This window comes from Chamaea fasciata, unplaced genomic scaffold, assembly GCF_029207755.1.
Source record: "Chamaea fasciata isolate MVZ Bird 193981 ecotype frontalis unplaced genomic scaffold, bChaFas1.0.hap1 SCAF_10, whole genome shotgun sequence".
Classification (NCBI taxonomy): Eukaryota; Metazoa; Chordata; class Aves; order Passeriformes; family Sylviidae; genus Chamaea; species Chamaea fasciata.
In genome coordinates, this window is record NW_027094095.1 from 17160786 (window position 1) to 17304964 (window position 144179).

The 144179-nt window shown below is 38.6% G+C and overlaps 2 protein-coding genes across 3 annotated transcripts; one reads left to right on the top strand and one right to left on the bottom strand.

Annotated features, from left to right (window-relative positions):
• Window positions 1-1990: 1990 nt before the first annotated feature.
• Window positions 1991-24520, top strand: GTF2B (general transcription factor IIB). Its single transcript, XM_066192518.1, has 7 exons — window positions 1991-2095; window positions 4456-4562; window positions 14696-14829; window positions 21115-21261; window positions 21398-21527; window positions 22144-22425; window positions 24019-24520. Exons 1-7 carry the CDS (start codon window positions 2079-2081, stop codon window positions 24150-24152), a joined length of 951 nt encoding a protein of 316 aa, XP_066048615.1. The 5' UTR covers window positions 1991-2078; the 3' UTR covers window positions 24153-24520.
• A 2322-nt stretch (window positions 24521-26842) lies between these two features.
• Window positions 26843-81047, bottom strand: PKN2 (protein kinase N2). Of its 2 annotated transcripts, none has more exons than XM_066192519.1 (22): window positions 80664-81047; window positions 56953-57250; window positions 48954-49105; window positions 44416-44533; window positions 42719-42864; window positions 42412-42625; window positions 40223-40408; window positions 39824-39933; window positions 37779-37922; window positions 37564-37639; window positions 37062-37236; window positions 36704-36833; window positions 36124-36278; window positions 35962-36037; window positions 35788-35879; window positions 34627-34803; window positions 33985-34047; window positions 33813-33889; window positions 32301-32443; window positions 30955-31062; window positions 29305-29385; window positions 26843-29224 (listed from the first exon to the last, which is right to left on the bottom strand). In XM_066192519.1, the coding sequence occupies exons 1-22, from the start codon at window positions 80709-80711 to the stop codon at window positions 29021-29023; spliced, it is 2973 nt and encodes a 990-aa protein (XP_066048616.1). In that variant the 5' UTR covers window positions 80712-81047; the 3' UTR covers window positions 26843-29020. The 2 variants fall into 2 exon arrangements, with proteins under 2 accessions (XP_066048616.1, XP_066048617.1); XM_066192520.1 differs by having other exon boundaries at window positions 36124-36260; window positions 80664-81046.
• Between the last annotated feature and the right edge of the window lie 63132 nt (window positions 81048-144179).

A 144179-nucleotide genomic window follows, 5' to 3' on the forward strand; every position in this document is an offset into this window, starting at 1 on the left:
TTGCGTTATTGTTGAAATGATGCTGGTAATATTAGCAGTGTAAGAATTGCAGTTTAATTATATGCTTTTATTACTGACAGTAACCAGGGTAAGAAACTTGGTGTGAAATTTTAAGGAACTCCAGATTGACCAATGAAGCAAGTTTTAAAATAGGATTATTGTTTGACTACAGTGATGGGAAAGAATAGCTGGGGACAGCAAGGTAAACTTAGTGTATTATTAAAATGATCTGTTGACAGAGAGTGTCAATAGTGATACTTCCATCTGCCACATCAACTTTTTGTCTGCTACTTGAAAAATTGCTGCAGACAAGGAATAAAGAATTCGTGATATATCATCTATTGTATTTTTGCAACATTTCTGAAAATTACTGTCCTTCTGTGGTGAAAATGAAATTCTTTCAATTTTAAGTTAATGAGAATAGGGTTAGGAGGGCTGACAGTGATTACCAATAGAACATCTTTTTTTGTGGACCAAAATGCAGGAGAAACCAAGACAAACCTGGAAAGCTTGAAGGGACTCATTGTGGTGATGAGGCACATCTGTTGCAGTCATTGCTCCATACAGATTTCAGAGGTTATGGGGAAATTTAGTATCATGTGCTGTATTCACACCAATAGTTACAGTGATTTGTTTTTCATTACTCTTTCATCTTTTGGGTTTACCAAGCATTTCTAAAAAAGATCATTGCAAGTGGGAAAAAAAGCTTTAAATTTGTATTTTAAAAAAATCTCTATTTTCTAATAGTTCAGCTTTCTTATATTCCAAAAGGTTTCTGTTTCTTTTTATCCTAAGGAATTTGCTGTTGAGTTTAAACTTGCCCATTATCAACCAGCAAAGGGTACTGCAGTTGGTAGAGAAGTGTTTGGAGGTTGTGCGATAATTAGTTTGACTCATTTTTAGCAAGTATTAGAGAACTTTTCAACATCATGGAATTTCTTCGTTTGAGCAAGTAAATTGAAAAATGTTCTTGTTATATAGTGGAGACATGGGCTTAACTAGCGTAAAAAGTCCTGTGTATCTGATGAAGAAATAGATGGCAAATTTATAACTATTGAGAGACTTCAACAGTGATCACGTGGAAGCATTGAAATAATGGCACTTTACAAAATCTGTAGGCCCTCCCGCCCATCCTTCACTTTAAGTGAAGGTAGGCTCACTCTGAATAAATAAATTTCTTTTCCACTGTTTTAGAGCTTGGGCTTGAAAACCAGTTGTTGCTGCTCATTCTACAGACTAATTTTGCATACAGACGAAGTCTTGAGTAGAGAAAGCCAGGACACGAGTCCAGTGCTGAAGGGCTTTGGTCTTGCAAAGATCAGTTTTTTGCGATTTCTCCTCCTCTTTGGCCTGATGCTCTCTGCCAAGGTGAATGCGAGGGGAGAGGCAGAAAGGGAGGTGATCACACCATGCAGGTTTGCGGTTTAACACGGGAAGCCCACCCAGCCCCGAGGCTCTGTGTTAGCTCCGGCCAGCCCGAGCATCTGAGCGCGGCCTGTCTGCCCAGGGCTCCGAGCCACGGCCGGCCGGCACCTGCGGCTCCTGCCCAGGGAAGCGCCAGGTTCCTCTCGTCATTCCGGCAGCCCAGTGCCAAACCGCAACAGCTGCAGCAGGCGACGGCAGCAAGGAGGAACTAAACTTTTTTTCCGGGCATTGGTCTCTGCTTAGTTTCAGAGCCATGAACGTTTTGTGCCCCGTGCCTTTCTGTGCAAACTTGGGGCGGTTTTGCTCACGCTTGTCTCCCGTGGGAATTCACGAAGCTGCTGGAGTGTGCGCAAGAGCAGCTGAACCGGCGCCACGCCCCGGGCCGGCACGGCGGGCTTCGTGCAGCGCGGTGTGCCGGGGCTCGGTGTGCCGGGGCTCCGTGGGCCGCTGCCCGGGCCCAGGGGAAGGTTCAGCCCGCGTCCGCGGCCGTGTAACCCGCCGTGCGCCGGCGCCAGCCGGGGCGGTCCCGTCCCTGCGCCCGCCCCCTCGCGGCCTCCGTAGGGGCGCCGGGCGGCCCCGCCCGCCGCTCGCGCGATTTAACAGCAGGGGCCGCTCGGCCGCGCCGTCCCGGGCCCTGCCGCAGCTCCGCTGAGATGGCGTCCACCAGCCGGTACGGGGCGGCCGGGGCGCGGGGGGCCGGGGGAAGAGCGGGAGCGGCTCCGGCATCGCTCCCCGCCGGGCACACACTGAGGATGGCCGCGTCGTCCCCGCTGCCGCCTGGGGGCTGACCGGCGGCCATCGCCGCCCTTGCCCGGCCCCGGTGCCGCCGTTTTAGCACGGCTCTGGCGGTGCGCGGCTCACGGCTCGCGCTCTCCGGTGTTCCGTCTGCCGGGGCCGCTCCTGCGGCGGCGGGTGGCCGAGCCGCAGGGCGCCCGCCCTGTTGGTGCGGGCCGGGCCGGGCGGCCCCCGGCTGAGCGGCCTCTGAGGGGCCGAGCTCGCCGCCTTTGCGTCTTCGTGTCGCTATTGCCGGGCAGCGCTACGAGGGGACGCCGCGGTTTTTGGGGGATTTGTGACCCGAGTGCTGGGCTCCTCGTCAGCGGCAGCTCGGTGTGAACGGCGACCCGAGGCGGTCCGGTTCGTCCCCCGAGCGCGGCTCTGGCCGGGCCGGCTGTTGCGGGGTCCCGGGCCGGTCCCGCCGCGTCCCTCCCTCAGCGCCGCCCGGAGCCGAGGTGCCGCTCCCTGGCCTGCCTCCACCTTATCGGGGCCTGGAAACTGCTTTTAGGCTCCCACCCTAAATCCGTGCCGGCACCCGGCAGTGACCAGACGGGTTTCAGGCTCTGAATTCTTTTTCCCTGGATACGTACTGAGCTTTTCTTTCTAGTCAGAAAGGCCCACGGAGCAGACTGGAGTGAGTGTGTAACTCCTGCCAAACCTGTCCTGGGATCTAGGAAGTGCTTCCGTGTGGTCTTGCTGCACCTCGGGAGTTATGTGCTGAGATGGGCCTTTGCACAGCTGCCATGCATTCTCCTTTGGTGTAGGTGGCTCAGTAAATTGAACCCATTGCAAGGAGTACAATATACATGGGTAAATAAACCGAGTTAGATTGGGATGACAAGACAAATTTTTGCAATGTCTTATGAAGCTAAAGTCTAAAACAAAACCTCGTTGGTATTCTTTTAGGTGTCTGGATTTTTTTTTTTTTTCCTTTTGCTTGGTGTGTCACTGCCTTTTGTGTAGTGCCAAACGTCAGATGCTTGTGAATGCTTTGTCAACAGTGTTGTCATATGAAACTTCTGTCTGGGAACAGAAGGAAAGTAGTTTAAAGAGCCTTAATGTAGTGTTTTGGAACATAATTTACATCTGGAGATCTTGTGTTGCTTTCTGGAGGTTTTAATATTAATAGTTATGTTGATTTTGAACTTTACTTTCAAGTTGCAGACGTTTTTGTGAACAGTTAGTGGATTAAAATGTTTTGTATTCAAGACTTATCAGAAATATCTAAAAATAAAAATTAAAATGGGAAGTATAGGTCAGCCTGAACTAATGGCAGAAATAATAGTGGAGAATGGGGTAACTCAGTGATTCTATTTGGAAATTTTTTACAATTGAAAGGATCGCAAATTGTTTTCTGGCTTAATCAGATGGAGGTTAGTAGTCATGATAAATTTTTTGGGATCAACTTCTGTACTCTTGTGCTATTCAGCTTGAGCAAAACGGCTTTGTGGAATACATGGACCCCAATTGTAAATACTTTACTCCAATTTTGGAGTAATTTGTTTTAGTAGAATTACTGAACAGTATGAAGTATTTACTTTCAAAAAATGTCTGGCTAGAAACAAATGGTTGTTACTTTAGTAAGTAACTAAAAGCTGTTGTATTAAATAATGCTAATGCTTTATGGGAAGTTGTAGTTCTTGAAGATCCACGGGTGTGACAGATCCCTGTAATTAGAACTTCTTGTCATGTAATTGCCTTATGAACTGATTATTTTTTGTTGAGATCTCACTATTAATTGCCTAATTTAAAATTGAATTTATTCTTCAAATACTTTAAAATAAACCAGTGTTTGAATTGGGAATTTTCTAAACATACATATTGTATGTGTAGTACTTTCTGAGTTAAGGACCTGGTGAATAATACTGTTCTGAGCAGAAGGAATGAAAATGCTCATTTGGGATGAAGAAATTGCCACTAACTTCTTGGGAAACTTCATTTAGCAGTAGTTTGTGAGTTGCACAGCATTTAATCAAGTCTGTTACGTAGATTTTTGATGTTTTGATTTGAAGTGATTTTGGTACAAGACACATTCCAAGAGAATTGGAATTGAAGGTGATCTGAAATCTTGATTGTCAAAGGTAATGTTACAGCATTTAAATAAAAACTGTAGCTCAGGTAATCAAGTTAATATTCCATAATTTAAATCATTAAATGCTGTGTTAATGAAGCATTCATATCAGCAAGGTACTCTTTTTCTTTTGATCTGTAGCCTGCTTGTTAAATAGTAATGAATACTTCTCCTTTGTTTCTTAGTTTGGATGTACTTCCCAGGGTGACTTGCCCAAATCATCCAGATTCCATTTTAGTGGAGGATTACAGAGCCGGTGATATGATTTGTTCTGAGTGTGGCCTAGTAGTAGGTAAGTAGTTATTCATATTTTTTATAAGTTACCTGTAACCTAAATGGTGGGTGTAGGTTGGTGCTCTCTTGATGCCCAGGTGTGGGTGGTAGATTTGATGGGGTAGTTTTTTTGTCTGGGGCTTAGGTTTTTTTGTAATTTTCTGTTTGCTGAAAGCTTCCTGTTCTGAATAGCCTGTCTTCTGGTAATGTCTTAAACTATGAAAAGAATCAAACTCTCTTTAAAGACTGAAAGTTTAAAATGTGCTGTAATTTGAATTAGAGTATTGTGCTGTCCAGTCCAGTATTCTGTCTTTAATCATGACTCTGCTTTCATTCAGGGAAGTATAAGAGATGTTATAAAAGCTCTCTGTGAAATAACTTGCTTACATGAAAAAGAAAAAACAAACCAACACAAACCCAAACTCCAATGAACCTCAGTTTCCCAGTAGCTAGAGATGATATTCTGCCCTGAAAGATTTATCTTTATATGGATGTATGTTTATCATATATATATAAAATATATATTTATCTTTATATGGATATGCCAGCATGTGTGTTTGTTAATCATTTCTCCCAAGGCTTTTAAGACTATCTTAAGTTTTCCCCCTGGAATTTTGTGGAGCTCTTTTACTTAGTTTGTGTAGCAGCAAGTTCTACAGACTAAACTGTATTTCTAAGTGTAATGGAATATTTAAAATGAAAGGCCTGGTAGGCATTGTCTTTTGTTTAAATGAGAAAGAGGAAGTTGTCACAGAACCTGCCGCTTATACATTTTTATGTATCTTTTCTAGGATGAGCGTCTTACATGCACCTTACTGTCTTTATTCCTTTTATCATGGGAAACTTGCCATGCTTGTATTATGATAATCCCTTAAACTTCATTGTTTTCTGATAATTTTTTTTAGGCCATTATGTGAAAAAAATCCTCCTTGAGGATGCATGTTTGGGTGATTTGTTCAGTGGTGCTAAATATTTCAAATTGTTTCTATCCCTCTTTCCTAGACTCTGGTGTTTTTGCTTTTGCCTTGCTGAATTTAAAAATTTTCATAAAAAGCTGAAAGTTAAGGAATTTGTGGTGAAGGTAGTACTAATTTAGCTAATCAACGAAAGTATGTCTTTATGCAAAAGCAAACTTCTACATAAATTGTTAAAGTAAGTGTTAAAATATTTAAACTTGAGTACCAGTTTCCTTTAAAATTATGAAACCATTTAAAACCTCTAAGGGAATAGCTATAACTACTTCGTTAAAAAGAAGGGCTGATTTTAAGTTGCATAAATTCTGATAAAGGTCAATGAATCAGAATAAATTTGCTGCTTAAAAATTCAAATACCCATAGCAGTATTTCCTACTGAAATATGATACTCAGCTTCTAAGTTACTGCTTAAAAATAGTTTGGTGCATGTTTAGCTCTTCGCGTGGCTGTCCTAGAGATTGAGCAGAAGTTTAGAAAAGCCCATCTAGATCAGTTAATTACTTCTAAGATAGTTCTGGTGTTGGGAGAAGAGGAAAAGCTTTTTCTTCATAAATGTAATTTTTTGGAACTTGGAATTTGCCAGAAGTCTCACTTCATGTACTTCTGTTACCTAGTCAGAAGGAATTCTTGCCTGAAGAGTTTATCATCTGGTTTTTCTGAATTAATAGCATTGGTGAATTCTTCAGTTCAAAATGTTAGCATTTTCAATGAGCAGGATCATTAGAATATTAATAGAAACTGTTTCTGAATTGAGTTTTTAATATGTGTTTGTAATTGTCTCAGTGCAGTTTACTGCCAGCGTTACTGGTAGGATAAAAAGTGTTTTTTAGGTAAACATTTCTGTGGATTTGTCACCAAAAAGGCTTTCACAGCGTTGTGCTGATAGTTCTCATTCTGTGTTGCTTTCCTTCACCTATTTAGCTTCCCTGTGTCCAGTTCCTTAGCTAAGGGATCAAGCAGGTAATTTGGAAACAAATAGATAGGATGAGGATCAGTAATAGGAGAGCACATGAGCAAAGAGAAGTGTGAGCATTAAATACTTCCTCACCTGGTCTGGTAAGAAATTCAGAGAAGGTGTAACCCAGATCCAGTCCTTGATGCCTGTTTAGTGGAGATGCTTGTAAGGTAGGGATATTTTAAAGGAGCAAAGACAAAATTTAGTTTTCACGTGTTCCAAATGTAACTTTCCTGTGCTTGTTACAGATTCCATGAGACATGTTCCCCTTGAGAGCAATGATTTCATTTCCTGTTTTTACATAGAAAAGTTTCGCTTCAGGGCTTGGATGCGTCATGGTCACATGTGAGCAGAGCCCACTGAAAGTATATTTTGGGATGGACTAAAAGCTGCTGAGATCTTTCAGTGAAGGGGATAATTTAGAACAGTTCACACCCCCCCCCCCCCCCCCCATGCAAAAATCAATATACTGTGTACCCAAAGAGGTGCTACAGGTTTATTTAAAAATACTGATTTTTAGTGTCGGCAGAGCACTGCTGGTGTAAATGGTAAATGCTGAATTTGTGCTCCTACTTTGCTGCTATAAATTACATACTGGTGTGACTTCACTGATTTTTTTTTTCAGTGTATGCAGTTTAGCTGTAGACAGAGCTGATAGTCTTTGACTTAACTAAGAGTATTTGCATTTGATGTTTTTCTTGCGTGCAGTGGTAAAATACTGAAATTGCTTATTTATGGAAAGAGTGTGATAATATTATATGTAGAAGTGTGTTGTAGGATAAAATAGCTGGTGCATAGATGGTTTTCAAGTTTGTAATCAATTTTCTGGGAATAGGAGATTAAATGAGTATTATTATAAATGATCTTGCATTTATAAGGTCTGCAGTTGAAAGGGTAGAGCAACAGAAGATTTTGGGGGGAGCAGGAGGCTGGGACAAGGAGGAGCTGATCTCTTTATCAAGTGAATTCCATATTTTAGGCAGAGCTGTATGTTGCAAGTACTACTCTCTACAGGGATTTTTGAGAAAGATTTTTTTTTATCAGACTTGTTTTCTACTTACAGATTTTATTCTTAGTCTTAGTCTATTCTTAGATTTAAGTTAAATCTAGTATGCTGGAGTTTTTTGCGCAGTATTTTCCACGTGTTCTGAATAAACTGGTGTTTTGCTGTGCAGTATTAAAATAATTTAATCTTGTAATGTCATTATGACTGAATGTTGAGTGTATTATTGTTTCAAAATACTGCTTCATTCTACTAAAACCTCTCCTATGGCTTTTCATTATTACCTTTTTTGATTAGTTTGTGTTCTGTCTTTTCCTGATAATTATTTCCAACCTGTTAGGTTTTCCTTCTGCTAATTGCTTTTTGCTTGAAAGGCACTTGGAGACCTAAATTACAATTATCCGTGGAATTTTGGTATTAGACTGGATTGACATGCATTTGAGACTTTACAGCTCTGTCCAGGTTTATCTGCTGTGACAAGAGTTGTGTTTTATTATCCCTACCTTTCTCCAGTCATTCTAAGCTATGTGCCACAGTAAAGGTTCATGGGCTGGTGGGAGAGTTCATGGACAGAGTTCTTAGGGTTTAGTTCTGTGTTCATGTCAAATGTTCACCATATCTCATTCTCCAGACAGAGTTGGTGGGGGGAAAAGCATGTTGTTCAAGAGCAGAGGGCTAGTAAATCCTCTTTCTTGACAGGCAGATATTTTGCTTACTACCTTATAGGCAGTAAAAAAGTCTAAGAGTCAACTGATACACCCAGAGGGACTGAAGAAAACAGAGTGAAAGTAGAAGACAAAGCACTGAATTTTCTTGATGTGGCAAGGTGATGATATGAATTTCAGAGGAGGGTAAGAACAAGTCTGGTGGCATGTCCTGCTGTGTAGTATCTCAGGTTAGGAATACCTTTCTAAGACATCCCTTAAACTTCTATATAGATAGCTTCATTAAGTGTTGTCTTAGTGTGCAGGAGTTAAGCAGTGAGGAGTTTATTTTCAGTGTGCAGTGAGTGATTTTCTCTCACTGGTTAGCTGTGTCTGCTTCAGTAGGCAGCTGTGGCTGAGAGGAGCAGTGCTCTTGTATGAAGCTGTTTTGGGCAGCCTTCTTCAGTAAAGCAGCAGAAGCCTGTCTGCAGCTGGTGAGGATCCTTAGACATGTATTGACTTGGTCAGCAGTGAGGCTGTCACAAAAATCTGTCTGAGGGTTTGCTTGGCTGAGAATTCTGACAAGTTTGAGATTGAAATGGTGCATTGTAAATTCAAGTGTGGTCCATGGAGAGTAGGTCAGATTTGACTATACTACAGGTTTTTTTTTCTTGACAGTATAATCAGCAAGTAGGAAGGGGTTTCACAGTTGGCCTGTGAAACTGGCCTGTTTGTTATTTGGGATGTCTGTCATTAGGAGTAAGATTGCTTGCTTCTGTATAGCTTCTTGTTTTTTTCTGAAAACCGAAGAAACCTTTTTTTTTCCAGCTGTTTGTAGTATCCAGTAAGTGAGGAAGGTGCTTAAGTACTTCTGACTTGCATCCAGTAGAGGGCAGTTACATCCATAAGGAAAAATCTTTTAATATTTGGGTGTATGTGCTGGTTTATTCCTTCCTGCAAGTATCATCAGTCTTTAAAAGTAAAATATGAGTTCTTAATTCAAAGCATTGCTTAAAAAAGTAGACAAAAATCTTTAGATATGGATGTGTATTAGCAACCTTTACATGCTTGGTATCTAGACTACAAAAAAGTGTCTGACAAAAGTTGTTCCTTGCAAAAAGACTCTTTGCATTCAGAGGAAAGGTAATTATAAAGGATACTGATGCTTGAAGACATTCTGAATAGTTGACTCTTACTTGGACATTCACAGACACTTTATACAGGAAATTTATAATATGAAGAAAGTAACCTACTTGCCTTTCTCAGCCAGCATTTCAAATAGTCTGTTTTAATTTTAGCCTTTTTCAGCTTTAAAGGCAAAGGGTGATGCATCTAGGTGTTTGGCAGTAATGCTTGTAGGAGTGGAAAGAGACTTTAGATGTTAAAAGTTAGCATCTTTTGTCAGGCTGTATAATAAGCACTGCTCTTAGTGTGACATTTCCTGGAGGGTGGAGGAGGCTTTCTGGTTAGTGGGTTTTTGCCTGGCAACCTCAGGTATTTGAGGGCCACTAATGCTTCCATTAGGTGAAGTACTGGATATTTCTAGTAAGTAAGAGTTTGAATCATCCTGTTTAGGGAATAATTCTTAACTTGCTTCCTTACCAGGCTGACAAGGTGATTAGGCAAATAAGAGCTAGAAACAGCCTGAACTCCTCTGATGGAAAAAGTCTCAAATTTTGTGATGCAGAGTAGATCAGTAGATACATTTTTAATTGAGAGTCTGTAATTTGGAGCATCCTTCAGAAGTGTTTGAGCAGTTAATATTTTAAAGGCCTCAAGTCCTGGGGAGGTGTAACTTCAGCTGACCAGACTTGTCCACCTGATCATTTAACATTTCTGCTCTCATTTGCTTCCTCCAAAATTATTATGCAAGCTGATGGCTTAGGAGGCCTGTAAGTCCTTTCAGATTTGTCACCGTTTTGATATGCAGGAGCTGCTAAGCCTTTGTTCTTGTAGCAGTCATTTGCCTGCGGTGCTGTTCTGTCTGTTTCAATCCATAGTTGCCTTTTGGTACTGCTGTGATGCTGCTGATGTCTGGCAACTAGTTAAAATCATCTGTGGCTTTTTTGTTTGTTTGCTTGTGGGGTTTTTATGTTTTGTTTAGCATCTGAAAGCCTGCTTTAGTTATTTTAACTGTCTTGTGAACAGACTGGTGTTGCTGTTTCTGATGGTGAATTTGTGGTGGTGGCAATTCATTCAAAACAAGATAATTTTACAGTCACTGAAATTTTTCCGTTAAATCTCCAGCTTTTAGTCAGACATTAGTATTCTTTGTAAAAGTTACGTGTTAATTTCTTTTTTCCCTACCCCATGAGTTTATTTTTTGGTAACATTTAATACATCTGATCTTTAATAGAAGTTCTTAAGCTGAAAAGTGGAAGAAAATGTTGTGTGCTACTGTATGGGGCAGTATGTAAGCTAATAAATAGAAAATGGAGTAGATATGTGGAGTAGTGTGTCTAGCTCTGGGCTTCTCCATAGCAGGAAGAGACAGACTTGCTGGGGCAAGTCCAGCAGAAGGTTGTGAAAGTGATTTAGGCTGAGGCTGAAGCTTAATCTGACTGTTCAGCCTGGCTCTGTGCAGTTTCTGTCTTTGTGATTCTCCCCAGCTTGTAGTCTGCTCCTTAGTTTTTTCACTGTAGCTTGTCACAGCACCTCATCACTCTGCTTAATAAGGAGCTGACTGAAACCTAAGTGTAATCCTGTCTATATATACATATATTTAAATTTGGCATTACAAAATGCTTTTAATTAAAAGTATAATATATGTGCTCACTAGATGGCAGCAGATTCCCTAACTAACTGTGAGGATGAAACATTCTCTGCTAGCAGTAGTGTTTTGGGACTTCAGAGTGCAAATGAACTTTTAATACTGTATTTATGTTAAAATTAAAATATTAGGTAATAATATGCAGAACTTAATGCAATGTATAGCTAACATTAGAGCTCCTCTGAAAAGGACTTAAGAACAGGCCTTCTCAGAACTGTTTCCAGACTGGATATGGAAGATTACATTGCTCATCAATGTCATCATATTTCTTGTTTTGGTTAGACATCTTCAGTTTTAAGCTATCTTGCTTTCTTATAACAGATAATGCAAAATGCAGGAGGAGAAGAAAATACATATGTTTTATGAGTTACTGCAAGCGGAGTGCAACATTAAAACAGCTGGTGTTATTTCTCTGCAAATATGTAAGTGAAAACTCAGGACTTGTTGGTTGAAAATAGTTTTCTCTGAGAAATCATTTCATTTTTAGGGGAGGAGTAAACATACATAAATTTTGATGTGTAGATATTTCAAGCTAAGTTTTAAAAACTGATCAAAATTCTATTTTAGTTTTTGAGTCTGACCTGAGTTTGCTCTTGCATTTTTGTAGCACATGCTCTTTGCACGTGTCAGATGCGAAGAAAAGTAACCTTGGCCTCAGGCTTTCTGTTCTGAGTAGCACTTCTGCATTTTACTAAAGGAGCTTTTCAGATGATGGGTAACCTGAATCAGGGAAATTGGCAGTGTGTGTTTGCACTGGAGCCTGTCTGTTGGACTCTATTTTAAAGAGAAACTGAATACTGGAAGAGTAGTTTATGAAAAGAAATGGAGCAATGGAGAAGAATTCATCTGTTCAGAAAGATGCTTTGGGATATCAGCCTGGAGATGCATTTCACAGGGATTTTGTCCTGTCAGCTGTTGTTTTTGTATGTACTTCAGAGGAGGAAGGTGAGGAGATGAACTCATCTGTTAGAGGAAAATCAGGTAAAGGAGTATCTAATGTAACTGTATCTGGTGAAGCCCTTTTGTTCAAAAGGACTGCATCAGAAGGAAATAGCCAAGGAGTATGTGGCCACTCCCATCCTTATTGCAGTTTTATAGGGTTGCCCAAACCAATATAATAGTGTAAGAAAGCAGAGACAACTGTATAGTGAACTTATTGGGTGCTTTTTTACTCTCATGTTTGACTGTTGGACCCATATTCCAGCTTGTTTACAAAGGCCAGTCAGTAGGGTATGACCTAGCAAATTGAGTTTAGAACTTGAAATCTTAACTTGTGACCAGTGTTCAAGGCTTTCTTGTGCTGCTTTTTGTAAGACTAAGTTTTGTATTTTAAAGTTTTGATCTGGCCACTTAGGGAGGGGCTTAATTTAATCTGTACTAATATCCCAGTTCGAATGTGGTTTTTATGTGTTGAAGAATTAAAGATAATAAATGCCACATTTTGTTTCTTGGTTTTGTTTCTTGATGAATGGGATAATCCAACTCATCATGCTTGTAGCTGAATACGTTTTCCATCTATGGAAACCTGTGGGGCTTATTTGTTCCATTTTCATTAATACTTGTAGCTTGTGTCACACTTTTATAGAAGCCTTTTGAAAGATGGAATGTGCTGCCTAGGACTTGTGTATATTTTTAATGACACTGACAGTATATGGAAAAACTTTTTCTGCAGTAGCAGATTTCTTGGTGAAATGAAGATATTTGCGTACTGCATCTTAATTATATGGATGCTTTATATTCAGTGATTTGTTCTACTTAATCTTTTCTCACTCTGAAATAGTAGTCTCAATCTTGTGTTTGTCAAAGCAGGCAGTGATAGAGAACTTTTTTGTTTAGAGCAGGAATGGTTCATAACTCACAAGAGGCAGATCCCTGAGTGAGTCATTTAGGTCATTCCCACTTGTGTGGAAAAATATTACATCATTGCTCTGTACTCAGTGTTCTATTTATACCATGCCAGAATTTTAAGTACATTTTGCTTTTTTTAGATGCTGTAAACAGTATTGGGGGTTTGTCTAAAAGTAAAGTTACTCCTAGGCCATAGAAGGAGCATTACTGAATCAAATATTTACAGAGAGTCCAGGAGTCAGAGGAGCACAGTGTCTGCAAATTTAAGCTTGCCAAGGGTGTGGGGGTTGACCTTTGTAGCAGAAAGAGTAAAAGGCAGCACTGATCTATTCTATCCTTAACCTTGTAGCTTTTCATGGTTGTGGTTTTTTTTTTTTTTTCTTTTCCCTCTTGTTTTTTATTAGAGCAGTAAATAAAGGTGGAGCCATAGTTATGAGCAGGTCTGACAGGTATTGATGAGAACACCTTTCACTTAAAGTTATTCTTTTTAGTTGTTGTGATTTCTTTTGGTTTATTCACAGCTTTCAATTTCAGGCATTCACCTTGCATAATTTTATGTTAAAAATTGAGTTATTCTGTCTGAATAGATTCCTCTTGTCTCCCTCAGGGAATTCTATGGTTGCATCACTCTGTCCACACCTTCTGCATTTTCTCCAGCTTTGGATGTTGTATTACCATTGTTTGCAAAGAGATTTTTTTCTGCCTGTGTTTTCACCAGGTTAAATCAGCCTCTGTCATTTCATTCTAAGACTTCTGTACTGGAAATTATGCAGTCAGTGCTACTTTTTTTTTTGCAGACATTTCTCTCACAACAAACTTAAACATTGATAAAGGTGGTGAATTTTTCCTCAGGTTTAGCTAAGAAGAGTGGCAATTATTCTGAAGTTTCTTCTGGCATCCTGCACGGAGCTGAATTCTGCTTTACTGCAGAACACTTTTCGTAGTGTTCCTTTTGTGGTGTTCTGTACACGTGTTCTTAAAAATTCTGTAGTATTGCTCTGGAGGCAACACCTTTGGGATGTGGCTTTTATCAGATCTGTGAATACCATGAACTGTGCTGGGTTTGGGGCTGGGGTTTGTGTTTTCTTTTGTTTCTTTATTTTCCCCCTAAGTTTCTATTGTTGCGTTTGCTGTAGGGCTTTTGCCTGCATCAGAATGTTGGTGAGAATTATTTCTCAAACTGATAAGTTGCTGTAGGAAGGGTTTAGGTGAATGTGAGATTAAGGGAGGATTGCAAGGAAAAATGTTTCATTCAGAAAATGTGATGCTTTTCCTGTTTATTCTGAATCTGTATGGAAAATCTTCTAATTATATAAGGGTTGATTGTGTTTAAGAAGTAGTAGTTGAGTATATACATTTTATATTGATACTGTCAAGCATCATGAAATTGGACAGGGTCAGAACTGTCTTCAAGAACAAAAATTGAACTGGAAAATGTCATTATGGTGGTTTAGAACATAGAGAGGACCTGGAAATGATGCAGGAGAAGTCATTTACTATAGGTTAATGGGATTGTGAATAGATAATTCAAATGTGCACTATGATCACATAGCAAATGCAGTAGAGCTTGCTAAGTTACAACAGCTGACTCATTGAGACCAATCCACAGGCAGTCCCGACTTCAGCTGGAGATGGAGATCTTGATTCCTTTTGTGTTTTGGAAATGACATGATGTCCTTTGTGGATAACTGTAATCCATAAATGTGACAGTTCCTGTGTTCTGGATGCATTTCTTTAGTTATTTATGTCTTCTGTGCAGCTCTAGTTGCATTTTTTCCCCATTGCTTTAACTTGTAGATCCTGAACATTCTGGTTCATTGTCCTGCCAGTTACTGTTGTGTTTGGGAATGCCAGCAGACAGCTCCTCACAGTGCAGAGCTCAGATGCCTGGCCAATGTTCCATGCAGTATTTTAAAGCAGCGTGTAAGTGCAGCCTTTGTGTTGCTCTGTGTCCTCAGGTGACCGGGTCATAGACGTGGGCTCGGAGTGGAGAACGTTCAGCAATGACAAAGCCACCAAGGACCCCTCTCGAGTTGGGGATACCCAGAACCCTTTGCTGAGTGATGGTGACCTGAGTACAATGATTGGCAAGGTAACACTGCAAATGCTACATTTTACTGAGTGCTTTTTTGTCAAGTACCAGATTGTACATCCATTGAGAAACTATACACCACCTGTATTTCTGAAGAGATTTTTGCCTGAACTGTACTTGCATGTTTCAATAGTGTATAAAATGTGGCCCTTTCCTGGGGATAGAAGGAAAGGGCCAACCTTTGTAAAAACCCAAAAGGTTTGCAGTGCTGTGGGGTTACTTGCTACCCTTTGATATGTTGCTGTTAATAGGAAAGCTGATGTTGCAATTGTAAAAGAAGTATACTTTGACTTAGCAAGTGTATTTGAGGTGGTTCTGAAATTAATGTTGAGATCAATAGCTAGTGCCGCCATTTTTTTGATAGTAAAATCTGTATCAGATTTGCATTGGAGACCTGGAGATCTCATGTTGTACATGCTCTTCAAATTAATGTTAAAGCACTAAATGCAGAATTCTTTCATGGTGTGAGTGGCCCAAAGGAAAGTATTCAGTCTATACTTGGGTTGAAATTTCATGGTGCTATCATATCCTGCTGTTTCTCCTGAGATCAAGTAGGCTTGGTCACACAAATGCATTCCCTTTAATGAAGTAGTGACCCAGGTAAGTTTTAATTGTTGTACTTCTTCATTTTTACTGCAAGATCCAAAAGAATTTTTGTGGATTTCCTGAATGCTTCATGAAAAGGGGTGCAATTGCTGATTAAAAACATTTTGCTGCTTTTACGCGTTTTCTCAAAAGTTTTTTGTTCAGTGATGTTGGTAGGATGAAATGCCTTAACATGTATGTATAGGGCAGCGTGCAGCATACTTTTCATCCAAGAATTCTTCAAAGTGAGGAAGTCAACAAGTGGATACTGATGGGCAGCTAGTTTTCACCATTAATGAAAAGGAAACTTGAGGAATTGTCTGAGTAGATGGTTGTGTTTTGGATCACTCCAAGCATTGCTGCCCATCACATTTTAGGATTTATGTGGCTTTTGGAGTACATTCTGGCAAACAAATTTCTGCACTGCTCCATTAAAACATTGGCATTGCTAAGTGGCTCTGTGAAGCAGTGCTGAAGAAGTCACTGGAATTCTAATGACACCTGTGTAGGATCAGAAAGATTGTAGTTCAGAGGGCTTGGACTTCTGTTGCTGATTTGGTCAGCTGTGATAAAGATCTATACTTTTATAGACAGATGGAGAAATGGATGGTTTGCTCCAGGTTCACATTGTTTCTCACTCTGGGCTAGGTAAATACAAGGTTTGCTTCTGGGATCTCAGTTTGATTCAGTCCGTAGAGTGACCTGAGCTCCTTTAGAACTTGCATGTTGGAAGAGACAAAAGATATTTCAGCTAAAGATAGATTTTGTGTCCAGGTGATCAGTGACTTTGTGCCCTTCCCTTTGGGAGGTTCGGACCCTGATTTAGAATAAAGAAGGATAGCAGCCTGAGTGAGAGTATTAAAGACACAACGAGAAACTTCTATGAAAAGTTTGTTTGCCCATGAAAACGAAAAGCTTTCAGATATGGACATGCAACTAATGATAATTTTGCTGTGAATCAGAACATCCCAGGATAGGCATGGCCAAACTTGCTGTAGCAAAGAGTGCATTCCATGAGGACAAGATGTGGGAGTGTTAGTATGGCATGATTTAACCCATGAGAACTGAGTAAAAAGTACCGGAGCTGCCTGGATTGTGTTGGGGAATGTATGGGGGCGGTCAGTCCAACTGTGGATACTTCATTTTCACAGGGAGGAATTGCAGGAGAGGTGCATTATTTTCCATGTGAAATTGAGAGTCCCTTTGACAAACCAGGATGTTTTCTGCACAAGAGTTCCTGTGTTTGTCTTGCAAGTAAGCAGGAGCTCTCGGGATGTCGGCTCATTGATGTGAACTCTGTATCAGGGGCTACTTTTTTTTTTTTTTTAATGTTTGGAAGGAAGTGAGTGGCTTTTATCAGATGCTGAAGAAATCTCCTGTCAATGCAGAAATGGCATGAATTTTGCAGCAAAATTACTAACTCAAGGAAGTAGTACATCTCTCAAGCAGTCACCTGAAGTCCCTGCTGGTGATAGGCTGGGGTGTGGATTGACCTAGATACACACGGTGGTTGAACACTAGATATACACAGTGGTTGAACAAGGGAGAAATTAGTGTAGTCTTGAAGAGGGTAAGTAGTATCTGACAGAGTACAGAACAACCTTTGTGAATTCCAGAGAATGAAGCAAGGTGAGATTATTATTTTCCCAGTTAACAGCAGTTTGTAGAATGGCCTGGAGTGGACCCCACATTGGTGTGCCAGAGATGGCTTTAACTTTTCACATGGGACAGGACCAGGGCTATTTCCTTCTGCTTGAGGTAGGACTGCAGGTAATAAAATCCTTACATCTGACCTGCTCCACCCTCCCAAAAACATCCCCGCCAGAAAAAACCCTAAAACACTGCCTGTCTTGTTGGAAGTCCAAAAGATAAGGACATTGATAATTCTCATGGCACATCGTGTTAGATCTGTTGTAAACTCCTGGGAACGTAGGTGGAAATGGAGTCTCAAGCAGTTAACAACAGTATTGCTTTGTAACAGTAGAGGAAGAGGGTCAGTTCTGCTTCACAGAGTGGTTTGTCTCTCCTTCCTCTGGGAAGGCAGGAGGTGCTGCTGTGGGGCCCCTTCCTGCCGGCGGGTGTGGTCTGTGTGTGTGAGCAGCTGAGGCTGCTCTGCCCGTGCGAGGGGATTAATTCATAATTGGTTTTAGTGCTTAAGGAACCCATCTGTCTGAGGTAGCAGCAGCAGCCTGCATTGGAACAAAGATTAATTTGCCTGTGAAGAGGAGGGTGAATAGCATAGTTGGCAGTGGTGGAAGTGGTTTGAATTCCACAGGCAGGTCTTCAGGATACTGGACAGAACTGTAACTCTGAAATTAGATACCGTGTGCTGCAGTTGATCTGATTACAGTGCAGATCAGTTGGAGGCATGGGGAAGTGTCACTTTGTGACTTGATTGCCAGAATGTTATAGTTATCTCTAAAATTCTAATACAAAATTAAGGAAAAATAACAACAAGCAGGTTTTAGTTTTGCTCTGATGTGGGGAACTCTTTTCTATCAGTCAAAAAGCAAACTGTAAGTTTTGTTTCCTATTCTTGTGGAAAATGTCTTTTGTCACCTTTGCTAGTTAATTGATTCTTTTTTTGTAGTAACTGCAACTCCAAGAGAATATATATTGGTTGAACAAAGATCTAATGCAATCTCTTGGCATAGAATTCCTGTCCTTTGATCAGATATCTCTGAAAGGAAGCTGGCTTTTGTTAAACTGCATGGCCTCAGTCTGGAAGTGCTGTATCGATAAGCAATGAGAAGGTATCGGGGCTGATGGTTGAAAAAGGAGAAAGGATCCATCAGACTGATTCATATGAGAGGTTGTCCTGGGCAAGAAGACTGCTAGATTTGGGGGCATGCCTTGGTTAACCACAAATCAGTGATGTGAATGGTAATGGTCATTCTTACCCTTTCTTCTACTGTGGGGAAATAGTGGGGTACAAAGCTGTTGAATGCCAGCACTGTAAACATGATCTCCACTGAGCCCCTTCAGGGATTGTCAGTGTTTACTTGACTGCATTTTTTTCACTTTAGCTGCCTTGAAGGCTGTTTCCAGGACTGTATCCATGAGGTTTCTTTTCTGTTTGAAAGTCAGACAGGTAGAACTACGTGATTCATAAAGTCAATTTTGTTTCAGTTAAAACTGTGTAGCTTCTCTCCTTTTCCATGAAAGGAAAAGGACTCCTAACATGGTTGTCAAGGGCTGAAATCAACAAAGCATTGTCCCTCAAAGCCTCAGAAGGGAAGTAAATGGTGCATTTAAATAACAAATGCAGAGAGAATTTCTGTGGTTTATGTAAGCAATTGAGGTGGAAGAGTGTTTTCCACCCCTTTTATAGCTGTGAGTTGTATATTGGGCATGGCTCTGGAAGAGGGCTCACATCAGCAGGGTAAATTCTCGTCTATTTTATCTCCACAGCACCTAATAGATGTGGGGTGGTTTTTTTATTTTCTGGTTCTCCTTAACCAGTGGACCAGGGAAAATCCCTGTGGTGAAGGGGAATCCTTGCTGGCTCCAGGACAGAGCCATTTCCTGCTAGAGTAGCCTCTGATACGAAGCCTGACTAGACAAGGACCTGGGGGCTCGCTGTTGTTTGTGCTCACTCTTTTGGCATTTACAAGAGTTTGAGCTCAGGCAGTTCCTGTATGCATTTGTGTACAGCACTGGTCTAGGAGGCTGTGATAAACACAAATGTAACACACTGCAGGGAACAGGGGTATGACTGATGGCCAGCAAGGAGCCTTTTGACTGAGACTCCTGTATACTTTGGGCAAAGGGTAGTTTTGGCATAATTTTTGAATGGAAGGCCTAGTATTGCTCTTTGTGGCCTGAAGTTTGTTGTGCTTTATTCTTGCTCTTCATTTACCTTTTCATCTTACTGGGAACCTTTGAATAGTTGGAGGTGTTCATCCAGCCAAGAAAGTAGTACTGTCTTTGCAGCAGCCCTCTGCTGCGTTGGTGCCAGAATCACATCTGGATGCTTATTTTGTATTAAGGGATGTTTGAAGCAGTAGGAAAAAACCAGGAATGGTTCTGGAATCTGTTGCAGAGACCTGTTGATGGCACTAAGGAGACTTGTGAGGAGGGTTCTGTGCCAAGTCCTTGGGTGCCACAGTGAATCAAGGTGTGTGAGCACCACAGATGGTGCCTCAGCAGGGAGGGATCCACGGGGGCTGCTGCAGTTGGGGTGTCATTGAGGCCTTGGGCATGGGAGGGGGAACAGAGTAAGTGAATGATCAAGTGACTGTTATTACTGTCAGTCAGAGAGCATGTATTAAATGCAGAAGTGCACCTCAGAGAGATCAGAGCCTGTGTTAAAATAGAAGGGCAATTCCCAAAGAACATGAGTCAGGAATGAAGAAAAGGGGCAGCTCAGAAGAAAATGCTGATGCCAGGGCGTGTTCTGTCCTTTGTTCACTGTGTCTTTACCCCACTTTGTACAGCATGGACATCTTGATCCATTGCTGGGTATTCAATTCGAGAACTCTGTGTGCAAGAGCTTTGCCGGGGTAGCAGTCAGTCACAGATCAAGACCTGCTTTTTGTTCACTGGTTTTGGCAAAATGACAGTGGGTAGTCGGTGTCTGCAGTGGCTCGTTCAAATGACCAAATCTGTCTGTAGTGGAAGTTGGATTCCCCATCCCTGGTAAATTGTTTGAAGATACCAGCAAGGAATATATGCTTGCAGATTCAGGAAATTCGGGTTTCTACACATGATGGAATTGTGAAGAAGGGGTTTCCGTTTCTACACATGATGGAATTGTGAAGAAGGGGTTTCCTCTTGAAAGAACTTGGGGCCCCTTGCATACTGTGACAGCGAACACATATGTAGACAATATAAATTGCAGACATTGTTCTTCTGAATTTACAGGACATGTTGTCAACAGCTATCACTAATCTCACATGGCATTATTTAGTTAAGACTTGTTTTGGACTCCTGGAAAATTGAAAACCTTAAATATTTTAGACCCTCTTGGTTGGGCAAATTTGCATATTTAATAAAAGTATCAGTTGTGAGGTACAAACAAAATTGTACCTTGGAAGCTTGTTTTGAAGTTGCCAGGCTGGGTTTGAGGCTCTTAATTCTCTGAAGACCTCAAGCTTTTCTTTTAAGAGGCCCATGATTTTCCCATAAAGTCAAAATACACGGATATTTCCATTTTCCGATTAAGGCTTGCAGCCTCTAACAGGCACAGTATCAAGTTGGGTTTGACTGGCTCATTGGTTTGCGTGTTCTCTTTGCCCATGCCTTCACTATGATGGTTATCACTGTAACAACGGGTCTCCAGCTGACCATCAAATTGTTTTTGACTCACCTGTCTGCCACAGATGCAGCCCGAAGGACACACAAGAGTTGCATAGGATATCATCCTGGAGCTCAGCACTGGTGACAGGAATATTGAGATGCACACATTGGCTATATATTATCTTTCTCTTTTTGACTGTAACTATTGTTACATGAGGGAAGAAAAAGCCCTGTGTAATCTGTGGTCTCTGGGAAGCAGCTCATGATTCGAGACCGGTGCAAAGTGCAGAACCTGTTGTGTGGAACAGTGCTGGATTGAACGAGTGACTTTTCAGTGATGTTTATTTGCACAACTGTTGGAACTGATGCCTTGAGTTAAAGTGTATAAAGCTGGAAGATGTTTACTCTTGAAGTGAGCAGGAAGTTCCTTGTATTATTGATGATGCAAATTTTTCTTTTCAGGGCACAGGTGCAGCAAGTTTTGATGAATTTGGGAATTCAAAGTACCAAAATCGCAGAACTATGAGCAGCTCTGATCGTGCGATGATGAATGCTTTTAAAGAAATTACGAACATGGCAGACAGAATCAACCTCCCCAGAAATATAGTTGTAAGTTCATGTCTCCCTTCCTTAAATTGTTCTGGCATTGACTTAGTTAGCATGATATAATGAGCACATGAATTTTTGATATTGCTGCTAATTAAATGGCCTAGAGTTAATTAAATTTCATCTTCTTGCGTTGAAGGATCGAACAAATAATTTATTCAAGCAAGTGTATGAGCAAAAGAGCCTGAAGGGGAGAAGTAATGATGCTATTGCTTCTGCTTGTCTCTACATAGCCTGTAGGCAAGAGGGCGTTCCAAGAACATTTAAAGGTAAGTTTTCAGTGATACAGATTCAATTCTGCTATGAAGGAAAGGTTTAGTTTTTGTCACTGTAGGAGGTTGGTTTTCTTATTCCTGAACTTTGTCACATTGGTTGTTCTCAGCTGTAGCTCACCTTTGAGGGGAGGGTAGAAGGGTCTGTGGGAATTTGTTATATTTGTGGAGTAGGCTCTTGGGCATGGAGATTTTAGCATTTAAAAATTATTTTGAGTGTTGGTGAAACTTAAAAGGCATTTCTTTGATCAGAGGATGGTGGAGTGTAGTAACTGAATTTAACTGAATTTGAACCAGCAGTTCTGTAGTAAATTTGTGCAACTTTTTCTAAACAGAGATGAAGCTCTCTAGCATTGGGTACCAAATTTCCCTTAGTAAGTGATGAGCTGTATTAATTAGCACCTTATGATAAATGTGCGCAGACAGAAGTATCACAAATGGTCAGAGCTTATTTAGTGATGGTGGCCTTCAGGACATTTGCCTTCTTTGTGGGTCTTAATATATTGAGAATCAAGTTTGATTATTTGGGGGGTAGCAAATGCTGTGAAGACTAAGATTTAGTGTACACTCCTTTTTTTTTTTTTTTTTTTTTTTTTTTTTTTTTTTTTTTCAGAAATATGTGCAGTGTCCAGGATTTCAAAGAAAGAAATAGGCCGGTGTTTTAAACTGATTTTGAAAGCTCTGGAAACCAGTGTTGATTTGATTACAACTGGAGACTTCATGTCACGGTTCTGTTCTAACCTGGGTCTTCCCAAACAAGTGCAAATGGCAGCAACACACATTGCTCGTAAAGCTGTGGAATTAGATTTGGTTCCTGGGAGAAGCCCTATCTCTGTAGCAGCTGCAGCGATTTACATGGCATCACAGGCTTCTTCAGAGAAAAGGACACAAAAAGGTAAAACTTGACTTGTTTTGGTCTTTTTTGGTTTGTTTTTAGTTTGCCACGTCTTTCTGCTTGAAAGAAAAATCAGTGTTCTGTAAAACTTGGATGAGGTCTGTGCCAATGGTGATAAGCCCTGGTCTAACTGCATACAGCAAAGACCAAACCAGAACATCCCAGTCCCCAGAATGAACGTGGAGTAATTGGCTACACTCAGTTTAAACTGAGTTCATTTTCTTCTGGTGTTAGGAGTTGGATCTTTAATGCAATGCACCGGTGCAAATGAGCATAATAATTAAGTTCACCCATGCTAGTATTTTTGTGTGTGCATTTTGCTGCTCTAAAATACTCCAAACACAAACTTGGGGGCAGTTGCAGAGAGCACTGGGGCTTTGGATTACATTGAATCTTTAATAATTTCTGCAGCCAGGGAATCACCTGCATTAGTCCAAGTACATGGTCCTTGACTTACCATGGGCCTGTGGTAAAGAAGGAGAGTGTGGGATGGCAAGGTGTGTTGTGGATCAGCTGGGGCAGATCCCCTGCTGGTAGGGTGGGAAGGCAGTAAGGAGTTCAGGGTTCTTGAGCCACAGAGCAGCATGGATCAGCCCCTGGGGCTCAAGGGAATCAGGCCTACAGGGCAGCAATGCCTGGGTGAAGAAGTTTGCAAAGGCTGCAGGGGGTAGAACTTGGTGTGAGAAATGGATCTGATTGCTCCACTGAGTTGTCCAGTCCAGATCAGAAATGTTGAAAATGTAACAATTTCTTAATGGACAGGTCCTTTTGCATAAAGAGTAGCTTTTATCTGTCAGGTTGTAGTGTTTTGTTCTGCATTTGTAACTGCTTATGTCCCTGGAGCTTCCATCCTGGTGGCACTTTGCTGGGCCTGTTAGTGATCTGGAGCCCAGGATGCTCAGTACCTTCATCCCTGCTGGTTGTGAGCTACTGGATTGCATCTCTTCAGAGTGATTGTTAAAATACAGCTACCTGCCATGGACACCATGGCTCCACACTGCTCCAGTGTTTCCAGACAATGCTGAAGGCTCCCATGCAGTTTAAGGTTTAAATTCCTAACCTGACTAACTCTTGAATAAATTTAACTTTTTGTGCATCTCAAACAAGTGTTCCCTCAGCTCATTAGACAGTGCTCTGTGCCTCTGTCTTGTTTCTTGGTGCATTTTAAGGTAAATGTATTTCATGTTTAACTGGAGGTATTGTTTTTTGTCTCTGACTCAGTTTTTTCCTTGCTTTTGCTTACATTTAATCAAGGCATAAAAATTAAGATCCATATGATGATCTGTTAAAGTACTGCTGGTCATATGTAGAGTTTGCAGTAGATGTTTCTAATCACTTTCGTACTCTTAGCCCTCTGCCAAAGTGAAATTTGTTATTCCACGATTTATAGGTTAAGTAGAACTGTGGCACATTAGAAGACAGACTTACATGTCCAAAATATTAGTCACCACAGTTAAAACTATTTCTACCAGGCTTTTGGGAGAGCTGCAAGTGAAGCAAGTGTCCAGTGCCTCTTGATAAGTTATGCTTGCTGGTTTCTTGAATACAAATGGCAAAAGTAAAAACTAATCACTTCTCTGCTTTTTGTTGTAGAAATTGGTGATATTGCTGGTGTGGCTGATGTTACGATCAGACAGTCATACAGGCTGATCTATCCTCGAGCTCCAGATCTTTTCCCAGCAGACTTCAAGTTTGATACCCCAGTAGACAAACTACCACAGCTGTGAGATGGCAGAGGGTTAATTTCTGTTAACCCCTCCCCAAAAAGCCCCAACAAAAACAAACTCTTTATTTTTGCCTATAATAAAGGATGTACAAAGTGTTAATATTGGGTCTTCGTGTTGTGGAACTGGAGGATATGGAGATGGAGCATAACTGCTGGAAGGCAGCACACATTCCAAGGGTAAACAAGCTCATTGTGTGGCATTTTGTATGTATATATTAGTGGAAGTAAATATTTAATAACTGTTGCAACAAATTTAATTTGGTATCACTGTACTTATTTAGATTTCTTTTGTAGGGATCTAGTAAGATGTATTTTGGAGAATTTAAAATATTGTGTAATTCCCAAATAAACTGTTTTTCAAAAACACCATCTTGTGGATATGACTGCAATGTGACATGCACGTACTGTTGTACATGCTGAGAACTGGAATGCAGTCCATGGAACGGTGGAGTGAGCTTCATACTTGTGAGTTTGGTCACAAGTCTGCTAAAATGCTCTTTTTCTGGACAATTCCTGATCTCTGGAGTGCTCTAGGTTGGAGCTGTGGTGTGGCTGCTTGCACCCAGAATGTAAGCAGTTGTTGAAAAGCTGTTCCAAGTTTTGCATGACTGCTGCAGAATATTTCCAAACTGGTTGCAGAAGGGTTAATCCCATCCTTGGCACAGTCTCCCTGATTCTCAGTGATGTCTCTGCTTTCCTTCTGGGAATCTGACATAATGACAAAGCAGCTAACTGAGAAGCATGAGGACTCACTTTAGTTGAATTCCTGGTGACTTCATGATGCTTAGTAGTGTACAAAGCAAAGTAAAAGGTATTTCTAGTATAAGTTCCTGTTAAATTTCTGATCTGCCAGCCCACGCTGCCGTGTGGCTGGCCTGTGGTTATGTTCAAAGTGAGCACTTGTTGTTTGAACTGATATGCCAGGTGCCTGAAGTTGTTCAGCCCTGCCCAAACTAAGAGCTCTGAACACTGGTTGCCTCTTGACAGTGTCCCTTTGTGTACAAAGCAACAAGTGTGCTTAACTGGGAGTCTTGTGGTTCCTGAGATTCTGTCTCACAAGTGCAAATTCATTTTAACAGCACAAATGAACAGCTGAGGGGTCATCTTGCTGCACATCTGGTCCTAAGCCATCCGGAGGGAAGGCTGTGTCCACTGCTAATAGCGATAATTGCCAGTAGCCCTCACCGTTTTCTTGCTAGTTGAGCTTTAATTCTCTTCTGCCAGCAGATACTGGAAATGTGGAAACTGAACTTTTTTTTCTGTAAACAAGTAACAAAGGCTGTACAATCCTGTTGCATCATAGGAGCTGTTGGTTGCAGCCGTGAAAGATTCTGGTGCAGATGTTGGAATGGGTACACTCAGTAGTTGGGAGGACACGTATTCACTGTCTCATGTATTGCCTTGGACTTTGTTGTAACATTTTCTATTATCCGGGCATTCCCGGTCTTGCTCTGAGCTGTTCCGCCTGCATCCTCTGTGGGCGAAGGTGGGATGATTTGAATGGGCTGGGCCCGACCTTAAATGCACTGTTACAGCTTGGGAATGCAAAGGTGGAAATTGCTTTTACTGTGTATGCTGCTTTCCAGCATGGATCTGTGGGTTAAATCTACTCCATGAAGGTTAAAAGCCACTGAAATGTACATGGCCCATAATGCTCATACTTAAATCCTTTCAGGCATTAGGCACGAGCACTTGACATGTGATGGGCGTGCGTTTGCAGCTGAAATTGTTGCAAACAGCAAAGATTGCCTGGACAGGAATTTAAATACATCTGTGCAAAGCTCTGAAGTGCAGCAGATGGCAGGGACATGCAATCCTGCTTGACCCTGCAGTTCCACAAGCAGCTCCTCTGTCTCCCGGGCTGCGGAGATGACGGTAACTGTGCAGCACAAAGAGGCAGAACTAGGAATCCGCTTCCAGGGGCAGGTATATATAGCGTGAAAAAAGCAGCCGAGCTCCGAATTCATTTTTAGGCAGCTGTGACCCCTGTCAGCCAGGGCCAGGGGCAGAGCCCAGGGGAGGCACCGGCCCCTCAGGCTGGGGCGGGCTCTGCTCACCCGGGGATGGGCCCGAGGGAGACGGCAGCACCATGAAGGGTTGCATTCCCCACACACAGGTGCAAGGGCAGAACATCTTCGAGCAGTAATTCAGTGGCAGTTGGGACTGCATCCTTGAAACTCTGCAGCCAGCCCTTTCTGGAACGACTTAGCCAGGTGTGATGTGAAGTGTCCGGGCAAAACGGCCACGTAAACCTCCATGTGGCTCTTACGAGTAAAGAACTCTGTTCTAAATGCACTCACTAGGAAGCTTGATCCTCCAGACTGTCTAAATAGGAGCTCCATGTGGGCTAGGTGGGTACAGATGGTGCTGTGGTTACACAGCTGGCTAAGGAATGGTGGTTGGGAAAGAGTGTAAGGAAGCAGTACCCGGGAGCGGGTGAGTTGTGTCCCTGCCCTCAGCAGGCCCGGGAGGCCAGACTCCAGCTGACAGGGTCTGCTCCTGCCGGGACTGCTCACAGGCAGTCCAGAATGTTCTTTTTTAAAGAAAACAGACAAATGGAAGCCCACTGCGCTTCCACCAAGAGACTGGGTCCCCTTCTGAGGGTAAGATCTTTTTGAAGTTACCTGTGGAGAAAACATGACCAGCCACTTCAAGAAACAGCAAAATCATGTTTGCAACACAATTTACAAATTACTCTATTTAGAACTTTAATTTGTGATATTAATGACTGCAAAACACTTAGAATGACATTTGTTAAAGGCACATTTCATTTAATGCATAGTGTACCATTCTAAAATATCCTAATTTCCTTACAAAGTGCTTGAGCAGCCACATACAGATAAAGTATAGCAAAATATATTTACAATCTAGGGTTTAAATCTTAATCTGCCTAAAAATATTTAAAAAACTACAGAGATAAAATTAGTGCTTTTTTCAGCTTAACTGGGTGAACATACCCTGCCCTCTAATTTTTTCTAATTTTTTTTTAGTGATTTGCTTAGATTAAAAAAGATTTCTGTACAAGACGTAGTTACAAAAAGGTATGTTTGAGGATACTTTCGTAAGTATTAAGCACCCTGTGAGATGCTTGTGTATATATATATATTTGGGAACCAAAAAGGGCGAGCTGACTGTACCTCAAAAGTATTGGTTTCAGCTAGATACAGGAACGTGATTTGTTTCTAATCAATATAGAACCTGGAAACAAGGAATGCTGAGGAGTTGACTCACACTTCCCAACATGATTTGCAGCAGTGGGGAAGGTGCCTGCCCCATTCCTGTGGGGGGCTGGTGTGATTTAGACCTAGTAACCATTATTTTTTTTTTTTTCTCCCTTAAGCCTTTCCCCTGCCTAACCCTGCAGGTCTGCCCAGCATCATGATTTTAAACCACCACCTTAGCATTGCATACTCCAGTGGTTTGTGTTTTTTCTCTGAATTAATAAAATTACCAGTTTTTAATTCATTTGAGTGTGATGCTCACTGCCTTAGCCCACGAATAGCAAACTCCTGGCCAGGGTGAACCTGTGAGGTTACGGTGCTGAATAGTGCTAGAGGTAAGGACCACGTGGGAAATTTATTTTCCAAGAGTCAATGTTTGCCCACGTAACAGCAGATGCCAAAAATAGGTCTTGGTTTACAAATACACACAGTGTCTGGTCTAAATTACTTTTCAACTTTTGAGGTACAGCTATTAGTGTTAAGGGGTTTATAAAATATACACTGTTTTTATCAAAAATATTTATACATTCTATTACAACATATTGCTTTTACCCCTCAGTAACTGCCAATCCAGGGGCTGGAGGTCGGTGGCCTACAGGGACACATTTTTTTCTTCACTGGGCCACTGCGCAACATCGGTGAAGTGGTACAATTAAATTACTTGCCTGGAGGTAAGAATACATTACAACTTCCAAATATACATGTTCACAGCATGTATACATTGAAAATCCTTATGTTTTCCAAGTGATATGATACTACAGCAGACAGAGGAGGATGGAGGGGGTGAGATACGGACTGGGAACTTCTCTGCCCCCTCGGGGCACGGGAAAGGCTCGAGGTGAGTACAGAAGGGGCCGGGCCCTTGTGGCTGCTCTGCTCTGGGGTTACACTGAGCAGCTCCTCCTTACATTCCTCATCCCAACCAGGGCCTTAAGCTGTGCTCAAGGAGCTTGAAGGCAGAACTGTTTGGCAAGTGACTTTGGTAAACTCTCCGGATTTTTCTGGGTTTTCCTTTGTAATGGAAGCACTTACACAGTTGTTATCTCAAAGGCAAGGTGTTTTAACGTTTTTCCTAATAAATACCATAGAAAATTTACAAAACAAGGCATATCTGTTCTTAATACCATTATTTTAAGAACACAAAATGAAGGTGTACGTAGAAATGTGTAGTTTTGAAGACTGCACAATATTTAGCTGAAATCATTTGCCTTCTCTGACTAGAAGCAGGTTCTGTGTGAGTGTCACCGATATCCCAACTTACTTCAATGTGGCTGAGTGGAGATCACCTCGCTCAAAGTCTGCTTTTCCCACTTAAGGCAGATACTTTAAAAAGCAGTATTATCTGCTGTGGAAGAGTGAGAGGAACTGTACAGATCCACGTGTGACCGTGTGCGGGAAGTTCAACACAGCCTGGGTTCACCAACTCAGCTTAGGAACGCCATAGACCTGCTTTCCAGTGCTCAGATAAAAAACAATATACAAAGAGGCCACTCTTCACAAGAGTGTTAAAACAGTACTTAAAAGGATCTTCATGTGATTTAAAAAAACCCAGAAGCTACAGGTGGCACAGAAAGCAATAGAAGGGTCGGTATTCTTCAGAGAGGCATTCTTGTGAGCCAGTCAGCTGGGGCTTCACAGTGTGTGGAAGTTAACACCAATCAGCAATGTAATCAAAATCTCTGAACATTTCCTGCTCTTCTTCTGAAAGTATCCTTGGTTCCCGAGGTGGAGTGAGGATAGGTGCTTCAGAGGTAAATTCATCATCAAAATTACTAACATCTTCTCGTCCTCTAATGGTGGGTACGAAAGGAGGCTTGACTTTCTTGGCCAATAAAGCATGCCAGTCTATTTGCTGTAAAATAAATGAACTGAGGTTTAGTTTCCCATATTTACTCCTTTGTGTTCTTAGAAATAATACTAGTTTGTACTCACCCTGAAAAAGTGATGCTTTTTCACATCCTCAGCATCTTTCTCTCCAGCTCCAAGACGCCGCTCTGGATTTCTTCGTAGCAGCTGACAAAACACGCAGAGTTTCAGTGGAGAAATTCAGGGGGAGGGAAAGGAAGGAGGAAGGATGAGTGTTACTGCGGAAGAGCCAACACCAAGGTGAGGTGGATGGTGAAATTCATACTGCCTGACCTACGGGCAGTCCTTGCCCCTTGAAGAAATGGACAGACAAAGCTTTTAGCAGTGCTCTTTCAGCCTGCCAGCAGTTCCAGCAGCAGCTAAGCCAGGACCAGTGCCAGAGCAGACTCACCCGTCTCCCTGCAGAGCTGTGCTGCCATGTCTTGGTACTGGAGGTGATCTGGGGCAAGTGCTCAGCACAGAGGGTGAAGCTCCTCTTTGCTGGTGAGGGTACAGATTTACATAAGCCAGTGGTTCTTGCTCAGAAAAGAGATCACCCTGCTGTCTCAGTGCTCAGATCCTTCACAGCAGTTGATGTACCACGAGAAGGTTCAAGCTGCTTCATACATTCAGCCACTTTCCACTAGGAAAGGGTTTCCTAGTTATCTCCGGAAGTTTGATGGTCCCCCTTGTGAACCGTACTGCTGTGAGCAGCCCCCTGTTCTAGGCAGGGCCTAGCAGCAGGGTGGGTTGATACTCATAAGGAAACCGTCAAAAAATAATGTCTACTATATTGTGAATGAAATTCGGTGATGGAAAGAGCATGTGCAGAGCTCCAGCGAGGAAACTGCCAGAACAAAGTTCCTAGTAGATGTATTGTGGGTGCAGCGGAGCAGCACCCTGTCCCCTGTGGATATTGGGATGAATTTGCACAGCAAGAATACCTTAACCAGGTACAGTCTTAAAACTGTATTCTGCTTTCTTTCTCTAGGCAAACACTCTCTCCCTGGGACTAAGCAATCGTTCTCAGTGACCGAGTATTTATGCTATTAGATATGTCACAGTAGTTACTGTGCTACAGCACATTGCTGAATCGGGTGCTAAACTGATACTCAGCATTAGACATTTACGTGGAGAGGCTGATTCCAAAGGCTTTAGAACCACCTCCAGGACGGCCCTTCTATCAGCTGTGATAAGGTGCTAACTCAGGTTCAACTGCCTTCCTTTGATAAGCAAACACATCTCACTAAGGAATAGCACTAACAACCATAACCAAAATCAGCTATTCTTGCCAAGAATGGGACTGCAGATGCCATGAGCACAGTGTTCCCTGCCCCGGCTGGAATGAAACCAATAAGATTTAGAAGTCTTTGAATTAAAATACTCATGTGACAATGCTAATCTACCAAATAGGTCAATGCAGCAGTGTTCAGCTCAGAAAAGTGAGCTGAACTATTCTAGTTGGTAAAACTAGGAAACTTAGTTCAGACAGAAAATAGAACCTTAAGTGTTTTACACTATAAAAAGAAAAACTTGCTCCTAATAACGTGGAATGGCATGGACAATTTTCATTTCAGGTGACAGGCAGCATGGCACAGCATAAATGAAGCAAGTCTGAAATTTAATTGTTAAAAAAAAAAAAAAGGAAGTGCATGTTCCCAAACTATTTTGTTCCTCACAAAAGTAGTTGTTGGAAACAGGACAAGAGGGTAGTAGTAATTATTAAAATGCTCCTACCCGTCTCATAATTGAGATGGCTTCGGTAGAGAGAAATCGTGGATATCTTACTTCATCATTCACAATGCTGTCAAACACCTCTTCCTCATCATCTCCAGGGAAGGGAGACTAGAATGAAAGTAATTAAAAATACTATAAACAGGCTTAAAATCACAATTGAAAACAACATAAACTCAGCTGAATATTTGGAATTAGACACCCTGAAATGAAGTCTTCATTCCCAGAAACAGGTACATGGCTTTCCACAAGGAAGAGAGAAAACGCAAGTTGGTATTATCCCATAATTCCTACTGAAGGACTGTGTTTTAAGAATGTACATTTAGATGTAGAAACACCTGAAACTGAGATCTTCTTTGAACTCAGGGTGTACATGGAAATTATCTGTCAGCTGTGCTTTGGGGTAGCTGCCATTCACAAATAGCGTGGTCAAGACTCATTTGTTTTTGTAAAATCTTTAGCATGTTGCAGCTCAAGGGTTTTCAAACTGTTTTGAAGTGGCCTGACAGATGTGGGTGACACTGTACAAGCTTTTTGTCCTTTTTTACCTAAAAGGAAGTGCAAGTAAGTTGAATGATCATATCTTTTTTGAAAAGAACAAAATTATGAGTTTTTAGCATGTGTGCTATATCACTGTGCCACCTGGGAGATACTATTACAAAATGGACCAGAAGGTAGAGCAGTGTACGTAATGGCAAATAAACTTCTCAACAGTGATTTATTTACACCAGCTCATTTACGTGGGACTGTGGCTTTCTATTTTAGTGTGTTTGGCATAATCTTTCATGCTACCCAGTTTTATGTGTTAAAGTTCACTTCCCTTCAAGCTACAGGAGTTAAGAAGTTTATTTTTTCCCCAAAAGCACTCGAAAGCAGAAGACTGGTATTGCTGAGCATGTCCAGATCTGGTAAAAGACGTGTCCTGGAAACCTAGCTCCCCCAAACTGTATGTATAGGTGTAGTGTGCTCGCTCTTGGAGACACTGATACTAATATGCCAGTACTGGAATTTAAGACATAATGATGTAATTAAAAACAGAGTAAAACAAAGATCTGTTACAACTTGTTAGCTTCTGCAATTGCGGATGATTTAAGCTCCAGACATGGCTTGCCAACTTTTCCAGTGTTACAGCAGCCAATATCAGGTGAGTAGCTCAGTATTTGACACTTCTTTTTCTCGATGACACACATTAAGATGGTCGTAAAGCTGGGTATGCCTATGCATGCTGTATAATGAATAGTGATACTGTGGCAGGTAGGGCATATGAAGTGTTAACAGGCTGGTATCTTGAGGTTTGTAACCTTTAAACATTGCTTTTTATGACTCCACTGCACCTTACTAGAACTTACCTCACCCACCAGCATCTCATAGATAAGAACACCAAGACCCCACCAGTCTACAGCTCTTGTGTACGAGGTTTCTGTCAGCACCTCTGGAGCCAGAAATTCCGGTGTGCCACAGAATGTGCTTGTTCTGTCTCCAAATCCCATTCCTGAAAGTTACAGATAATGAAAAGCAAGCACTGTTTTCTGCCGTTCCACAGCCTATTCCTCCAAGCAGAACCTCTCTGCAGAGTGGCTTCCACTGACACTGTAGATCCAGGGCCTGTCTCCTGAAGGCCCAGACCAATGAGGTAAAACATTCCCTCCTTCTTCCTCCCCATGTGCATTTGTTTCACATGTGCTTCTGTTCAAATTCTTCTATCCCTTGCTATATGCCATGAGCCAGATAAAGGTTCCAGTTACACCTCTGTTACCCACTTATCTTGGTTTGGAAAGATACAACCTTATGCTCCATTTCTACCAGTTAGCAAAAGAAAGTGCAGTGCGCACTAGATTAGCCAAACGTGCCCCTCTGGATGCTTCTGTAGTGCAAATTACACATAGTAAAGTAAAACATATAGCGAAAGAACATGGAGTAAAACAAGCCCTCTGCATTTGCCAGAGGGGCACAGTTTGGGACATCAACACCACCAGGCCGGATGTGACATGACAAGGGGAGCTGCTGCAGAAAACTTGGGAAAATCATTTATTGTAGCAGTCAGTAAATTAATGAGCCTTCCTTCTAATTTTGATGTGTCATTTACAGAACTTATTTGTAGCTACCAGTCACAGGACTTGCCCTGGCACTCAGGTTTGAAGACCTACTGAATTTATCCAATTTCCTCTTAGGCTACCTTAAAGGAAAACATGGAAGACAGGCTATAGAAACTGAAAAAGGATCTTTATTCACACAATGGGTTTTGAGAAAAACACTGTAACAGCTACCTCTATTTGGTATTTGCCAGTCGTGAGATGCTTGAAAGTAACTTTCTAGGCTTCCCTTTTGAGACACTCTCAATTTTAGCTGTAGTATACTTTGCACGTTATTTCCATATACTCAAGAGTTTCTGCAACTGAGTTTCTGCAATTGTTTCTGAGCTAAGAAAATAGATAATGAATTTGTAAAAAAGCAAGAGCTCAGGATGGTTTATAATGGCACTTGATTTTGTTGTTCAGTGTCAAGATGTTTAGATTGAGGAAACCACCTAATGCTTTTTCTACTCACTTGCGAAATGCGCAGTGTGCCTTGTTAACAAGCAGAGATGTGATGAAGTAAGGGTCAGAATAGGTGATGCTCACAACTGACAAAAAATAAATAAAAAGAACAAGGCAATTCTCACATGCTCCTGATACTTCCCTACTAAGGAACTTCCTCCTATCTCCACATGTGTACAATCAGAGATGTATTTTTTTTTTCCTTCAAATGACACATGGTAAATAGACCCTATACACGCATCTGGCAGTCAAAACTCTCAAGGAACAGTCAAGAGTAGGACAGACTACAGAATTCCCCTAGAAAGAAAATCTAAGGGCCATTACCTTCTTTGCAAAGACCAAAGTCAGCAATTTTCACAAAGCCTTCTGTGTCCAGCAGTAAGTTATCCAACTTCAGATCTCTAAATGAACATTTGAGAACAAAATTGCATCACTTGATGTTTCTTCAGTACATTTCAGAGCAGCTGAAATTTATCTGCTGGAAATGACTACTTACCTGTACACTATTTTGTGCTCATGTAAATACTGAAGTCCAAGAACCACACACGCAGCATAAAATCTGTTGAAAAAGTTAAAATTTCAATGGAATTTTGTCATGCTTTTCAGAATGTGAAATCCATTATTATCAATTTTTTTATGAGCCATCCTTTTGAGATTGCCAATGGTTTTTTTGGGTGCAGATTAGTTTTATACAAGGCCAGAGTTTTAAAGCCAGATGGCAAAAACACTTAAACTTGCAGCTTTCAAACAGTAGCCTGTTTGCTTGGGCTGGAGGATAAATTTCCTGTAGTGTTCACTGCTATAGCATTGAAGGTTTTCTAAATCGGCTTATTCTTTCCTTTTTTAGCCTTGTCTACGATTTTAACTCTTCATTCAGCTTTTTAATGTAATCTCAATGAAAAGTATTATAAAAGTTAAATACTTGTATATAGATTTTGAATTCAGTGCAGATTCAGGCACATTAAACCTTCAAGTCTTCTTCTAAGAAAATCAGTTAGAATCTCCGACCCTTTTAAAAACTTAAGCAGCATTTACTGGAGTGGCATAATGTGGTGGCACGTGGTGATAAAGCCCTTAGTTCTTATCCACCGAGCAAAGTGCCCTTCACTTAATGCCACAGGAAGGGAGGGATACTCACACTGCTCTGGGTTCAGAGAAGACATCAGTGTGAATGTGCATCATCAGGTCCCCACCAGCAGCATACTCCATTACAAAGCATACGTGATCTTTGGTTTGGAAACAAGCAAAAAGGTTCACCAAGAAGGGATGTCTTACGCTATTCACAGTTTCAAATATTCGCTTTTCACACATCAAGCTGCAAACAAAGTCAGGAACAAGGAATGTAAAGCTCAGTGCTGAATCACAGTTTTTCAATTCTCAGAAATTACTGGCATTTTATACTTTGCAGTTTTTTTGCTCTATTCCTCAGGATAATATAAGAACTTTTTTTTTTTTGTTCAAAATATTTTAATATCAGATTTCATGAATTTATATTTAGCTTTCCCAAATGAAAAGAGGAAACATAGCAGTCCATAAAAATTATGCCCTAACAATTTCCTTCCAAAGGATTGCATTAACTATGCATTGATATCACGTGACATTCATTTCAATCAATTTTTATTTTGTTTACAAGATGTAAAGTGAAAACCCAGTGACAGTACTACAGATACCTATCTACAGTAATTCCTGGTTATTTCTCCTTAAACCAACTGTTTAAGTTGTAGGTTATTGTTAATACAGCTATCCTTCCTGCAAAAGAATACAGTCACTCTTAAGCAGCTGTAAAAACACCTTCTTGCACTAAAACCAAACAGTTTTGTAATGGGCCCTTCACGTCCAAGCAAATAAAAAACCAAACGAGAACCTGAGTGTTGGGTCAAAAAAGATTGAAAAACACTCAACAGTGGAGAATACCAAGGGAAAATATGATGGACAGAGCATGACAGTATGTTACAGGTCCGGAAATAGCAACACGGGTTCTGCCAGTAAAGCAAACAGTCACTGTATCCCCTAATGTGATGGAAGTAATTAGAAGTAATTAGAATAAATAATTGCAAGAGAACGTGAAAATCAAAACCAGGATCAGCTGTAAGTCAGAGCTGTAGCTCAGGCATAAGAAGGGCACTAAAACAAACCAGGAGTTACTCTGCTCCCTCCTTGCCCCAGACCAAGAATACACATCTACAGCAGCCAGCTACAGGGAGATGGCAACTGACTTTGCTCTTCCACTCAATTCAACAGCTCCCTGGTGGAGCACACAGCTGATTTATGGAACCCACGTTATATTGTGCAAACTGACCTGTCTACTTCATCACGAGCCACAATATCTCCTTTCTTTAAGGCTTTAATAGCAAACATCTCGTTTGTGTTTTTGTATTCTGCCAATAGCACCTAAAACAGAGGAGATAAATTTAAGAGCTGTATCTAGTTTTTGATAAAGCCTTGATACTTGAAACAGCCTTTTGCCATTTACCTTTCCAAAATGTCCTCTGCCCAGTACAGCACAGCACCTGAAATCCTTCAGACTGAACTGAAATCTTTGTTGTGATCTATATAAATAAAAAAAGTCACAAAGTTGCTAGTTTGTTAAAGAAATATCATTCAGATCAAAACAGGAAAAACACTGCTTTTTTACCTTCTGTCTTCAGGCTCTCTGGTGTTGGTATATTTCATGTCTGAATGGGGAACATCAGACTCACAGATTATTTCAGGCTGGAGTTTTGGAACAATACTATTTCTGCCATTTTCAAAATCAAAAGCTGTTACTTCATCCTGTGAAGAATGAGAAACCTGAAAATTTAAAACTGATTGTGAAGGCAAATGAATGCAGAAATTTTACTATAAGCATGTGAAATTCTTAATGCACCCATTACCTGGGCTAAAACGGCAAATTTCCAGATCATACAGATAAGATTTTAACAGACTGATGAAACCTACTGCTCCAGTCATTCTGCCCTTTCTTAATAAGACTGTTTTATCCTGAAGACTGTAATAGTTCTGGAGTTCTGGCTTTTTTCTGTGGTGGAACCAATGACATGGAGAAACCACAGAAATAGTCTGCCACCAAGAGCAATCAGAGCATTCTATTGACACAATTCTGTGTGTGGAAGTTAAGGGAGCATGTGCTGATATATAAAGGAAGAAATCCACCATAAAGATACCAGCATTACAACCTTGTTAAACTGTATAGCCCAAGATTCTTAAAAGTTACTTGCCTGAGAAGGCACATCAGGAGCCTTTATTTCAGAGGAAGATTCACATATTTCCACAAGGGAAGATGCACGGGGTGGAGCAGGTGGAGGCTCAGGCTCAAGTTCAAAGTCCAATTTGGCTACAGGAGAGTCACTGACAAGAAAACAAATAACTCCTCAGTGTATAGCGAAGACTACTTTAATGCCTGTAGATTTCTCCTAAACCAAACCTTGTGATTGTGGATCTAGTTATAGAATAGTCTTCCACAACTAGAACATGGAAAGGTCTGCAGCCTTGCAGCATAGCCAGACCCTGCAGACATTCAGCACGTTAGGGCAGAAGCCTCTCAGTGCTCCCTCGTGCCCTCGGGGGGTGACCTACCCGGCCGGCAGGGTCAGTTCAGCGAGCTGCGCATCCACCACTGGCCCCGTGGCAGGCACCGGGGCCTGCGGGCTGAAGGTGCCAGAGTGATTCACTGTAGGAATAGCTCTTCTCACCAGCCTTCCCCAAGTGGCAATATTAATATTCATCTGAGGAGCTCTGAGAAATGTTTTGCCTATAGATATTGTGGAAAAAAAGAAAACAGAGTGCAAGTCATTTCCTTACTCATTACCAAAACCAATAATTAAAAAAGCCTATATTAATTAATTTATGGTTCATGAAAAGCAAACTGAATTTGTCATTTTCCTTAGCAATTCCTAATTATTCACAATTAAATGCTAAGGCATAATAAGGAATTCTAAAATACAAAAGATTTCTAAATGCAATGCCAAATCCTTCATTATCAACAGCATTATTTGCAGGCAAACATTAGACCTCTGTATAAAAAATTTCACAGACCTATACAATTTCTAAACTTTGTATGTTTATATTAAATAATCACCTTGCTGTTTTGAAAAAATTTTCTTCTGCCTCTGGAGTTTTGGTCTTCTTTCAATAACCGGATTAAAAAATGTAACCTGCAGTTCAAATAACATGTGTTATAATTCAAGGTTCAGAACAAAATGCATTCTTTAAAAGTTCAAGGAAAACCTGTTAAACTATTCTGCCATGTAATACTTGCAAGTATGTTCAAGTGCTTCAAAGAAACATTCTTACCTCTGCAAACAGAGTGCCCTGGGGTTCTAGATAGAGACACATGCCATGCCGTTGGTTATCCAGGAAATCTTCCAACCTCAGAAACTTTACTGCACACAAAGATCTCCAGTCACGCCAATACACTGAGATTTCTAATTCACGTGACTATCACAGGAAACACAGACACAGGAAATCACTTATTAGTAATTGTTCTGCAAGAGTTACCACAGTACAACTGCAAGATCAAGGAACTCAAGGCTCAAGATGCAAAGCTGTTCTTTTAAAAGGCTGGCAGGGCTAACTAGTCAGACTGAGGCTCCCATTAAGATGATCACAGCATTTCACTTCAGTTCATGTGAGATCTCCAGTGTACAAATAAAAGCACAGGTGTAAAATTTCCCTTAAGAGTAGAGGCAGAGAGACAGAGTCACTAGACTTTTTGGGTCACTCTAACAACACTGCTTGTTCGAGATGTTTTAGATCAAGCTCTGACAACAAAGTTTAATTTGTGCTTAGAAACCTCAGTTTCGGCAGTTTCCATATTTTTTACAAGCATCAACTTCGTTTCACGCCTGCAGACATTTTAATACCTGTATACATCCACATGATGATGCAAAACCTTATAGAGTGTCTCCAGAAATGCATACACCTTCTGTAACATGGCTGTAAAGAGGGGCCAAAAAACCAGTACCAGGAACTACTGCTGTATCTTGCTGATGTGATTTATGTACTCTTAGAGTGTCTTACATGTGTTACAAAAACCTCTCCCAGAAATGAAGAATCCTGCAATACATGTGAATCCTGCAATGTAACAGCACCATCATATGTTACTACTTGAATTCCATCATGACACATCAATTTACTGTCTACCATAGCTATGACAGGTTTTAAAAGAAGTAGAAGTCAAGAAGGACCAGATTAAAAAATAACAGGGCCTGGATTGTGCATTTCAAGCACTTAAGATTCACAGAATATTCAGAGTTGGAAGGGACCCGCATGGATCATCGAGTCCAACTCTGAAGTGAATGCCCATATGGGGACTGAACCCACACCTTGGTGTCATGGCACCATGCTCTGGCCTGCTGAGCCAGTCTCAGGGTATGTGGCCAGGAACGGCAGAAGCAAAGTCCTTTTCTGGCACCAAAACCTGAGTTCTTAAATAGAGCCCACAACACATATGACGTTGCCAGGAGCAGCTACTACAGCGAGTAGTTCTAGTCTTAATCTGAGAATGAGACTTCAGGGCTCCACTGCTGCTTAGGTTTTTTTTTCTGCACTACTCCCAATTGTAACCTGAATTTCTCTACCTGCAAGTCTAAAATTGCCTCCTTCCAAGATGGAGGGAACCTGGGTTGGGGCTCGATGGGGAAAAAGCAAAACCAGGAAAGTGGCTATTATTTTTTCTCATGCTAGAAGCATGTACTGGAGTAAGCATGTACTGGAGTTAACATTTAAGCTCCTAAAATATAGTTTAATTTTCAGCCTATATTTAACACTGAAAGAAAAAGAATAAACCTTGTACCTTAAAATACTAGGACTATCAGGTATCTAAAAAAATAATTGAATCTATGTAACAAATTCTACTTCAAAAGTATCAATGAAATACTTATGCCCTCCAAGTAACATTTAAAGTTATAAGGAAGAACTATTAATGAATTTATTATTCCTGAAGAACTGACCAGCTTTACAAGAGAACACTTCTATAAAAACTCTGTAAAAATTCTATGACATGGTTTTACTAAAACATCCAAACTGATAAATAATTAAAAGCTGATGATCTCAATACAAAGGTAAGCACCATCTCTCCCATCTGCCATCTCTGAAAACCCACTAAGGGTTAGATCTTGGCAAAATACTACATCAGTTTGTAAGTCACAAAAGGTAAGATTTATACAATGCTGGCCCAGCGCTACAGCCTAAGCCCAGGGAGCTCATTCTAGTAAAGATGGGAATACTGAACTTAGGGAATTTGAACAAAATGACAGCAACAGGGGAAACAAAAAAGCAACATGAAATTAATACAAGAATCAACTACAGCTGTCAATGAAATCAGGCCACATTTTTACCCTGTCTAGTTCCAGTGTAAATTTCTGATCCCATGACTGATTGGAAATCGGTTTCCAGCTAGTTTGACCAACCACAGTGTTATCCAGCTTCAGTACAGCACAGACTTCATCTGTAAGTAAAGTACACAAACTCAGCTTAAATCTTTAAGAGGATTTTCCACAAACAAAAACATCTCCAGTAAGTTTCCCTTAGAAATGTAATCTCATATTTAATTGGTTCTTATGGGCATAATAGTGTGGTTGTGCTTTTGCCTCTGTTAACAGCTTAACAGGTAAAGAAACATTTAAGTTTAAAGCTTTGAATCAATTTAATATTTTAAATTACAGAACACATCATCCCCATGAAAATTTAAATAAAAGATAATGCATAAAAATAAGAGAAGGAAGGGTATACTGAACTGGACAAGTCATCAGTTTTCAGAAGGTTTCTACCACTCCCACTTTTACTTTTACTGGGTCTGCTTATGAAAGATGATCTAGCTTCATTTGGACTCCAGCCAGGTAATGTAATCGATGTGGCTTTTGATCGACCAGGGACATTTTCCAAAATATCTTGGCAGCCCATGAGCCTCACTTCCAGGGTACCTAGAAGACGATGGACAATGATTTATGAGAGATTTCTGCTCTTAAGTAAACCAAGTGAATGACTAATGACTGATTGATGGCACTAGCTCACATTCTGACTCCCACAGGGTATAACAGAAAGATCAGATGAAATCAAAAGACAAATCCAGGACACACATATATATTGAAAATAAAAGTACTAAAAGTCAACTATGTGGGACTCAACCTTCCAGAAAGAGCAACAGTTCACCGAGATAATACAAAGTAAGTTTTTTTCTGTGTTTCAGAAGTCTCTGTTTTCTTCACTTGGGAACCTAACTGACTTGGGTTTGAGTTGTAAACAGTGTCATTTTTTAAGACTCACAAATTTCATGTTTCTTATTAAAACAATGAATCTTGCAGATGGAGCAATAACAATTTTTAATGAGTTTTATATAACTAGTTAATACTGGATAAAATTAACTAACTATTGAGACTACAGATTTGCGTAAGGAATCACACACTAGAAATCACATTTGCCTGCTGCATGTTAAAGTTTTGTTAGTATGTAGTTTAAAATCATTCAATTATTCCAACCTGACTGAATTTGGATTTATTAAAGCTGAGACAAGAAGCTACTCTTCAACAAGCTATTCTTTAAAATCTTCTACATCTTAAACCAAATGAGGTATAGTGGCTGCTGCTCAAATTGAAGAGTTTCTTCCAGCAGCACAAAAACATCTGAACACCACAGATGTTACAAGAATGGTAGGCTGGCTACATCCTGTACAAGATAACATCTATAAAACTGTGACACCACCGACTGACAAAATCTACTACAAGAAGTGGTAAAATTAGCCGGTTCATAATCAGTGTCAACTAGAAATGCAGTCTTCTTTTGAGAGCAAATGTATTTAACCAGGAAACTTAAAAGTACTCTTTTGTAACAGAAACTCAAGTCAGACTTAACCTAAAAATGATCTGGCAACATCATCCCCACAGAACAGACAGCAAGAAACCAGTCTAAGAAGAAATCCCAACCTGTAGGAAGCTAACAGCCGTAAGTGACAGCTAAGCATTAGGCTATGAAGACAAAGAGATGCTATTGGCTTCTGAAACAGGTTAAAAGGTAAAAGAATACTTCATTCCCAAACTCTGTTTAGAAAAAAAAAAGATATTAATAAGCAGAAGAGCTACAGCCTTGTATAAGGAATGTATGCAAATCAGAAAGTTATGCTGATGCACTTTAAGATGTATGACAGTAGCACTGCTCTATTTCTCACAAAGCATTAGAGGCAAAACACAGAGACACTGTTTTAAATCCAGCTCAATACAAAAGCTCTTTGTGTAGGCAATATGAAAGTGAAACTATTAAGAACTTCACAAGCATGTAGCTTTGTCAATTTCTATTAAAAATTTTTCAGATGTATCAGTAAATCACATTTAAAAAGAAATTGTCACTATAAGGTATCTGACCCTTAATTACGTGTTACAGGAAGCAGAAAAAAAAGCAAGTTGGTTCGTTTTTTTTTTTTTTTTTTGATTACAAATATAATGCATGATTTGGTAGTATAAATCTCACCTTCCAGAAATCCAGTGAGGTCCAGTGGGTAAAATAGGAACTGGGAGAAAAGATGGGCGCCTATGCCCAGCTCTTTCACCTACTTCTTGTATGACCAGGGCAACTCACTGAACCCTTCTGCAACTTAGTTTCCCTATCTGTAAAATGGGGATAATGATACTTATCCACCTGGATGATAAGTACTTGATAATCTCAAGATGAAAGGCATTTGGTAAATGCTAGCAATATTATTCCACAGGGAGCTATTTAAGGCCAGAGCGTCACATTTTCAATGACATTATAAAAAGGTCAACAATCAAACCAAAGAAACTTATCTGCAAAGACACTTGGAAACTCTAAATGCCTTTGTCTAGGAAAAGAACAACAATTAAATGTGTCCAGTAAGAAATACAATTGGCATTAAAGACTTGTTTTAAACCATTAACTAAAAAAAGGAAAACCAAAAAAGCTCTTTAAATCATACCTGTTAAAGCTGCTGGTTTGGACAGTGTACTATACTGGTTTTGAGTAGATATTACACTCTGACGAGGACTTAATGTGGGTGAAGAGACTAATGAAAGTTCTTCTATAATAATACTGCTTTTGGGATGGTTTTTAGGAAGTTCGTTCAATCTCTGTTCCAGTGAATACTTCAAGAGGTCCAGCTTCTGGCTCGATTCATTAAATCTTGCTTGCGCCTTTTAAAAATAAAAAATGAATTTGAAATAGTTCAATTTTTTTCCTTAAAGAACCTTTAAACCAAAGTATCAGAAATTGTAATGACAAATTACTTCTGAAAGTGCCTTTCTGTCGGTAACTTTCCCAGATCCAAGTAATTTCATCACATTTTTTGCACCTTCTGCTACAGCATACTCTATCCTAAAATGATGCCGTAATTCTTCCATTCGGAGTTCAAGTGGGCTTATCACAGGTTTTGCTGCAAAGAGATATAAACAAACAACCTTCATTGAAGACAACAACCAGGTTTAATTACTTTAATATCAACCCCGCTCTGTAAAAACAGAGGGAAGAGAAAAGGGAAAAAAAGCAGGAGAGTTGCACATTTGGTAGTCCAAAGAGAAGCTTGAAGTATGTCATAAAAACAAAAAGTGGTATTTTAAGCACCTGCATTTGAATGAAAAAATAACTGATCAGGGCTTCAATTCAATAAACAGCTCCTACTTCTTCAAGAGCTATAATTGCTAGAAGATGTGAGAAAAAGAATGTATCTTCAGGGGAGTTAAGGGACAAAACTGAAATACCCCAAATATTCAGCTGGCAAGGAAGTTTTGGGACTTCAACACTTGTGAACTACACCATGAGCATTTATCTTTTAAACTGCTCTGTAGCCAAGTAGATCCCTGATGAGTTTCTGCTAATCCCCCTGCTTCACTTGAAATCTCATGGAATCTGGCTTCTGCCAGAACAGAGAAATAAATGTGAGAGATCCCCTACAGTGCCTTTGCCAAATGGTCTGGGTTAACCATTCCTATGTCCACATCTTACAGTGCTTAGATATCCTAAACAGAACATTTCCTGAATATACTCCTTTCTGTTTAAAGCACTAAGAGTAGTAGGAACATAAAAAGGCATTTGAAAGCCCTTTCTAGCTTGAATTTCCTTTTCTTTTAAACAAATGATATACATAATCCATGTGCTAAAATGGGGTGTTAAAAAGTGGTGTGGAAAAACAAACACAGAAACCAAACACCTCACACACCACAAAACAAAACATACACACATACTTTTCATACTCTAGGATATATCCAGGCCCTGACTAAAAGCATTGTCATACAATGTCAATATTCAGAAATGCACACAAATAAAGCTCAAGACTTAGAGATATACTCATATGCCCATAAGTTTCTAGTACACTCATGCTATTAGAGCTCAGGAGTAGTTCTTTTATTATTTGAAGATTTTCAACGAAATGCAAGTTTAAAAATACTTCTGAAATGAAGCATGAGTATTTCAAACCAGGTCATTTTAATAACACCTTTCTTGCTGCTTTAAATGTAGTTGTTTAGTAGTCAATCTAGCCTAAATACCTATAAAACCAGGAAAAAATTCTCCTCCATCTGTCCTACCACTAGAAATAATAAGGTCAGTCTATTTAAGTATGACAAGCAGGCTTTGCACTGGCATCATATTTTTTTTAGCATCATAATACAAAGATTATATGCTTAAAAAATCACGAATTATTCAGACAAAAGAAAGCATGCATGAAAGGATGGATGGCATAAGGTATAAAAAGGATGATAAAGAGAGACTGTATTTCTCTTCATTATGATGAAGGTATTTTCCTTCATGTCAGATGTTTTTGGTACCCCAAGACACAGAGTTTTGCCTAGCCTCTCATTATTTTTGGTTCATTCAAGCTCTATCAACCGTTCCTACTAGAAATTTATGGCAAGTCTGCATGCATATGGGTATATCTCTATAAGGCATTCTGACATTAATGGTTCATATTTTCTTTCTACACCATCACCATTATCAAAAGCCAATTCATTGGTCTGGACTGCCTGAAGAATCTGCATCCTTATAACTTCTATTTTTGTCTTGCTGTCCTGAAGCATCTGCTGAGCTGTGGCAAGAAGTTTTCGATCCTATTAAAACAAACAAACAGACAAGTTGAAATCATAAACTTCTTCATGGAACAAAACAGACTGAAAGTTTCAAAACACACATACTGAGAAACGAGAACTAAATCTATGCATTTCATTTAGTATAGCATTAGGCAAACTAACCACATTAGGGTATTAGTGGAAATTAAGTTAGGACAGAGGCAGTGGTTGATTAAAGACTGTAAGCCACTCCCAGGGAAGCTGTATGTGTTTCAAGATGAGTAAAGGAGGCATTTTCTAGAAACAGTACATGTGTAGATTAATATTTTGTAATCTGATACCAAAGAAAGGAGAAGATAAACTATGTAGAATATCTCCAATTTACTTAGAGTATGGTAAAAACTCTTGTAAAAGATATCAAAAACTCTTGTAAAAGCAAATATATCATTTGCTAGACTAAGCCCACATTAAAGTAATTGTATTATTTAACCTGAGCTGGTTTTCAATATTGAAATTAGAAATATGATGTTGCTTACACAGCATATTAAGTCTGCAGTACATTTTCCTGAACAAATGAAAGCTGAAGATTTTTTGCATTAATAAATATGTAACAAACAAGGGCTACTTCATTAGCTATTTCATCAGCAACCTAAGTACAGTACAGTACTTTTTAATCTAAATAAACTAAGATAATCAAGTTTCATTTTCAAAAGCAGTATCACAAGAAGCTGTTTAGAAAAGAACATTCCTAAAGATGAACTTTCATAAACTTCTTTGGTGGCCATGTGGCCCTCCCTCTATGTTCTGGAAATTACCAGACAGCTTAAGGGTGATCTGACTTGCAGTGAGAACAACAAAAACAAGGTATAAGAAAATTGAAGGCAGTGTGTTTGTCCTGTCCATGCAGTACCAATCAATCACGGTAATTACAAGAACAGATGTGTACCACCCTTGTTATAGCCCAAAGGCTGAGGTTAACTCATTTGGTAGCCACTCTATGACCTCATTAATAAGTTACTTTCCCATGGAAGTGGTTTAAATTTATATTTTTAATTTTATAATGAAGTTATCAACTATTTAACAAGTTAAAGAAATTAAATTCTTCCCTTGCCATAACCAAGGGAAGGAACTGCAGTGAAGTTCGTATTTCAGAGCTGGAAATACCTGCACCATGAAGCATACTGTAAGAAAAATCTGTATGCTGAGAAATTTATCTTCACAGAGCTCCTCTATGACCTTGCACCTTAACGTATTCCTCACTCAGATATTTTAATGCTGTCCTATGTTCTGCAGGGCAGATACACCAAGATCTACACGTAGAAAGACTTTGGTTTTGTGGCAGGAAACTGCCCCCTCTGCATACCGTAGTTTCACAACACTTGATTTTAAGTATTTGTATTAATCAACGTTTCAGGGAGATAGCATAGTTTCCATATTTTACCTCTCCAATTAATGATCACACTGACTTTCCTAAATCAACACTTTCTCAAATACAGCTGTAGAATTTTGGAATAATCACTGACTTTAGCAGAGTATAGGATTTAAGTAACAGATTACAAGTCACTCTAAAATCCTATATTAAACCTTATCCATGCGTCATTCTGATGTATAAATATGCTGGAAGTGTTTCTTTGTCTGTATCTTCACTTCTATCTTATTTTTGATCTTGCTGCTCTTGATTATCACTCATAGTCTCTTACTGGAATGGATTTGCTTGCTCAGGAGTAACATTAGCCCTTCAGTGTGTAGAGAGGAGGCAATCCAGCATTACAGAGATATCCTTACATTTTAAAGAGACAGAAGATCACATCTTCAGAATCAAAATGTATGTGTAATGCTCAGCAGCTCACTTAGTGTTGGAGGCTGAATACAAAGTATTTCAATGCATCTTCTGAGTACAGAAGAACTGACAGTGCCTGTAAAACTGATCTGTAAAGCTGTCATAGGATCTCAGAGAACCCACACATCCAAGGAAAGATGATCGTTATCTCTGAAATGCCTAAGTCCAAATAGGATGAGCTGAATGTTATTGAAGCAAGTAAAGTACAAAGGGAAAAGCTCCCCATGAGATGATGGGTTTATTAACAGACTGCTTTTTCATTTTTAGAAAACAGATTATAACCTCCTTCCATTAAATTTAGGACTCAAAATAATACAACAGATTTGAAATTAGATCATATAGTATACTTGAAGAAAGGTCACAAATCAGTTTGATATGTTTAAAGATGGTACTGTGACTACTTTTTAAAGAACTACTGGATTACTGCGACTGGTTTCAAACTGGAGATTTTCTGCCCCTTTTGCCCACCCCATCCAGATGCTTGGATTCTCGTAAGCTCTGCTTTTTAAAACATAATCAGCATGCTCAAGCCTACAGTTCAAACTTGCCAAACTAACTCACTACTGAGCAGAAAAAAAAAAAAAAGAGAGAGAATGAATACCCACCATTTCCATCCTGTTTGCTGAAGTGGCTGGCAATGCTTTTGTGCTTTCCAGCTTGCTCTCTCCAGCCCAGTTACTATATAGTCCCAATCTAGTAGGCTCATTTAAGCATTTACCAATGGCAAATACAAGATTCAATCATAGATTTTAATCACATGCCTCAATCTAAAGCAAACCAGAATTTATCTTCTCTACCTAGTCTGATCAAAGCCTGCTAACCATGTCTAATATTACAGCATGAGTGTTTAGTTAAGTTTTTCAGCCTGTTATAAGGTTACTTACCAAGGGTTTATTAGAAACCTAATTCATGTACGTCTTTTGATCCATTTGGGTCAGCTAATTATTAGTTTTAAGTGTACCTGATGCTAAGTACATGGCCCCAGAGGATGTAGACTCCAAGGGTATCCAGGAGCTGAGGGCCTGTGGTGGATGGACAGCATTCCCAGGACCTTAGTCATAATGTGCACTCCAGATATTTCTTCTATTTGCCCCCAGCTAGTACGTTACAGGTCACTTTCAGATAAGGCTACCTGGGACAGAAGGAACTTGATGGCACCTCTGGTCCATTGAGTCTAAACTCATTTTCTGGCAGAAAGCAATGCTCCCTGCTATTTTTTCAAGGTATAAGGAAGTCATGCAGTAGGCAGACACAAAGTGATCTGCCGCTCCACCAACACCTAGCCCAAATTCAGTCAAAAACATGAAGTTCCTTTCCAACACTTTCTGGTTAAAATCAGTTATAATGGGTAGCAACGTAATTCTCAGATTCCTACTCTTCTAGCCAAACACTTCCTTTTAGTAAGTTCACTGACCCAGACAGGTGTTGGCTCAGCTAAGATCTTAAAACATTTTGATTTTACTTACTACTGTCAGGACACAAAAACATCTAACCAAGATACTACACACTATTTGTTAGATCTACTCTTGTGTTTCCTCTTAGTCTGGAAATTAATCTCCCTAATGATTTAGTAAAAGTAATTGAAAAGAACAGCTCATGAGTAATGAATGAAAGGTGAAGGGGCAGGTAAGTAGAAGATCTTTCCCTCCCTTTTTTCTCATTTGAGAACTGTGACTGCCTTATACTCAACAAAATGTGTTGTTGAGGTTTTTTCTTTTTTTTTTTTTGTTAGTTTGTTTCTGGATTTGGTTTTATTGACTTTTTTGATTTTGTTTTATTTTCTTTAATTTCAAAGGTTTGGATTGTCTTTCACTTGAGTTAAGGGATCATTAAGGGTATGATGAATTTTATTACATAGCAAAGAATACGTAGTAAGTCGAACCCATTTAGAAGTTAGCAAACACTTTGCCTCTACCTCCTTGGAAAAATTCCAGTGTTATCTAGAGAGAGTGAATGCAAGAACTTAAAATTCAGATATAATATTAAGTGTGGCTTTATTTCTAATTTCACTTTATTCTATTAGCTGCTACCTCTAGATTACCAGACTTCCATAAAAAGAAATTATTTCAATGTGTTTTTTATGTACATGTGTATCACTGCAGGTTATGACACCTCTATCAGAACACTACACTCATCCCATTGAAGCATTTGCAGAGATCCTTTTACTGCGAACTACAACTAGATGACGAGTTCAGAATATACCTGACAATACTGCCTTTGTTGTAATTATCACGCACATTACAATGTTAAACTAAAGAATCTTCTTTTTTTTGAGTGAAGCTAGGAAAAACACCAGACACCAGTCAGTCTGACCAAGCTTTGATGCTAAGTGAATCCCACATGGTCGAAGATTACTAGATGTACTAAATTTAGTAAGCCGGATTTATTATTTAGGTTGAACTGCATCTGCACAAACTGATAAAACAATCACTTCAGCGGGTATCAAACCACAACAAACAATGGTATAGTAACTTGTAGCAGATCTGATATAACTGTTTAACAAAAATATAGCCCAAACTAAAAATACTGAAGTTGCATACTGTTTATACATTGTACAGTCACATTACAGCATTGTGAAAACCCACATTCATTTCATGATCTTTAAGTATTCCAAAGCCTTACCTTTGAAGAGCCATTTGAGTACATCTGAATCATATTTTCTGCTCCCTGTTTTACCTTCAGTTCTATATCCAACTGCTTCTTTAAGGCCATCAATCTGTTGTTTGTAGAAAACCGAGGATCACTATTTGGAGTATCAGGAGTGCTAGGACAGTCTGTGAATTAAAGGTGAGAAGATATAAGCATGCAGAAAAAAAAACAGGAAGAAAGCACCCAAACCACTCCCCCAAAACCCACCTTACACTCTACCCTATGAAGTTACAGATCTAACAGAACTGGAACATCATACTTGAGAATCAATAGTGACCCTCCTGTCCAGAGCTACTTTGCAACAGCACTGCAAATGCGCCTTAACATGAAAAGCCTCCCGAAAGCCCTGTGACTCCTACACACGTCCTAATTCACATGAATCACTTCCGGGAGTGGGCAAACAGGCAGGTTTGCAGCTAAGCCTATTTTTATTTCAAAGGAGATCTAATTTTTCTAGAATGTCAATTAAAAATGCAGTTTTCCATTAAGCCTTCTTACACTCCTGATTTTAAATTAAAGTGTTTTAACAACAAACTTGGATAACAGTATCAGGTATTAATGAGCACTGTCTGAATACAGCTCTTAAGTAGATCCTCATCTATTTAGGTGTGAATATTGCAGACACTGTTTTTGTCAAAATTAAGAACAGATAAAATAAGCCTTTTTCGTATTGTAAAGCTGAATGTTCGGCTCTGCAGTCATAACAGAAATCTGTGATAACTTAATCTATAGGCAGACAGGTTACTGAACAACATGTCAATTGATCTATAGGAAGGAGAAAGCTTTTTATTGGTCAATATTACTGTGTTTGGGTCTCCCTCTTGTTGGATTAATTTCATGGAACGCACGTTAGTTTTATCAATTAAATTATAAAGTCAAACTCCTTAACTTTTCCTAAGCAGTCTATTATATAACTTCATATTTCAGCTTCTGCAACACAAACTGTTAGTAAACTAAAAATAAGTGGCCACTGGACTATTTCCAACACATCTGTCCTTAGAGCTAACCATTGTCCCTAACAGTCCCAGTGACTTCTCTTCCAGTCTTTTGGTAAGAGAGGAGAAATTATTTCCACCGTAGTAATTTTTATTTCTTCTACTCCAACAACTGAGAATACCTTCTCTATGGACAAATGGCACTGGTCTCCTGGAAGACAGTACTTACTGAATACTAACAGTACAATCTTTTTTCCAATTGTAATAATCTTCCTTGTATTAAAACTAGGATGAGGAATTAAGTTCCTGAAATCCTCAATTACCAGAAAACACAGGCAGTGCACTAGTAACTTAGGAATTTTAACTTTGAGGTGTCATGGGGAGATAGATGTCTTATCTGCCATTTCATATTTCTTCTGTAAAAGCTTCTGATAACTACTTTTGGAGATTTAATATATTTTGCTTCCAAGTTTGCTGGGTAATTTCCTCCTAAATTGCAACCTTTGCCAAGGCTACATACAGATTTCATGTAAGGAGTTTTAATTTCCTCTGCTGCTAATTCACTCTTCTCTTCAAGCCACTTCAAGTCTCTTACTGCATCCTCATTACTTAAAGGTAAGACAGAAAATACCAGATGCTTACAAAAAAAAAAAAAAAAAAAAAAAAGTCTGCATTACTCCTCAGCTGTCTTGTCGTTGATCCTCTCCTCAATGTTTTGGCTTGGTTCCTCTGTGGAACTGCACTTGAACAGCTTTACCTTAAATCTGTTATTAGTAAAACAAAGATTAACAAAATGCTTTCCTATCACTTAGGTCTTTACTTTCAACTAATCCTCATCTAATAATCTATTCAAAATGAGAACAAACATGAACTTGAAAGTCACAGTGTCAAGTCTCCTTGTGAAGTAGATTCCTCATATAAATTAATATTTACCAACTTTAGATATATGATGCAAGCCTCTACCACTTAAAGATCCCAGCCCTCTGATGATCTCTGTGAAGGCTGTGGGGCTCCTGAAGTCTGTTTTCACAGCTTTTAAAGATGTACACAAGCAGCCTTTCTTTGCATTAAAACAACACTCAAGTTGTAAATTAAGGACTAATTAGAGATACCATGTTTCAGGCTGCCCAGGCAGCTGTTATTATCTGCCTTTGCATGTCTCTGCTGTGAAGGTGTAACCACACCACTTACCTGGGTCATCTCAAGAGTTGGTCTGTACTTGTGGGTGTTTCCTACCCTTTACTACTTAGTTAAAATGGTTGTACTATATGCTTTGTTAGTAACTAATAGCAAAGGAAACTTTTCTGCAATAGGTACTAATTGCTAGGAAGGAGTAATTTTTTTGCCTTCAGGCATAACAGCTGCTCACTAAACTCCCACATACGGAACAATATGTTTCTTAACATATTATGTTTTTAAGAAAAAAAAAAAAAATTGCCAATAGCTTTTCAGAGATGCTTTCCAAGAGACTCCTTCTACCATCCCCCCAACCAATCTCCCTTACTACTCAGTAAGCAGCTCGAGGCAGCTTCTTATAGAATTCAGATTAATTTTTAAATCAGCCAGACAAACCGGTTCTATTACAGAAAGCATTGACAGTCTTAGCAGCAACACTACAAGCGACATTTCTATCAGCTGTTTCCTTTTCTCTTTGCTCTGGAAGGTTGTAATGACTTTGCATAACTAGCTATCTCAGATTTATTTGTGTAAAACACTTTACAGAGGGGGTCATATCTCCTCGGAAGGCATTTGGTTATCTTTATAGTACAAATAAGTAATAAATTCATCCAGGTAATTTCAATCAATGGGGTGTATGTATATGCCTAAAGTTATACAAGAGTTAAGTACTAATACCAAATTGATACTTCACTCAAAGTAGAACAGAAGAGATTCTCCAGTTTGCTCCATTTTTTTTTTTTTTTTTTTTTTGTTAATAAGGGCAGTACAAGACTTGCCATTTTGGATACATTCAAGTACAGCTTTGCATTGGACAGCAAGGGCTTTGCTGGGGTACAGGTTTGGGCTCCTAAGCCCAAATATTCTTCTTGACAGTGAGTATCAAGTGAAGTAACAGATGCATTTCAAGGGAACTTGACCTCAAGCAAATGGACACGTTATTATGCTGAACAACTATGGATGTTGTTGCTTAACAATAGTGAGTTTTGTGCAGCTCATGTTAGCACACATCCAGGCTGCTGGTGCTGCTTCCCCAGCACCCGAAATACCCTATTTTCATAAAAAAATATACTCACTGGACTTAAAATAAGTTAATAGGGATGATTTTTTAAAAATATTTGGATTATGTAAGGACAATGGCAGTTTTCAGTCTTAAATGCTTATCTGAACTGTGATCTTTGCTCTTCTGCAAACCTTTTCAGTTTGAGTAAAGTACAGTGCTCACAGCAAAAACTTCTTGCTTCTAAATTGCCTTTTACCATCACTACCATCTAAATTATATTTATGAAGAGTAGTTACGTAACTCTACTCTTCTGAGAGTGTTGCTCATTCCTTTGGGATCTCCTCCCCAGATGCTACATATGCTATTTCTTCAGTAAGCTCAGTGTGAAATCCAGGATTCCACATAACTTTCTGAATTTGGGTTCCCAGATGGTACTGTAGCATGCTGCTTAAGTACTCAATTAGCAGCAAGTACCCTTTGGTAAATAGTTAATTTTAATCTTATTTGAGGATATTTAATTGCAGTTATCCTCATCTAAATACCTGAAATACCTGCAATGCATTTAGGCATTGCTGAAGGGAGGAAGAAAGATGCATTATCAGGCTTTTCTCAGGGAGTCAGAAGCTTGGATCAGCACTTGAACTAAGCCTTCAGTAGGTCCAAGGCAGCAGTGGACATTCTACACTCAGAAAACATTCAGCGCTGACCTCCTGGAAACTTCTGAAGTTCAAATGAATTTCCATTAGGTAACAGCTAATCTTAACTACTAAAAAAGCGATAGGAGATAGTTTCAAATTGCATCAATAATATTACTCTACACTGAGGTTCCCAAAAGTTACCATGCAACTCCTATGGATATGAGCTTGTGGGTGGAGTGAGTCTGCCGTCTAAAAAGTCACTGCCTATTATCAGTTTGGTTGCTACCTCTACCAATTTCCAGTAATTGGTCTTATGTGGACACTTTGGTGTCCAACAGATTAACCTAGCCATTTGTAAGGACAAAGAAATCCCCTTAACAGTCAGCTAATCATATTCTTAAACAAAATAATTTATTTTCTTTGCAATGCCTACAGCCAAATTTGATATAAAGTGGATAGCTTCCATGTCACATAGGAGGATGGAAGGAAAGACATGAACTTATCTTTGAGTTCATTTTCTCCATGTTTTATCAATTAGCTCAAAGGTTTTCCTATCATTGCACCTCTCTATTCCCCTTTATTTCAGCTCTATGAAACAGACCAATTTTCCAATTTATAGATTGTCTATGTATTAGCTATATGTCTAATTAAATCAGTAAGAGGTAATTGCTGTAGGTAAGCTATTTCAGTCTTACACCTCCCTGAGTCATACTAGAAACCACAACCTGTACTGCTACTTTTGACACCAACACAAAACAAATTTAATCTCTGCTACTGTGCAGAAGTATGTTTTCTAGACACAAAATTACTTCATCTCTAAAACAGAAGCAATCATCCCCATGTGACACATTAAATCTCTCAGACTCTCAGCAATAATGGTTGCTAGGCTTGTCCCACTCATTTTATGTTGCTGGATTCTCCTTCCCTTTCAAGTGTTGACCTACGAATTTTTAAATTCCGCATCCTTGTGTGACTAACACACTGCATGAGGGCAGACTGGGTACAAAGTCCCACTGCTAAATCAAACTTAGATTCATCAGCAACCCCTATAAGGTAAACTACACCAATGCTATGCTAAAAGAATCACATAGGTCCTGAATCACTGTCTCCACTGTCAAATCTACCCTCGCATGCTGCAATAAAGGCATTTGACAAACTGCAATTTATGGTTAAAGTTTAGTACCAATTCTTCAAATAATTGTGAGCTTACAGCTCTAGGCAAACTACCATAAAAACATCTAAACTTGCTTGGAATAGAATGTTATTAAAACACTTTTTTCTACAGCAGATTCGTTAACATTACATTTAACGTTTTCATGTATTCATTACATTTAATGATTTCAACATGTATTGATTACACTGTGCTGATTACAAAGCAGTTAAACTAAAAATTAGTGGCTTGTTAAAAAGTAATAGAAATTACTGCTTGACACCATAAGCAACAGAAAGAGTGACAATAGCCTGTGTGGCATTTCTCAGCTCTAAACTGAGAGCACTTTACAAACGTTATGTTCACACCCGCTTTTCAGATACAGGAACAAGGGAAGATTAAATGACTGTTCTAAGTTACCAAAATGGTCTTTCAACCAGTCGACAGAACAGTCAAAAAATCTTTAGTGTTCAGGCCTGACAAGTCAAAGGGATCAGCTCAGTGAATCTCAATCCTGACTTTGCTACCTAGAACCTGAAAAAACCCACAGAGAGTATTCCGTTAGACAGGGAAAACCACGGGGCTTTAATACTGGAAAGTATTAAAGTACACAAAATGAACACAGACCTTGACTCCCACAGCTCTTGAACACTCTTTACCCTATTTTCAGCATTCATGATCTGCACAGTCTAAAAATTTCCCATATATTTCCTTTTCTCTTTTAAATAACTTGTTACTAAGTGACCAGAAGAAGGTCAAACACAAGCTGAAGTGAAAAGCAGTAACAAGGGATGAAGATAACCTCTGGAAACAATGCACTTTTCGGGGGAGCTCCCATATTCACTAGTAAATGGTTATTAAATTCACTGTCCATTTCAACCAAAGCAAGAATTCCCCAAGTGCGGTATCTGTGACCTGTCCACTGAGGTATCTCACGGCAGATGGCAGTGACCTTTAGGGTTATGTATCTGTGTACTTCCTCAATATCGTGTGCATGTGTGTGTGTATATAACCACACACACACACACACAGTTGGCATGTCAGTACTTTTATATTACCAACTTTCTTTTACAAAGGCCAAGCTCACCAATACCTTAACTCAAGCCCAAGAGTTCAGTATTAAAAATCAAAATATCACCAAGATGACTCACAGCCATTAGTCTCAAGGCAGACAATATTTGCTGACAGTACTCCCCCTCGAACTACTGACCATGAATGAGGAAAGAGACAAAATTACAAGGCAAACATTATAAAAAACTCAAGCATTTCAACTTTGGAGGGTGGGTGCTTCCAAATCTTTTATCTAAAAAGAGGTATTAACGGAATTAAAGATTACTTATTTTTTCTCCTCAAGCAGATTATGTAAAATATTCTATTAAAACGGGTCTTGCATGGGAATACCGGAGGTGATACTTTATGGAGAATATAAAGTTATCAACAGAATTTGCAAGTTTTTTCTGGCATATTTCCATGATTAAGACTGTACAATCTATCTATCAGTAACGCCTAGAACAGAATGGAATTTAAAAACATAGTCCTAAGAAGTTTAGCATGCATCAAAAGCACGTAGAAGTACATAAGACCAACCATGATCTTTTACCCTTTGAATCTTTCCTGCATTTCCTAAGACATGCACAATGACAATATTGCTCATTAACTCATTAAGATAAGGCTTTTATAAATGCTACACTGGGAAGGGAGCATTCCAACAAGAGCATTTCTGTGCTCATCCACTTTTCAAGTTCTACTGCTAGATGAATTTTGCAAATTATGTCTGCACAGAGTTTTAATATTTGGTCTCTATACAGTTTGTATACAACTCTTTTTCTGTTCCACTCTTCCTGTTCCTTTAAAAGCCACACTCCTGTCAACACTGAAGCTGCTTTTCATAAACCTTAGCTGACATGGAACAGAATGCCTCATGCCTACCAAAAGCCCAATGGCTATCTAGAAGCACACATTATTGTATTCATTTCATGCTGCAGGAACCACTTGGCCTCACTGGTTCCAGCTGTGCGCCTGCTCCACCTCTTATATCCTCACACAGATCAAAAAAGAACAGTGCACAGGCCACCATGGACATTTCAACACCTCTGCAGTATGTCACTGGGTCAGACTATGAATTGCCGACATCACCTGCCAGTACTTCCTAAGTTCTCACTGTAACCAACCAACCTTTCATCACAAGGATGATGCAGACTCTTATTCTACTGCCCAAGCTTCCTTAGGCTTGGCATTCACTTCACACGAATCTTCGATGGCTTGTGCACATTATTAACTTTTTGCCAAGAAGAGTCTGTGCAATGTGAAATCACCCAGCTGGCAGCATCTCCCAGGCCATTCCACAAGGCTGAAACAGGATTGTTTACTTTTACAACATTCCATCTCAAAATACCAACCCTGGTATTTTTAAAAAACACATTCAAAATTAGTATTGACTCACTGCCATGCCACAGAAAATACTAATTAAAACCATTAACTACAACCATTCTGTGCAAGTAATTTCAAATTGCCTTTAAAATGATTGCTTTGCTGTGGAAAAGGCTGGAGACTTAAAAAATTACAAGAAATGTCACTGTAAGAAATGTTGGATAAGTTAGATAACAGCACAACAGAAAAACATTTTCTAAGTTAAGACTTAAGTTTAAAAAACCAAAAACCAACAAAAAAAATTAAGTATAATTGTAATTTTTCCTGTATTGAATAAAAAGGTGCATCAGTGCTGATGCCTACAGTGTAATTCATAGAAAGTCACTGGAAGAGTTCATGAAACTTGCTTTTACACAGTGAAAAGCTGCTAGGAAACATTACAGTGACTGAGAAAATATTTTAGTATGCTAAGAACTGAAAGTGAAGACCTAATAGCCCATAAAATACACTGTTCCCTAGAAAAGAATTTGAAACTCAAAGGTATTCGATACTGATTTGTGAATCAAAACGAAGAGACATACATAAGTAACAAGCTCACCAGCTATGGATCTGCTCATTCACAAAGCAAATGTTTCAAGTGAAATGGGGACAGCTTATCTCAGCTACAAAGAAAAATGGATTTCACAGCAACACATGGTACCTGCAACATCTTCGAGATCTGTTACAACGTGTGCATTTAGCTCCTGTAATTTATGATGCAAGTCTTCTAACTTCTTATTTGATTTTTTCAAAATGTTGTCCACATATGCCAAGTTCTTTTTATCTGTTGTGACCTTCCTGAGGTTCTCTGCTCCCTCCTTGATTTTAAGTTCCTTTCTTATTTCTCGCTTGATTTGGTCCTTTACTTCATCCAGCTTCTGCTGTACCATTGTATCTGGGAAGTCCAACTTCTGGCCAGTACTCACATTCTCGGAGGTTACAAGACCTTTGGCATCCCCCTAGAAAGAAAAACAGTAATATAATCACCAGGCAACACTGTTTCTGACAACACACACTTGCCATGCCCTGTACATTAACTCCAGAAGGCCATTCACTAACCTCGGGTTGTGCTCACATTGACCGAAAAAGCAACAGTATCACAAGATATGACATGTTAACTGGAGCTACATTTTACAACAGATTTATTTCAAATTTAGTGACATCTTTACTAGGCCTATTTTTAACAGCAAGAGATTTAAATACTTCTGGATTTGTCATAGCTGCTTGCCTGGCAGTTATATGCCTCAGAGCTAATGAGTCATGTTTGTAATTTTACAGATTTAATTTGTGTTTCAATAGACAAGATGGACAGAGGAAAGAAGACTAACTTCTAATAATTATAATCTACGATGAAATTTTATTCATTCTTTATAATAGACTCCTCTTAAAGATTGTTAAAAAAAATGTAGCGATGTTTGCAGTTGTTTAAAGAAATACTGGCATGTCTATAAAGATCTGTCAAGATTTGTTACTGGAAATAGATTTACCAGGTCTTTTTATTTTTTTAGTCCTTCAAATAAAGTCTTTCACTTAAAAAATAATAATGATTAAAAAACCGAAATCCTACTTTTTTGTGCTGGCAAGCTAGGCTGAAATGGAAAAAGAAAAAGAAGTTGCAATGATGGAACACGAGCTGGTGTAGTAAGGGAGCAGGGGATGTTAAGTGTCCAGACCCCCAGTACACAGGGGGTCATAACTGTGCCTACTATACATCCACATATCACTGAGAAGTAAGAGCACAAAGGGCACATTCTACACCAGTGAAGTTCATATACAATTAATTACATATGTGACAAGACTTCTGTGCCTTGTGCACAGACCCTGGACAATGAGAAGACAGTAGGTCCTACCCATGGCATTTCAGCTAGGGGTAAATGAGTGAAGATCAAAGAAGGGTTCTCATGAACTTGAATTTGATCCCATTCTAATTCAGAATTCATTTAATAAATGTCTGGTCTGATTTGCACGTAACTACCCAAAAGAGCAAAATTCCATCAGATTTTCTTAAACACTATGATGCAATTGCCTTGACTTCTAAAAATAGGCTGGATAAAAAGGTATTTTAAGGCATATTTAAAATGTTGAAATCTTTTGTCCTAAAATCAGTTATTATCACAGTAAACAGTAGAAGAAAATGTTCTGGAGAGAGTTCAAGGAGCACAGCATCAGGCTAATAAACTGAAGAACGTCCAGATATTCCAGCAATACTGCCTTCCACAAGCAAGATCCAATCTACTAGTCTATTAGTCAACTATAATTCCACAAGTTTCCTGAATCTCTCATTAAAATTTTTCTACCCACAGCTTCTACTTTTACTACCAAAAGTTAACAACTCAAAGATTCTTAAATATACAAAGCAGCCAGAAGTGCCATCTTGCCACAGAATTTGACTATCAGTAAAAAAGAGAACAAGTAAGCAATTTAGAAATTACAAACTGAGTGAGAAATGAAAGGGGAAAAAACCCATGCAAATTTATTTTAAGTGCACTTGTGAGTGCTTTTCTGTCAGTGCAGATTAAAATAAATAATTATGCATATGTAGAGAGGCTATTAATAGCTTTACTGGGAAATACATGACATTGTTTCCATATACAGGCACCTACAACAGAATTATTAAAAAAAATAAATAGAATAATCAATACCAATGAGGAATTAGTACAAAGGTTCATATCCATAATGAAGGAAGCCATCCACTAGGAGCTGGGTGTTTAGTTTTGAGAAACCTGAAACTGAAAATACATTGATATAACAACTTTATGGCAAACTATTTAAGCAGTAAGTATATCCAAATCAGATTAAGATCTTTGATTTCACTGCTTGTCTAACACATAAAAATTAGGGATGTCAAAAGAGCATCAAGATTAGTATGCTACCACTCAGCCTTTAAAAAAAGAGATTTTAAAAATGTTTGTGAATAAAAAGCATGTATTTTTACAGCACAGCTATTCATGCTTGCTTTGCAAGCTTTCTAGAAACTTATCTATCACCTGCTTCCTTAAAGAAGGATATTATACTTTTTAAAGTTCAGAGGAAAAAGACAAACGAGAAATGCAAAAAAACCCAAGTCAAATAACAAAACCACCAAACCCCACCCTAAACCTAAAAGAAAACCTTTATTCTATGTTGTAATAGCACCTGAAGTTTGCTAAAATTATGCCAAGAATGTATGCCACTTCCCAAACAGAACAATGTAATTAAGATATAAATAATTCAGAAATATTATTCGCTGGGGTTTACCAAAGAGACTTCAGTTAATTGTTCATCCATGGAACAAAAATGTATTTTGTTACAGGGGACGTTTTTATCCCTCTACAAGCCCTATATCCCATCTGTTAAAGTGATGTCATGTTCTTCCATAAAAAGGTTTTTGGAGCCCTTGTTTCAGACAGAGTCCCTAGGAAGTCTTCAATGAAATTAAATCTCCATGATCATTGGTAATTTGCCTTCTGAACTTGCAGTAGTTGAGTTCTCCTCACCCTGAGCAGTCTCAGCAGCACCTCCGTCCCTGGATTTAAGGGTTTCAGGATAGAGTTGTCTTCTTCAACCTGCTTTTGAGACAGCAGAGTTCAATAGCGTAGATGCTAACACTGGAATCTGGTCACACTGCCTGTGCATTTAAACATTCTTTTTCAAATCCCCCCAAAAGCCACAGATGATACTCCTTCAGTCTCTCCTGTCATCCAGAGTTAATCATCTTTTTGAGCAAGAAGTATTCTCTCACCTAGTTATCCAGATGTGTCAACTGGCACAAAGGTCACTGTGAAATAAATTCTTCCAAGGAGGCAACTGTGCACTCAGTGACCCTTGAAGGTCACTGGGAATGCAGAGCAAAAGTGTGCTCTGCAAGTGAAGCTGCTCTGCTCCTGCACTAACGTACTTTGTTACTGAGATGAAGCAAAGGTTTGAGACAGAGCCTCGTGCTGCAAAGATGAGCAGCCTCAAAAGTGTTCCAGTTTAAGATGAAGATAATGTCCACAATGGCAGGACAGGACAAAATGTCTAATAGTTAAATCAGCAAAATGAGGCAGGATTTTTTTCTTTAAGAAAAGTACCTCCCAAATGCCAAACTCAAAACTATACGTTAAAAATGAAGTTACTTAAAATACAGCATATTCCAGCTTTATTAGATGACATCCTATTACAAGTCTCTGCTTAGAGTTAAATATTATTTAATAAAACCTCCTTTTCTCATTTGGATAAACTCCCAGGATGAACCTCACATCCTTTAGGTTGTAGGTGTTCTGGCTACTCAACCTCAAAATTAAGTGCAAAAAGAAACAATAATTAGGGGCAGGGCCTAAGTCCTTTCCTTTCCAGTGCTCAAGCAGGCAGCATGCAGAGACAGAAGAAACCATTCACATTCTCTACGCCAAGAAGTTATCAATGAATTTTGCACAACTCTTCCCTTTATTCTCCCTCTCCAAATCACTTAACATAAAATATCTTAAGAGTGGAAAAGCTCTGAAACTAATAATAATAGATAATGACTAAACCACTCCTGCTGGCAAAGCAGAGAACAGGCCTCACTGCTTCACAAGCCAAGGCAAAAGAATGGGCAGCCAGCTACTGTTTCTCAATTTCTTTTAAAATTCTGCTAATGTTTTGACTGCTGGTTGTAAAAGAGAGGGGCCAATCTTTGCTGGGTGGTCCCAGTACTGGACAGCTCAGCACAGCATGCTTCCCCCTTGTGCCACAGCAAACTGCTGGGGACCTGGTTCTTGGCCCCAGCAGCAGCAAAGGGCAGCGTCACCCACCCACCCGCCGGGCAAGGCGCGGACAGCCATGAGAGCAGCACTGCACACCTCTTTGCAGTGGCAAAATACATGTCTCCGAGCCACTGAGATTTCTGAAACATCTGTGTGCAATGAAACTGAAGATATGCTTACCACAACTAACTATCAAGGACCACAAATTAGATACTACTGCTTAAAAAAAAAAAAAAAAAAGAGTCAATTTTATGCAGCCTTCCTATTGCAACAGACTCAACTTCATCTCAATTGCTGGCTCAAAGACCATCTATTCACATAGATTAATTCAACATGCCAGCCTTCAGCTTCTGTACTTCTGGGAAATGCCTTTAAGTATAGTTGCTGAAAATAATGAGCATGTCTTTTAATAATCCAGTCTATTCTGGCTGGTGTGGTGAAGGAAAGTAGTAATACTGTTTACGAAAACCATGTGGGGCTCGCGCTTTTGCTTCAGATCAATTATGAACCAAATAACTGGTGAAGCAGGTGCTTTGACATACTGCATATACCGCCAAAATCCCATTTAAGAGTAAAATATAAACTGCATGGCAGTGGCAATGGCACTGCTGAAGAGAGTACCATGAAGCTGAACATAGCAGAGAATCTGCTTATGTTGTGTAAACCTTTGAATTCTAAATGAGATTCTCAAACTGTCCCCTCTTAGAAGACAGAACTCTGGACATCAGTTACTCCTGAAGACTTGCTCCTAAGAGCACAGAACCAATTCATTGTGCTATAACATATATTCATTACAGAGAATATCAATTAGAGCAAGAATTTAGATTGCTCATTTCTGTTAGAATTTGTTACAGAAAGGTAAGTGGAGCCTTAAACTACACCATGCTTAACAGCTCACACACAATATTATTTACATTATTATCTACACAATATCATTTACATTTCACATCGATGAGCTACTAGCACACACTAAACCTGTCTTCAGAAAAAAATCCCAAACCAGAACTTATCAAAACTCACAGTAAAACTGCTTACATTTTTTCCTAAAAATATTAGCATTTCTTTTTGTATGCTCTTGAATTTTATTAATCAGTTCAATAGACAATGAGACAATAAAAAGCTGTTTGACAAATATAGTGAAAAATGCTATATAAAAATAGGATTTTTATCTTATATACGATTTAAAAAGTTGTCATAACCCAGAAAGACTAAATGTTTATTAACATGCAATTTAATTTTAAAGAGCTAGAAGTATAGATTTGGAACTGCTAGGTATCTTAGTATAACAATCTTCTGAATCATTTTTAGGGGTAGAAAAAAAGCTGCTTTTCTGAGCTACCCGCCAAGGTCCCCAAAATTCTCTACAGTAATTCCTAAAACTAGAGTAGTCTTTGATTTTACAAACAATGTTAATCAATTGTAAACTTCAATTCCCCCCGAAGTCATTCATAAAATCAGATGTAATGACTTGTCTGGATGACTGGAACTACATGGACTATTTCCTCCTGCTCAGAAGCAAATGTGAATGTGGTCAAGATCTCAGCACGCACCCAATGTCAAGAATTAAAAAAACCCAAAAAACTTGGAGGCTTAATGGATTTTGGCATTAGTTTGCTGTGCTAACATGTCACAAATCAGGATTTAAATTTAATCTAAGTCACAGCTTTCTGCTTTGTAACAAGAGGCTGCTTAAGGCAGAAATAGCCATAGTCCACTACATCATACATGGATGAATTCAAGTAGGACACTGATTAAATGGGGTTCAATTCCTGTGCACAAACAGCAAGTGCCCAACTGCATCTGTAAGAGATAAAACAGATTTAAAGAAAAAAAAAGGAAAAACGTGTTCCTTAAATAGGGAGGTCCTCAATCAGCTGGTCACCTCTGCTACTCTCCCACTTTTAGCTGTTGTCCTGATGAATACTTCAGGAGGAATGTTTGCTTTTACTCACACAACAGCTGCTGGGCTGCAGCAGTTGGTCCTACAGCTCTGGTAAGAAAAACTGTGTGGCCTGACTCAGACAAAACACCTCATCCAAACAGGTAATAGAATTCTCTGAGGAGTCCCTGCGATCGAGCTTCCAGCCACTGAAAATCCCTGATTCAGCCAGATTTTCTAACACAAAGAGCATGGACCCCAAAAAGTGCTCCAGCTGCAGTAAAGACTTGCTTACAGAACTAGAAGTTGTGTCCGTGCAGTGCTGTGCCAACACTAACAAGAGAAAGGGGCATAAGAGAGATTTCTTTCCTACAGAAGGGGAAGAAAACATTTTAAGAAATGTTGCCTTCAGCTGCTTTTGTTGTAGCAGCTTCTGGTGATTTTACACTAGGAGAAGAACCTGCAGTGAGGCTTGCAAAGAAACATGACATTGAAAGAGAATCTTCACACTGACCTTTCTCACGACCACAAAAACCCGATGGAAGCTGTGGTACAACACAGTGATGAGCACTCAAATGGGATATCAGCAGATGGCTACAGTACCCAAGAAGCATGACTACATATTCTGGCAACAGGCATCGTACAAACACTTCAGCAGTTTCCAAACTTTTATCTGTAACTCAAAGGTCCCACTCCAAGCCAAAAATTTCCAATAGAGTCTATTTCCAATAGTGGAAACAAAACTTCCCTTCTCTAGTTTCAGATGTGCAAAAAGAATAGCAAAATCCTAGTTCCCATGAATAGGGACTGCTGTCACAACCTTTATTAACATGTGCCCAAGAAGATCAATATATGAAATTATGCCTATGATAATGCCACTTCTCCATCCTCTAGGAGACTTTGATAAGTTTTCATTTAGCCTCTCATCACATATGAGAATAATATACTCAGCAGAAAACTGCATTATATGTAAATAGCATGGTTTCAAGCAGACAACAAATGGTAGGTGAAGCTCTATTAAATGCCAAAATATGAATAATCCCTTTCAAGATACAGGGAAAAAGATTTTATGAAATGTTAATACCATAGTGCATGCTGAAAATATTGCCAATAATGATGTATCATAGAACTGTGCCAAGAAGACTGAAGTAATTCCCCTAAAACACAGCCTCACCAAGATGCATGCAATCAAAGCACTGAAATGGTAATTCCATATCTACTGCCTGTAACATTATCATGGCATATGTTAATAACATGGTAAATATATGCTCTCTCCTTTAAAAGATGAGAAAAACAGGTGGATTATGTGCCAGTTCAACAAACGAAAGAGAAGCAAGTTCAAAGAAGCACAAAATATTTCAAGACAAAGTTCCTCAGCCACAAATCCTGAAGTGGAGTTGTACACTTACTGTACTGGGTTGGTCAGCAAAACCAGACAGGTATCTGTGTCCTACCTCCTACTGCCAGCACAGGAATTTCACGCATAAACTTGTTTTGCATTTTCTAAATTTGAACTGAAAAATTTAGTCTTGTTCTGAGAAATGTCTTAATGAAAAAAAAAAATTTGAGATCCCATAAAAACATGAAGACTGGTAAACAGCAGAGAAATGAGCATTTTTGTGTGTGTTTGACAGTTTGAGGCTTCTTTAAAATAGAAACCCCTAAATTTTAAAACTGATAGCAAAATATTGTGAGGGATTTAGGAATTTGTGAATTTTGGTTTTTTCGCTTGTTACTTTAAATACTGTAAAAAATCCATTGGAGTTACTGGGTTTTTTTCAGGAGAACATCTGAAAATATATAAATATATAAACAACTTCATCCTAATGGCCTAAAATTATTTCTTGAATATATACAGCATATGCTTTTGAAACACAGTGCACTTTAATACACTTGCCAAACCTTACACAGGGGTATCCATGACATCCATTTCTTTCAGAAATTCATACACTCATTTTGAATTACTGCCAGAGACTGAAACAAGGAAGGGGGTTGGAGAGAAATTCTTATCACGAGACTTGTCTCAGTTTGACTTGACTGACTGTAGTTACATTAAGCTCAAGTTTGGTGCAAACAGTTGTTCTAATGCTTTGAAGTGCTTGAATTCTAACATAAGTTACTCAGGAAACAGAACTATTTCAGATAAAGGTGAAGTCATGCAAATGTTGTGTGGCGAATTTGCCTCTAAGTACGAGTAATACAGAAACTAATCTGTCCACCAGGGAGAAATGCTCTCCCCCTTCCCCATACTGCTTCCACCATGACCAGTAAGATATCTGTTGAAATGCATGTGAAAGCAAACACCTAAAACCAAGAATTTCTGCTGCTACTGAAAGTTAGTATAATTTTGTTCTATGTCACCCCAATATAAATAAGTTTATTGCATTTTTTTCATAGAAAACATTTACCTGCTTTTGTCTAACATTCAGAGCAGAGTAATTTTATACATGTAGCTCAAGATGTTAGAAAAAATAATGCCACTACATTATCCAAACTGTAGGAAGTGGTCGTTAATTTGGTAGCAGAGATACTCAGAGGTAAAGAGGTCAAGTCAACAGACATGAGACACAATCAGGTCTTCTGACTTTGATAACTCCTCCTCAAACTCAACACACACTGTACAAAGGTGATAATTTGGTGGGCATGCATCCAAAAATATACTTACTTTAAAGAGAAGTTACCATTGCAACATACATTTTCAACAGCTGTAATGTTAACCTTAAGATAAACATGTGTGGGTAAATTTCTGCTTGTGAAGGAGTTTTAATTACTATGCAGAAATACAAAAATAAAACCTCAAGGAACCCAAACCCTAATTTATTAATGCTTAATGACAATCAGGTCTAATCCAAGTGGCAAGGTATTTTTCTCATATTATGATAAAAATGAATTGACCAGTAAAAAGGTATTATTATCTATCTTGGGTAATGCAACAGATTGACCATTCTGTTCATCCACAGATCACAGTACCAGCTGTTGCCACATCTGTTAAGTGCTGGTAACTCAGTGTAACACACTTTAACTAAACTGCAAGGGAAGAATGCTAAAATGCCTTGCTACAGAAACAAATCATTACAACTGGAACTTCTCTGTTCTTTCAGCACAGGTTAAAAATCTAAAACATTGAAATGATGCAAAAGAAATCCTCAGAATAAACAGGAATTTCTCAACAACACATTGAAGTACCAGGACATTGCTAAAGACCAATACACTGATTTTCTTTAATCTGTAAAGTACAATAAAGGGGTCCCTGTATGAAAATCTCCATTTCTGAGATGGATAGCTAGCAGTTGAAAAGAAAACTCCTCAAATTTGTTTCTGGCAATTTGAACTTTGAGCACAAACAACTCATATGTTAGTCCATTTTACTTTACTATGTTTTACAGGAGCTATTTTTAGCCATTTCAAAACTAATGGAAGGGTTGAGAGTGTACATTCCACTCAAATTAAGCCATCGTCTTTAGCAGCCAACTATTTTGTACATTATAAATGCAGCAATACATATCAGAGATAATACTAACATCTGTTTCATAAGGCAAGAGGCCAAGTGGCTAAATACTAGATCCTGGTGAAGGAACCAGATTTTTTGCTTTCTAGGACTGTGCGCAACAGTGGCTTCATCAAAGCTTATGGGTTTCCCAGCTTGGTAGCTGAATCTGTTATTACAGGAAAGCCATGTATGTTTGTATTTATACCAAGGATCTGTGTCTTCATACTCTAGGATTGAGAACTCTTTCACAGTAGCTTGGGCTGTTCTATGTGAAGTTAGTGAAGTGCACAGCCTACACTCCAACCAGCTGGAAATCCTGCTCCTGCTTTCACCTCCAGCAGTAAAGGGAGGATGGGAAGGTCCCCTTAAATCCTTTCCTCAACTTTTACAAGTGATCAGTAGAAAAGATCACTTTTCCCTATTGGGACTGCCACACCCAAAATTCCACTTGGAGAGATGCAGGCATCTCATTCCACACTCTTCCAGTAAAAGTTTACATATGAACACAGGGTTATTTATAGAAGCATTACTTCATGTCCCATTTGTCTGAGACTTCTTCAGAGCATCACTGATGCACATTGTGATACATTTGAATAGTATTTTTGCAATCCTTCTTTCTCTGAGCCTTAAAATATGGTAGAAGGATTCTCACTGGCTCTTAATGTCCATTTTCTATTTAAGAGTTCCCTAGGCATTATAGAATAATGAAGAAATAGAATCCTGTCTTAACCTACAACAGAAGCCAAAAGAAAATTGCCTGACTTAACTGCTTTATATGCAACAGCAATGAAAAACAGGCAGGTGATTTCACTTACAACATGGATTACAAGAAATTCTTAATACATCTCTAAATACAAACCTGCCTAAAGCTTTGGTTTTAAAACCTTTCAACATTTTCTTCGTTTTCAGGAGCCCTCATTCCCCACTGACTGCAATACAGTACTCTAAGTAAATCTACTTTTTTATGACCTAAAATGAACACATGACTTACATATGAAGTTTGCAGTGAAAAGTGTAGAATAAAAGCCTAGGATTTTAGCAAAGGATTTCTTAAAGCATACTGAACAAACTTTACTCTTTATGTTCGTTCTCAGCACCATCACCCAAGTAAGCTATTTCCTGTTTTGCACACATACTTGCAAATTAGTATCCTCCATCTACCTCTTGTTACCAGCACAGTTCAATACCAGCTAAATAGGAAATGGGAAACATCAGTTTCAAAATTATCAATGCACCAATGAGACCCGTAACATAACAGAAATAAAGTGGAACGAAACAACAGTTTTTCAATGCATTGTATACACATACACATAAAACGAAATCTTAAAGGATATCCTATAAACCCATGTATACATAACAATAGCAAAAAGGTCTCACCTTAAAACTGCATTAAATTAGGGGAATGATTTTTTTAAATACTGCTGAGTATTCAGAAAACCCACGAGACACACTTGTTAGTGATCTCAATACACTTCCTTTTTCAGAGTGAGTAAGGTTACACATGCATTCTATGTGTTTTCCAGCAGGAATCCTGTGAATAGAACCTTGAATGTGGTATGGAACCTGTTTATCCTAAATCAATCCATTTTTTAATACTAAAATCCTCACCCTATTTTACAGGGCACATATAAAAAGCAGTTTTCATATACACAATTTCAAAAAACATCCTAGAAATACTTGTTGCCAATGTGAAACTGATTTTGGTATGCTCCTAACTTTTGAGGCATTTTTCATCACGACTAAAAGTTTTCCACGTCAGTTCAGGAGCATTTCCGTTAGCAGCCTGAGAAAAACTTTCAGGTACTACTAGAAACTGTAGCATGAAAAATATGTTAAGCAAAAGTAGAATATTCTGCTTTATTGGTAACTAAGAACTACCAAAAATACTCTAGATATGACATTGAGCAAAACCTTCATGAAGAAGGGCCTTAAGCTAAGGAAAGAAAGTACTCCAGTCAGAAGCTATTTATGGTTGAAGTTTAACCTGCTGCATTCCCCAGAGCATCTACAATGTATTCCTCTACAATGACCTGTCTAATCTAAAGCATGTCATCTTTAGGAGACAAAAATACACAACTTAACTTCTGACTGAAAAATACCAGCAGGAAGATGACTCCTGCTTGATGAAAGAGACTTGCATATTCTGAAATGTAAGTGTTAGATAGTTGGTTGTGGCTGTTTCCTCACTGCACTTGGAAAGGCTCATTGTGAGTGGGTGGGGTGTGTTTTTTTGATGCTCTCCCAAGTATTGTATTAAAGATGTCAAGAGACACAGGAGAAAAATAAAAATCGGTCTCTACAACAAAAAAAGAAACTAAACTAGAAAAAGAAAGTACAGTTCCAATCTGTCTACACTATTTTCCAAATTAAGCTAAGATACTATATTTAGCTCAGGCTACCATCCTCTCAACTCCAAATATCTCCGACCTCTCCAAGCATTAGTGGTTTCTTTTTCATGCCCTTCACACTGTTCTACCCAGCCAGGACACAATGAACCAGCATCATTATGAACATTCTGGGGTACAGCCAATGCTTCTGCCTAGGCACAGGTCCTCCCCATTTTCTGATGATGCCAGAACCACAGCCAGCTAATCCTGAGTGAGGAAGAGTCAGCTCTGTTCATTCCCACTATATATGCCACTAAAATGCCCCCTGCCTTTGTATCTCAGGTGTGCAGGAATTCCCAGTATTTGTACTTCACTATGTACTAAGTATATTCATTGCAATAAAGAAACATATATTTCAGGATAGATTTTTTTATAACCGTGGAAAAATTAATAGAAGTAATTAGAAACAGCAAACATTTTCAATGTACACTGTTGGCAAATGCAAGACCAAAACTAGTGGAAGAATTAGCAGAAAAAAACTACACGCCAGATAGACATGGAGAAGAAAATAATTCAGTTCAGAAAATGTATGTGAATCAATTCAGAATTCTTGTAGTTGCTTGTAGATGGATGCTTGTAGTTAGGTTTTAAAAATCTGTTTAAGTACTGTATAAACCTTAAACTGACAGTGAATTGATTAAAGTAGATGCAATAGATGGGAAGGGAGGCAAATGCTGAAGAAGGGAAAAGCTACTTTTAAGCACATAAAACAGTATAGTCTATTGTAGAAAGAAAAAAATTGCAAAAATAGGATACCATTAGCAGAACTTGGATCTCCCTACCTTTTCTTTCATACCCAAGGTCATCCAGTTCAAGAATGCCAGTGGAGTTAAAGAAATCAATTCCCACATACACAGAAACTGCTGGCCTGACAGTGTCACGACCATCAATGAGTTACTCCCATCAAAAATAAACACTTCAGTGCTGGCTGCTAACCTGAAAAATATATGATGATACTGGACACCCCTCTACAGCAGGCCATCATTTCTTTTCCCCCTGCACTTAAGAAACTCCTAAGGATTAAAAAAACCCCAAACCTGTTAGAATTAGTGTAATTAAAACAAGAAAATATCTTCACTTGCTCTCTTGTATGGAATCCTAATACAGATGAAGACCAATTTCTAAAGCAATTAAATTTACAACTGTAAATTGTTTCTGCATTATGTAGCATGTTACAAGTAAGGCAGAATTCAAGAAAGGAGTTTGTCCCCAAAACAAGAATTAAATGCTGATAAATGCCACGTTCTTTGCCACAGATTAATATTTTATTTGAAAAATGCACATACAAAATGAAGAAGAAAAACGTCGGACAGAGATGTTCCTTGGTGAAGTGGCTTGCTTATATGCTGAGGAATCATATTTGAACCAGCTTAATAAAAATGACTAGTTAAAACTAAATTTTTCACCCAACAAAAAAATACTTAGTTTGACTCACACTGACTTGCATGAATAATGAAGTAGAGTACAATTTAAAAACCCTCTGAAAGAAATGATGCTGTTCTAATGTTGAAGCACTGTTTTAATTTTCAAAATGTCATGTTTCCATCTCTTCAGGAGTGGAGAAACCAAAGATGCAAATCATAGCAACTTGAAAAAACCTCCCTAAATAAAGAGTTAACTTTCAATAAGAAATCTTAAATAATCTTTCTGAGGACCCCTAGTTATGGATATAATAATTTGCAAATCATAACTTTCGATATCCAGGCATTACCAGCCTAAAACACCGGCTTCATATGAGCTTATAAATAAGCAACAAACAAACTCAAATATTGAAGAAAACATGCTTCCATTAAAGGAGATTGCAGAGTCCCAAATGGGCAGCAGTTCAAGAATGCTACACGAGTAGTCAGGCATGTACGATTTACAGTACAGTTTTTACTTTTCTACTCCTGTCACTAAGTTTAGAATATGTCTACAAAAAGGCCTTGCTGATTTCAAAATGTTCTGTAGATCATATGCTTGTTTTTGAAGTTTTCAATACAGGTCTTTGAAACTCTGACTATGTCTTCTGTAATCTTTTGCTAGAATCTGGTTTACCCTATTGGGTCTCCCCATCTGATTATGCCCATGTAATTCCCTACATGCTCCGGATGGGTTACAGGCAGCACACACCCTTACAACTTCAGAGGTTAATAATACTTGTCAGAAAAGCTGACACTTCTGTGTCCTCATTTATCTTATAATTTTACCTTCCACAATTTGAGTATTAGGAAAGAAAGAATCTTGCCATGTCATATGTAGATCTATCTAGAAAGGAAACATCCTCTTAAAACACATTCCACTTAATTGTTGTGCAGTGTCTTCCCATATAAATAAACATATTAAGTTGAGAAGCAATGGATGGTTTTACATATTGTGCTTGTGAAAAGCAACAGGCCACACAGACAATTTGCATTCCTTCTAAATTCTCAGCAATAGCTTTGGATGCTTTTGGGCTTATGTTACTCCAAAATCCAAGTGATAACATGTATCTCAATGATGAAAAGAAACTTCAATCTCATATCTAGTAAGCTCAGTGCAGTAAATAGGGCAAGTCCTAAAATCTATCATAAAAGGAAGGGGTTATGTTCCTCTTCCTGCTTAAGAGAAGTAAGAAAGGTAGAAAAACAGAACCAAGCAAGTTTCTTCCATTTTAACAAGGACTGGCATAAAGTTTCTAGCCTACATTACAGAAATAAGCCTGTTGTTACCAGAGAGCTTTGGAACACCTGGAATCACCAAAAACAATCTCCTTGTTTATTTTAAACATAAGCTTTCCCCTCAACAGGACAAATATAAAAGAATACATTCAGGGTTTGTAAGTACAAGGAGAATGAGAAAGAACTGATAACTTTGAAATTAACTGAACACAAGAACATTGAAAACATTTAATCACTTGGTTGCCGCAAACTTCTGCACCAGATTTTTAGGCCTCTTCTCCCCCAAATTTGGCTAGACTTCTGAAACACAACATCAATCTTGTACACAGTAGTGCAGAGTCCTCTAAGTGGTGCTTTAGTTGATGCTCATGTGACCATTCAGAGACATTTCCTTATTGCAAATATTCAACTCATCACTGTATGGGGTTTTTTTCCCTACTGAATATTCAAATGTCTCACAGTTATCAAGCTACTCATTAACTGACAAATGCATTCATACCAAGCTGTATATAATACCTCAGACTCTTCATTAACTTACGGGCAGTACTTTATAGTATTACTTGCACAGTACTTTGCCTTCACTCCAAAATTCAATCCCATCCATTTCAATTGTATATTTAATGCTTTTTCAGACAAACAGGTTTTCACTGTCACATGCATACTGTGAGACTTGCTGCTTGAATGTAAAGCTAGAAAAGAATTGCCACAGACAGTGCTTGGACTGTTCATTATCTGCATATACACCTGCAGCAGAATCAGACCCTGTGCAGTCCTTAGCTGTGAATCTGCAATCTGATAAACATTTTACTTCATGTACCAACACTGCAGGCAAAAAAAAAAAAAAAAAAAAAAAGCATTCTAGAACCAGCAGTCCTGACCTCCCCTAACAGTCTGTTCCTGCCCAGACCATCCACTGATACATGCCAGTACAAACCTTTATATGGCCACACAGTGAACTGCAATTATGAACCTGATCTGGCTGAAAACTGATCTAGGGGTGAAAATAAACCAACAAAACAAAAAATTCTGTTCACCGTATAGCTGGCTGTGCAAATGTAAAGAAACACACCATGGCACACGCTCACTTTCAGCAGTGGTACCAGCTGACTGAGTCTGACACTTTCTTTGAGCAAGAGACTCAAGTCTGTGTGGGCAAGGCTTCCAATTCCAGCACACGACATCACCAATGAACCACCTAGAACTTTTCCATCCTAAATTTATGTCACAGACCCGCCTTACATCTTATTGCAACAAAGAAAACCAAACTGAATATACTTTTGACAGTTTTCAAAATACATACGGTAAAGTTCCTAAATTCACAGACCAATTATGACACCAGTGATATACTAAACCATATCACTATCACCTGGTTAATTAGACAGTCTGCGTTTGGGACTCTGAAATGAAAAAAAAAAAAAGACATTTTTTCTGATGTTTTATACATCAACTCTCTATTTCTCCTCAAAAGTTACATGAAGTTTATATATGGAAAAACATATACATACACGCAGCTGAACAGAAGGATAATTTCAGAACACCTACGTACTGCAATTATTTACAAGTACTATTTCAGGTAAATAACAAATTTACTATTACTTCTTATTAATTTTAGTAACCAATTTATTTCAATAGTCTAACAAATATGAGCACACAGGATATTGCATATGTATTTATGAAGTTCATTTACATGTATTTACTTTTTAAACTTCATTAGAGAAAATGTATATAGCAGTGATGTCCAAGTACTTTTGAGTATTAAGAGCTAAAAAAACCCCCAAACAACCACAAGGTGTATCAGCCCCCACATTCCAGGACTTGAGCAATGTTCTCTGGGTTTAGGGCTCAGAAAACTACTGAGCCCTAGTCTATTATCCATAAGAAAAGTTCTCCTTTCTGACTGCTTGGAAGTGTTTCATCACAGTAACAAACAGAGCCCTGCAATATTCCTGAGATTTACCTTAGAACTTTAGTACAGTCTATTAGTATCTTGGTATTGCAGACTTAATTGTACCTTCTCTTGGCCATAGATCTGCTGCCTACTCCATTTTGTTACATCCTAGCAACAAGTGTGGAATGTTAAGAGAAAGCTGCCTCCGTGATTCTCCTCAATACAAACGGAAGGGATCCTGCTACTTTCATTTTCAGGCTAACATGTTCTTGTGTTTAATGGAAATTTAAAATCTCTGAACCCTATTAACATGTTGCAAGGTAAAAAATGTCAGAAAAACCTCAAGAGAAAAAACAGTTTGCTTGAACACCAGACTTCCATCCAGAACACCACAGACAGGAACCAGATATTAGAGGCTTCAAGTTCTCCAATCTGCACTTATTTAGAGAAGTCATCAGAAACTCTATCATTTAAAAACCAATACATCCTCAGTGAAGAAAACAAGCCTTAAAGGAATCCATAGGAATTGGAGGTAGAAAAAGCAAGCTAATTTAGTCACATCCACATTAAGGTTTTACTAGCCCTGATTTGTATGTCGGGCCAGAGCACACTGTCCCTGGGTCTTGCCACATATCCACCCTTCTTCATGGTATAAAAAAAGAACAGGGAAATGCTGCATATATTAAACTTTCATAGCCTGGCCCTTTCCAGCCATCACTTCTTATTTGGTACCTATCTGATAGCTAGCTATGTATCTACAGTAAAACAACAAAGGCTTTTAGTATAGATATACTTGGCCAAGGAAAATACATTTCTACTAATGTTCCTATTTTTTCCCTGGCAGCCCAGTGGAAGCAACAAACTCCACTACTGAGAGCACAGTCTTGCCATCTCTGTGCATTCACTCCAGAAGTGCTCTGTACGCCGAGGCAGCGGTAAACAGGAAGGACAGCCACAGTGGGCATAATGTTGATACAAAGCATAGGAAACTGTATCTATACCTATCATCAAGAAAAATATAAGGCGTGGCCTGCTCTTAAAAAACAATCAGCTCACCACTACCCAGCTGGTGGTCCCACAACTGAGCCATAGTAACTAACTGACCACAGGAACCCTCTCAGCTCACCCTACTCGGCACTACCTCCAAGAGCTTCATTTCAGTCTCTGCTACTAACCAGAGCTGAACAGCAGTAGAATTCCCAGCAAAGCTGGCCCATTCAGCTGAACATAACCCAGCACACTCTATCCTGTTCATGGAGGGTCTCCTCACCACAGAAACCTCAGCCATCTCATCCACACCAGCTACCAGAATTTGTATCGGCAAACCTGATGGATGCCACAAAACTTCCTCAGTTCTACATTCCCAAAAGTTCAGAAAATCATCCCAGAAAATCATGAAAAGATCCCGAAAGCAGTACTTTGCTCCGAAGGATGTACTCCCAGACTGCCAAGCAAGGAGATCAACTCACCGGTGAGGTGTCACACAGTAAGTGACCAGAAGCTGTAAAATGGCAGTAACAAAAATGGTGTCCATTTGTGTCACTGTGACAAAATTGTATTGCTGCAGCTCAAATAAACAGACATATCAGATCTACTGTTACTTGTAAGGACAGGTCTAAAGCATTTTGTTAGCTAATGGCCCTATTAGTTTCTGCTTCAATGAAGTACATCTCAATCATATCTCAAAGCAACAGAAACCACGGATTCAATTCTACAACATAAATATCATTTCTTTAAAAAGATAACTCCCATCCACAGCAAACACTAGCAAAGATGTGCTTTTGCTTGTGCCAGGAACTGCAGACCAAGCATTAATAATTAAAGCTTCAAAGTACCATACCAATGCTTTGCCCATGCTACAGTGCAGTCTCATGAGATGCTTCAGCTCAGTCTGTTCCTGAACCCATGCAGTGAAAAAGTAAATCAAACAAAAAGCCTACCATCAACCAATTTGTATCAGTTTTACAAGTGATTCCTAGCAAAAGCAAAAACAAAACAAACAAACAAATAAACCCCCAAAAACCTGAGCCCTCCACTGCACATAACACATACAGAACACATATAAGACTTTGTTACACTGAGTCTGTCACGAGGCCTTAGTCTCTAATTCAGCACTGATGAAGAAACTCTTAATCCCAACATGAAATCCTCAAACCACTGTTTCCCAATGTAAAGGACATATTTATCTAGCTATTCTACTGCAGATTTCAGGTTTCATTGTAATGAATGACCCTCACAATGTATAAAACTGGTCCAGAAGAGCTATCACATACAGTATAACTAAATACTTTTCTACTAGCCATCACTAATAATTTAACTTGAGTTAAACTAACAGATCTGGGTTGTAAAAAGACAGCTGACTAATAAAGAAAATTCAGTCAAATGTATACAAGTCTGCATCATACACAAGTTCCTGTGTTAACAGGAAGACTAACAGAATTCAAAAAATGGAAAAAAAAAAACCAAAACCAAACAAAACCAAAACTCCACCCATGCACCTACCAAAAGGTATTTTAAAGACTTTTTATGTTCCACTGAGAACAGGATGCATATTTTGCTAAGACAACATTTGAACAGAGGACTGTTTAAAGAGTAATATACATCCACAAATGGAAAAAAAAACCCTGAAGTGCTTCTCTAAATCCACCAATTGTGAAAGCATTTGCAGGGACCTAAGAAGTCACAAGCAGTTGTACACACATTTTCATTTCTAAACTGCAATTGACTAGTTCAGGATATTTTCACCTGAATGTGACATTCTTTCCTCATGAAGAAACAAGAGTCATTCAAAATTATTTAAAGCTAACCCATCCTAGCTGAATATTATTTGAAGGCAGTCTTACTGCTGAGTGTTCAGCCCAATTACAATGTCTCTTCAAAACAGATTAATTAGGTTACTTGAATCTTTTTACAGTGTCCTTAGGCACTTGACCACAGCTAATAATAAATACCCAGTACTTTCTAACTCCAAAAAAGCAGGCATCATTACCTCTATTCTAAAGATGAGGAAACTAAGACATGAGTAAGCAAAGTTATCTGCTCAATGTCACCTAGCTGAGAGCAGAGAAACCAGGAAAGAAATACAGGTCTTCAGAGTCCCAGAGCCAGTAGTTTAACAAGTACCCAATTTTATACACATTTATATACAAAACATAGCTGCATAACCTCTGACTCAACTGTCCAATTTGTATCATGCAGACCAACAAAATACTAGGCACGTTCGGTCACATTAATGTGACAAATATTCTTGCCCTAGATATGGAATGGAAAAATAAAACAAACCAAAAAGTATATGGGATGTGCCGTCATATAATCATAATTTACATATATTTCAGTTGTGGTACTGTTCATCACTATCTAAAAAAAATTACCGCGGCCTTTAAATGTGATTCTGTCAGGAAATTTATGCTTTATGATCCCTAAGTACAGCACCTTAGGAAATTAGGTGACTAGGGTATTAAAACAAAGTATCCATTTTAAAAATCCCTTTATGCTGACCAGTATAAAGACATTTTTCACAAGGTTCTATAATATTAAAAATATGTTTGATGGTTGAGTTTGAAAAACTAATTCCAGGTAGAGCCTTTAATATTTCCGTTTGAAGTAATGGAGGGTTTGTTACACGCTTACTCATTTCAGGGCATAGCCCAAGTTCTATATCTTGACCAAAAAAACTTCATTTAAGCAAATAAACCTGAGTAATATACTCTTTTCCCCTGATACTAAACAAGTATTGCTTTGCAAAACACAACTTAGAGTGAAGCAATATTTTTTGTAAAATAAATCCTTTAACATTACCAGTAAAAGCCCCAAGTTTAGAAGATTTACAGTACTGTCTAGAAAAGAAGTGGTAGTGAACACCTAAGAAGTACTCAAGTGTAATCACTGTGCATACACAATGGTTTCATTTAAACACTCTTAGCAATAACTTCTGTTTACCCAGCCATACCAATTTACTATGCTGACAGCTACCATCACTGCCAAGAAAGCATACACACTTCACAAAAAAAAAAATTCTTTTTAATAATGATTTGAAAAAAAACCAAACCAAACTTTTTTACATAAAAACCTCTTTTTTTTTTTTTTTTTTTTTTTTTTTTTTTTTTTTTTTTTGTGGATGCCTTATTTACGAAGCTACAGCACTGCATGTCAGACTTTAATTTCTTTGAAAAAACAGTTACCATTTCCACCAGGAAGCGAGGAGTTAAAGACCATGCAACTAACCTGAGAACAAGCACTGGAGAGGCTCGTTTACCTGGTGTACGAAGTTCTAAGGGATGCAAGCCCAGAGAAGGACAGCAGAATTTTGGAAGGGAAGGCAACATTAGCAATACTGGTTCTTACCCAAGCTCATTCCTCCTCCTACTAAAGAACATGCACTGGAGATAAAAGGAGGTAAAAAAGGGGTAATCTGGCTTTATGTAATCTTTCAGTCTTTAGTAATCAGGCAATTTCGCTGGTGAAGTTAAGAGAACAAACTAAAAAGAGGATTTGCTTATTGCCAAGTTTACCTTGTACTTTGCATTTGCTAACTCCTGAAAAAGAGGTGATACATTTTTCACTTTGAACAAACTTAGTTCAAAACTTGCTAAGTAGCAAGATATACTTTCCACATCCCACTATCAGTCTCTAAAATGTCTAAAGTAAAGTAAAATACAGAAGAATGGATACAATATTTTGTAGAAAAAGCAGGACAAATATCAAGTGGATATTTGCAAGCAGAAGTTTATAAAAATTGCTCTATCCGATATGACATCGCTTATTTAAAACAAAACCTTTCATTGTGAGAAGTGAGATCTAGGGTCTATTTAAGGCCCATTCAATTAAGCCTTTGAAACAAGTACATGTTCTACATCCACGTTTTACCACTTTCCTATTAGCAACTAGTTATTTTGCTCTTTTGTTTTTCATGTTTTCTCAGAATCCACTTCACATCCTGTTAGTCAGTAGCTGTGACAGCTTGCCAACGGTTCTGTCAGGAGTGTTCAATTGATTCCTAACTCCTGATCCACTTCTATCACCTTCACCCCAAGCTAACAGTTTTCTTCTGGCATGCTGGAGCACACAGGCCTGTCACAACCAGGTGCACACAGCACATACCGCAGCACAAAGCAATGCGTTATACTGATCACTAACTGATACTTTAGGGCCCATGTCAGGAACAAGCCTGGCATTTACACTGGGTTTAGCTTGCTTACAGTAAGTTTTCACATTTATTAATAAAACATCTAAACCACACATCACCCATGATCTAGATCAGCCCACGTACTTGACCCTTTAAACCTTTACTGTAGCCATGAATTCTACAACTTCCTCATCTTTCTGTGCAGGATTGCAATATGCAAGCTAAAGTCCGTTTCACATTTAAGCACTTTTTAAGCTAGAGCTGTTACAATTGAGGAACTTCCCTCCTGAAGAAATATGAGTGAAATGGCGTATTTCACACTTCACTGCAGTTCCCTTTACTTTAAGATCATACCACTAATGCAACTTCTATGTACAGGTACATGAAGAGCAATTTTTTGAGGTATTCCCAAGCACAACTATATCGATGCCTTTGTATTTCACTGCTAACATATGGCATGGCAAACACCTTTACAGTGGTTCTTTCTGATATGAAAGTTCCTCTTAAAAATACCTAAAAGTTAGCAGGTCACAAAGCTTAAGCCCCACTGGCATTCCCATGTTAATTCAATCTTCCCGTCTTGTGCAAGTAAATGCATTTATTTATTTATTGATACAGAAGTTACCACATTTAATGGAAGAGACAGCGCAACCAAGGAATCTAATCCACCCTAGATTTTTTGGTTGGTTGGTGCATTTTTTGTTCTGTGGGGGTTTGTTTCTTTTTTTCTTTTTTCTTTTTTTTTTTAGTATCACTGTCAGTCTCATCTTGCAAGGAAAAAAGTAACAAAACCAAACCAAAACCAACACTTCTGATCCCCAAATTAAAATCTCTGCTCATTTCTGTTTAAAGTATTCAGAACCCCGCTTTGGGTAGTTCTACAGAAATGCTGTTTCCATTTAGCTTCCTTAAAACACTACTATAGTTAGTTATTCACACAGCTCTCCACTTCAAACAGGTTTACCAGCTTATATACCATCGTATCAAGTTTGTATTAACATACTGATTCTTCCTAGGCACTTATGAGCCACTGATTAAAGTTCAGCATCTTAGATGGATTCTTAGCCTTCAGCCATCTCATGCACTACAGTATTAAGCAGACTCCTACATCTGTTGTGCCTTCTCTTCCTTTGCTATTCAAGTGAGCACACCTCCAATATTCAGAATTACAGGAGAACTTAAAAGCATTAAGGAAATAAAATTACTTTTTTTAAAAAAAACATGCCTTACTAATTTTTATTTGACCATTAAATTCAATACTTTCCATTTATGGACTTCTTACTTGGGTTCATTGTCCAACTAATAAATTCAGAGACATTCTTTGCCTGGGTAAACATAACGTGCGTGGATTTAGTGATGCACATTTAAAAAAAAAAAAAGAAAAAAGAGAAAAGAAAAGCAAGCTTTCTTTGGAACAAGGAAGCTGAAGAGGTAGCAGGTTGTACTGACATTTAAAGGTAAGAGCACAAAAGTGAAGCTCCGGAATTGCATCTAACCTTGCAGCTGACAAGCAGAAAAGTACCAGTTGCACAGTCAACCAAAACCGGTCAAATTACAGGGGTGGAAACCTCTAAGCCCTGAGCTTTCAACCTTTAACAGTGCTGAGGGGTCTTTTTGGATTGTTTTTTTGTAGTGACAAGAACCCTCTCCGTGTGACAAATGACGTTGATCGCACCATTTTCTCCTCTTCCCGAGCTCGGCGTTCAAGGCCTACAAGAAGGAAGCCACTCCGGCTCCTGCGCGGTGCCATGTCCAGAGGAGAGAGAGGCTCCTTGCCTGACCCTGACGCGGGCGGGGGGTGGCCACCGGGAGCCCTCTGGGCCCGGCCCGGACGAGCGCCGTGCCCCGGGCGGGGGGAAGAGCGAGAGCTGCGGCCCCGTAGCGGCTCCGGGCGCGGGCACAGGGAGATCCCGGGGCGGCGTTCGGGGCCGGGGGCGCGGCCCGGGCAGGCCCCGCCGGAGGGACGCGGCGGCTGGCGGGGGAAGGAGGGAGCCGAGCGCAGACAAAAGCGGGTCGCGGCCGGCGGCGGGGTGGGGCCGTGACCGGGCGGCGGCGCCTCCGCTCCCGGGGGAGAGCAGCGGGAAGAGGCCTGGGGTGGGCACGGGCTTCCGCCGGTCCCCCGGCCCGGCCCGGGCTGGGCTGGGGTGGGCGTCCCGCGCCGAGCGGCGGGCAGGGGGCGGCGGGGCGCGGCGGCTCTTCCGTCCTCCCCGCCAGGAAAGGAGGGGAGTAGGGCTGGGGCGGCGCCCCTCACCGCTTACCTGCAGCTCGGTGAAGAGGATCTCCCTCTCGGCCGCGTTGGACGCCATTTCGCCGGGGTTTGAAGTCCGCACCTGGGCGCTGCTGCCGCTGCCGCCGCCGCCGGCGGGGAGGGGAGCGAGGGAGGCGGGTCCGGGGCCGGGACTAAGGGCGCATCGGGGGCGGGGGGAGCGCTCCGTGCTCAGGCAGGCGGGCGGGGGTGCGCGGGGGGGCCGCCGCCGACCCCTCTACTCTCATGGGGGTCGCGGTGGGCAGTGGGGCGCGGAGCGGCGCGTTCCCCGCGGTGCGGCGCGGAGCGGCGCGCTCCCCGCAGTGCGGAGCGGCGCGTCGGGAGCGGCGCGGTGGGAACGGCGCGGTGGTTTGCCCGCCGTGCGGTGCCCGCGGTGCGCTCCCCGCCCGGGCGCGGCGCTCGGCCCTGGCAGCGCTCGGGCCGCCGCGGCTGCTGCGCCTGCGGCCGCCGCCGATGTCGCACCATTTGGCTGTCACCCTGTCGCAAAGGCGTCCCTGCTTTGCGGCTCCCGGAGCACGTGACCGTGCGGGGAGTAAGAGCGGGCTCCCTCGGAGGCGGAGAGCGGCGCGCGCCCCCGGCCCCACCTCCCCCGCGCGGGCGGAGCGGCGCGAGGCGCCGAGCGCGGGAAGGCGGATGCGAGCTCCCTCGGCCCCTCCGCTGCCCTCAGCCCGCTCACCGCCCTCAGCCCCCTCCACCGCCCTCAGCCCCCTCCACCGCCCTCAGCCCCCTCCACCGCCCTCAGCCCCCTCACCGCCCTCAGCCCCCTCCACTGTCCTCAGCCCCGCGGCCACCTCGCCGCCTCCCTCCCTGCACACTCCGCTTCCCCATCCGTTAGGCTCCAGCGCTGGGAATCCTGTCGTTTCCTCCTGTAGTGGCGGGGTTTGGGGGCGTGTGGCACATTCTTGGTGTTGGGGGCTGCAGGGGCTCGGCTCTCCGGGCCCAGGAGACAGGTGAAGCCCTCAGTTTGTTGGGTAGCGAAGGCGGGTAGCTCAGGAAGGACAGTTCACGCTTGTCTCAAGCAGCCACCTGCCGCCCTGGGGACCTGGAGCAGTGGCCCAGGAGGTTGTGGTGAGTGGGGGCTGTAAATGCCGCTTTAACAGCTTAAAGGGCTAAACATTTGTACTTGGGATGCTTGGTGAGTTTTTTGGGGTTGGCACTGTTCAGTTAATCTGCAGAGTAATAAGCTTCTCAGAACTTCAAAATCGGTTTGAGTTTCTGGGAGGAAATGGTTTCTCCTTCCTCGTGGCACCATGTGACAAAACCGTTTCTTTTCAGCTTCCTGCCTCTGTCGAGGGTTGGTGGTTTTCTTCACCTATTCATAAACGTGTGCTTTATGTTGTCGACTCCCTACTGAGACATTAATACCCACATGCATTCTCATTCCACCCTAATATTGGATGCTACGTTCAGCTAATCGCACTAATGCAAAATGCTCTGTGGAAGCAATTATACCTGTTTGGGGTTTTTTGTTTTCTTTTTTACTCTATGCAGTTCATGTCAAATTCATAAGCTGAGGCACTTTTGATAGATTCAACTTCATGCAAGCATCATCAGCATTTGTTCTGTATATGCTACTGCATCTCTGTATGGCTACAGACCAACAGTCTGTTTGCACTTGGAATGCAAGTTACACTTTGGAGGGTTGGGTTGTTTTTTTTTTTTTTGTTTTTTTTTTTTTTTTTTTAAGGAAATAGGAGTGGCAGAAATCAACATTAAATTATTGCTACTTTTCCTAGCAAATTTGAAGCATTTTAGGTGTGCTTATACTTCCACTGTTGAGCACTAAACAAATCTGACAATCTGAGGTACTGTCATGCAGTAGAAAAAAGTTTATGTACGTATGCACACAGTTAGTATCACATAAAAAAAATTAAGATAATTCTACAGTACCAATACACATTTTTACTGAAATTACAGTTTCACTGACTTCTGTATAAGTAGGTGTTCGATACCATTCATATTCTTTTGTAAACACAAACCTATGCATGACTTAGTCCACATAAGGCCAGTGGTTTAATTTCTGTGCTATGTGGCCAGGCAATTACAGGCTCAGAGGAAAACTTTACTTGCTGATTGTCTGAAAGTCACTGTTTTAGAAAGGCTCTTGTCCAGTGAAGTCTGTGCCAGCACAGCTTCAGTGTCAGTGGTGGGAATTAGTGTTATTTCAGTGGTCCCATGTCAGCAGCCATGAAATGGCTTGTGGCGCACAGTATGGGGGCTATGGGGAAAGAAAGACTTTCTTACAATCATTTCTCATTTTGACCATGACAGAATGATTCCAAATGTTTAAACTTCATTTGAACTGGTTTTGAGAACAGATGCTGAAGGAGATAAAGAAGTAATCAGAAATTATGGGATTACTGTGATTTAGTGACTTCATATACTTGTCAGCATGTGTGAGGTCCATTGCTGCCGCTCCTCTCCTTGCCTGGTCCAGTTGCAAAGGAGAGGAATCAATGTGCTTGCATGTCTAGTTTACAAGATGTGGTCAGAGGGAAACACAGATTGTGCCCCAGAGAAAATTCATAGATATTTGAGTGGGTGTCAACATAGTTAATGAAGCTTTGAGATTCTCTGTAAAACAGGCAGCTGGCTTTAGTTCACGCTTAACCTGGCCTGCCTATTGAGTGTAGCCTAGAGCATATTATTAGCCCTGCCAAGACAAGGCCTGTAATCTTTTTTTGTATTCCAAATGTTATCTACACAGCTTGGAAAGACACAGTTGTAGATTCTTTGATGGAAGTGTAGTGGCACAGGAATCTGAAGAGGTTTGGTAAAACCATATTAGCTTAGCTAAAGCCCTGATAGTTGATAATTCTTCCTTTAGAGTCTGGAAAGCACAAGGCAATCCTGGACGACTGTAGCTCTGCATTTGGGTGCTGTGACAGTGAATTAGTGAGCAAGAGGGAACGTTCCAAATAAGTCCCAAAATAGGAGGCAGGTAAGTAGGTCAGCCCGGGAATTTAGTGTTATATGGAACCCTGAGTTCAGCCTGTGCCTTAAAATATCTGAATGCAATTTCTTCAGCCATTATTCTGTGAGCTCATCCATGCAGTCAATTAGCACGCTGGAAAAGCAAACTGAACGAGATGGATATCAGTACTACTGGCTAAGGCCTTGAATAGTTTCTTTTCTTCAGGTTGTGTTATTAAAGTCTTTGTCACAAAGTGACAAAAGTGAATAGCTGAGACTTTCAGTGTTCCTGGTACAAAACACGCCTTGTGAAGCCTTAAACACAGTACAGAACTCGCTAGGTAAATGTTCAGGATACTGTAAGCAAAATCAAAGGTATTTTTTAGAATAGTTCTAACTAGTCCAATATATCACCTAAAAAAGAGCTTACTTTCACTTAATGATGCATATAGAAATGAGGATTGACATGTGAAGAGCACCAGATAGGTGTTACTTATATTGTTGTACTGGCAAAACTCTGCCAGGAAAACATGTAATTTGTTCCTTAGGCTTCTGGTTAATCTTGCTTGTTTAAATTAGTGATGTAGGTCTTAGAGGGACAACAATGTAGAGATGTGCCTAGGTATGGGCAAAATGAAGCTCTTGGAAAGAAGAAATTGGATGTGATTCTACATACGCTCTTAATGGATGAGTGGGGCAGAGCAATACTAGGGCAGCTCACCACCTTTTTAAGCACAGAACAAGCTCTAAGAATTAGTGACCTTGTTAATGGGGAGGGATAAAGGTTATTTGATTTTGTAAGTAAAATTGATACCTGTTAAAGGAAATCCTTGTCTCATAAAGCAGGAATCCCAAAATTCACACTTCAAGTCTACTTTGGGATAGAATTTAAGTTCTTTCACTTAGGAATAAAGACAACTAACTATATAAAAGAAATGAAGCCCCAACATTAGTTAAAAAGAAAACAAACTGCCCCAAATCACTACCACCACCACAACAGATTTTCAATAATGTAACCATTAATTGTCCCTGACTTCTAGACAAAGCAATGTTACTCTTGCATAGTTGACCCTCTAAGCTGGATCTTTTAAAAACCTTATGAAATTCTGGAACTATTAGGCACAGAAAAATGAGGTGGAGAATGTATACAGCTTTGCCTTCTTTTTTTGTTTACTTCAGCACAACAGTGTTGAAAAAATAGTATACTAATGATTATTAGTTCTTTCCATCTTCCTGTTTTTTCTTTACAAATAATTGTGGGAATAGGAGAAATCTTAGTTTTATAAAGCTTCCAATACTACATCTTCCAATAGATTTAGGAATAGATATGTCTAGGTCAGGTTAAAAATTGAAACAACGAAAAATAAATTATATAATAATCTTTCTTAGACCAACAACTTGCTGGTGTTTATTAAAGAAAATGCCATGAAGGAAAAAATAATAATTAAAAAGAAATCAAAAGTGTGGATAATTTTCCTTTTTTTGAAAACTCACTTCTTTCATAGCACTTCTTAGGAGTTAATTACCTGCCTTTCACTCAGATTTCTCAAAGGGAATTCCATGTGAGAAATGGCTCCTGAGAGCATGAGAGCCCTCTGAGGCTCTTCCTGATGTAGCAGTGAAGGGGTCGAGTTTATGGCACGTCATAAACAGAAAACTAAAATGACTACATAAGTTTATTTAGCCACCACTCTTGTGGTGCTTGCAGATTTCATGTATACTTAAACTATTCCTTTATTACTCTTTTAATTACACAACTAATCTTACAACTTCTTTGTGGATTACTGTGATGCAATCATAACCCTCTTAGCAATTGCTCCACGCTTTCTACTTAAAATTTGTCTCTATATTTACATACTATTACCCAGGGCTAAGTGTAGGCAGATGTTATGAGGTGTGGAGTGCAAAAACTTTATCTTACTATCTGTTTTATTAATTCTGGACCCTGGGAAGACTTGCAGTCAGTGAGAAAAGACTGCTTCAGGGGAAGGAGGTTAATTCCTGTTCATCATGGCCTCCTGTTTTTGTTTTCCATCCTTCTCTTATGAGGAATAGTCTGCCTTATGCCAGTTAATGTCAGTGGTACCTTGAGGAGAGGAAAGCCCTACCTATGCAGAAGCAGCTGTTAAGATCAGACCTCACTTCTCTAGAGGAAATCAACTTGGATTACTTGAAGTAACAACACAATGCACTATGCCTTTACATTAAGGCTATGAGCCCTCAAATAGATCAACATTATCGATCTCTACACTGATGCTAAGTCTGGTGATTCCAATTAATCTTGATTGTAGGATCCAGCTTATTATACTTGATGTTGTTTCTGCAAATGAGCTGCCCAGGTGGACTCTGGTGCTTTCGTTGAATCCACTGAAGTGGATAGGGTCTGCCGCAGCACTGGTAACATCAAGACCTTGTTTTCCAACAATGTAGGTAAGAGATCAGTCCAAGCAAGGTAGTAGCTATACCTCTGGATAGTTCCTGGTCTCATTCCTTCATTTCTGTAAATTGCAAGCACGATACCTCAAATGGTGAAAATATCTTTGTTACAAAAACAAGGCAAGATGACAAATATGTCATCCTGTTATGAAGAAGGCTGATTTCCTGAAGGAATGTAGGTGGCTGGCTGTGACCTAAAGTTGCTATGAATAAACATCAGAAAATTCAGGCTCGGGAGATAATTGAAGGACTTTCTTGCAGGAGTAAGGTGTGAAACTTCCTATGATTCTAGGAAAATCAAGTTCCTCCAAAAGGCTTTTCAAATATAAAACAAAGAGTTTTACAACTTCAGCTGAAATCCCAGTCTATGTTTGGAGGAAAGGGAAGTGTGTTGCAAAGGATGAGTCAGACATGGCTTACCCAGAGAAATCTTTGCAAAAGAGGTCTGTGCATGAAAGGCTGCTGCAGAGATGTCTCTTGCATGTAATGTGGGGTTTGACCTGCCTGTGGGCAGTCTGTTGCTTCCAGAAATACTAGACTGCTGATTTGCTGGCAGCTCACAGCAGGGCATACAGAAGTCAGAAGATGGTGTTCATTCTCTGCATCATGCTATGGACAGACTTGTTTCACCTTTTGTTGTGGAATTTGATGTGTGTGACTTTTGAGCTTCTGGTTGTCCTCAACCAATTTTAACTTGCTGTTTTGAAATCTGCGCAAAGACTGGCAAAACCAGGAAGTAAGTCCTTTGTGTGACGTGTCTGGTGATACAGCATCTACGCATCAGTGTTTTCTTAACTCTGATGTTTTTGTGGACATGTAAATATGTCGAATGGTCCTGAAACGGACTTCATCAGACACTCAGTCTTAGACGGTAATGATTTCTGGTCATGATGAACTTGATGGCTGTTTTTTTTCTCCATGCCTTTATCTCTTCTCAGAGACAGTAGCCTGCATATGTAGCTCTGTCAGGGATTGAAGTCATAAGTAGTTATTAACTTGTACTCAGGAGGCAATGTCTCTGAATTAAAAGGGCAGATCTATCTTCATCTAATGAACACTCAGAACAACAAGAGTTACCTGGCAGGTTTGTAGCTAGCTCTAATTGCATTCTTCTTGCTCTGCTGGGACTGACATCCCCAGGAGAGTGGAGAGCTTAAAAACTTTCCCAGGAAATGACAATTGTATCAAACAATATAAAGAGAAAAACATTCAAAAAAGTTCTGATACCAAATATGTTAATACTTCCCCCTCACTCTTCCTTTTCTTAACTCCGTCACCTTCAGTTTTATTTTTAGTCTGTGGCAAACTTGCTGTCATGTAATTCAGTGCAACTTTATATTGCTTTTATTTATGCTGCTTATGAACCCTGTGGTTTAGAGATGGCTTGTTACAGTGTATTCCCCTTAATTAAGGGTTATTTAAGCATAAGGGGAAGTAAGGCTAGTATCTCTCTTCTTTCCTTCTTTTTTTCTTCTTTTTTTTCCTTCTTTTTCTTTCTTCTTTCTCCCCCATCCCTGGAGAGGGATGGTCATAACATGAACGAGCAGGGAAGTTAATCACACCTATCACATTTGGGATATACTTTCTAAACTTGCTGTAATTTCCACACATTTTGGGTTCTTCAAAGGCGTTTTCTCTTGTGTGAATGAATCTGCTGGTGTTTTCATGTTTTCTGAAAAAAACCACTACGTAGAAAGGCTTAGGTGAGATTTCTTAGGTGAGATTTCTGTACTGAAGCCTAGTTCCACCACGCACTGGTGGAGTGACTCTTCAGACTGGAAAATGAAGTGATTAGGCATCTGAGAGATTAATTAAATTCTTGTGCTTCTCTCAATTTGCTTAGATACATAGATGCCAGTGATTTTTTAAAGTGTAAAGTGTTTTCTTGTAAGGACTTAATGGAATGGGTTTTGTGTTCTAGGGCAAACACTGGGGGTCTCAAGGACTAAGCTGAATCAGTCTGGGTTAAGTTGCTTGAAATGGATTCAGTGAAATCCCACACTGTGTGTCTGGCCTCGGCTTTGAATTGTTTATTATCCTCACCTAATGAAATCTAGAACACTTTCAAGTTGATTTGCAGGTAGTTTGCAGTTAGTGAACTTGTTTGTTCTTTATAAGAAAAACGAGGCTAGAAGCCACTGAAAAACGTGGGGCAAAACATTTTGGAGCCTTGGTCTGTTTTCTGTAGCTACCCTGGCAGGGAGCAGTCAGCCAGAGGCAATCGCTGAGGGGGAGTTAATGGAGGAGAGGTCTGAAGTATACTGGTTTGATATTTGTAATGCGATAATGTGGATGTTCTTTATGTTCATTTATGTCTTTGCTTGCTGCAGTGTTAACATGTTAGCTTTAATGAAGGCAGCTTTTACGCAAGTGCCAGAAATGTCTCCAGCTCATGCAGCATGCTCTCATTCTTTGCTTGTTCTTTGCTTTCTTTTGCCTGCACTCACCCCTCTTTCCCCTGGAAGTAGTGCAGTGATGGAGCAAGGCAAAAAAATGAAATGTAATAATCTCAAAACAAAATAATAAGGTTTGCCCTCCTCCTGTCCTATATGCTTTCTCTTCATTCTGAGGTCCATCTAGTAAGCCATTGAATTGCAATGTCCTTAATGACTATTTGACTGAGATAAGTGAGTTTAGATTAATTGAACCTGTGCTAAATGTGGTCATGATAATGATGGGCATGATGGGGATATATCAATGATATGTCTTTAGAATCTTTAGAACCATGGCTAAATTCTGTAAGAGAGAAATGCACAATTACCTTAATAGTTGTAAAACAGCCTAATGTTTGGGTCTCATCATTAATCATGATAAATAATAGTAACAATTGTTAGAAGAAAGCACCACATCTAGACATTAAAAGCATGGATTTTCACCATGGAACTAAACACAACAGTGAATCCAGTTGCTATTTGCACTTCCTATGCAGGTAGCGGTTGATTTAACACTAGAAAAGTGTGATAATATGAAGGATATTAAAATGTATACTTTATTATGATGTTTGCAGACTTTAGATGCAGCAGACAGTGTAACTTGTTTTCATGATGCCTAGATTACCATACTTATCAATCAGAAATATGAATATTTCATAAGTATGGTATATCAGAAGTCTTTTAAAAGAAAAAGGTGAAGTAGAGGCCTGTTGGGGATTGCTGTTCAGGCTGTCCTTAACTCTCTTTATTGCTTCCCCTTTTCCCAGCAAATCCAGTATTTAAGAAGGATTGTAAGACCCATGTAATCATTGAGGATTTACTTTCTTGGAGCTTTAGAGCTGCATTCAGCAACAGCACTATTGTTTTGTTTTTAAACATACATATCACCTTCACAAGGTACAGATAGATGTTATCATGTGGTATTTTGGATAGTAACAACTGTAAATGAAATGAAACATTACAAATACAAGTAGATACAGGTTCAACTTTTGGGCTTACACTGACGGAAGGCGCTGTAGTTCTACAGCCATCTTAGATACAACTGATGTAAATTGGGACTCAAGCTAATGAGGTCAAGTCGCTTTTCCTTTTGTTTCAGTAAAAATATTCTTAATTCTCAGTTTGACACTAAAATATAGAAGAATTCTAAATATATAGTAGTCAGGCTAATGTTCAGGGTAGGATAGAATAATCTCAGCTGGCAAAAAGCTCTGGTGAATAGAGAGCATAGTATTCTGACAGACTGCTTAATATTTCTTCATGCTTAATGTTTAAGATTAGGGAGGGTAGATTGGTGGATTGATTAAATTAACAGTTTGACAGAAATGGTTTAGAATTGCAGTTTACCTTATGCTGTTTCCAGTCTGCTTCAATACAAGCAAAATATAGAAACATTAGTGTTAATTTATATGCAGCTTTCCTTTTACATGCATAATATGCAAGGACACAGTATTTCTAAGTATCTTTTACATAAAAAGGAAAAAATAAATCGGTAATGGGAAAGATGAAAGAATCATTTAAAATGAAATTTTAATATTAAATTGCTCCATCTAGTGGCTGTCTTCTAAAACTGACATTTTTCTTTAGTGATTCTTATCCTTTAGTAATGAATATGCCTCATAAGAATTTAAGATTGAATTCTTCTTTTACATAGGAAGCTCTCTACCAAGGGAACTGCACATGTGACAAGGTACAAACTTTGATTTTCCTTCCAGGTTCTTCAGAGGATTTTTACGGTTTACTTCAATGGAAGCAAGCCTTACGTGTCCAAGTGTCTCAGCTGCTTTTGAGAACTTGGTTTTAGTGCCTTACTATCTTTGGTTCGGGTTCTTCTTGGGCCTGGGAGGGAAATAGAGGAGTTGGAGTGCATAAATAGTACAATAAGGATGAAGTGTCTGATTCTTTGTCAAAGAGTTAAAATACACAGTGAATCATGTACTGAGTCCAGCACAGTGAGATGCATCTCGTGTCCTAACATGAGAGAACTATCAGTTGCAGATTGTTTCATCCAAATGCCTTAGCTGGCAATGATGCTGTACTTTTCCTAATAATAATGAATAATTGATTGAATTGAGTAATGTCAATATACTTTGTAAGCAATTGGAATTCTTATGTCAATCAAGGTGAAAACACCTGTGTTTCCCAGCTGTATGAAAATAGGGAGAAAATTCAAAAGAAAAATGTTCAAGAAGAGATTTAATCCAGACATCTCTGATGCTTTCTTCCTTTGAACACCTTGAAAAGACAAAAAAAAAACCCAAACAAAAAAGAGGGAGCTCCTGAGGAGACCTGCATATTTCTTGCTGCCCACTGCTGCAGTCCCTTGTGCAGCTGGCTTTAAAGGGAACGGAGGTGCTTAAGAATGCAAAATCATAGAACAATCAGTCACTTTCAGGGTGATTGTTTGGTATTGATTTTCAGTTTCTGAATAGAGACCAAAACTGTGCAACCAGCAGCTGGAGTCCTGCAGAACACAAAAAACATTTAAAAGTGAAAAGCAAGAAAAAGAGCTATCTGAAATAATTTAAATCCAAATTTTCAGTATTAGATTTTTGAAAAAGGAACTTGTCTGTTCTTGAAAATGTAACAGGTGCATTGGACTTGCTCACTCCCCTGTCCTTTAATTTTTTCATTCATTTTTCAGTTTTGGTTAATCTGCTACCTTTAATTTCCTGGTAGATTAATTCTCTCCTCATTTCATGTCTGAGTACTCCTTTAATATTAAGAAACTGCTCTATAAGACTAGAAGAGTTGCACTGTATTCCAAGACTGTTGTTGTTTTTATTAATCACCTGAATAATGGAACATAGACCTTGTAGTGCACTTTTCCAGACTTCCTCTTCCCAATTAGTTTGGTCACTTAAAATTGCAGATTGCTATTCCTATCTTCCTTTCCCAGGCCACTGAATATCACAATTGTGTAACTTCCCTACATGCTGAGTAAAGTTTCCTTGCAGCTTGCATTTTAACTTCAGCTGTTGTACTTTTGGCTTAACTTGCTAAGTTTGAAATCCAAGGTAGCACATCCTGATAATAGTGCATGAAGAAATAATTAATTGCTGGGAAATGGAATGGTGCTTTATCTTAAAACAGTAGAAATTTCCTTTGAATTAATGAAAAATATGTATACGAAATCTTTTGTTTCCTGAGGCAGATACATTGTCAGAGTATGCCTTATGGTGATTTGTACTGGTTCAGTTCTGCTCCTCTCTGGGGTTGCTTTGTTGTGTCTTTGTAGTGATTTTGATATTGGAAAACCTCTTTACCATTTTACTTTTCAACCCATTGAAAATGCCTTATTTTTGTAATGAAACATGATTGTTTCAAGCCTGAGCCAAACAGCAGCAGTCCCAGAAAACAGTCAGCATGAGCACTGAGGGAGACAATATTGATATATACCCCTCTATTTTTTTCAAGATGTGCTCATCAGAACCTGGCTGTTACCCACATGCAGCATAAATAAATATTTGGTATTGACCACTTTTTCTTTAGGCTTCATCTTTGCATCTGTAATACTTCCTTGATTTCTGGCAGAGTATGTCTGTGTAAAAATGTTATGGGTTGATACAAAAATAGTGAGCATGTTTATCTTTTTGCAGGTTACTGAGAGTACCAGTGCTGATCCATCTGATCTGAGCTTTTTCTCTGAACAACTTCCATAGGACAGTTCAGGACCTGCAGAGTTGTTTGGTGGTTTTTTTTTTGGCATTATTCTGGACTTGAAGAGCTTGCTTTTCTCACAAATTTCTGAAAATTTTGGTCTCATGCACCTTCTTCATTAGACCAATGCCAGAAAGTTTTAATTCTGCCAATCTGTCCTGTGGCATTTTGCATTTTACATTTTTTACTGTATCAGGTTGCTTATTTCATAAGCTTAATGCTGGATTGTGTGACTTAATTGGGCAAATAACTATTATTCTCTTTCATCAAAAAGTGATTCTAGATCTCCAAGCATCGCTAACCTCTTTCATTTTGGATTGTAATAAATCTAATCTTACTGATGATTCAAGCCTTTTTGATCAAATAGATGTTATCTCCCTGAAATAAATAAATGCCACACTTTTTTTCATTTTGTTGTCTGTTTGTTTTCAGGACATTCTTACCGTCGGTGATTTTTCCAGTTCAGTCAGGTTTAACTCCTTCTTAAACTTTTCTTCACATGATTGTTATTGAGTATCATATTCTAACTTCTGTGGTGTTTCTGTGGTTGGCCCTCTCTTAGCTAATTGAAAAAAACTGATTTTCACATCCCCCTCTAATCAAAAACAATGTCTGTTTTAGTGGTGTGTACTCTGAAAAAGAAAACCAGCATTTGACTTCTTGTGTTTACATGTTTTCATGCTGACTGATAAAAAAGCATTCTACTCAGTTGTTCTACTTACTCAGGTTTGTTTTGGTTTGGGCGTTTAACCTCTGATACCATGTGGTCTTCAGGAATAATTTCAGTCCTAATATTTTAGCTAATCTGAAATGATTTTAACTACATCTCTTCCATGAACTGCAGAACGGATAATGGACTATTTTGGTGCTGCTTTCTCGATTTACTGCTACCAAAGCAGAAGTCCATGTTGAGAGGCATTTTTTCAGTCCATCAAGCTCTCCATGTCTGCATTCATGTTTTTGTGAATTTGTGAATCAAAGCTTTAGAAGAGGAACATCTGAAGCAGAATTAGGCATTCCTATTTTGGACAGGTGGAATCACGTGGTATTCATTGGCATACCTAAGAATCCTTATGTAGAAGTCCTGAATATCTCTGCTCTGTTGTAAAGACAACCAGTGAAAAGGACCACTTAAGTACAGAGCAGAGAAGTGACACTGTGCTTGGCTTTTGCCAAGACTTCTGACACTTCCTGTGCTTATTGCTAATGTGAACTTCCGACTGTTTAATTAAACATGGCTGCTCATAGCATCCTATTTTCTTTAGCAGATTCCAGTCACAGCAGTTGTTGTCAGACTTGACAGACTGGCAGCTGGAGATGTGAACCAGGCATAGCAGGGAAAAATTTAGGTGTTTTAGGACTTGTAGATTTTCCTTTTCCTTAATTTTGTCCTGTTATCCTCTCGGAGTAGAATTGTGGGGTTTAAGTTTTCCCTCCTCTCCTGTGAGTAAAAAGTGGGTTACGATGTGCAAGGTGATTTGCAACAGAAAAGAATAAGGGATTGCAACACAGGCAAACATTCCCTAGAAGCAGCATTTTTCAGTCTACCTGCTGGGTTTAGCATTAGATTTGTGTTGGAGTGAAGAACTGGACATTGTAGAAAGCTCCAACAGAAAGACAGGATGTCCTTCTGAGGCACACAGGTCTTACTTAATAACTGTTTCCTGGAAAAAGTTTATATATTGTGCCCACAACAAGCAAGACAAGGAATTCAACCTCTGATTAAAGGCCCCAAAAAAGTCCTTGTGGGAATTGAACTGAGATAGATGTGCAGATGCAGCTGCTATATGTATCAGAATGTCTTGTGCAAACCGAAGTTAAAAGTTGGTAGTTATTGTATTTGAGCAAATTAAGACTCTGGAAGGCTGATGCATCTGGATCATAGGATTTTGTATCTGTTAAGAGGTAACAAGCCTGTGTTACATTACAAATCTGTAGGAGGATGCAGGGTCCCACAAGGCTATGGGAAATGCACCTGACTTACTGAGAAACAGAAACACCACCTGTGGCTTTCTAGTGAGGAGATTGTTTCCTAAAGCTGATAAAATGTTCTGCTAAAAAGGAAGGATAGGTCATGTTGAACTTAATTTGAGATTTTCCTTCTTTAACCATGATGTTATGTCATGTTTGTTTAGTGTAAGATAGTAATCACATATTTCTCTACATGTTTTCCTGCAAATAGGTCTGCATCATGACTTCCCTGTGCACCATTACATTTATTGTTTGCTGCTTCTATGGCTACTAGAAATGCTTTCCAGTTACAGATCTAATTCTACAGCTCACCCACCTTGTCACCATGTAACTTCCCATCCTCTCAAGGCTGCATATCTGATCTTAAGGCTATTTTCTTCCACACAAGAGGTGACTTTGGAATGACAAAACAATGGCTTTCCTGTGTGTGGCAGTTATGAAGGAACACTTGGGTTGTGGTGCTCAAATAGCAGAGTCTGCTGCTCGTGTGAGGATATGGAAAATTGTGGATTATCAGCCTCTGAAAAGATATATCATGCTTTTCTAACTTAGTAAAAGCTTGAAGACTTGGCAAAAATAACTGGGTATTAGTTTACTGAAAAGAAATTTGGCAGGGCTGACAGGGGAGCAAGGAAAATCACCAGCAAATGTGTTAAATTTTGATTCAAAGCAACCAAAGAATAGCTCTCCTCATTACTTGTGTTAAGTCTCTGTGGTCACTTGGAGAAGAATAATGTGACAAATAACAATCCAAATGGATCCGTCAAATCATCAGTGTAATCTTGCTTGGTTTCACTCCTTGATTGAATAGCTAATTAAGTATTAAGGGGTTGTATACTTTTGTAATTTCTGTTTCATTTAATTCAGAAAGTGCAGTAGGGAATCAATGCTTTTCAGAAAGATTTAACAACAGCATACAGGGAAGGAGACTGTATGTATGTATGTATTTGCAGCATGCAAATAGTGACTGTGGTCTTACCACTGCAGAATCCTGTTTGAATAAATCCAGTTTATTGGACTGAGTGTACACAGATTATCTGACTAATTTATGTATAGGAATGTTAATGTTGTTTTTTTGAGGCCTATCCCTATGTGCATGTGTTTTAAAAATGGAACTATTTTATGGCATTCTTGTGTGGTCTGCCAATTATTTGTTATTTTACCCAATGAATCATCTTTGAAGATAGGGTTGCAGATAACTTTTCTGTTTGTTCTGAGATTCTCAGATGCCTCAAGGTAGAATATTGGAAGCCAAAGCATGGAATCCTATATAAAACAAGGACTTCAGTTATAATGTATCTTTTGCTGCTTAGCATCAATGAACCATTATCCCACAGAAAGTCAATAGGAAATAACCTCTTTACCTGAGAAAGTTTAGGAGCAGCTCATTAGCATCACGTAAGTAAAAGCAGAATTAGGTTTGTATTTCAAGAAAGTTCATTTGTAGAGGACAATTGAAATAACAGGAGTGGTGGTGTTTTTTTTCACCATTTGGAGAGAGTTTAAAAAGATAATACTTTTGTCCTTATAGTGTGTTCCCTGAACGCCACTAATTTACATTCAAAAATGCCAAACTTTTGGGATTAATTAGAGACTTTGCCTAGAGCATGTTAATAGCTCTCCAATGAGGGAACAGTCTTCCCTTCCCTACAGGGCAGTTCACCTTGTCCAGGTTTTGGGTTTTTTTAAACCAGTATTATGAAGACACACAAAATATCATCATCATACCTTTCTGTTCTTGACAGGAAGTTGGGGCCCTCACTCTTTCTTATGTTGGTTTGATGTTGTTTTTGTAAGTGTAACAAACTTCCTTAATCAGTAAAGCAGAAAAATGGAAGGAATCTACTTTCCAAAACTATTCCCAGAGATAGTGGAAAGCACTCAGTGGAGGCTTTTGTTAATTTAAACTGTTGAGTTGGCACTCTTGCCCATTCTCTTCCCCACTAGGACAGGGAATAAAAGTTTTTCCATTCCTGCCATAGCCACACATTATGTCACTGATGACTGAATGGGTAAGACGTATGGATAAAGGAAGTAGCTGAATTGCTATTCTCATTTAATCTTCTTTTAACTGTTAAGATTTCATCAATAGTGCCAATTAGAAAAATTGTAACTGTAGTCTTGGCATTCCTATGAACTAAATGTCACAAGTGAATCAAATTCTGTATAATGACTTTCCAACAATGATTCTAATTCTGCTGGTTTGACTTGGTCAGAAGCTGCTGTATAAAGACCCTATAAGAACTCTAGGATCAACGTTTAGTATTTGCCTCAGTTCAATAATTGTTTTCTTTTATGCGACTTTTTAGAGTCCTCTGACAAGGAAGGAATGAACAGCTTATCTTATCAAGATTTATAGTCAATAGCTTCTGTAGTCTTGTGAAGAAGACATCTGCTGTGCAAATAGCAAGGTTAAAGTGATTGCACATGAAGTAAATACAAACTTCAGCTAGTATTTCATCCCGAAAACCAGTTTGAACAATACTTAGATAACTTCATGAAATGAAAACCCTTTCATAATCTTGACCCATATACAATTTTGTCAAATCCAAGGTCAGATAGAATTTAAAAAATAAGCTTTATTTGAACTTCTGTAACCATGATTTCACAATTGTAAGCATGCTCTTTAATAAAAAAGCAAACACTAGTATTGTGTAGTGGGTTTTAAAAAAAATTCTAATACAAGTCTCAGAGTTTGATCAGTTGTAATAGAAAAGAAAGTATTATCTATTTGTTTAGGAAATATCTTCTAAACCATTGCAGCAGCAGACAAAAGGAGTTCATTTCAAATTGATTAATGTGCTATAAGTACCTGGAATTGCTTGGCCTAGTCACTTCGTTGCTTTCTCATCTCTCTGAAAAATCAAATGAAGCATCCGAAGATACCTGATTGATGCAGTCAGCTTTGTACTGATAGTACAGTGCATTTCAGGAAATGTTCAAAATGGGGCAATAATTTTCAATTTATTTTCAAGCATGCTGCAGTAAAGTTTTTCTGTCAGATTATATGAAGTCCATTTCCCAAAGAACTGTGGATTTTTGTGCTGTGCATTTGTGGGCTGGTGCTTTTCCATATGGACCTTTATAAGTATGTATGAGAAAGTGATGTGTTGGTGATAGTGCCTACTGTTGTAGTATGTCGAGGTGCATTTTTTTTCTCCATAACCAATACTGCCTCTTTTTCTTGTATACAAGCTTTAATTATTTTATTTTCTCAGAAGCCATGTGGTTTGGTTTATTGTTTTATTTTCTCAGAAGCCACTTGGTTTCATTTCATTAGCTATGTACTAATTTTCCAAATCTTGCTGCAGAATGTTTCAGGACCAAATCCGGTAATTCATTGGTAAGAATGTTAAAGTACAGGAAACTGTAACAAAGAAGATTATTTTCTTCCTAAATATAGAATTTAGACAAGATAGTATTACTAATTCCTATATTTGTTTTTCTCAGCTTGCAAGGAATGCATGAATTATCTTAAATTATCAGTTCTGCAAAGTCGTAGATGTGGATGTGATGTAGCCAAAAGAAGTTCATGCACCTAAGCTTCCTGAAGCTATATAAAAATCTTAGTGTTGATTTGGTTTCTTTATGAAAGCATTCAGTGAAAGAAAACATAGTGTTTAGTATCCATAAGTTGCACATGCAAACTCTGCAGGAGATCTTGAGCTGCAATAAAGGTGGAAATACAGAAAAATGGTAAAATTCCCTCAGGAACCCCCTCCAGTTCATAGCAGAATGGCTGGCTGCTTGCCATGCTGTCACTGGCTGCTGGCCAGCACCAGTACGTACTCTGTGACCCATTCTGACACAGCTCATAGGGGCTGGAGGATGAGTTAATGCTGCTTCTAGCACCATTAGTGAATCAAATTTTAAATGTAGATTCTCATCCACAGTGGTGTGAGAAAGTCCATTGCTCTGAGAAGAAACCAGGAACAAGAAACGTTCTCTTAAACTGAGATTTCATGTAGCTGAATAAAAGGTGTCTTTTTCTTCTGATCACCCCCTGAAACAGCATTGCTGGTGTCTTTTCTTACAACAGCATGAGAAAAGAAGTAACTGATTTTATTAGTATATTGCCATGATTTCTATAGCATGTCTCGTATGTGTTCTCTGAAAGCTGCCTGATATATAGTTTTCAGTGTTGTTCTGTCTTAGTCTAAAATACTGGAATAAAAATGGAATATCCTGGTTCAGGATGAAAAATAGTAGAACACATTGAAGCCTGTACTTAACTTCCATTGACTGTAATGAGGTTAAAAAAAGACTTGTAAATTCTAGTGTGCGTAGGTATTCTTGTGTAGAAATACTTAGGAAAAATTATTTAAAGATATTAATTCTCAAAAATGGAATGCTGACACTTAAATTTTTATTGAACACATTTTGTAAAAATATTCTGTCTTTTGAGAGCAAAGCAATTCTATCTTGAAAATCTGGAAGTGGAGCACAAGCATGATGAAATTAGTCTCTAGATCATTTTGATATAAACTTTAAATAGGGTCCCCTAATGATAATGATTTACCAAAATTATTTCTTTTAAGTATCTGAAGCAATAACACAAGTGAATATTCTTTTGCAGTATAAATTGTGTTCAATTCAATGTCTACTTGCTTGCTTATTCCTGCAGTGAAGGAGGCAAAACAGTTGCATAATCAAGTCTTTATTGTATTGGTGTAATTTGCATGTTTTCTTTATTGTTTCAGAACCATCACAAATTATTATGAAACACTTATTTTCATGCTGGAGGGATGATTGAAACTGCTGAGTGAACTCTGCTGTATTTTGGAGGTTGTGTGATAAGGAAATATCCAAAGACACTCTAGTTTGTCTGTTATACAACAAAATTTATATATTTCTTTTAACCTTTAGCATATGTAGCCTGATTTGTTTTTGCTGAGGTGATTTTGTGCCACAGAAGTTGTCAATAGCGCTGTATCCTGAGCACCTTCCTTCCTACAACGTTACTTGTATAAAATTGTACTTGTGTGAACAGGGCCATTGTTTGCAACTGGACTACATTTAGAGGGATATGTTCTCTGTAAACTTGGCCTAGTGAGGCCAACTGCAATGTAAATGGAAAATTCTTTTCTTGAATTCCCTACAAGTCTGAACTAGGCTTGCAGTGGTACTAATTAGGCTCCCCCATGCTGTTTGAAAAATTACTCTTCAAAAAGAAAGGCATAATCAATAAAAAGAGTTGTTTGATGGTGGGGTTTTTTGGCTTTTGGGTTTTTTTTTCTTTTTCTTATTCTTTGTTTAGATGTAGAGGCATGTCAATGGTTTGCTTAATAAAGTTGTTACTGACAAGAGCAGCTCTGGTCTTAGTGTGATCCTATTCTGAGGCTTGATTATCAAAGACTGTTCCACTGCCCTGTGCTAATCACAAATCAGTTAGTCGCCCTGTGTGTTTTGTAGTCCAGAGCCCCACAACTGCTTCATCTCAAGTACACCCCTCCTGTTTTCTATGTGTGGCTAAATATTGTAAGCAACATTCCAAAGTAGTTCCAAAATATGTTAGTTTCAAAAAAATTCTGCCTCCAGATTTAGGCTATTTTCTCATGGATTGTAACAAAAGACAGTAATTTTCAGTGTTCAGGTGTTTTTTGCAGTTCTTCACTCAATCTAAATTCAATCATTTATAGAATGCTACAGTTTAGCTAAGGCATTTTTTGATATAATACTGTATGGCACTGTTTTTCTTACAGTTCTCTTAATATGTTTCTGTTTCTAGGTTAAGGACAACTCATTCCATCTAAAACGGTCTTCTTTTTTCTTTTTTAATTAGGCTTAGAGATGTTTTGCATGACATTGGAGCACTTCTTCCCCATTCTATTTTTGTTTTGCAAAGTGGCATGCTGGGTCTGTGCTTGTATTTTGTAGTGTTTGCCTTTGGTTGGCACTGTGTCAACACAAAGCTTTAAAAAGAATAAAATACTGACTTTGGGGAACAGAAAGGCTGAAGGATTGGCTGTATGTCTCTTTAATTTTAAAATGATAACAATAGTCTCATATACAGTTTATATTAGCACCTCTATCAGCACTGAACCACCTTCTCCCAGAAAGTATATCTTCCAGACCTCCTGAATACATGAAACGCTTGCCTTAAGAAAGCAATTTCCCTGCAGAATCAGTGAGCTTTGCCACCTCCTTGTCCTTCTTGAAATGTCCTGTGCTTCTGGCTCTTTAATTTAATGTGAAGCATTCCTGGACTCAGGCAGCAAAGGCATATTATGGCAGAGGCAAATCAGTATTATGAGAAACATGTAAAGAGCCATACAGCCTGCAGAATTCTGGACAGCATAAAGGGGAGACACTTAAAGACAGCTTTCTCAAAGTCATCCCATTAGCCTGGGAACCCGGGCTAAGAGATAAGGGAATTCTTGATCAGAGACTGGAACTTGCTGCTTGTGTTTATTGGAAGGTTGTTTTTCTAAGGGTTGTACAGTGTATTTTCAAGGGGTCTGATAGCTAAGCTGTAGTAACCTGACCAGTCATGAGTTTTTATCATTACTGCTTGCAGACTGTGAACTAAATCCCAAATAGTTCCATGAAACAGTAACTAGGAATATCTGAAGGTAACCAGAATTTATAGTAAGTTTGTATTCTGGAATCCTTGCATCAGTAATCCTCTGAAATCCAATTGTTTTCACAGAGGTAGTGCAACCAGAACTGGGTAGGGAATCCCATTTTCCCCAAAAGCTTTTCTCCGATGACTATTTTAACATTAAATACAAAGTCGATAGGGGCTTGAGTCTCAGCTCCTGAGTAACAATTATACTTTCCCCTTCAAAAATTATATGTTTTGGAACTAATAATTGAGATCACTGTATAAGGATAGGAACTATAATTTTGTGAGATTCCCTAAATAACTGGAAAAAGCCTTTGTTCTCGAAAGAGGAAGTGTGTAGGTATGCAGGGGTGGGAGGGAGAGGGAAGGGTGCATAATAGTTCCCACTGTAGTACAGACTATGCAGCAACAGAGCTATCAGCAAAGTGGAAAATAGGAATCAGCTTTGCTTCTAAGGAAAACAACTCCCAGGAGGAAGCAAAAGTCCATATGTAATACCATAACTGCTGATGTGCTGTTACTTCCTACAGCACAATGAAAGTTCAGCTCATTTTGTTTCTTAAAGTGGTACCCATGAAATTATGGAAATTCTCATATACAGAGTTTAGCACAGGGCATCTATTAATATAATGAGTCACCGGCTGCAATGTGTATTTTCCTCTGTTATTCATCTGCAGAGGGGGAGATAACAGCAAAAGAAATCTCATGCAATATGCACTGAAAGAGTACTACAGCATTTTCTTAACCAGACCTCCTGCCCCAACACAATCAGCTAAGTCTATGACGTGCCAGGGAATCATCAATGTAGAAGAGGTGACAATTTCTGAAGAAAAATTTTAGCCTTCAGTGTCTGGCTATCCTTATTGAACCCATGCTTATCTATATTTATCTTATTTGTTAGTTCAAAGCTTTGAAATCTGTGTCCCTTATTTAAACCAGTAAAAAAGTGATGATGCTCATGTATTGCCTACATTGAAGAAGCAGGAATAAATGTTCTCTTGCAGACCCTGGTGGGTGGACATGTGATGAAACTTCTCTTACTTCAGTCCACCAAGGAAATTTATGCAGCAAAGTGGAGGTGCTGGTGTCCTGGAGCCACATGTGACCAAGGAAGCTAAGCTTTAATTGGTATGAAGCTTTAGCCCCATAAATACCCCAAATGTAGTATTTCAGAATAGTTGCATTGGTAAGTATTTAAGGTTATCGTTTGCTGCTGTCACCTATAGGAAGTAGGAAAGCTGGGGTGACATGAGGTATGTTCTTGCCTTTATACCAGTAGGAGTTTTGTGTACATGAACATACACTGGCAGAATCGTTGCTGCTGTAATCTGTTCTGTGCATTATGGCTTAACTGTGCTGGTATAATGCACATCCCTGTTCCATTCACAGTAGGAGAGCTTTGGGCTATCCCTGCATTAGAGTGCCTATAGTAGAGCTATAGAGCGAGCAAATGGCAGGCACATTTCTGTATGAGACACTAATTCTTATTTGCTCGTGTTGCTACAGCTTCACAGTGGAGTCGGGCCCTTGCATACGGAGTAAGGGAGAAATTTAAAATCCTGGAATATCTGGGGTTTGCATTTACAGCTTTCACCAGGAGGCTGCTGTCACGGCTGCTGGGAACAGGTTGATGTCTGAAGTGCAGCCATGGAAAATATGTTAGCTGAACGCCCCCTAGCTGAAATAATTTTCAGAACATGGCTAAGACAAACGTTTCCTGGGGTTTTCAATGTACAGCTGGGGGAAATTTCACGTTCAGGCTTCTTTGTTTGTTGGGTTCAGCTCAGCCAAGCACTTACTCTAAGGATGGATACATTTCAGTTTATATACTGATCATTTTAGAAAAGTATCTTGCATTAAAAAAGCAATCTTAATTTTTTGTTCCTGTTAATTAAGTTGGTACAAATTTGAACATGTGAGACTGTGCTTGCAAAACTCATCTGAAAACTAGATTGGCATAGGTTTGTTCCTACTTGAAAGCCAAATTAAGCAATCCTACAAATACAAGTGTCATAGAGCTCTGTGGTTCTCTGGTGTCATAGATTGTGCAGGTACTTCTCAGAGCAAGAGAACTCTGCCTTTTCTATCAGTAAATTTACTGAACTTTGAATAAACCCATAGCTTTGGTTTTATCTTCATTGAAGTGGACATTTTAATGTAGGGAAAAAAAAGAAGGAAAACCTCTTTCTGTGTAGTTAAGACTTTGACTTTATTCTATTATATACACAGGATGTATATATTCTATTATATACACAGGATGGCATTGATTCTACCTCTTCCTGGATCAGAATGCTCAGCATAGATCTGTCCACAGGAATTTCTCAGAGTCTGCCAACACTGCATACATTCAGGACAAGTTTTGATGTACCCAGTTAATGAAAGATTTCTATTGCCCATATTCTCTCTTTCTTTCCTTCTCCCTCTCTCTCCATAAGTCTCATTTCTAATGTCATGTTTGAGGGAAATACATGGCCAGTGTAAAACCCCCAAAGCTACACAAAATTAAGTATCTCAGGTGATATGCTTAACTGCTTCTTGATTTTGGACAGGCTCTGTTGTGAGAGTTTCTTTAACCATTAAAAAAAGTGTCACTTAGCTAGGAAGTGGGTGATAGGCTTGTTAAAATGGTCATACAGCCCTTCCTTTGCAATGCTGACATCACTGCTTACACACAGAACAAGGTTTTTGAGGATGTGGTAGTATTGTAACAGTAGATTAGCCTGGTAGTTGCAAAAATCAAGCTATTGAAGATTAAAGACTTCCTTTCCTGACATTATCAAATGAGGTTTTGCTTTACTGTTTTCTGTGCATGTAAGAGGGCATGAAAAGGTGGCTGTCACCACAAGCTGTCTATATATTATTTTTCCTCAAGAGAGTATACAGAACTGAGCAGGAGTAATTGTTAATACACTACAGCAAATGCTCTCTTCAAGTTTACAACAAGCATAACGAAAGTATATTCAGTATATGAATAGCTAAGCAACAGCAGTTGTGAGAAAAAACCAAAAAACTGACAAAGGTTCAGTACTTCCATGCCCTCCAATTAGTGCTGATCAAAACCTGGTCTCCCTTGTATTTCAAAAAGTAAAAAGTAATCTTTTAAGCGACTTGAAAAACAACATCATCTTGGCATTCTGCAGAGTGTATAAAAGCAGCAAAAAGACACAGGCCCCGTTTGTCCTTTGTGGATCACTGTTGTGTTCAGAGATCTTTTTTTATTATGGCTGCAACTGCAGTAGGCAAGTCCTAAAGTTGATATGCTGTCTTTTAAGGCCCCTGGTCTTTTTTTGCATCTTTGGGGAACCAAGACTGGGAGATAGATGACAGAGTACCTGAAAGCATAAGATAGTAGCTCCTTTCCAGCTGCAGCTACCTAACATTTTAATGGTTACAGATGTATTTCCAACAAATACAGTTGTTTTTTTTTTTTTTTTTTTTTTAATGGAAGTCAATGAGATCAAAAAGTGAAATTTGAAACTTACTTTTGCACAGTTCTTTATGAAGTGTAATCACAATATGGTCTATTGGTAAGACTACAATGACAAGGCATGGCAATTTTCTGAAAAAAATCCCTTTACTTTCTCACAGGGTTTTTTTCCCTGTATTAGTTATTCTTTATTATAATTTGAAAAAGGACAAAATTACATTTCCTTCCTTCCTTCCTGCTTGCCTGCCTGCCTGCCTGGTTGCCTCACTTTGGGAACCACACTGATAATAGGCTGCTGCATATGAAAATCTCCAACTATACTGGTATTTGTAGTTTTTGCATAAATATATTTATTTTGTGTATCCTATTTTCAGTTAAGAAATGAATTTGCTGATAAAACACTTGAGAAGATTCTTAGACTTGAAAAATCAAGAGAAATATCAAAGTTAAACAATAGCTTACATGTTATTAGTCTTGCAAGTCTTGAATATGCCAATGATTATTGTCAAACATTACTGAACTACCTACCTGCACTAAAATTAACAAAGGTGACACAAACTTGAATTGCTATATTAACATTCTTGAACTGTTATTAATTCCACTAGCACCTACTAATTAGTTACTGAGGCCTAAATCTAATACAACTGCTGTTTTGTATCAAAGTAGCAAACCGTTATAAAGGAACAGAGGAAATTAAAGTTTAAGCTGTGTTAGTTTAGCATGTGTTTAAATCATACTGCCAAATTACTTCCGCATTTAGCTACATAGATAACTTTAGTCATGAAAGCTCAGCAAAAGAAATGGACTCAATACTTAAATACTTATAGTCATACCAGTTTGAGTGCATAACACTGAGTCAGGATTTTGGCTTATCCCTGCAATTGACATTTTTACTATAAAGAGCTTTGTTTGGATCCCAATTCTTAAAAATCTTGTTCTAGATCCTTCTGTAACAAAATATCAATACAATGTCCTTCTGTTACAGGCACTACAGCATGCTCCTATTACAAACAGATGGGTTATCTAATACTCATTAGTGCCTCAACCATGAGTTTTGTTGCCATTAGAGTGTAATCAATCAGGAGGGAGAACTATTTGGTGCTTGACTAGTGCTTAAGTAATTCATTCGCTATAGATCCTCATTAGAATGGAAAATTACAGCTGTAGAAATGTCTTCATTTCAAGAAACACAGACCTTTTTTTCTTTCTCCTCTTTTCAAAATAAATGTTCCATGATTGTAGGTGAAGGACATGGGCATTGGAAGAAAAGCATCAAATGGCTGCTGGTTACTTATTCATTGCATTTTTGGCCATTGGTGAAGTTTCCTGCTCTATACAGCTGTGCTGGTTGCTACTTTAAAACTAAGTTCTCTAAGTTCTACATGGATACAGGAGAAAGAGCCAAGCCTGACAATCAATTAGTGATGGAAGTAATGACATGTGATTTTATGAAGGGTGACAGGATTTTATGAAGGGTCACAGGAAGTTCAACATTTATTTCCTTTGCAGACTGCTTTGTGAAAAGGGAAAGAAAAAAAAAATAGGAAATCTTGAAAAATCAGAAGTCAGAACTCCTGAGTTTCACATTATTTTTCTGCAGAGAGCAAGAAAATTTGCCATGATTTTTTACCACTGACATGATATACTATGAATCCACAACTATTAAAGTTTAGTGCAAATCTAAGTCAGCTCTGCAAGCATGAACAGTGTTTGCATGGTGAAAGAAATATTAACAGTAGGCCTCTGTGCTAGAGTGTGTGTGTCCTCTAATGGAACCATTTGCTTAGTCTTAAGTGTGGGCTGAGGAAGAAAGAACATGCAAGCAGAATAGGTGTCTCTCAGAAGACAGGATTAAATGAGAGGTTTCTGTCTCTGAGGTGGCTGCTCTTTGGCTATTTTCCTGTAATCACACTTTAACACAGAGATAACCACAGAACTATATTTCCGTAGTGCATCTCTTGGCTCTCCCTCTCACCCTCTCACTGCAGTCTATATTTCTAGTGGGAAATACAGATCAGATGAAGAGGCTTCCTTAGATTTGAAGAAAGTTCCCTCACTTGACCAAGGAGTGTAAATGGCTGATAACATGCCAATGTTAGGCCAGACCTATGCAGGCCAAATTCAATCTGTAGTGCAATATCACTAAAGCTGATGGATGTGGTCCCATTTGTATAAAACATGCAGAAGTTTGAGACTTGACTGCCCCTGGCTGTCAGTCTGCTCCTTGCACTGATGTTACCACCCCTGAGGCAAAGCTAGCACAAAAAGATAGGTGAGTTTGCCTCTCTGCTTGTATACTTTTCAGCGTGATGGATTAATGCAAATTCAGCTTCACTGTTCATGTAAATTAAGATACCAGGTTTGGAGTGACTAGAGAGAGGTGTGGACTTCTACCTTTCTGCTGTCCTTGGTTAAGGGAACAGCCTGTTGCAGAGGTTGGTCACTTTTAAGGGCAGCAATACTGATTTGCACTAATAAACTTGTGGAGCCTTCCCTATGCAACCTCTACCTTAGAATTATTTTCTTTAACTATTAATGGATCTTTTACATATCTTCTCAAAATTAACAAGAGCAAATAATACTTTTGCAGTATTCTGAAGGAACTGTTTTTAGGAAATTCCTGGCTCTTAATGGTTGCTGGGATAGCTGACCTTGGATTTATATCTAAAGCTATTAGAGATTTGACTGTCTCCAACTGTCACTTTAAGTGATAGTCAGATCATCATGTCTTGTATGTTTAACAAGTCTAGGTTTTTGGAAGCTGCTTGAGATCTGACCTTGCTTTTTAAATTACTCAGAATCATTTCACATATCTAATTAACCTGTATGAAAATCACTTCAACTCACTTCATTTGACATTAGTCCATTAAAGTAACCCATGTTACTTTTTGTTTATTGTTTTATATTACTGTCAATTCTACATGAATAAAAACTCAAAAAGAGAATTGGCCTAAACTGAAACTATAAGCCAGTGAATCATGCGATCTTTGTAGCAGTTTTACCTTGGCCAGCAAATTGTCATGTGTCACTTCTAAGTAAAAGTAACTCAGGAGGGACAAAGGTCTGGAGGGAGAAAGAGGGAAAAAAAAAAATCTATGCTACGCTTGTAGGAGACACCATTTAATCAGCTAGACCAGTTAATAACTCTTGCTGCCTTTTTTATTTGTTAAGGGTTCAATATTTTTTCAATATGAGGTCTGCTTCAGTGTGCTTTAAATGGCAGTTTATAATTAATGGTACTTGAGTGTGTCTCTTATTTCGAAAATTCATACAACATTCTTGGTTACAATTTATACATGATTTTAAAGTATAATTAACATTCAGCTTTACAAGATATATGCAAACAGATATGCAAATTTGGAAATAAATATGCAAACATATAAAATGTTTTTGAATTAAGTAGTCCTTAACATTTTTAATGAAATCAATATTTTATTCATATTTTGCACACAATTTTGAGTACTTAGTGATTTGGTAGTTCTCAGACTTTTGTCGACCATGGCTGAAGATTGATTCTCTTGTGGCTCATCTTGTCTTCCACTCTCTTGAACCTCATACTGTCTTCATGGAAAACAGGAGCTGATCCAACCCCCTCTAAATTATTTGGATTATTTTCAATTATGCTTTGTGGATATTTGGTAATTTAGTAAACTTAACATGTTACTGAAACAGTTGAAAATAATCTTTATAAAAACTTTCATACTGAATCATATTAAAGGTTTGTCTAGCCCAATATCCTATTCCTAAAAGTAGCTAAATAAAATGGGAAGGATGTGAAAATATACATCAAGTATATCACCTAGATGTTTTTCTAGCATACAGCCAACTGTGAGTCAAGAAATGCTTATGTTTATATATGTGTGTGTATATTCTGTCTATCTTTGTATATGTATATATAAAAATGAGAAAACACACACACATATAAATATATAATCTGGATGTATACATATATTCTGGAGATACAAATGTATATTCTGTCCCTGCTAGTGTTGGTCACACATCAGTTTACCTGTGTCTTTTTTGAGTGGTGAGTGGTAGAGATCCCAACTGCAAATACACTATTACAGATGTAGTCTAACAAGTGATGAGTTTCTTCTCCCTCAATCTACTGATTGTGGTGTTGTTACAGTCCAGGATGATGAGTGCTGTCTTCACCAGATATAATGTGAACGCACTCCTGCAAGCAAGGACATTTCCTCACCTGCCCCAGCCTCAAGAAATGGATCCTGGCAATCCCTGCAGCCCCAGACCTGAGGGCTGGCATCCTCTCCTCAGGAGCTCATACAACCCAAATGTCTGAAGGACATGTAGTTAAGATACCCAGACCGACAAGGTATAAAGATGTGTGGAATTCTGTATTTAACTGATAAGACAGGAAAATCCTCAGGGGTCCTGAGAGAAAACCAGGATTCTGGATGTAGTTGCTAGTAAATAACTAGCTATTAGTACTGGGAGGCTGATGAGTGCTGGACAATTGTCAGACTGAACTAGGAAGCCATAAAATATTGGTACTTCAAACTAGATCCTTTATAAAATTACACTTTACTATTACACTTTATAGCACAATAAGATAATGCATGCGGAGGAGAGGCACCAGGAGCTGTTGAAGGGTTTGGTGTTATAAAGGCTAAAGGCTGAAGTAGCAGGCAAGGTGTGGAGGCAGGTTCCCATTCTGCCTTCATTTCCATCCAAAGCATTAAGGTTGCACATTGTTAAACTACTGGAAAAATTTCTGCAACTGGAGAAAATTGCTGAAATTGGCTATTTCTTCAGACATCTAAAGTCCTCCATCTAGATTCTGCTGTTAGACAGGATGGCTTGGACAAGCATTGACGTAGACTGAAGGAATTTGAATACCTGAGCATGCAAATGTAGAGTGGATGAGTATGGCATAGAAAATTGCATTCAAGTCACAATGCACCACAGAATGCAGGAGGTGTGCCCTGTTCAACTTCCAGTCTCAGAACCTAAGTAAATGTTAGATTTTAAACTTCATGTGCTACAGATCCCACAGTGACTACCAGTTGAAGAGTATGGTTCCTTATCCTTGGTTTGCAAGGTTACTAATCAAGTTCACATTCCTGGGCTTTAATTCATTTAGGGTCACTACACAAATTTGTTACATTTTTTATAAAAAGAGTCATGCTGAAATCTATGTTGTTGATCATATAAAAGTTGTGCATTTAAATAAAGTTTGTAGATTTGGTCACATATTTTTTTCAATACAACCTAGAATATGTTTCATTTAGTTTACATTGATACTTAAGTAATCAAAATCATAATTATATTGCTAAAGAAACATCACTTAAAAGTAGATATATAAATGCTGTTTTGATCATTGCAAACTGCTTTTGCAGTGCAGTGTTTTAGTTATGAGATGTAGAAAAATTTATCTGCCTTTGCAGGTGTGTACTCAAAACGCTGTTTCAGGGCAAGCAGTGCTATAGCATTTTTCTGAGAGATGCTGATTTATTACAACAGGTATAGCGAGTGAAAATCAAAACAGCTGCTTCCCTATACATCTATGACAGTTTCAAAGTTTTCAGAGTATAATTGACTGAAAGAAGTAAAAGTCTGATATACTTAGCAAACCTGTGTTCAGAGCTGTGCAACACCCTCTGCCTTCATACCAAATAACACTGATCTTTAAAATACTATCCCTGTGAACTTATATATTTTTTATTCTCACTTCAGTGCTTTATACTTCAGTGGTAGGTTCTTGCAAGGTTTTGTTTCTGTGGGCTGGATTTCATTTCAGCAGATTGCCAAATCCCTTCTTCCTTCTATTGTAACTGATTTTTGAACTGTCTCAAATTCACCAATGGCTTCATTACAACCTGAAAATTAACAGTGGCCCCTTACTTGCACAGGGCCGTGTGGTTCACAAATTCCTTACTTAACTGATACTTCTTTTCCCCTTAGTTCCAGCCAAGCAATCTTTTGTGCTTTTTAAACCAGTGTAGAGGCAGTAAAATGTGTATACATTGAAACCTTTTCTTCTTGGCACTCCATCACTTGGAAAGCAATCTGAGGCTTTTCCATAGGCTGATGTATTGGCAGTGACTTAAAAAACCCCCCAAAAATATAGAAACATGATTTTTGATTATGCTATAAATTGGGATTATTTCCTTCAGGCAGGCGGAAGGACATGCCAGCTGGACTTTATATGTTGGCTGTTAAAAAGCTTTAGGAGCCAAAATTATAATTAGCTCACTCATATTGAAATATGTTCTCCCTAGCTGTTTTATTTTTTTGCCAGAGCCTGATGCAATTCCTGAAAGATGCAATTTCCTTCAGCAGAGGAAATATGCATCATACTGTTGGCATTAAGCAACCACCCGTGCAGTGGCTGTTGCAGTGCCAGCAGGAGGAGGTGATGCATCTGCTCCCTGGTGCATTTCGGGGGTGTCTGGCTGCAGGGCCTGGTGCAGAGGGCTCGCGCTGGCTGGGATTGCTCAGTGCACCAACTGCAGGGATCTGTGCTCCAGGCAGAGGGGGCATGAATCGCCCAGACTTGCAGGAAATGCTTTTTAGAAGCAAACTGGGTGAAAAGCAGGGCTAGTCCAGCAACAAAGCATCAGTGCAAGAAAGTTGCTTGTATTTCAGCAGCACCTAGTTTAATGTATTATAAAGTAGTGCTTAAGAGAGCCCATTGAGATCCAGGTGTCACCTATTCAGAATTACCATTGCACACTGTACGTAAGTGGTGGGAGTGAAGGATTGGTAGGCATAGCTGAAAGAAACTTTTTCAAGGAACTTTGACAGGAAGCATGGACTACAGCACAGGATGCAAATCTGAGAGACATCATGGATACTTATTGGGACAGCTGAGCAGGCCAGTGAGAGCAAAGCTAGTCTAGGAATGTTTTCATTCACCCCCCCTCTGTCACTCTTTGGATTTTGGCATAGATGTGTCCACTGTGAGAACTGATCCACAACTTCTGGAGCTCACCAGAGTTGAGAAAGGGAATGGAGGATACTGAGGCAGACAGGATAGCAAATGAGATTCCATAACAAGTCAGACACTGCTCTCTGCAAGAAGAATCCAAATTCTCCTGTTTCACAGTTCAGTGCCATCCAATGGTTCATTTTCATTTGATCTGAAATTGTTACTAATTTTTTCCCCCAATGTTTGGACTGTTTATTTGCAAGATAGATATTCAATCATATTAGGGGTGGTAAAATGCTTTTCCCTGAAAGTTCTCCCAGATTCTGTGTTTGGTTGATTCCTTTTACTTGCATTTGTTCTTTCTTTCGTGGGTGCTTTCCCATGAATGAGGAAGTTTCTCAAAATGAACCCATTTTTAAATTCCATATTAGATATCTATGATGGATATACTGTTGCATATTTTGAATATTTTGTTTTGTTTTCCATAAAAGACTCTTATCCAACCCTCCATTTTACTACTTTCATCACAAAGGAATATAAAACTTCCTTTAGGAACATCATTTAGTTTGGATAAAAGACTCATAAACTTCTAGCATTGGGGAAACATGAAGAGGGAGTGTTTCTAGTCGAAGATGTTATTGTCCATGCAAGAGCCGCCCGCCGTTGGCAGCTGTGGTTTAGCCGACTCTTCCTGCAACTGAGGTTTAGCCGGCTCTTCCCCAGTTGTGGTTTAGCCAGCATTCCCGCAACTGTGGCTGAGCCAGCTCTTCCCCAGCTGTGGTTTAGCCGCCTCTTCCCCAGATGTGATTTAGCCGGCTCTTCCCGCAGCTGTGGTTTAGCCGGCTCTTCCCCAGGTGAGGTTTAGCCGGCTCTTCCCGCAGCGGTGGCTGGCGTTCGCAGGGTGTGCAGGCACAGCCCGGCGGAGGCTGCAGGGCACAGAAAGCCCTCCCCGCGCAGCAGCCGGGCATCCGCAGGACTCAAAAGCGTTTTAAAGTGTATTAAAGTTTCTTGTATTTATTATTTCAGCATAATACCCCATAGTATGTTCATGAATTGATTAACTGATTTTATGGACAGATCCCCTTCAGTTCGAATTCTCTAACTGGGTTTGAAACTGATTCTTTGCAAACACAAGAAACACATGGAGAAGTGTATTCTTGCAACCACAGATCAATTCAGGTATTTTGGCAGGCAAAAATAATTAATTCAAAGCTGGAGTGGAAACTTCACTAACTTTGAAGTTTGAAGGCAAGCAGTTAACATTATTCTATGAGGTTGATAATAATCCAGCAAGTTTTTTCTCAGATACTGGATTTGATGCATGTGCCACTCCTTAAAATGCTCTTTATTTCATCTGTTGAAAGATTAGGGAAAGAAATCATGCTTATAACGTTTGAGTTGATAACTTTCTTACTAATATTAGTAATATATAAAGGGGCAGTTGAATGCCAATTTGACTTTTAATGAACAGACATCCAGTATCTTAGTTTTGCTTAGATTCCTGAATTCATGCAAGCATCAGTTACAATCTCTAACTCTGCTTTTTTCATATAAGAAGAATGAATGCTGTTGAGTGTGGTACTACCAGATAGTACTGAGTCACTGAGCAGAATGAAATGTTTAGAATTAGAACTCCAGAAAGTAAGCATTGGGTTTTATTACTTGAAAATTACTGTAGTTTCCATGGTGAAAAATGTGGAAGGATTCTAATACAGTTTTTAACATCTATAAAATGCATTATTTTGATGGACCATTTTCTATGTTTTGAAATCAATGAAATACAAATGATTGGAATATGATAACAAATATGAATGGGGTAAAAACCTGAGACCTTTACTGCTTGAAGAAAGGGAGTACTCAGTATTCATACTTTATGTTCTGGAAACTATTAGTAGTTGAAATGAAAAGTGTTAATTTTCCTCTAAGTTATACAGCGACATACTTGCAAAGGTAGTATCTTCTCTTTCCCTTTAAAGCTGGATGTGTATTATAAAAGCAGTTGCTTTTCACACTTTTTATTGACTTATATCTTCAGACCTTTTTTTTAAACTAGTTTTGCATTAAAATACATGATGCCACAGTAATTCTCTCTGTTGTACATATTTTCACAGGACTGCATGTTGCCAAAGTAATTCTGATTATACTTTCAAACGTGTAGTGAGCAAAATGTGGTTGTAACAAATACCTGTTTTGTGCTTTTGGAGGAAGTACATATATTTGAGGAAAGGAAGAGAAGTTTGTATGTGCTTTAGACCTGATTTTAGCACTTTGGTTTAGTATAATTGTACTGATAAGGATTGTTTTGTGTCCCTACTGATTTGCTACAGAACAGGCAGTGTAAACAAAGATCACTAATCCCCCCAATGTAAGTTCAGTGCTAGGCCTTGTTAGATTCCTACCTCTTATTTTTATGTAGGTGTATCTTTAAAGACAAGATATACAAAGGAAATACATGTTTCACTAGGGCTGTTCAATCTGAATTGAGTTTGCTTTGAAATTATTTTTGCTTTTTGAAATTTGTCTGCTGTCTCTGCCTAGAGTACCTATAATCCCAAGGCTGCTCTGCCAGCTGAGGATATCTCTACTGCAGCAGTTAATGAGTGTTTGATGCATGGGCTTCCTTTTTGACAATACACTTACCTTAGGGACCTATTGTGGACCTCCAAGTAAAAAACATTGTCCTACTCTGATATTTCAAGAAGATCATCTGCAAACTCTGGCTGATGGTGACCATGCCATAGGAGCCAGCAGGAAATCTGTTATGCTTCCTTCATGTATAGTTGATTACCCATTAGCAGTTACCAAAAATAGCATTACATGTACATATGCAGTGAAAAAGAAGCTAAAGCTTCTTGTGGGAAAAAACAGTGTAAGAGTGGAAACTGTGACACAAGAAGGGTAAAGCTACGCACCCATACGGAAGTTCTCTCTATCATTTGGTGGTTTTAGTACAGAGAAGTGGCTGTGTGGAATAACAAACTGTTGTACCTCTGAACTTACCATTGAATAAAAAATCCTCAAAACCAAAAAAATGAGACCATGAATAAATGAATAAACAATGAGCTGTCAGCTGAAAAGAAGCAATGAAAACTAGGAAGAGAGAGAAAAATGAAGTGGTGTTGATGCTTAAAAACAAGGTGCTAAAAAAATCAGAGTCTGTGAGATTGGTATGAGCAATAATCCCTAGTTCTCATCAGCTCCATATAGAGTGCATGTTGTCAGAGCCCTTTGGTCCTACATTAATTTACTAAGTGTTTTGATAAACAATTTATTCTTCCCACAAGATGTGCGAGTGGAGACAGAGAAGGGAGGAAGCAATGTCGAGGAGCAGTCACGTAACAAAGGCACAAAATGCAACACTCAAATGCATTTCTCATATAATGCAATGATCAGATCAACAGTCATTATTCCTCCTAGGACTTCAATAGATCACCAAAGAACATAATTTTCTAAGTTCAGTCACTATTTATATGTGATACTAACATTATAGAGATAGTAAATATACTCCATTCTTTTTATGCAGCTCAAGTGACATTGAGGAGAAACCATACAATAATCCAGCTGTTCTGACACCATTAGGGAGCTTGTTCTGGATCACAGGTAAGTCAGATAAATATTTGGCTTTGCGTATTTGGGTACAGAGCTTTTGGTCAGCAGTTGGTATTTGGCATGCAACTGCCTGCATTATCCATTTTTATGCACCAACTAATTTCATTGATGTAGGGATTTGGGAATGGTGAAATAATTTCATAAATTATAGGCAAAAAAAATAATCTCTTTCATCTACTTCATTCTGGATAGCCACTGCATAAAACCTGTCAAAAACATATTGCTTCGGGTTCATCCCTGCTGTAGTTCCATTGATTACAGTGGAGTTAAATCAAAGATGAATCTGTCTGTTCAATTTAAATCTAATGATTGGTTAAAAAGTCGGGGGGAGAGCCCTCTCTAAATCCAGGGCTGTTTTATCCTTGTGTCAGCATTTAATTCCATTTGCATATAAGCCTATTTCCCTTCTCTAAATTTAATTTGTTAGAGCTTGGCCCTCTGCAACAACAGCAACAACAAAGTAATTGCATGCACTATTGGGCAATGGTGCCAATACAGCATGTGTTATAAAAATGTCTCATACAAATTTATAAAATGTAGGCATCAGTGACACTCTGCCTGGTAACAGGTATCTGGATACCTGAAAAAAAACCTCCAAGCTTGAGCTTCATGGACATGTGACATCTATTAATACACATATGAAGAAGCCTTATTTTAATATCAGCTATTAATTGTGGCTGTTTCACCAAAGGAAATCAGATATCCATGTCTTGTATGACCAGTGGTAACATTCTAGAGTTTCACTGCAATGAGATAAAACTGGCTGAGGATTAGTTCTCAGGCTGCACTAGATATCATCTGTGACTTTGCACAAGGTACTTTTGCAGTATGACTTGTTTTAAACTGGGGAGGAGTGGTTGGCATTGTCACAATATACCTTGTTTAGCTGCTACACTCCACTGCAGTACTGTGTTCTCATATCATCTAGCCTCAAAACACAGAGCCCGACCTTTCACTGGGCCATTTTTGAATAAAAAGACTCTTCTTGTTGAACTTGACCTGATCAGCAGTCATTCCAATTCAGCTGTTCTTCCAAAGGTAGTGGTACCTGCCTTAAGTTGATAGAATCCGTTATTCTCCTTTATTCTCCTTTATTCTCCTTTTCCCTACCCTAAATATTTGATTGCACCTAAATGGGAAACCCTCAAATTCAAACATTTTGTAGGATTTGAGTTTTTCTTTCTGCCTTAAACCCCAGCTTTTTCATCATACATTCTGATGCATTAAAACTAACCATGGTCATAGATTCTTATGTCTTGTCAATTTTGCACAACTTCATGATCTGCTGAGAAGAGGTCACTTCAGTTTCACCATTTGTGGAAAGAAGACACTGATGCCAAGGGGTAAATATATTGACCTGGGACACTGTGCAATTTTATGCAAATAACAAAGCCTGGAAGAGAAGCCAGGTTTTCTGAATTAGGGCTGCATGATGTGGGACTGAGAGTGGAGAATAAACATACATCTTCCCACTTTCTGATTTCTGTGTTTAGATAAATCAGGTTATTTCCTAATGTATCAGATCTTTTTAATATAAACTGTTCATCATGTGGCCAGGAAAGCCCACTATTACCTCTGTTACTTGCTCCCATTACCTCTTGATGCACTTGCAGCCTATCCTCAGTAGGATTAGAAGGCACTCAGGACCTTTCAGGAGGCACTTACCACTTTACAGGATTAGGATAAGCCTGCCTTTGATGTTTTTGTGATTATACCCATCTGTCATAACTGAACATGGTGAAGTAGGCTTTATTTTTATTTAATGTTCTAATTATGTTTAAAAGGTCAAATATAAAATATTTTTTCTCAGTTTGCCTGCTTTTCTTTAAAAAAATCAATGAGGATGTGTTGTTTTTCAATACAAATGCTAATGTTTGAAAAGTAAAAAATCCCATGGTTAGAATCAGCCAATAAAGATGTGGTTTCACCTGATTTTAAGGTTTAACAATTGTAGTCTATGTCACACTCCTTCCTCTTCTTCCATCCATATATTCATTACAAATGTCAGATAAGGCTAATCCTTTATGTGACATTACTACAGATGGTTACACAGGGGACTTAAACCAGATGCTGATAGTCTGGATAATCTGGATAAAAGCTGGTAACCTAAAACAAATCCATTTTGTGTATTACTCATGCTAACAGTTAAGATATATACAAAATCTTTATTACCCTTTAACACTTTACATAACTCTTTTGATTTCCTTTTTTTATACTTTCAAAGTTGTTATTTTAGAGAAGATTTTTCTTCACCTCCCACTGTCCTTCTACCTCAGCTAAATTTATGCATCTATGTATGTAATAAGATTTAGGGATGGGAGAGACACTTTCTCGATTTATCTCACTACATTTATCTTTTGTTTTAAAATTCCCACTGGGTTGAAAATTGGCACTGGAAAGTAACTTTATTTTACCTTCATAAAAAGAGGTTAAATGAAAGCATTTGCAGTAAAAAAGTAACTCCCTTCTGTACTTTTGAAGAGACTTTGAAATTCAGTGTTTAGGATGGGAGCTGATAGGGATGTCTTCTGCTGAGTGGCCCAGACCTCTGACTAAACTTGAGTGTTTGGAACCCATTTTTCTGTCTATTTAAGAATCATAATATCCTATCTTATATGAGATTTTTATGAATATTATGTATATGTTTATTCTTTCCTTTAGTAATGAAGTCTGTATTCTGGACTGGGGGATTCACAAAGACTTGTTACTCTAGGAAGAACTCTTGGGTGTGTGTTAAGCAGCTAATTATTTATATGGGAAATTCTGTCACATAAACATACTGGATTCTTCCTTGCCCACCTATGACTATCATTGAATGCTGCCCATGGCTAGAGGAATTGGAAAGGAAGATACTAGGTTATTGTTTGTAGCTTAGTATAATGCTATTTTTTGCTTTTTCAGCTGTATTATTTTTTATTTATTACTAGGTTTTGTTTCTAAGCTGGTACTAGTCTGGAACTATAGGACAGTAAGTTTACCAAGCACCTGAGCAATGTAATTATTGTGTAGGTTTTTATCTGTTGCTTAGCACACTTGAGATTTAGATTAGGGTAAGCAACTTGAGCAGGTCCCCATACAGTAAATGATCTCGGGTCTAATCTGATCTCCCTTTAATCCAGTGAGCTATGAGGGCACGGTCTGGAGCATGGTTCATGAAGCATGGTTTCTGTGATTGGCCTCTAAGTTTGTTTTGCCCCTAGTGTGTACTACAGGAACAGGTAAAGAAGTGAAGGTCCCTGGTCAGCCAAAGCACGTGTAGTACTGAGGTTTGAATACTGGGATTTAATACAGCCTCCTGTTGCCAGTCAGAGCTCTCAGCTGGACAATTCTCATCATCTTTAGCAGCATATCCAGTACCTAGTAATGACTACCTCTCTCAGAGTTCTTACTGTTTCACTGATTCTAAGTGTATAGAGATCACACCACTGACTCAAATCAACACAGTACTATTGAAATCAACAGAATCCAGATGACTTCTACCAGTGGAGAACCTTGATCCTTTTGATCCTTGAACCTTATTCCTTTGTATATGGAATGATACAGCAGTGAAATATACTGCTCATTGTGAGTCAAATCATTCTTAACAAGTTGCTGAAAATGTTTGGAAGAGTAGTCAGTCATTACACCCTAGAGCATACTGCAAGAATATATGGTGCAAACCTTCTGCATCAAAGGACATGAGTATAGACATATTGTCCAGATATTTTCTGTTGTTAATATGCTGTCATCAAATACCATCATAATTGTTGTTTATTTTGGGATCATAAACCTTTATAGTGGAAGAGAAGGTAAATACTTTGTTCTGAAAGTATTGGTTAGTCAGAGGAAGACTAATTATGGCAGATGTGGAAAGGTGAAAAGGGTGAGTAATTACATGAACTATTGCAAGCAAGGAACCAAACTATTAAAATTATGTGTTTTGTGGCAAATGCAGCCTTGGTGGGCTGATACATACACTAAATATCACTAATTAATAGTGATAATCTTATTTTAGTGTTTTTGGTAATCAAAGAGTGGAAGCAATAACTGGATCTAATTGATAGCAACATTTGACTAACTTTTGACAATTACTTTTTTAAGTGTAAATTTTTAAATTGTCACTTTAAACAGCAGCAGTTCTTTGATGATTTCTTTTAGAGGCTTACTGAAAGTATGAAAATAGAGTAAAGTTCTATTATTGACAATACAGATGTAGTTGAAAAACCTATGCACGGGGGCAGATATTTTGCTACCATCTGTTCCATCTTAAAGGAAATGCCCAATTCAGCAGAGCTATTTCTTTGCATGTTGTAGGTCTGGAAATGCCATTTCAGCACTATAAAGTCTGATTCATCAAGAATGAGACATCACTTTCAGGAATGCTGTTTAGTGGAGTGTATACGTATGGAAATGATGTCCTGGTATAGAGAGGGTCCTGGGTTATGGGTATTTTATGATCCACATATCTCTAATTCATCTTTTGCTTTTGAAACATAACACATGTTCTAGCTGCACTGATACGGGTTCCTGCTTATTATAGTTAATGGATTATTCATCCTCTTTGTCCTTGACATAATCCTAAGTATGTGCATAAAACTCAGATCATGTTGCCCATAAAAACCAATCAGCCCAGAGTTCTTCTACAAGGTGTTGGACATTCACCCAGAGCAGATGGTAAAGATAATGTTTAATAAAGAGTTAGAGGATTAGTTGGAACAAAAATAAGCTAAGAGAAAGGGATAATTTAATTTCATATGAAACTTCATGACATTTCATGTACCCAAGGACTGATTAAAATTATGCCAAAAGCTGCTCTTTTTGGCCACTTTGTCCTAATACTGACCCTGCTTATGTTGTCAGCTGCTGTATCTGCATGTTATTTTACCGCTTTCTGAATAACTCAAAAGAAAGCTCTTCTGATTCTCCTGTGGCTGGCAAAAGTAATTCTTAATTAAATAGGAAGAGGAGAGATGATAGGATTCTGCTAAATGTGATGAATATATTTAAGCAACTGATACCTCAGCTAAGGTTTAGAAGAAAAGTTTTATAGGTCATTTTAAACATAAATAAATTTTAAATGGTAGTTTTCATAATATGTGGAGTTAAGCTTTGGTTTATCTTGAATATTTAGGTGGTAAATGGAAAACAGAGCAGGGGATAGTTCATAAATGATTTTCAGTCTTGTTTCAGGAAAACTTATTTTTGCTGTCAAAAACTTAGTGGAGTAACCAAACCTATACACTTTGCATACTGCATAACATTTGCAATGAATGTCCAGTTGTTCTTTAATAAGGCTTAATAATAGAAATTTAATAAAAGAAATCATAACCAAATATTTTACAATTATGGTATTTCTGGGCCCACGGTTATCTGCTATAAATATAAGATTTACAAATCAGAATCTCTGACAAAGTATGTTACTTGCAAATGCAGTGTCCTTTGTTCTGAACACAAAATTTAAATTATTTGAAGCTGTTCTCATAAATAAACACATGTTCTTTTAAGAAGACATTTTAGAATGATTGGTGGAAGACAAAAGACAACTATTTCTTTTAATTGTTATGGCACAACAGCAAAACAGGATCAAAATCCAAGCTATTAACTTACTTTACTGAGACTCAGTGGTCACTGGAGCATAAAACCAGATGTGAACATCTCTGGACTCACTCCAGCTGAAGCTTAAAGCTCTGATCAGTCTTTAACGGTAGAGAATTGTTGGCTGTTTCCGTAATGCAGAGAGAAAAAAGTATTCCAGAATCAACATAATGGCTTTTGCACTCTTGGTATTTGCTGGCTTGGGTAATATTACTACCATATACTTCCAGAATTCAGCTGAAATCTTCTCAAAACCTGCTCTGAATTTTCTAGCCATTTCCTGTGCTTAAGACAGTATTCGGCTCCCTAAAATAAAGACCCTAAAGTAGTTTTCTCCTGCAGATTATTTCTAATTTAACTTATGGTCCTGTTGTTTCTCTAATTAGTTACTTCTGAAAATGTTCCATCGGGCACTTCAAACAGCTGAGTATATTTTAAATAGTCTGAATTAATATAAAAATAGCAAGACACAGTTAAGAATGAACTGGAAATTATTGAAACCTTAATTTGACTGTCAATAACTGTGGATATTTTATTACAAGATGCAGGTTCAGCTGACTAATGGTTGTGAAACACATTACTATAAAACTTATTTCCAGATTTCCTTCAGTGTGCTAAATACTTGTCCATACTTCATTGTAGCCATCTTTTGAAATCACAGTGGCAAGAATAAAGCTCAAGGAGTCTGTCAGCTGATACACAGTATCAGCATCAGATAGTACAGCTCAGCAAGAAGAGAGGGTCATATTGCCCAGCTGAGATGAGACATAGATAAGTCTAAAGCAAGTTACGGCTTTATCTCATCTTAACCTTGAACCAGACGCCCTTTACCAAGCCCTCCCTCCCCCCCATCCCCCCATGTTTGTAGTGCACTACAGCTGTGCTGTAACAAACAGCTACAATTAACAAAATTGGAGATGGGAGAAAGGCAGTCCTAAGAGGGATATTTTTCGTTCAAAACATGTTTCTTAAAGTGTACAGATAGAAATAAATTGATTGACTAGCTGAATTTTGAAATACAACAGACGAATCAGGTATAAAAGGACTTCTGTTTAGCACTTTGTGTTAGTAGAAAAATGATAGCAATTAAATGTATTGTGAAACTAAATATTTTTAACTTGTTCATATTCTTAATTTAAATAATATTCTCACCACAATAAACCCCAGAAATTATGGTCACTGAGGAATGGCTAGGCGTTCTAATTCTTTCCCAGATGGTGAATGATTAATGTACAAGTAATTTCTCCCAGCACTTGGAATGTTGTTCACCTTGTAAGTCCCTTCAGTTACTCACTCTCCAGTCTGCCAATTAGTGTGTTCACATCATCCTCAGATAATGCTTCCCCCATCTGTATTTTTTTGGTCTTGACAGAGAAATGTCAGAAAAAAGTGCTTTGTTTTGATTTCATGCTCTTTGTTTTTCTCAACCGCTGCCTGTTCAAAAGTTTTCAGAAATCAAATGTGTGTGTCTGCTTTTTAATTCCCATTTTATCTGCCATTGTTTCCTAGCTTTCATTCTCCATCTCCAAAATCTCCTTTAATGGGAGTTAAAGGAGCTCCTGTGCTTCTTTCCAAGGTGAACACTTTCTTCATTTTTCTGTCTCAATTATACACTTGTACTTCATCAAGAGATTTTTGGATTTTGGTAGCTTTGGGATAAGTGAGATCCTACCACTAAGCATACCACATTTTGGATGCATTTCTTCTATGCATAGAAGAAATGCATCCAAAATGTGGTATTGCTTTTGACTTGGATTAATAAAAAAAATTTTTTTTTCAAGGCTCTTATATTCCAATGCATAATCTCTTTTTTTTCATTGTTAGATGCCTGTCAAAAGGACGGCTAAAGTTTGGCTTGAATATCATGAGACAGTAATTTTTTTTAACAGAAAACCTACAGATTATTCATTGGCCCAATGTAAGTCTCTCTGGAACATACCCTTGTGAAGATAATAACTGGGATGATATGTGCTTTTCTCTAGCAGTAGTTTTATTGGCAAATGTAATGTTTTGCTTCCTAGTTACATCAGTGGGTTTTAATAAACAGATATCATGCAGCTACAAGAAACTATCGAATGATATTTCACAAACTGCTTTTCCCAACAGGAAAGAAAGCCAGTAGCAGCCAAAGTCACTGCTTTTCATTACAAATATTCTTAATTTTTATCTCATTTTAGACTAGAGGATCTCCAGAATAACACAATATACCACATATGTCCAAAACTCAGAGTACAGCTAAATTTTCTCTTCCTCTCCAACTTCTGAGGTCCCTGCTGAAGATTTACTGTAACTGTCTTACCAGGTCTGATGTAAGTTCATACCCGAGACAGATCTCAGTCTATAGCTGCAGTTCTATACCCAAAAGTATAACCACAACGACTTAATTCCTGCTGTTAGATTATTGCTGCACCTGTGACTTCTTAAATTAGCCCCAGCTGGACTAGCTGGGACCTACCAGCTGCCAGTGGGGAGCAGCAGTGTGCTCCAGGAACTCTCCAGCTTCTCCATCCTCTGCTTTTGAATGGAAAAACAGTATCGAGGCAGAGGAAGGGCAGTGGCAAACTCAGGTTCTCTTTCCTCTCATAGGAAATAACCCTTACTCAGTTTAAGCTGAGTCAAAGCCATATTCTAGCACCAGAAAGAATCTGCTTTCCAGATAAATGCTTAAATTCCTGCCTACTGCAGAAATATAACTGGCATACTCCCTTCTTAATTTGGAAGATCTCCCAGTCACCTGAAGTAAACTATCATTTTTCACCACTTGTGGCTTCTCCTTTCTCCAGATATGCAGAACAAACAAACAAACAAACAAACAACCCCCCAAACCAAAAATAAAAATAAACAAACCCCCAAACCTGGTGCAGAAGAACAACTGGAAAAATCCCATTATGAAAATAGATTTGAAAGGACTGGTGTTTTTTCCATCCAGTAAATAATAGTTTATTTAAAAATCGTACATGCTATGCCCTTCCTTTAGATATGCTCTTCTGGAAAACCCTATAAAAGAGGAATGAATTATATGCTTTAAGGATATCCTTCATTAGCATAATTAGAGAAGCAATACAATATTCTGCTTTCTTCTGAGACAGTACCTATCACCTGACTTGGCTTGTCTATGCGAATCACACTGAGCTGGCTGCTACTTTGGCCAGTGAGAACATGGAGAAGCTGGATACAGAAAAGGTTGGATCCCCACAGTTTCTAGTAACATCATGTTTTTCAACCTCCTTTCATAAAGAAAATATAGAAATTGCCCTAGGTTTCCAGTGAAGAGTGGTAAGATACAAAATATATTCCTGTTCCCCAGAGGTTAATTTAGTGGGTAAGAACGATTGATGCCTTGCTTGTTTGTAATTGCCAATTAAAGAAAATTAAAGGAATGTTTTGTTTTAAACAATTCTATCCCCTTTTGAATGTGGGCAGATATGTACATATGAAAATCAAACTTATAATATTTCCAATGCATATAAATTCAAGTATAATATTTTTAATCTTGAGCAGATAAGTATTTACTGGGAACCTAGATTCATTCTATTTCCTCAGCTGTGCTCTTGTTGCTATAACGGAGCTGTTTGTGACATTAGTTGACGTGGATTTGATTTTGCTTCAGGTTGACATTTCATGGCACCAAGTGTGAAAAATTACATCCTCAACAAAGCCTTCCTTGGTGGAGCTCTTGGAGACAACACCACCTTCTCATGCTAATTGGAGCCTGTATAATGCCTTCACTGTTCTTTTTGAGTCTTTGACACCCACCCTGTTGTCATCAGATGCTAAAGATAAGATGGAAGAGCAAAAAATGCAGAAAAAGGGGAACCAAAAAGTCTATATATTTGTTTTGCGTACATTTAAGTGGCATTTTTTAAGCAGGTCAGTTCTCTTGCAAATCAAATGAAAATGAAGTGAATGGCGGATAGTTGGAATAGGTATATCTATCATTACTAATCTGGACCGGGATTTATTTCTTTTGAGGCTAAAAAAATCATGTAAATAGGGGATAGTTTTTTGTAAATTTTCAGTGTTTCTGAAATGTATATTTTCATATTCATACATGTCTAGTTGTCAAGCATGACGGAAGTTTGTAGAGACTGATTGCCTTGTGAATCAACAACGAGGCCTTTTCTTTATGAAACTGAGAGCCTTGGATTACAAATAAAAGGAAATAAGGGCAAACTAAGAGTTAATGTGTTGTAAGGTTGCTTAAGATCAGGAGTGCAGTCTGTTTTTTATAGAAATACTGGTCTAACTGAGGCAAAATTTGGTGATACCAACACATGGCATTGCCACAGAGAAAAAATAAATTTAAATTGAATGATTTCTCAGTTAAACAGGGACCATCAGGGAGTTTATAATAAAACAATTTACACTCACTTTGGAATATGACAATGGCAATTTTTCATGTGGTGAAAACAAACCATTACTGATGTATGTTTGTGACCCAGCAGGAAGTTTTCTAATGCAGACTCTTTCCACATCTATCCAGGAGCAGATGTTATTTTTCCAAGTTGTGTAGCAGCATATAATACCATGTATTATTACTCTTGTCACATTTTCCTATCATGGTGAAATATTTAGATTTGTTAAGAATCCCCCAGAAGTGACATATATCCCTCAGCCTTGAAAGTTTAGCTCTTATTGAATTAAAGGCCTAAATTCACCTATCTGTTTTTAGGCTTCATTAAAAATTTTTGTGGTGCAATCTCTGATTCTTAAAAATTTATCAGGTAACACTTTGACATATGTAATAGCAATTTTTCATTCCCATGCTCTAATGTAAATCAGGAGGGTTCCTTTGTCATGCAGTAAATCAAGGTGAAAGAACTGACTTCCTTTTTGCAGGAAATTTTAGTTGCATTTGAATTGCTTGATACCAGAAATATTTATATTCCTTGTGGTTTATTTTAGCTGTGTAATAGGAGGAAAGGTTGTCAGTATTTCTGATCTAAATTTGAGGTCTCAAATTTCTGTTTTTGTCAGTACGGATACAACCAATCCCACAGAAGATTGGTACAGTAGAGCTTGTATGTAAGAATTGCATGTAAGAGCAACTGAGCTCTCAGGGGATGTCCAGGATCACTTCAGGTCAAGTGGAACTATTGCTGCTCCCTAGCACTGGGCAGACTTCCTTGCTGAATGAGATGACACTGATACAGCTGATTCTGAGCTAGAGAAACAACTGGCATTTATAAGCTTAGGATCTTGGAAGAGCTGCCCATCTAAAGGAGTGCTTTGGTTGTTTGGTATTGGTGGCACCACTGATTTATGGGGGAAAAGTTAGCAGAAATTAATTGTAAAGTATTGATAATTGCACTGAAATTTCGGTGCAGGCCCAAGGGGAACACATTCTGATTTCTAGATTATATATAGCAACCTCTTGATGCTATTATGATGATTACCACTTTGCAATTGGTATGTCTTAGCACAGGAACATAACATTCCTAATGAGATATAGCAATAATTTACCTGTCACAAAATGATCTTTTCCCTCGGAAGTGACAGTGTCTTACTGTTACACTTATGTCCCCATTGACTAAAGCACTAATGAATACAGGTCTAGCATTATCATATTAGATATTTATGCCATTTGATAAAGTATAGAACATGATCTGGATCAAAACTATTCATATAGTGCATGAATCCTATAGTGCATGAATAGTTAAGGCAGTGAGAATATCTTTTTTTTTTCCTGGCACACAGAAGGCTTGAACTACTCAGGAAATACCTGGGGTAAATGAAGAGATTTTTCACAGGAGACTAGGAGAATTAAACATAAAACATTAGTGTAAGTCTTTGTAAGCAATTCCTTTTGGAATCTCTGAGCCATTGTTTCTGTAAGGCTCAGTTTTGTACTCCCTCTTTAGGCTTTGAGCCCACAAATTTATGTGGGATTAATTTTAAGCATGCGGGCCTGTGGCCTTCAATATGCACATATGTATGCATTTTTCAAGAAACAGAGCTGTAGGAGAGCTTCCCATTTATTTTGATGGGATTTCTGCCTGAATACAGTTTGAACTTTTGTGTTTAGTAACAAGAGTTAACCAAGACCATTTTTAATAAATATTTTATGATTAAGGTTATTATTTTAACATAATACCACAGTTTCTGCATATTGGTTTACAGGATCTAATGGAGACCTGGGCTTCAAAGTGTTGTGTTGTTTTGTGATTGTGCTGCACTAACTGGCATTAATCTAGATACTGCTGTATCTGAATAAAACTGGGTTTTTGAGGTGAAAGAGAATCTTAAGGTGCAAAATTCCATACATCTTGTGAATAATGCATGAGAGTTTGTGAACTATTCGTCAGCAGTGGAATGTCTTTGAACAGGTAGAGGGCAGAGATTAAGATTAATAGTTATAGGACTTTAAACACATTGCAGCCAATGCACCAGAGTTCCAGTGTGCACTTCATCTACAGGACTGGGTATGATTTCACTGGAAGCATCTACCCCACATGTTTTTGGTATGAATGAAAAAATGATCTGCCTGTGTGCCTGACCATGTGCTACTGGGAGACACATGTTTGCTGCAGGTATAGCCTATCTTTAATTACAGGGACTAGTTTGTATTGTGTTGCCAAAAAAGCACTTTAATTTCAGAAAACATTGAACTGGCTTTACCTCTATCAGTACTATCCCAATATGTTGCTTTTTAAAACCAGAAATGTTTAAGAATTTCTGAAAATTCATGTCACTGGTAGTAGGTTGTCACACTGGCTCTGTTCTGTAGCAGCAGAATGCAAAGTCAAACCTGAGCCATGAGATGACACCAAGTACAAACCCGTATGAAGGACTGGGGAGAGAGCACAATATTTGAGTGAAATATTTGAGGTGATTGGTAGGAAGTCCTCTTGGATAGCATTTACCTTTGCCCCCACATTAACATACTTACATTAAAAGTGTTGATGAGATAGAACAGAGTCCTGGATGACTCGTAAGTCCTTTCAGTATATAACAAAATACTGTAGTATTGTCTATCTCCATCTGTTTTAGTACTGGTTTTCTACAGGGAACTTAGGTCAGCTTACACCTGATAATTTCTGGGCAATACTAAAGTAGAATAGATTTAAACCTGTACCATGGAAGTTAAAAACCCTATTTATCTGTGTCTTGACGCTCCATCAGCAGTTTATCCAGGATTAATATTTTTTGCTAAAGGCATTAGAATCACTTGAATAATTCTGATATAAACTAAGTTTGGATCATCTTATTCTAACACCTCATCAGCCAGAGTAATGTGATGAAAAATGTAACTAGTCACTTTGTCTGGGGAGATTAGGACAGTACTTCTTTAAAGTGATTGGAAAACCTCTGATATGTGTGAGGAAAAGAAAACCTATTCCATTTTTACTGAAATATGCAGAGAATCTTTAAACTGCTAAAGTAGTCCATTATTAATATTGAGCAAATATGTACAAAAAAGCACACAGAAGGTATGTAATATAAAGCAGATGCAAAATATTTCTTCAGTAGTATTACTTGAGTATTTTCTGTTACATGGCCGTATTTGTATTTGCTTTGTAGGCAAACCATTTTCTTTTGAAAAAAACTCACAACTCATACTTGACATAATTTCTGCTACAATAAAATACACATGCTTTTGAAATGCTACATGGAAACAATTTCTTTCCAGCCCCCCAAAGGGTGGACTTAGATAGCAGAAGAAATTGAGAAAGAAAAAGTAAATGTTAAAGTGCATCACTAACCCAAATGTTCACCGTAATCGGGTACTTAGTCTTTTGGTTCTGATATTACAGGCAGCTTGATTCAATTCACAGACTAGTAACTAACATGTAGAAATGAACCATCTCTGAAGTATGTAACATTTATGCAAAAGCATAAATGTCAGAGTTAATTAGCAAAATAGGTGCAGCAACAATTTTACATCTGTAAAAGCTGATATAAATTAATATTTTAATGATGTAATGATGCATAATAAAGCTCCTGTGAGTTTGAAAGTGCCTATTGAAATAGCTATTGACAAGTTCTTTTATGTACTCAGTGTACTACCTGCTCAGCAGTACACTGTCATTTCAGAGTAATTGCCCAGCAAACTTTTAAAATGCTGTCACAAAAAAATTGCTAAAACAGAGGTAGCTCTTTAATTTGTCTGTCACTTTTTCTGTCACTCCTACTGCACTTTATGTTGAGTGCAAGTTTAGCTGTCACATTTGAAGTTCTTCCACATATTTTTACAGACTGGGTTGAGGCCGTGTTGCTTATTTGTCCGACAGTGTTATGGAAAGTTTTAAATAAAATATTTTGTACGTGCTTCTTTTACTTGTACACTTCATTATAGAAGATTGGGAATTATTCCTCCTATAGTTGGGGAAACTATTTTGGATTTATAAAACAGAGTGAGTTTCACTCGAGATGATGATTTGTCCAAACCCAGCTGTTTCACAAGAGAATGTATGTGTATATATATGTGGTTTTTAATATATATATATATATATATATATATATATATATATATATATATATATATATATATATATATATATATAAAATACAGCTGCTTAAGGCTGGTCACTGGTTGATGTTCTGTCCGGATACAGGTTCTTCAAATGAAGATTTTCTGTTCATAGAAGATAAAAAGGCTACAGTGGGATGTTTGAGAACAAGTTACCTCAGACTTCAAGGATGCTCAGCTGGAACGTGAGAGAGTGCTACGGGAAGAACTAGAACATCCTGTGTGCACTGTAGTGTTCACTGATGTATTCACATAGCAAACAGTAAAGCATCTGGAAGCTTTGAATTTTCATGAGATGGGGAAACTTTTCTTCACAGTTCTAGATCCAGGTAGTTTCTTGTGCATTAGCTATTCTTGTTTGATGCTGGAGGCAAAAAGGCAAAAACATAATCCATTTTTTTTACCTTTTCTGAAAAATTTTATTTCCTGCTTGCTTTTTTAGGAAGGCCCTTCCAAGCAGTAAGATTCCGTGTTATATCCCAGGGCAGAGTAGAGGTAAAAGGCAGCTATGTCAAACAGCAACTTCTATGCCAAGAAATGGGGAAGAGTTGCTTTAAGGCCAGAAGATAGTTACGCAGTCATCAGACTTCCATGTAGTTAGTATTGTATTTTGCTGGATATTCTGAGATTATGAGCAAGAAGTAAGAGGAACTGAGTCTGTTATCCTTCTTTTAAAAGGAGCTTAACTGTGGCATATATTGCAGACTCCACAATTGAAATTGAGTGTAAAATTCTGAATTGCAGCAACTTGATCAGCTAAATGCTCTTATTGCTAGAAAATGGTTTGTGCTGTCTGAATACCATCACAATTGAAAACTGTATTAGGAGGAAACAGCTGAAGTTCATTATCACATGGATCACTTCTTGTTTTCTTACTCCTTAAAAAGACTTTTCATATTTAGCTGTCATTCTTTTTGAGGGTAAAATTGTAAAGAAAAAAAAATACTCTTTATAGGAATACTTTTTGATTTCAATGAAAAGAAAGGTTGCTTTTTGATTTTCACCATCATTTAATTCTCTCAAGTAAATAGTTACAAAAGTAAAAATGAATAGTAAAAAAAATATGAAGAGCCAGGTATGATTTATCCATTTAAATGATGGAAAAAATCCTTCTTTTAACATACAGAGTTACTAACAGTTTACACATTTGACTGTAGGGGGAGTGAATATTCATAATAGGAGAAATTTCACAATATGAAATGGCAGTAGTTACTGACAATCTGTAGATATCAAAGAATGAGCACTGGCACATTAATAAGGAACTTGAAAGCAGATCCACAGTCTAACGTCTTAGGAGCTATAAAACTACAACTTCTACATGAGTCATATGTTTGAACTCCAAACTATCTTATAAAATTTAGCTGGAACACATTTTTCTTGACACAAATGAGTATATTAATTTCCACAAGATATTATCTCTTACCATATATTTAATTCAGATTCTCTTTCTACTCCCACTAAAATAATTGCTTACAATATACTGACTTGATTTTATATGGCTAATTAGAGCACTGCATGGAAAAAAATAGGTTTGCAGGTAATAGTGAAATTAAATATGTTAATCTGTAGCTCAGTGCACACATTTTGTATGAGCTTTAATTTGCTATATAAATTATAGTTCTGCGTTTATAAAATGCCCTTGAAAGAATGTCCTATTTTTTGAATACTAATACCATAGGGAAAAAAATATACAAAGCTTTTAGCTATAGGCTATATTTGCATAAATTAAGACAACTAGTCAGTCTGAATATCCAACTGCAGATATACTTTTAAAAGATATTCTACAAAGAGTTGGTAGGACTCTGCATTTAAGATTTGCATTCAGTTAGCAATGCAGCAGCCCTTCATAATAGGCAAGTACATTTTGAACAATGAGGCACAAATAAATAGGCTGTGGTTTATCAGCTAGAGCATAGAGCAAGTGTTTCAAAAGGCTCTGAACTCATTTCTATATGAGCTGGTAGCAAATATCTCCACTACTGGTCTGCTTTACAAGTTTATTCTAGAAAAAGCTGGTATGACTCCCAGTGTAGCTACCCAGTGCAGTGTTTGTATTTTGTGACATGACTGCAGTGACACGTGCTATTCTCCACATAGATTCTGCTAACCTCAGCTAAAAGAGGTTAGGTGATTTCAGCCTTTTCAAAAAAATCCTCACTGTTTAGAAAACTCTCCATCCACGTGAATTCAGTTACGATTCACTAATAACAGAGAGAAGGCAGTTACAAAATTTGTGATGCAGAGTATGTCCCAAATTCTGCTTACAGTGTTTTATTAAGAAGGACAAAGGCATATGCATGGCAATACACTTTTATGCTTTTTTCCTAGTCAGGGTGGTCAAAATATTTTCTCTTGGTTAGACAATGGCAGTAAATTGGGATCAAATCCTTAAATTTGTGCAAACACCTCAATCTTTTATGTATCTGGCTCAGGAACAGTATTTCTACTGGAGTTACATAGACACATGTTGTGGAACACATAGGAAACGTTGCGTTTGAATGCATGGCATTCAAAATGCATCCCTGCGAATGTTTATTTTGAAGCAGCATCCTAATTCATTTTTATTTCCCATGGCTCTGTATCAGTAATCAAGACCTTGTATGCTCTAGACAGAACAAAGCATCACTGGTCTGAAAGTTTTTGATGAGTATCTGACTTAGACATTTAATAGTGTTAGAGTATTAACATTTCGGCTATATTTTATTGCTTCCTTTATCATCTTAAGAGGCAGCAGTATGCTCTGTGTCTTCCCACTAGCTTCACAGCAGAATGGAAAACTCAGAGTTAATTTAACCTTCAGACTGTCAAAGTAAAATAAACATTTTTTTAAATGAAAATAGCTAGCCGGGAATAGTTCACAATGAAGAACTTCATTTTTTATTCATTCTCTTCATACAAGGTGAAGATCATACAAGTGAATGCCTAATATTGTTCCTCTGAGGGAGTGTCATTGAAAGTATCACCTAGAATTAATGGTTTGATGATGCTGAACAAGCCAGAGAAAATTGTCCCAGAACGTTTTTTAGTGACACTACTATTTTTGGGAGAAGATTTTCCCCTTGGATTTTCTTCATTCTATATAATGCTGTTTGTGCAAATAAATAGTGAATTTAACATTCTGGCAAAATATCCCTTCAACATCAGCTTTCTAATAAGATTATTGTGATTGTCCATTGCTTCTTGCTGTTATATGGAAGTTAGTATAGTGCAACAATAAATCTCCTTTACTAAAAGAAAAAAGCAAGTTGCATAACCAAATGTCACCAATTATGACTAAAGATGTGACAGTATGAGCCCTAGTTATGAGAACTGGTAGAAGAAATACAGTCTTCAGTGATACTTTCATCAATCTTCAAGCCAGGTCAGAATTTGATGGGATACCTTTTTGTCTGTCTTCTCCATTACTAATCTAAAACAGCTACAGACTAGCAAATAAAAAGGAACATTTAAAATATGAAAATTGCCACAAAACTCAACTTAGACAATGTAATGGTGTAAGGTTTGAAAAGAAATCTCCCATAGGAAGAAATCCAATCCAAAAATATGATAGAAGTCGTGTCAGCTGGCCAATTTTGAATTTTTTTTTCTGAAATATGACAGAACACTTAGCTGAAGTTTACAGTCTTTAGGGCCAGTTAGCATGGAAGAACATCATACACAATTTCAAGATGCAATGAAAAAAAACCTTGCTGGAATGGTCACAGAAACCTTGTTTCATAGCAAGTACATTGACAGATTAACTGTGACTGTAGAGGGGAACATGGCAGCTGAATCATAAAGGCAGTACAAAAAGTCTAACACAGCTTTCCAGATTGACTCTGAAGACATTGGCCAGATTTACTGTGAGGCTCTGCAGATAAAACCCACAGACTCCACTTAGGAACAGTAGAAATCAGGGGTGAAGGAAGAATAAGCCTTAATCCGTTCCTCCCATTGCAATGAGAGCTCATCCAATCTGTACTAAGAGCAATGCAATTTTGCTTCTGCCTGAAAAATGTCAGCTAAGACCAAGTGAAACTTAAAATGGAACAATTTCCTGCAAGAGTTGCTAAATTCTGTCAGTCTTTCTTTGGAACACTGGGAGACGAAAACAGGGATATGCCGAAGATCTGTATTTTAGGATGCTGTCTGGGTCGAGTCTGTGTAGGTGCAATACTGGAATGTTTGGTGGAGCAGAATATGGGATTCATAGGCATTCTAAGAATGGGGAAGCAGAGGAAAGGGATAAAGAAAGGAAAAAACCCCAAAACCCTGTTAATAAAAACTGTTTCTGCTTTTTTAAATCATAATTTTATCCAGATATTGCACGGTCTCAGTATCTCTGAGTTAGTGTTTCATTGAGGTGACAACTTAATAACATTTTTAAACAGTATTTTAGATGGAAAGGCAAAGAATTAACAACACATTTATTCCTCTTCAAAGATGGAAAATACCTGAACTAAAACATGCAGAGAATAGCAAACTAGAATCTTTTTTCTGACCAAAAGTGCTGTAGGGCATCAAAAACAATCACAACACTTGCATCTGATACAGAATCCTTTTAATTAGTCAACAAAGGTCAGGTCTTATGTCAATGCACCAGAGTCATTAGATGGGACTGGACTGGACCAAATCTAATTATTCCTAGTCCTACTGTCAGATAAAGATGTTTTGATAATGACTTCTAACAGAGTAACAATGATTGCGCTCAAAAAAAGGAGGAAATAAAGGATGATTCTTCAAAATAAAATCAGATTTCTATCAACATATATTATCATATGAAAACCACAAGTATTACTTAAATCCAACATCTGTTTTTTGATTGTTAAAATCTGTGACTACTATCCTACTGAACAACTCCATTTCTTCTTATTGTAAGGGATATTGTCAAAGACTGTGTTGACAGAGTTTTCAAACTTTCCACATTACGAGGCACGTCACTGCATTTAGCCTCTGCTGCATTCTTTTTTCATGCACTTTGACACTCACTTGTACTCTTGAAGACATTTTACACAAAGTAATGAACTGTGATGCTGAGGTTACAGAAGTAATTGTGAATCTGTCACACATTGCATCCCACCTTTAGGCCTTGGCTGAAAGAGAGGTCTGTCTGGCAGTGGGGTAAGACAGAATGGAGAGAATCTTGCCTTTAATTCACTATTTCATTCAACCATTTTTTAAAATAGAAATTGGAATGGCTATCTGCCTTTTTTTTTCAGAAGCTTCCACTGTGCTTTTCCAGCTTTAAGGTTCACATGAAATCAAGTTTTTCTGGTGTCATTTGTTTTTGAAAAATACACTAAACCCCTAAGTTTTGGGGTTTTAAAAAATTTGAAAAATGTATTAGTTAAAAGAACTGGAAATGTTTTTTGAAAAACCCACCAAAACAAACCCTAGTAAGTATGCTAAGTACTGTCGGTATGATAAGATACACGCAAATACTTAAACTGTGACTGTGCTACAGAAATTCTGGAATGCATGATGACTTGAATCATCAACATTTAGTACTCTGATTTAGTTGATAGGAAATATATATTTTAAATATCAAAATTTAGCCATATAAACATAAGAAAATTTTCTAAGCGATCAATTTTTATGACAATTGTTTAAGTTAAAAATTAACTAAACTTTACGTCAAAACTGATCTAAGACCCCAAAAATTACATTTCAGTTTGAGTCTTTACATGCCAAGTGACAGCCTGATATCCAAGTCTAAATATTTAGCTGTTAAGGATTACTTTACATCCTCCTTATGATTGTTGAATCAAACCATGAAACTTTCCTTTTGATTTTGGTCCTCCCATCTTCCTATGATTATGACAAGTGGTATACCTAAATGTCAAGATTCTGTGCAAAGCAGAATTGTTCAGTGGAATTACTATTTTCGCCTAGATATTTTATTGTGAAAATGCAATTGATTTCCATTTAATTGCACATTGAAACCTAACTATAGTAGAGCTATTTGAGACTACATTTTATCACAAAACATTGATCATTGATGAGAAAGAACTGAATATGCTAGTCTTGAATATTTTTTTGACTAATTTCTAGGCTGGACTGTGGTGGAAAGAATGGAGATGAGCCTGCCACAGAGAAATGCAGATTCAACTATCAACTCTTATGACTGTTTGTGCAAAAGATTCTCAACAATTCCCTTTCAGAACCACCACTGATCTTTGGGATATGATTTTAGCTCAAGAATGACTTGATGATCTTAAAAGCAAACCTTTTTTGTTTTTCACCAGACTGATACAAAAGACTTCTCCCTGAAGTGTCTATTATTGAAGTTTCTATTCTGTAATGAAATACATGCCCTTTACTTCAAACAAATTCTAATTGTTAGGTGGATTGATCCATAATTTGAGTACAAAAAATTTGTGCAATTAAAATAGAGAATATCTTGTACTTAGGCTATAAAACACTTAAATATTACATACAGTGAAAAGTTCTTATTCGATGAAATTGTTTAGTGGTCTGACAGATCACTTGTTTCAGGCAACTGAATAGTAAACTGTATCTACAGATTATCTACAGTTTGGGGCTTGATCCTATAAATAGTCCAATGTGTAATCCCAATGAAGTAATGTCTTCCTAAATTACTGTTTCCAAATGCTTTAAAAGAGTAGAGTGGCTATATTCTACAAAGATACTGCTTTTTGGAATACTTTCCTGTTTCCAGCACAAAGTGTCCGCTGCCAGCCTACGCATCAGCTTCATGAAGCAGCATAACTGTTTCCTCAAATATTTTTTTTCCCTACAATCTGTGAAAAATTCCTGTCTTGTGAAAAGCAATAATTAATGCCAGTGAAATCTGTGGAGTTGGACCCTCGTGGGAGTAGCTAAATCAGGGTAAACTGAATAGTATGCTTGAAAGTAGTATTTTATGGCTACCAACACTTGAGCCAGATGGCAACCTGGCCAACAGTTCGTACTTGTGGCAATTACTCTTCATCTGTGTAGAGCGGAGAGTGATGTGTGGAGTGTTGGGCGATGGGTTGTGTCATGAGGGGCTCCATCAGTGTCGAGGCTGGATGGTCACGTATGTGGCAAGGCTTATTCTCGTGAATCAAGGAGTGTTGGTAGGGCTGAAAGGCTGGGCAGGAACTGCGGATGCTCAGCGGCCCGAGCTAGACCTTGTCCAGTCTTGAAGGGCGCTACCAGGCAGGGACACATCGGACCCTTGTCCCCTCACCAGGGAGGCTGGAAACTGCGTTTTCTAGGAGAGCCTTGGGCTTGCGGGAAGGTCGCTGAGCAGGACGCCGCGGTTTGCTCAGGGCAGCCTGAAGGGGCACAGCTCTGCACCGGCCCGGGCGCGGGGCAGAGCGGGCGGCTCCCGGCACGGGCGGCGCAGCCCGGGGCTCCCGGCTGCTCGCGGCGGCCAAGGGGCGCGCCGGCGGGCGCTGGCCTTCGCTCCGCGGGCGGGAGGCGACCCTGGCCCCGCCGCTGCCCCCGGAGCCGTGCCGCGGCGGCGCCGGGCCCCCGGGGCGCCTCGGGCTCGGCGGCGCCGGGCTGCAGGCGGCCCCGCGCCGGAGGCGGCCCGCGGGGGCGGCGGGCGCTGCCGCCGAGCGTGAGGCGGGCCGGGAGGCGGCGGGCCGGGAGGCGGCGGCGGGGCAGGGCCGGGCCAGGTGCGGGGCCGGGGCCGGGGCCGGGGCCAGCCCGCCGCCCGCCGCCCGCCGCCCGCCGCCGCGCGGGTAATCACGCGTCCCCCCTCACTGCTGATTTGCAAGAGCAGATTAATCAGAGCGCGCGGCTTGATGAAATTTGCTGTTATTGTGCCCATTTTTAGAAACATCTTTTATTATCTTCATTATTCATTTACAGGGGACCGGCATCAATTATGCAAATGAGTTCACAGACTTTGCAGATTACTTCATTTGCCGCTATTGTTTGTGGAAATTTAATTATTAAATATTATTAAGCTTGCGTTTTCTTCAATTTTCCGAGGCTTAGTTTCATTTGATTTTTCCTCCAGCTGCTCTCGTTTCCTTTCAGTGCCAAAACAGCTCCTCATCAAAGCAGCTCTGGCATGTGAAGACCAAATAAAATCTCCTCAATTTAATAATTTTGATGTTAGTCCCTTGTTCTCAGCTGCTTGCTCAAAGCAATGCAGAGAGAAACGCAGAGCACATTCAATTTAATGAGTAGAAATTGAATTCAAGTTTGTTCGGAATTGACTTCAATTAAGCAGAGTCTTAATGATAAATTAATCTCTTTTCTTTATTCCCTAGAATTTGTTTTTCAAAGTAGGAAATTGGACTACATTGAAAGACCAAATAAAGAATACCAATTTTAACTAGATTATGGAACCGATAGCAAAATTTAATTCTTTATAGTAACGTACTTGGACAAATAGCATTCACTCTATGGCATGTATTATAATTTATATTCATTGTTACCACTCACACTTTCATGGCATGGATAAAATGGCAGTTGAATTAAATATGGGCCTGTAATAGACTTCAGAGTTTTAATCTTTATTAAGAAACTCTAATTGAATGCATAATTAGCTTTTCAGGGTCTAGGAAACTAGGTTTAATATCTATGTGGGCTGAAAACATAGATCAGGCATTTTTTTAAGAGCATTTTTCATGAATTTATTCTTTAGGAGAAATTATCTTGTAACATGGCTTGTATAAAAAGCCACATTTTACCTTCATTGCAAGAAGCTATGTATAGAGAAGCGGTAACACGTTTTTTTGTGCTCTGAATGCCCAAAGACAGCTCTTACATTCTGGGTCGATGGTGGGTAGTGCAACCTTCTTTCATTAGAACAAGTCAAGATAGCTTTTGCCTGTCCCTGTTGAAACACATAGGCCAGACACGTCAATGCTTTTCAATAGCAGTGTGCCCTTTTCCTTCTGTGCTACAGTTCTACCATGCTTAGACACGTTAGTATCTTTAATATTTTCCTCTGTGTTGTTCTAGTGGCATGGCCACCATTTGCTCTATATTTTTGCTGTTTCAGAGAGCAAGCTGTTTTTTTTCAAGAGTGAAGTGTAATTAGGGTGCCTGCTCTAGGTTTTCAAAGGTGATCAGGCATCTTTATGATGTCTTAAGCTGGCCACCCCATGCCATTGGTAATTTATGAAACTTTGATTCTTTCACCTCTCTCCTCAGTGGAAAAAACCCACTATTTTCCTGTGTATGATTAAGCTTATAAAAATATCATTAGGTAGGGGATCTTTGAACCAAGCTCTGTCTCATATATGCTCATATTTATGTCTAAATGGATAGAATATCCACCCATAGTACTAGCATTTTAGAGCTATTATGCAAACATTCTATCCAGTGATGTCTCAAGTATGGAAGGATTTTTTACTAAGATTAATTACAAATTCTGGGGAAGTCAAATTCTGTGCTTTTCTCTCAGTGAAGAGAGTGGGTAAGTTTGGCCAGCTGAGGAACATTGTCTTCTGCTTTGCCTGCATGTAAATTCTGTGGTTCCCAGGCACTGGGAAATGTAAAGCAAAGGTATATATTGCTTTTTAAATAAGAAGTAATAAATTGAGCAATTTCTGTTAGACACCTTTTACAATCTGCACTGGACTTGTGAGCACCTCCCACTGTGTGTCCAGCACTGGAATGTTTCTGTTTTCCTAGAGTTTCCTGTTATATTTTCTTGGTGTAAAGGGTCAAGGGCCTGCTAACAGACTCTTTGCATGGCACACAATTGAAAATATTTATTAACACAACATGTTTATTTTTACAGATCTGGGAGATTAAGTTTTACTGCTTTAAGGATACCCATGTTCCAAAGATTTGCTTTGGTTTTCTGAATGTATTTTTCAGTAAACAGTCATTTGGAAATGGGAACTAACTTTCTCTGGAAATAATAAAGAGAGGTTTGTTAGTCTTAACTTCCCATATGTTTTGGGGATATGGTTTAGTGGTGAACATGGTGGCTCTGGTTTAACAGTTGGACACAATGATCTTAGAGGTCTTTTCCAACCTTAATGATTCTATGATTCTATGCTTCAGAACTGCAATTATTTAGAAGGAGATGAAATAAATGTTTTTACAAGAAATTGCGGTTTCAGTTCATATATAGCTGTGTTGTTCCATGTAGAAATCCGTCCCTCTGTTCCAGTAGACATAGACCAGATTTATAAAAACATTAAGGTGCTCAGAGTCACAGAAGGCCTTGTGGAGGTGAGAGATGTCAAAGCTCCCTCAGTCTTTGCAGCCTACATGTCGGATTGAACCTGGGTTTAGGGATGACACTGTAGGCATCACACACACGCAAGTTCCAACAATTGACTACATTATAAAACATCTACAAAGAAGTCATTAAGATAGTGTTCCTGTTAGAAATACCTATACTGTAATAGCCCTGTGGTAGTCCATATTCCCTTGTATTTCACTGATCCTCTTATCAGTTTCTTCAGTACAAAAGCGTTAAAGGCTTTTATTGCATATAGATCTTACAAGTTCAGTTTAAGGTCTGACCATTAAACCAAGCTGTTTCCATCTATTTGTCATCATTTGCAGTAATGGTTCTCTAGTTTGGTGCCTGCCTTCTGCAGTCCTAGTGTTCTCTGATTAGACTCCTGTGGACACCTGTGCAGATCACACTTCCATCTTTTCCTTTCATCTGAAAAAGCCCTACAGGGCCCTATATGTGGTACAGTGAAACAGTTTCTCAAAGTTACTTGTCTAATGTACAAAGGAAGACCATATGTCAAAACAACTTTTTTTTTTTTTTTTTTTTAAAAAACCACCTTAAAATTACTTTCCCCCTTTCACAACTGAATCTGATCTTGGTGAGCATGTCCTTTCTGTTGCCTGGTGCATTTTCCCAGGAGATTTGACTTTTTTTTGAATCTCTATCAGGCAGAAATGGGATGGCTCCATAAGCAAAATTTAGCCAAAGCAGTAAGTTTCTTGGAGAGGAAAAGAGCCATAAAACCAATTTCAACTAGTGAATATATTTTGCTCTGATCCACAGAAATACTGTGCTTGTATTAATATGCCTTTTAAAATGGAAAAGTGAATGTTTTTACAAGAGACATTTGTGTCAATTTTGACTATGCTAGGGAGTATAGTTACTGGAGGATTATCTAACCTGCCTGGAAGCTCAAGCTCCCAACTTCTCAGAGAACGGTGAGGCAAGATACTTTAAAAGGAAGTAATTTTTTTTCTACAAGAAAGATGAAAGTGCGGAGGGAGCGGGGGGGAAGATCAGCTTCCTTAAATTATCCTTTACTGATATGGAAGAGCTCTGGTTTGTTAGTATTTACACACCTACAGTGAAAATAATGCCCCACTCATGGCAGGACTATAGTTATTTTATATTCTGAGTTTATTTTCTGGAGATTTCAAAATAATACATTTCTTATGATCAAGGTTTTACAGCTTTCTTTAATCATTTCTGAATAAGCAGTATTGTTTTCAGTACTGCTCTTTTCTACTTCTTTTTTTTAATTTTTTTTTTGGCACACTCCTTCAACAATCCTGATGGTAAATGCATGAGGCAAGAGTAAGGTTAAGTAGTCAAGAAGTAAGAAATGTCACACTTATAAAATCCCTCTAAGAAGCAACTCTTGACTACATTGTCAGCTACTATTTCTGAAGTACAATTATTGTATCACTTCTGATAATTCTGCATTTTGTGCTGTTGAACGCTTTGTATATGCCAGAAAATCTGGCAAATCTATTATCTACTACTGCAGTCTCTAACCACAGGTCTCTATTCTGTTCTCATGGTCAGGGGCAAAGCATGGATATGCTGATCCGCCAACATCTGAGTACTTTCTAATGAATAATTCTGTAAGTCACAGCTGCTTTGCAGGTTTTTTCTACATTACAGGTAGTATTATCCAAATTTCAAGCCTGGCAGATGATATGGGTAGCTATATTTAATTAACTGTCAAGACAGAACAAAGCTGTATTCTGGATGTATTTTTAATTTTCCAAAATGTGGAAAAACATTCTAAAATATTTTTTCAGCTGTTCATTCGCTGTTTTTGTTGGTCATGGGCTGGCCTCTGTTGCTGCATAGTTTGACTATTTGTCAGATTTATCAACCAGCTTAAGAACATTATGAGATGTGACTTGCATTTGTAAGATACCTGTACCTGCAACTAAGTTAGCTTCAAAGTAAAATCTATCTCATAATTGAATTTAGGGCAGCATTGCTGCTGCTTGAAAAAAGTCTATGGTATATGGCTACTGACTAAAATAAAAAAATATTTACTGAGGAAAGATGAGGATATAATCATGGAAGAGTTTGTTGGTAAAGACATGCTCGACTGTTATGGCAGTGAAAAATATTATAATCTGTTGCTGTGGGAGAAAAAGTATGATATTGACAAGTAAGTGATTATGTAATTAGACTGCTATAAACTATACAAAAAAGGTGTAGAGCTAAAAAAATTTGGAGTTTCTGGTCTGCCATGTGGCATTCCAAATATAGTTTCCTAAAAAAAATCTCGAAGTTGAAAATCTTTCACAATGTAAAAAAAAAAAAAAAATAAAAAACAAAGTTCCATTATGTGGAGTTAGCTTTAGCACTGCTGGAAGCCTTGATTTCATGTGCTTCAAGGAGACCTTCCCCTTTCCTGTGAAATTTGATACAGGTTTTATGGTGAAAGATTTGTGCCTTTTGTGGAAGCTCATTTCAAACCTTCTTCAATAAATAGCTTCCTTTTTGCAGGGCCCTCTCTTGGCAGATGTGGAAAAGCGCTGTTGAGAAAGTTTTCACTGAAGTGGAACCGGGATCTCTCTTCTCAGTTTTCATGTGGATTGAAGTCTTGACTGGAGATGGGAACGAAAACCAGGCCTTTCAGCCCCAGTGAAATACGATTTTCCAGATGGAGTAAGAGAAGTGGGGCTTCTGCAGCTGGGATATTACCAGGGCTCTGTTTGTATACAGACCTTTGGATTACTGTAATTCTATTGTTGATTAAGATCATTAGCCTCTGTGTGGTTTACAAGCTGTATAGGTGTGTCCTTAGGTTCACAGTGGTTGAAGTTTGCGTTCCATTCTGCCCTTCTAAACCAAAGACAGTACAATTAGTTTTACTACTGATTTCAGCAGGCATAAGCAAAAGCATTTCCCCTGAATAAGAATTTGTGGGCCACTTGGAAACACTTCTTAAACAGCACTATATAGAATAAATGCACATTTTTCTCTCTTGCCCATAGCTGTGTCCTGAGAAATAATTTTAATTGTAGTCCATGCTGGAATATCACAGTTGTATCAAGTGTCACTGGAATGGAAATTTACGTATTAGAAACATCCTTGTGTTCTTTGAAGTGATTACATATTGTTTGGGTTTTTTTTGTTTTGTTTTTTTTTTCTGTTCTTATGGTAGCTGTGTTAAAATTGCCATTTCAATTGTTTGGTGTTGGATGACCACATTGAAAGTTTTATTTTGTTATTGCTTACTGGTGAGTTTCTGACACCTTTCCCTGGATCATCTTCCCTGCAGGAGATAGGCTGTAAGACTAAATAACCTGTGGTTCTGATCATGTTTGGCAATCCTGCGACCCTAAGCTTGTGTACTGTATTGGGGCTTTGAAATTCTTGCATTAGATGGGATATGGTTGTATTGCCCCAGGGATGCAAAGCTAAAGTACCAAAGGAACAAATTAACAGGATGTCACATTAAAATAATTTTTCAACTCTAATTTAGGTAACTAGATTAATGTGAGTTCATTTAGGAATACTTAAATATAACATAATCACATCTAAATGATGTACAATATCAACAATAATTAAGGTAGAAAAATCAAATTTATGTAAAAAAGAGTCTAGACTTTCAGTGTTTGTACACCTCAAATAACATCTGCTGAAAGAGAGTCAGAAAGTAAGGCTTTAAATTCCAAATTGTGCAGTAAACATGACTTTGACGCTTGGAGTCTTTCTGTAAGGAATTTTTTAAACCTGATATTGTCTTCTGGCCTATTTTCCATTGCCAGGACTGGTCATGCCCTTCAGTCCACTCGAAAACACTTCAGGATTTCTGGTAAGTACTAAAGAATGTGGTCACCACCTATAATAATAATTCCTGAAAATATGTGTATTTTAAGTGGATTTTTATTGCGTGTGCTGGGGTTCTATTTTATAAAATGTAGAAATGGCACAGTACCTTTTGGCATGGATGTTTTAACTGCAAAACAAGTTTTAAGGGTGAAATGCAGAGACGGGCTAGAAGATAAAGAACCTTTGAAGCTTTTGATGTAAGTGAAATAGACTAAATATATGATTATTAAGTGGAAAAACTAATTTTCAAATGGTTTGTTGAAAAGCAAGGAATTACATTCACTGGAATAGGTCAGGTTACCCTTAGAGTACTAGCACTATTAATTCGGCCTGGATAAACAGCAAAAATATCTATTTTCATTTTCCCAGGACCGATTTCTTCTACTTTTTAATTTCCTTAGAAAGAAAAAATCCTGTTTATCTATCCAGGAGCAAAATTCCTAAGGAAATTTTATCTATCCAGGAACAAAGTTCTTCAGGAGAATGTCAATGGTCTTTACTGTGTATCATCTTACTGCAATACAATTTTAAAATTTATTATTGGATTATTAACTGTGACTATTAAGTCACTTTAACAGTGAAGAACTAAAGTGAAAACTCCAAATGAAACTTGGTAGGTTTTGATGCTACATGAAAAGGAAAAATCATCCATTGACTGATGACAACCTGCTGTTTGAAATACGCATTTTTGTTAAAAATTAAGGCTATAGGTGGTTATTGCATTCCATTGTACAGCTTCCTGGAAGTTTACCTAATTTTGGTAGTTCCATTATATGGCACAGAATAAACTCAGTTTCCTGTCAACAAACTTTCTGTAACTGAGCAATCAGTTGGCTGAAATACAAGCTATTGACATGTAAGAGGAACAGACAGGTATTTAATCATGACTCTGCTTAGATGGAAGATGAACCACTGCAGAATATTGGTCACTTCCCTGTGTAGTGCATTTTAATAGAGGATATTCACCTCTTTGCCAAAATTTTCATCATGTGAACTTTTGGATCCTGAGCTTTTCCAAGCCCCTGTTTAATTGGGGAGAGAAATTCGACACTGTGCACGGACATCTGAGTGATTTATAGCCTATTCAACACTACTGGTGTGGTAGTTTTGCAAAGGATGAGATCATAAGCAAGCAGAGAATTTATCCTAATTAAACTGTATATGTATACTGTGCCTAATATGAAAACAATCCAGAAGTAAACCAAGAGAAGTCATTATTATATTCTGTTCCTCAGAAGCTTGTTTGCTGTTAATGCTCATCTTATAAATGCTCTTGAGAGATCTAGCCTAAAAATATCTGCTAAAGAAAAAGAAATTATTGCTTGAACTTTCTTAGATTGCAGTCACAAGCTCTTTTAAAGGAAATGTAACAAAATAAGGAAAACAAACACAATGGGTGAAAAAAACATGAGTCAGAATAGACAGGACAGAAGGACTTGGAGGATGTCAGCAATGGAGACTTCTGCTGAAGCTGCACTCCTGTTCATGTGGGTTTCTCATGGTTTAGCCCACTTGAGAATTATGCTCCACACCCACACAGCTGCTTTCCCACTCCCCCACTGGCAGGACAGGGGAAAAAAATCAGAAAAGTAATAATCA

Excerpts from the sequence above, each read along its gene's own strand:
- PKN2 (XM_066192519.1), bottom strand. The coding sequence starts at position 80,711 with ATGGCGTCCAACGCGGCCGAGAGGGAGATCCTCTTCACCGAGCTGCAG. Across the intron at positions 36,834-37,061 it reads GAACTGACCCTGCCGGCCGG|TGACTCTCCTGTAGCCAAAT; the intron begins GTAGGTCACCCC and ends TTTTCTTGTCAG. Across the intron at positions 36,038-36,123 it reads AGAGAGCCTGAAGACAGAAG|ATCACAACAAAGATTTCAGT; the intron begins GTAAAAAAGCAG and ends TTATTTATATAG.
- GTF2B (XM_066192518.1), top strand. Across the intron at positions 21,528-22,143 it reads CGTTCCAAGAACATTTAAAG|AAATATGTGCAGTGTCCAGG; the intron begins GTAAGTTTTCAG and ends TTTTTTTTTCAG. Across the intron at positions 22,426-24,018 it reads AGAGAAAAGGACACAAAAAG|AAATTGGTGATATTGCTGGT; the intron begins GTAAAACTTGAC and ends TTTTTGTTGTAG.